This window comes from Macaca fascicularis, chromosome 1 (genome assembly GCF_037993035.2).
Source record: "Macaca fascicularis isolate 582-1 chromosome 1, T2T-MFA8v1.1".
Taxonomy (NCBI): Eukaryota; Metazoa; Chordata; class Mammalia; order Primates; family Cercopithecidae; genus Macaca; species Macaca fascicularis.
The window spans coordinates 147,961,994-148,106,172 of record NC_088375.1 but is presented as its reverse complement, the minus strand read 5'-3'; the positions used below and the strand labels follow the sequence as shown (position 1 = coordinate 148,106,172).

Sequence of the window (144,179 nt, the reverse complement as noted above, 5' to 3'; positions counted from 1 at the left end):
CACCATGGTTTCTGATAAGAAATTAGCCATTAATCTTATTGAGAATCCCTTTGCATGACAAGTCACTTCTCTCTTGCTCCTTTTTTTTCTTTCTTTGTATTTAGCTTTCAACACCTTCACTATAATGTGTCTCCACAAAGATATCTTTGAAGTTACCCTACTTGTGGTATGTTGAAGTTGTTTCTTCTTTAATTTTTTTTATTGTTAATTTTTGTGAGTACAGAGTAGGTGTATGTAATTATAGGCTAAATGTGATGTTTTGATACAGGAATGAATGTGAAATAATCACATCATGGAGAATGGGGTATCCATCCCCTGAAGCATTAGTCCTTTGTGTTACAAACAATCCAACTATACTACTTTAGTTATTTTAAAATGCACAATTAAATTATTATTGACTATGGACACACTGGCGTGCAACCAAATAGTACGTCTTAGTTACTTTTGTAATTATTTTTTGTACTCATTAACCATCCCCACTCCCCCGTGCCCAACTACCCTTCCCAGCCTCTGGTAACCATTATTTTACTCTGTGTCTCCATGAGTTCAACAGTTTTTATTTTGAGATCTCTCAAATTAGTGATACATGAGATGTTTGTCTTTCTGTGCCTGGTTATTTCACATAACACAATAATCTCCAGTTCATCCATGTTGTTGCAAGTGACAGAATCTCATTTTTAATGGCTTGTGTACGCCATTGTGTATATATATATCACATTTTCTTTATCCATTCATCTGTTGATGAACAGTTAGCTTGCTTCCAAATCTTAGCTATTGTGAACACTGCTACAATAAACATGGGAGTACAGATATCATTTTGAAGTACTGATTTCCTTTCTTTGGGGTCTATAACCAGTAGTGGGACTGTTGGATCATATGATAGCCCTATTTTCAATTTTCTTGAAGAATCTCCAAATTGTTCTCTGTAATGGCTGTACTAATTTACATTCCCACCAACAGTATATGAGGGTTCTTCATCCTCACCAGCATTGGTATTGCTTGTCTTTTGGATATAAACAATTTTAACTGGAGTGAGAAGATAACTTATTGTAGTTTTGATTTGCATTTCTCTGATGATCAGTGATGTTGAGCACCTATTCATGTGCCTATTTGCCATTTGTATGTCTTCTTTTGAGAAAAGTCTATTTAAATTTTTTGCCCATTTTTTGATTGGATTATTAGATTTTTTTTTCATAGACTTGTTTGAGCTCCTTATACATTCTGGTTAGTTGTTCCTTGTCAAATGGGTAGTTTGCAAATATTTTCTTCCATTTTGTGAGTTGTCTCTTCACTTTGCTGATTGTTTCCTTTGCTAGGCAGTAGCTTTTTAACGTGAGTAAACCTATTTGTTTATTTTTACTTTGGTTGCCTGTGCTCATGTGGTATTACTCAATAAATTTTTGCCCAGACCAATGTCCTGGAGAATTTCACCAAGTTTTTTTGTAGCAGTTTCATAGTTTGAGGTCTTAGATTTAAGTCTTTAATTCATCTTGATTTGATTTTGTATATGGCAAGAGACAGGGGTCTGTTTTCATTATTCTGCATATGGATATCCAGTTTCCACAGTACCATTCATTGAAGAGACTGTCTTTTTCCAAGTGTATGTTCTTGGCACCTATGTCCAAAATGAGTTAGTGAACTCGTCTCCCTAAGTGTAAGTGTATGGATTTGTTTCTGGGTTCTCTATTTTATTCCATTGGTCTAGGTATCTGTTTTTATGTCAGTACAATGCTGTTTTGGTTATTATAGCTCTTTAGTATAATCTGAAGTCATGTAATGTGATTCCTCCCATTTTGTGCTTTTTGCTTAGGATAGCTTTGGCTATTCTGGGTCTTTTGTGGTTCCATATAAATTTTAGGATTGTTTTTTCTGTTTCTGTGAGGAATGTTGTATTAGTCCATTCTCATGCTGCTAATAATGACATACCTGAGACTGGGTAATTTATAAAAGAAAGGGGTTTAACTGACTCATAGTTCAGTATGACCTCAAAAAACTTACAATGATGGTGGAAGGGGAAGCAAACATGTCTTTCTTCATGAGGCCTCAGGAAACTTACTATCACAGTGGAAGGGGAAGCGAACATGTCCTTCTTCACATGGTGGCAGGAAGAAGTGCTGAGCAAAAGGGGTGAAAAGCCATTTATGAAACAATCAGATCTTGTGAGAACTCACTCATTATCACAAGAACGCAGCATAAGGGCAAGTGCCCCCATGATTCAATTACCTCCCACTGGGTCCCTCCCATGACGTGGGGATTATGAAAATTACAATTCAAGATGTGATTTGGTTAGGGACACAGCCAAGCCATATCAAATGTCATTTTGATAGGGATTACATTGAATTTGTAGATTGCTTTGATTAGTATGGACATTTTAGCAATATTGATTCTTCCAATTCATAAACATGGAATATCTTTCCATTTTTTGATGTCCTCTTCAATTTCTTTCATCAGTGTTTTATAGTTTTCACTACAGAGGTCTTTCACTTTGGTTAAGTTGATTCCTAGGTGTTTAATTTTATTTGTGGCTATTGTAAATGGAATTACTTTCTCAATTTCTTTTTCAGATTGTTTGCTGTTGGCAGATAGAAATGCTACTAATTTTTGTATGCTGATTTTGTATTCTGCAACTTTACTGAATTTGTTTATCACTTCTAATAGTTTTCTGGTGGTGTCTTTAGGTTTTCCCAAATATAAGACCATATCATCTGCAAACAAGGATAATTTGAATTCTTCCTTTCTAAATTGGAAGTTCTTAATTTCTTTCTCTTGTCTCATTGCTCTAGCTAGGACTTCTAGTACTATATTGAATAACAGTGGTGAAAGTGGACACCTTATTATGCTCCAGATCTTAGGGGAAAGGCTTTTAGTTTATCCCCATTCAGTATGATATTAACTGTGGGTCTCTCATTTACGGTTTTTTTATGCTGAGGTATGTTCCTTCTATACTCAGTTTTTTGAGAGTTTTTATCATGAAAGAATGTTGAATTTTATCAAGTTTTTTTAGCATCAATTGAAATGATCATATAGTTTTTATCCTTCATTCGTTGATATTGCATATCACATGGATTGATTTGCACATGTGGAAACATGTTTGCCTCCAAGGATAAATTTCATTTAGTCATGATAAACGATCTTTCTAATGTATTGTTGAATCTGGCTTGCTAATATTTTCGTGACATTTTTTGCATCAATATTTACCAGGGATATTGGTCTGTGCTTTTCTTTTTTGGATGCGCCTTTGTCTGGCTTTGGTTCAGAGCCATAGAATGAGTTTGAAAGCATTCCCTCCTCCTCTATTTTTTTGGAATAGTTTGAGTAGGATTGGTATTAGTTCCTCTTTAAATTTTTGGTAGAATTCAGTCATGAAGCCATTGGGCCCCAGGCTTTACTTTACTGGGAAACTTTTGATTGCAGCTTCAATGTCATTACTTGGGATTGGTCTGTTCAAGTTTTGGATTTCTTTCTGGTTCAATTTTGGTAGGTTGTATGTGTCTAGGAATTTGTCCATTTCATCTAGATTTTCTAATTTATTAGCATATAGTTGTTCAGAGTATTCACTAATGATGCTTTGAATTTCTGCAGTATCAGTTGTGATGTCTCCTTTTTCATTTATGATTTTATTTATTTGGATCTTTTTTTCTTAGTGTGGCCTAAGGTTTGTCAATTTTGTTCAACTTTTCAAAAAACCAGCTTTTGTTTCATTGATCTTTTGTATTGTTTTAGTCATTTCAAATTCATTTATTTCTGCTCTGATCTTTATACTTTTTTCTTCTACTAATTTTAGATTTAGTTTGTTCTTGCTTTTCTAGTTCTTTAGGATGTATCATTAGATTGTTTATTTGAAGCTTTTTCTCTTTTTTTGATGTCAGCACTTATAGCTATAATCTTCCCTCTTAGTACTATATTTGCTATATCCAATAGGTTTTGGTATGTTGTGTTTTCATTATCATTTATTTCAGGACATTTTTAAATTTTCTTCTTAATTTCTTCCTTGATTCACTGGTCATTCAGGAGCATATTGTTTAATTTTCTTGTATTTGTATAGTTTTCAAAATTCCTCTTGATATCAATTTGTAGTTTTATTCCATTGTGGTCAAAGAAGATGCTTGATATTATTTCAATTTTTTTAAATGTTTTAAGTCTTGTTTTGTGAACTAACACATGATCTATTCTTGAGAACAATCCATGTGTTGACGAGAAGAATGTGTATTCTGCAGCCATTGGATGAAGTATTCTGTAACTATCTATTAGATATATTTGGCTTATAATGCAGATTATGTTTGATGTTTCTTTGCTGATTTGCTGTCTGGAAGATCTGTCCAATGCTGAAAGTGGGGTGTTGAAATCTCTAGCTGTTATTGTATCAGGGTCTGCCTCTCTCCAACTCTAATATTTGCCTTATGTATCTGGGTGCTCCAGTGTTGAGTGTTTACATATTTAAATTTTTATATTCTTTTGCTGAATTGATTCCTTTATTATTATATAGTTACCTTCTTTGTCTCTTGTTATGGTTTTTGTCTTGAAATCTATTTTGTCTGATACAAGTATAGCTACTCCTGCTATTTTTTGGTTTCCATTGGCATAGAATATCTTTTTCCATCCCTTTATTTTTAGTCCATGCATTTGCCACTAAACGTAATGGCAAAAACCGCAATTACTTTTGCACCAATCTAAATATTTTCATTAATTCAACCACTCTATCTTTCGATTGAAGTGTTTAGCCTATTTACATTTAGTGCTACATTGATAAGTAAAGACTTACTTCTGTCATTTTGTTATTGTTTTTGGTTGTTTTGTGGTCTCTTCCTTCTCTCTTTTCTTCCTGTCTTTTTTTAGTAAAGGCAATCTTCTCTGGTGATATGATTTAGTTTTGTGCTTTTATTTCTTTGTGTATTCATTGTATTTTTTTTTGTTTGAGGTTACCATGAGGCTTGCCAATACTACATTTTAATCTATTATTTTAAGCTAATAACAACTTAATATTTTGCATAAACAAACAAGCAAGCTAAAAGAAAACTAATAAAAATTCTGCACACTAACTTCATCCCCACAGTTTTTAATTTTTTGTTGTTTCTATTTATATGTTATTGTACTGTCTATATCTTAAAAAGTTGTTTAGTTATTATTTTTGAGTGATTCATTGTTTAGTCTTTCCACTTAGGATAAAGCAGTTCACACACCACAGTTATGGTGTTATAATATTCTGTATTTTTCTGTGTACTTACTACTACCAGTGAGTTTTGAACCTTCAGTTGATTACTTATTACTCATTAATGTCCTTTTCTGGCTGATTGAAGTATTCCCTTTAGTTTTTCTTATAGGACAGGTCTGGTGTTGATCAAACCCCTCAGCTTTTGTCTGGGAAAATCTTTATTTCTCCTTCATGTTTGAAGGATATTTTCACTGGATTTACTATTCTAGGATAAAAGTTTTTTCCCTCAGCACTTCAAGTACATCATGCCTCTCTCTCCTGGCCTGTAATGTTTCCAATGAAAAGTCTGATGCCAGATGTATTGGAGCTCCTTTGTACGTTACTTGTTTCTTTTCTCTTCTTCTTTTTAGAATCCTTTCTCTTTGATCATTGGGAGTTTAATTATTAAATGTCTTGAGGTAGTCTTCTTTGGTTTAAATCTGCTTGGTGTTCTATAATCTTCTTGTTATATTTTTGTTTGGATATTGATATCTTTCTCTAGGTTTGGTAAGTTCTCTGTTATCTCTTTGAATAAACTTTCTACCCCTATATCTTTCTCTACCTCCTCTTTAAGGTCAATAATTCTTAGGTTTGCCCTTTTGAGGCTATTTCTTATAACCCATAGGCGTGCTTCCTTGTTTTTTATTCTTTTTTTCTTTTGTCTCTTCTAACTGTGTATTTTCAAATAGTCTGTCTTCAAGTTCACTAATTCTTTCTTCTGCTTGTTCAATTCTGCTATTAAGGATCTTATACATTCTTTAGTATGCCAACTGCAGCTTTCAACTCCAAAATTTTTTCTTGATTCTTTTTAATTATTTCAATCTCTTTGTTAAATTTATCTAATAGAATTCTGAATTTCTTCTCTGTGTTGTCTTGAACTTCTTTGAACTTTCTTAGCTATTTTGAATTCCCTGTCTGAAAGATCACATATTTCTGTTTCTCCAGGATTGGTCCTTGGTGTTTTATTTAATTCATTTGATGAGGTCATGTTTTCCTGGATGGCCTTGATATCTATGGATTTTCTTCAGTTTCTGGTCATTGAATAATTTGTTATTTATTGTACTGTCCTCTATCTGGACTTGTTTGTACACATCCTTCTTGGAAAGGCTTTCCATATATTCTAAAGGACTTGGGTATTGTGATCTAAGCTGTATCACTTTAGAGGCACCCCAAGCCCAGTTATGTTGTGATTCTTGCAGACTCGTAGTGGTACTACCTTAATGATCCTGGACAAGATCCAAGAGAATTCTCTGGATTATAAGGTGGAGACTCTTGTTCTCTTCTCTTTCTCCCAAACAAGCAAAGTCTCTCTCTCTGTTCTGAGCCACCTAAAACTCGGAGTGAGTGACAAGCACTCCTCTGGTCACCACCACTGTGACTGCACTGGGTCAGACCTGAAGCCAGCACAGCACTGAATTTTACCCAAGACCTGCTATAACCACTCCCTGGCAATTGTCTGTGTTTGCTCAAGGCCCTGGGACTCTGCAATCAGCAGATGGCAAAGCCACCCAGGTCTGTGTCTCTCCCTTCAAGGTGGTGAGCTCACCCAGCCCCTGGGTGGGTCCAGAGGTGCCATCCGGATGTCAGGGACTAGAGTCAAAAACCTTAGAAGTCTACCTGGTGTTCTATTGTACTGAAGCTGAGCTGGCACTCAAACCAAAAGATGCACTTACTTCCCCTTTCCAAAGGCCGAGGGGCCTCACTCCCATAGCTATCACCACAGGCCACAGGGAGTTCTGTCAGACTACCACTAATGTTCCCTTAAGACCCAAAGGCTCTTAAGTCAGCTTGTGGTGAATTCTGCCTGGCTTGGGACTCATCCTTCAGGGAAATGGGCTCTCCTCTGGCCCAGGGCAGGTCCAGATATGCTGGCCAAGAGTCATGTACTAGAATTGGGGACTGCAAGAGCCCACTGATGCTCTACCCCACTGTGGCCATGCTGGTACCTAAGTGGCAGGATAAAGTCCCCTTTACTTTTCTCTCTGCTTTTCTCAAGCAGAAGGAGTTTTGTCCCATAGCCACCACAGCTGAAAATGTGCTGAATTTCACCTGAAGCCACAAGTCTCAGAGTTTCATCCAAGGCCCACAGCATACTACCTCACTACTGGTTATTCAGGGCCCAAGGACTCTTAGCAGGTGATGGGTCCTGCCAGAACCAGATCCTTCCCTTCAAGGCAGCAAGTTTCCTTCTATCCCAGGATGTGTCTAGAAATATCTGGGAACTAGGGTCTGGAACAGGGTATGACCAGTGCCTTATCTGCTGTGGCTGAGCTGGTATCCAAGATGCAAGATAAAGTGCTCCCCACCCTTCCCTGTCCTCTCCTCAAGGAAGGAAGCAAAGTGCTCCCCACTCTTCCCTGTCCTCTCAAGCAGGGGTCTCATTTGGAGCTATGAGTGAAGCAGCCTGGAGTTAGGGGAGGGGTGATGCCAGCACTCCCTTAGCTGCCCAAGCTGGTGTCTCAGTATGTCACATGCCCCCTACCAGTCCACTGTCTCTGGGTCCAGTTCAGCACTAGAACTCACCTAAGAGTTGCAATTCTTATGACTTAGGCTGCCTTTCAAGTGTAATCAGAGACCCAGAGCACTCCAGCCCTCAGTGGTGAGGTGTGTGGGAACTTAAGCTCTGATCTCTGGGAACTACAATTCCCCTCTGGCAAGGGCTGATTTTAATGCTCCCTTCATGGGTGGGTGTCATCTGAGTTTGGTCCAGTTTTCCTTTATGCTCTATCAGGACAGAACTAAGTTCAACTCCTCACAATTGCTGTGCTCTCCCTCCTTCAGTGCCCAGAGACACTCTCTGCACCAAGCCACCACGGCTAGGGTTGGGATGGGGGTGGCATCAGTGATTCAAGATTGCTTTTTCTATCTCTTCAGTGCCTCTGTCAGGGATATATAGTTAAAGCCAGGTACTATAAGGGTTCACCTTATTTTTTGTTCTTATGAAGGTGTTTTTCTGTGTACATAATTGTTCAATTTGTCTGGGCATGATGGCTCATGCCTATAATCCCAGCACTTTGGAAGGCCAAGGCAGGCAGATCACCTGAGGTCAGGAGTTCGAGACCAGCATGGCCAACGTGGCAAAACCCTGTCTTTACTAAAAATACAAAACATAGCCCACCTGTAGTCACAGCTATTCAAGAGGCTGAGGCAGGAGAAACACTTGAACCTGGAAGGCAGAGGTTTCAGTGAGCCAAGATCAGGCCACTGCACTCCAGCCTGGGCAACAAAGTGAGACTCTATCCCAAATTTAAAAAAAAGAAAAAATTGGGGGCTGGGCAAGGGCAGGCGAGGGGCGCGGAGTGCTCTGGGCATCGGGCCCCCAGGTAGGAGCTTCTCAGTGCCCTCTTCGGAGGCCGGTAGAGGGCCACGAGGCGGTTGTCAGCGCCCGGGAGCCGACTCTCACGGGCGTTGCGGCAGGCGGGGGAGGGGACGCGGAACGTTAATTCCGTTGGCCCGAGGCTCCCAGGGGAGGTAAAGAGAGGTCGGCAGATCCAGCTCTCCTGCTTAGTCTTTCTGAATCTGGTACACTAGGGGTTGGAAAAACCACACTAGGCAAAGAACTTGCGTCAAAATCGGGACTGAAATACATTAATGTTGGTGATTTCGCTCGAGAAGTCTGATCATCGGATATCATGGAATCTGGCAAGATGGCTTCTCCCAAGAGCATGCCGAATGATGCACAGAAGACGGCACAAATCCTGAAGGATATGGGGATTACAGAATATGAACCAAGAGGTATAAATCAGATGATGGAGTTTGCCTTCCGATATGTGACCACAATTCTAGATGATGTAAACATTTATTCAAGCCATGCTAAGAAAGCTACCGTTGATGCAGATGATGTGCAGTTGGCAATCCAGTGCCGCGCTGACCAGTCTTTTACCCTCTCCTCCCCCTAGAGATTTTTTATTAGATATCACAAGGCAAATAAATCAAACCCCTTTGCCACTGATCAAGCCATATTCAGGTCCTAGGTTGCCACCTGATAGATATTGCTTAACAGCTCCAAACTATAGGCTGAAATCTTTACAGAGAAAGGCATCAACTTCTGCGGGAAGAGTAACAGTCCCGCGGTTAAGTGTTGGTTCAGTTACTAGCAGACCGAGTACTCCCACAGTAGGCACACCAACCCCACAGACCATGTCTGTTTCAACTAAAGGAGGGACTCCCATGTCCCTCACAGGTCAAAGGTTTACAGTACAGATGCCTACTTCGCAGTCTCCAGCTGTAAAAGCTTCAATTCCTGCAACCTCAGCAGTTCAGAATGTTCTGATTAATCCATCATTAATGGGTCCAAAAACATTATTACCACTAATATGGTGTCATCACAAAATACTGCCAATGAATCATCAAATGCATTGAAAGAAAACGTGAAGACGATGATGATGACGATGATGATGATGATGACTATGATAATTTGTAATCTAGCCTTGCTGCATATAACATGTATACTTGGTCTTGAATTGATTGTACTGATATTCAACATGCATGCTGGATGTTTTCAAGTTGTGTTTTAGAAAACTTTAATAATATTTAATAAGTAAATACAGTTACCATACTTTTTAATTGAAATGAAGGTTTTTCATCAGCCTTAAAAGTGTAAGAAAAATAAAGTTGTCATTCATTTGAAAAAAAAAAATTGTTAAATTGGTGTCTTTGTGGCAGGGATGATGGGTGAAGTCTTCTATTCCATCAGCTTACTCCTGTTGAGTTTGTTGAGTGTGTAAACTCATGTCTTTCATTAAATTTGGGAACCAAACTTTGGAAAATAAGGATTATCTACTCTAGCTGAACATATGCATACTCAACAACCCAGTAATTTTACTCTTAACAATATATCCAAAACTAATGTTTGCACATGTGCACTAAAATACTTGTTTTAAAATGTGCATAGCTGTGTTACTCATAAGAGCCAAAAACTAAATAGTTCTAATATCATAAACAACAGAGTGGATAAATTATGGTATAGCAATAACATTTACAATAGCTTCAAAAACATGAAATACTTAAAAATAAATAAGTCAAAAACATATGTGCAAGACCTGTGCATTGAACATTACAAAGCATTGCCAAAAGTAATTAAAGAATAAATGAAAATACATACCATGTTCATAGATTAAAAACTCAATTCATTTTCCCAAATTGATCTATCTATTCAGTGCAAAGCCAAAATTGCAGTAGGCTTTTTTATAGAAAAAAAGTTGATTCTAAAATGTATATGAAAGAAACTTAGCTAGAATGGTTGAAATAACTTTGAGGAAAATCAAATTTAGAGGAGTTAGACTACCAGATTTTAGAATCTACTGTAAAGTTACAGTAATCAATATTATATATAGTAGTATACATGAATATGCAAGAATAAACATATAAATCAATGGAACAAGCTGAAAGTCCAGAATCAATCCAGACATATTGATTTTTGACAAACATGCCAAGGTAAATCAATCAGAAAAGATCGTATTTACAACAAACGGTATTCAGGGCCCAAGGACTCTTAGCAGGTGATGGGTCCTGCCAGAACTGGATCCTTTCCTCCAACGCACCAAGTTTCCTTCTGTCCCAGGATGTGTCTAGAAATGTCTGGGAACTAGGGTCTGGAACAGGGTATGACCAGTGCCTTACCTGCTGTGGCTGAGCTGGTGTCCAAGATTCAAGACAAAGTGCTCCCCACACTTCCCTGTCCTCTCCTCAAGCAGAAGGAAGGGGTCTCATTTGGAGCTATGAGTGGTGCAGCCTGAAGTCAGGGGAGGGGTGATGCCAGCACTCCCTTAGCTGCCCAACTGGGTATTCAAATGGAAATAAAATGACACTTTCCTTTACCACATCCCATATGGAAAAAGAACTCCAAATTATCACACATATAAATATGCTATCTAATATTATAAAACTTTCAGAAGAAAACTAGAGAAAATCTTCCTGATCTTAAAGTAGGTAAATGTTTTAGGCAAAACATTAAAAAAATAAAATTTTCAATAATGGAACTTTATCAGAATTAAAGTCCTCTGCTTTTCAAAGGACATCATTAACAAAATACACACACACACAACCATAAATGTCTTTTAATAATAAGATGACAATAATAATAAGATGCTCAATAATAAGATGACAAACAATGGAACTAAAAATTGGCAATATATTTGAAGAAATACTCTATTAAAAAAGACATACAAATAGCTAATAAGTAAATGAAAAGATTTTCAAAAAAATTTGTCATCAGAGAAATGTAGATTAAAACCACAATGTAAAATCGCTATGTAGCCATTACACTGTACAAAATTTAAAAGACTGGCAATACGAAAATTAGGCAAAAATATGGATCAGTTGGAACTCTCATACATTGCTGGTTGGGCCTGGTGGCTCACACCTGTGAGCACTTTGCGAGGCCAAGGTGGGCAGATCATGAGGTCAGGAGTTCAAGACCAGTCTGGCCAACATAGTGAAACCCTGTCTCTACTAAAAATACAAAAAATTAGCCGGGTGTGGTGGTGTGCGCCTATAATCCCAGCTACTTGGGAAGCTGAGGCAGGAGAATCGCATGAACCTTGGAGGCAGAGGTTGCAGTGAGCCAAGATCACACCATTGCACTCCAGCCTAGGTGAGACTACAAGACTGCATCGGGGAGGAGGGGGAAAGATATGCAAATAGCTAACAATCAAATGAAAAGATTTTCAAAATAATTCGTCATCAGAGAAATATAAATTAAAACCACAATGTAAAAGTGCTGTGTAGCCATTACATTGTATAACATTTAAAAGACTGGCAATACGAAAATTAGGCAAAGGTATGGATCAATTGGAACTTTCATACATTGCTGATAGGAGTGTAAAATAGTAAAACTACTTTGGAAAACAGCAATTTCTCATAAAGTTATACATATATTTGGTATTCTACTCTACAATTCCATTCCTAAAATTACCTGAAAAAAATGAAAATATGTCCATTAAAAGACTTGTACACAAATATTCATTGTAGCTTTATTAGTAATAACCAAAAAAAGTAAAAGGAAAACTAAATGTTCACCAATTGGTGAATGGATAAGCAAAGTGAAATCGCATTCATGCAGTGAAATGCTGTTTAATGATAAATAGTAATGAACTACTGATACATGCAATAATATGGATGAATCTCAAAAACATTATGCTGAATGAAAGGAACCAGACATTAAAGAATACATACTGTACAATTCCATTTATATGAAATTCTAAGGCCGGGCAAGGTGGCTCACGCTTGTAATCCCAGCACTTTGGGAGACTGAGGCAGGCGGATCATGGGGTCAAGAGATCGAGACCATCCTCGCCAACATGGTGAAACCCCGTCTCTAGTAAAAATATACAAATTAGCTAGGCGTGGTGGCATGCTCCTATAGTCCCAGCTACTCAGGAGGCTGAGGCAGGAGAATTGCTTGAACCCAGGACGTGGAGGTTGCAGTGAGCCAAGATCGCACCACTGCACTCCAGCCTGGTGACAAAGCAAGACTCCACCTCAAAAACAAATAAATAAAAAATCAAAAAAGAAAAAAGAAATTATAATAAGTATAAACTAATCAATAGTGACAGAAATTAGATTAGTGGTTGCCTGAGACTGGGGATAGGGAAGAAGGATTGATTAAAAAGGGATACAAGTGAACAGTTTGGCATAATGGAAATGTTCTGTATCTTAACTGTGACCATAGTTACATAGGTACATAATTTTTCAAAATTTACAGAAATATATGCTTTAAATTGATTTTTTGTATATAAGGTACACTTTAATAAAGTTGATTTTCTAAAAATATCATTCTGGCTGTCATGATGAAATTGGATTTTGGCCAGGCAAGGTGAAAGCAGGTTGCTAAATAAGATGCTATTGCAGAGATAACAGCAGCTTGGATTAGGGTGTTAGTCACAATGATAACGGTTAATGTGTAGATAGCATTTATTAGATGCCAGGAACTATTCTGTGTATTTTTCAGGTAGTGATTCATTAAATCCTATGAAATAGGTACTATTATAACTCTAAGGTACAAGAAGCTTAAGTAACTTGTGAAAAAGCTCATAGTCTGGGTTCAATTCACAGAATTAACCATTATGCTCTAGAAGATAGATTCAGAGCATATTTTGAAAATACAGCTGCCATAATAAACTGATATATAAGATGTGCTATGTAAATTCAAGAGAAGACTCAAAGATGGTGATGCCATACTGAGACGAGGAAAACTGGAGAAGGATTGTGTTTGTAGGTTGTTAAAGGAAGAGGCTTCCATTATGTATCTGAAAGCAAAATCTGACTTTTTGTGTGTGCTAGATAAAGAAGAGCTGTGTTTCTAGGCGAAGACTCTGAAGAAAACAAACTACTGATATATTTGATTTGAGGAAACATAAAATATTCAAAATAATGAAAAACACTTAAGAGGGAGTGTTTAAAGATTGATTAATCATAGGATTGATGGCCATAAAAGTGTGGTCATTGGAGTGAGGCTGTTGCTCCTTTGGCCAACTTTTTTTTTTTGAGACAGAGTTTTGCCCTGTCGCTCAGGCTGGAGTGCAGTGGTGTGATCTCGGCTCACTGCAACCTCCACCTCCTGAGTTCAAGTAATTCTCCTGCCTCAGCCTCCTGAATAGCTGGGATTACAGGCATGGGGCACCACGCCTGGCTAATTGTGTTTTTGTACCTTTAGTAGAGACAGGGTTTCACCATGTTGGCCAGGTTGGTCTCGAACTCGTGACCTTGTGATCTACCTGTCTCGGCCTCTCAAAGTGCTGGGATTACAGGCACGAGCCACCGCACCCAGACTCCTTGGCCAGCTTTTACAGGTGTGTGCTCTGGTAAGAAGCTGACATTGATCTATGAGATTAGTAAAATCTGTTGTTACTTTTTTACTATAACCAAATATCATTCCATCTCTTCCTAACAGAATAAGTATTTATTATTGTTAATAAGGAGATAAATTTTAATGCTCTATTTAATATATGTCATGTTTGGGATACCCGTTAGCCATCCAAGTAAAGATGTTCAGTAGATAATAGGTTATGTCAATCTGGAATTTCAGGTACACATCAAGTCTGAGAGTTATCGGCCTATAAATGGTATTTACAACTACAGATTGGATGAAAACACCTTAGGGAGAGAATGTATCTAGCTAGAGCCGTGGATGGGGAGAGGTCTCTAAACTTAGCAGGATACAACAAAGTTGTATGACAATAATGATCGGGAGGTCCATAAAAATCCTAAATATTTCATGAAGTATTACAGTTAAATACAGAAAACATACAAGTACTTTAAAGAGTAAAATTGACCCAACTTTACTTGAAAATTCTGAGTATTAAACTGCAAGTAAGTCATAAAGGAAACATGTTTATAAAAATGAAATTTAATGATAGCATTCAGTACACACTCCATACCTGGCATTATATAAGCACTTGGAGAATGAGATGAGTGGGAAGACTTCTCTCATGAAGCTTTGAATTCATCCTTCCATTCATTCTATCAAGAAATACTTAGCCAATGTCTTTGAGGTAACTGATACATGCTTAAGTCATGGAGATATAACTGTGAACAAGACAGACATACTCATGAAATTCAATGGAAAAGATAGCATTAATAGATAGTACTGATAGGTAGATTAATAAAAGATAGAATATACCATTCAAGTGCAACATATAGGATGCTATGGGCACTTTTATATCAGGGAGAGCTAACATAATCAAGGAGTCATAGAAAGTTTCTCAGAGGAAGTAAATTTTTAGCTAAAAATTTAAAGAAGAAATGAGTAGAGAGTCACTAAGAGTGTAGAAAATAATGCCCAAGGCAAAAGGAACAGCACGTGTAAAAAGTTTGAGAAGAGAGCCTCAAGCAGTTGAGAAATAGAATAATCTGACCAGATTAGACTGAAGGATTAAGTATGCGGGCTGTGATAAGGTGGGGTCCTTGCAAGTCTCGCTAAGGATTTTAGACTTTATCATAAGGTAACTGGGAATAACACAGTAAGAACTTGTTTTCCAAAGCTCACTATTGTAGGTGATATAATACATACAACTAAAAATGTCTGTAGAATCACAGAGGAGGGAAAGACTAATTGGTCAGGTGGGCTTCCCAAGAAGCAGCATTTTAGTTGAATTTTGAAGAATGTGAGAGATTCTACCAGGCAGCAAAAGAGAAAGGGCATTACAGAAAGAGGGAATGACAAGGACAAAGGCACAACCATCTTAAAAAAAAAAAAAAAAAGAGCTGGGCATGCTGGGAACAGGGAGAAACTAAAGTATAGCAGCATAAAGTGGCATGAACATAGTGAAAAATAAGGCTAAGAGGCACAGTCCTAACATTTGTGTACAAATGGAACAATGTGGCACAAGGAACATACATTTAAATATTTAAAAGTTATAAATCATGTTAACAAACAAAATTTGTTCTCCTCTCTACATATCTTCAAATTCAAAATATGGTGGATGAGAGGCTGTGGAGTACAGGTAAATACGATAAATTTACTTTTATACAGGCCTTTATACTTAACAGTCCAAGCATTATATCTTTATAGGAGTTTAACAAGTCACTCCAGTTCTAAATCAAAGTTCATGAACTGTATTAGTCCATTTTCAAACTGCTATAAAGTTACTACCTGAGACTGAGTAATTTATGAACAAAAGAGGGTTAATTGACTCACAGTTCTGTATGGGTGGGGAGGTCTAAGAAAACTTGCAATCACTGAGAAAGGGGCCTTCTTCACAAGGCGGCAGGAAAGAGAGAACGAAGGAGGAAGTGCCGCTTTTAAAACCATCAGATCTTATGAGAACTCACTATCACTAGCACAGCACAGGAGAAACTGCCCCCATGATCCAGTCACCTCCCATTAGGTCCCTCCCTCAACACATGGGGATTACAGTTCGGATTACAATTCAAGATGAGATTTGGGTGGGGACACAGAGCCAAACTATATCATGAACTTTATGATTAAAGTTACATAAATCTTATCAGAAAACAATAATTAACAGTAAACTTTTGGGTTCTAGGACCAGTTTTTTTTTTATGATTCCAGTAATTACTGTGTATCTGATATGAATAATTAGATATGAACACAAGACTGTATAAGACTGGAAAGTTTTCAGACTCTTTATTAAATATGTGAAAATGGAAAACTGCCATTGAGTGAGGTTAACTCCACTAGAATCTTACAGGGACTTACAATGGTATCTAAACAAATTCTTTACTCTGCAAATTCATTTATTTAATGTTTCTACTCTCTTCTCATGCTGTTTTCCATAGCACAAAATTAGGTATCCAGTATTTAGGCCTTCTTGATGTTTTTAGGATGTTTTTGAATTTTTTATTGATATATCATAGTTGTATATATTTTTGAGGTACATGTGATATTTTGATACATGTATACAATGTGTAATGATCAAATCAGAGTAATAGGGATATCCATTACCTCAAACATTTATCTTTTGTGTTGAGAACACTATAATTCTTCTCTCCTAGCTTTTGGAATTATGTAGTAAATTAATGTTAAGTATAATTTCTCGATAGTACTATTAAATAATTCATTCCTTCTATTTAAACGGCATTTTTGTACTCATTAACCAATTTTGCCTTAATTTCAGTCATATATTCTTAACCCTTCCCTGAGTCCAAGTTCATTTCTCTCTCTTCTCTGCACACCAACTCACTTATTTTAACATTTAAATTAGCTATTTATATATATAGTTTATATGTAAACTGTATATAAATAGTTATATATAGTTTATAAATAGTTTGCCTATAAACTATATATAATTTATTTAAATGTTAAAATGAGTGAGTTGGTGTTCAGAGAAGGGAGAGAATAAACTATAGATATATATAAATCTAAGGAAACTAAATTTCAAAAAGGGAAAACTGTTCCTATAGGAGGCATGGGCATTAAAGATAGGGTGTGTTTTAAGCAGAGGAACTCTGCTGAAGTAAGGCAAAGCCAGCAGAACTTTTAACAACCATGCACACTGATGTAACGGATTGGAATCTATAGGAGCCCCAACTGCAGAGGTAATCCTGCCTACCTATCAGTTCTCTCCATGAGACTTTTGTTGAGTAAGCAGCAGCACAATAGGCTGGTGGCTGGGGTGGAAAGCAAAAAGTCTTAAAGTGCTTAGGTCTCAAAATCCTTTTAGAGGGTGAGCCCTGTAATACACACAGAACAGGTAACACTCTCTAGATATTTGAAACTAGACATGAACTGAAACTACCTAAAGCTGCAACTCAGCACTGACTCAGCTTGACTCCTCACAAAGAAAGGGCACACTTTTCCTGGGAAGAAATAATACTTACTTGAATCTCTATAATTATTTTTAAAGCAATTAGGTTTAAGCATATAAATTTTAAAATGTCAATATCAGTGCATGTAATTTTTTAAATGGGAGACATGTGAAGAACTGGGAAAATATGAACCATAATTAAGAAAAAAATTATAAATATGTTAAAGAAATTGATGAAAAAATGAAGAATTTCAACAGATAAATTGAATCTCTAAAAAAAAAATATCTCAACGCACAGCCCACTTTTCATAAATAGGATGAGGGAATAGGAGAGTTCAAAGTGTGGCCTTAGGCTATATCCTTTCCAGGTACCTCAAGATTTGACAGCTTCTGTAGACAACCCCTTGGCAAGGACATCAGCATGTAGAAGTGTATGCTAGTCACAGTGGTTATGATAAAACTCACCTCCGGTGACTCTGAGGACAAAGAAGATCAAGGAGAGAAAGGATTTAGCTTATGTTATTTCAGATATGCACCTGCAAGACGTACCTAGACTCTTTCAGGGAAAACTACTTAGACTTGAAGAAAAACTAGAGGTCAAGTTTGGAAAAAATGCAATTTAAATTTGAGTTGTTATCATTAGTGTAATCACATTTATATATATGGTATCTAGCTCTTTTTCTATTTAGAATTAATAGACTTATGATTAGGAAACATCACCTTAAACATACTATACATAAAGCCCAACAAAGAAATTACCACTGGGAATCTTTTGAACTTACCTTCTGGCATACATCAGACAGAAAATTGGAAAAGCAGATATCATGAGAAACAGATTGAAAAATAAGCAGAATAAGGTATCACGTGACAGTAGAAAACTTCCTGATATCTGCCTCCTGACGACAAAATAAGTACATTTCCCACCATGAATTTCTCAACCTTCTCCATATGTATTGACATGCTCTGCCTTCTCACCTATTTCAAATGTTCCAAATTCTTTCCCATAATGTCCTCTCTTTAGCCCTACATCATCAAATGTTGTTCTCCAGTGGATCATTCCCATCATTATAGTTGCTACAATAGTTCCTATCTTAAACTACCTCTCTCAGCTACTGCCCATTTCTGTTTCTCTTTGCAGCAAAATCCCTTGAAAAGATTTGTCTATATTCACCATCCTGCTTTATCACTGTCCATTCTCTTCTAGACCTGTTCCTATAAGGTTTCTTCTTGTCAAGTTTGTTAATGATCTATATCTTGGCAATGCCAATAATACGTTTTTATTTAATTTCTCAAAAAATCGACTACTCCAGCCCTTCTCCTCCTAGCCTGTCTCATCTCAGTGAACAATAGTATCATACATTCAAGGCTAAGGTAAAAAATGTAAGAGTTATCTTCTTCTCACACATCACACCAAATCAAGTCCTAACAGCACTACCTCCAAAACAAATTCAAAATCAATTCTTCACCTTTTCCATTGTATAACTGTAGCCTAAGCCACCATGACTTCTATATGAACTATTAAAAGAACTTCCTAACTGATTTTCCTGACCCAGTTCTTGGCCTCTACCACCTTTTCTTCACAAGGTTATTATCCTGAAGCACATATCAGGTTATAGCACCGTCTCTCTTAAGACCCTTTTAATGTCTTCCCGTTATACTTAAAGTTCAGCTCCTTTCCATGACTTTCAAAGCTCTATGTGATCTAGCCTCTGCTTATCTTTCTGTCTTCACCTCCCTCCTGCATTGCATTTCAGCCACACTGGCCATCATTATTTCACTCAAATATGAAAGCTCATTTTTCTCTCAGGGACCTTATACTTGCTGCTTTTCTGCCTAGAATATCCTTTCCCTAGATATTCACACTGATAACTCCTTCTCATCACTCAAGCCTCAAGCTAAATGTCACTTCTTGATTGAGGCTTTCTATGTTTATTATTCCCACTAGAATATAAACACCTCGAGTTCGAGGTCAGGAAACTATCCAACTTGCAAATTACTTTATTTTCAATGCTGGAATAGTGACTCACAGGCACTAGATAAATACTTGTTCATAAACTTAACTCCTTTAGAATATTTTGAGCATTCATTATAATTATAAAGGCCATCGACATATGTATATTAAATGTTCATGTACCAAATCCTGTGCTTTGTGCTAAAGATAAAAAGACACATAAAATTCTATCTAGAGAGTGACAGCAGCAAGATAGTGGGATAGAAGGTGCCAACCCTCAACTCCCCAGAGAAGCACCAACTTTACAACCACCCATGGATAAGAATACCTTTCAGGAGCTCAGGAGTCTAGCTGAGATGTTCTAGAATCATGGTGGAGCAAAAATAATTCAATAATATGTGCATTAAAGTAGGTAAGAACAGTTACATTTTATGCACATCACCCCCTACACAAGATGGCACAGCTGAGTGCCAAGGAAGAACCCCTTGGTTGATGATTTCTCCCACAGGTGGAAATGAGGGCAAAGTGAGCACCCAGCTCTCCCAGCATTGAAGGTTGAATCCAAGAAACCCAGTTCTATCTTGTCCCATCCAGAACACTGAGGGGATTAGCACAACTGAATTATCTGGCAGCAAGAAGCAGTGAAAAGGAGCAGAAGCTCAAAGCAGTGGGCACACAGATCTCAATAATTGGCCACAGATGTTACTGGCTGGCCTGTAGACACCACCCATGAACTCTGTGGGGGTGTATCACATTTGAACCCCCAAATTGACTGACATGTCACAGCACTCCATGCACACACTCCCACCACCACCACCATCACCAGCACCTTGCACTCCTCCACAGATGGCACCCCAGGTTCCCCTGCAGACAGTACATGTGCTCCCCTGAAGATGGCAAACATGAGCCTGCAAAGACAGTGCACAGATATCAACAGATGGCTCAACTCTGCTAAACTTGGAGAAGGTACACAACTTTGATCACTCCAGATCACAGCCCTAGTGAGAGGAGGTGCCAGCTGGGCTTCCTGGATCAAGTAGGGGCTCAGAAAGCTGTGAAACTCACTCATTTCCTGCATTCAGACTTACTTTGGTCCTGGATGAATAATATTGAAGATACCTGCTTAAAATATTCCTAACACCCAGATATGTGCATGTGTTTTCTTCCCCAAGAAAGCTATAAACAGTGAAAATTTTGCTATAAGCTTCCCTGTGTCCTCTCTTCCCCCTTCCCCAAAACTAAAAAGGATGTTAACTGCCCATTTCTCTGTGACCAGCAGACTTTACCTATGCTCCCAATTCCAATTCCTTGTAAACATACTTTGTAAAATCCTATAAAATCCTGTCTCCTTTGCCATGCCGCCGCAAGGTCATAAAGTACATAAAACCTAAGCTGCAATTCTGGTTTTCCTCAAAAGGAAATGTTCTAAGACATGTCACACAATAACTTACTGCCTTTGTTTCTCACTCTGGTAACATCTTCCCTCCACCTTAAAGAGTTTAAAAGGCAACTGCATAATCTAACTCTGGCTACCCATTCGGGACCCCTTCCACGCTGTGGAAGCTTTGTACTTTCACGTTGCCCAGTAAAGCCTACAGTTTTTTTCTATCAGTCCGTGTCTCTATCACTCGCTGCGGGCAGCTGCCACACCAATTCTTTGGCCTGACTAAAGGCAAGGACCTTTAGTGTTACATTAGGAGAAGTAAATGGAAAGTTCTCACTTCCTGGCCTGGTTTTATGGGATCAAGGGAAAGCATACAATCCTGACACTACCCCCCCAAGAGGGAATAAGAACAGTAGGGGGATACATCAATTGAAATGGTCTGGGACACCTCCAGATCTCTAGCCAGGCTGAATGGTGCAGATTGGTCTCTCCCAACGCCAGTAATCAAAGACTTGAGAAGTTTACTCCTTCTTCAAATGAGAAGGCAACAAGGCAAGGCTTCAAAGAACATAAAAAATCAAGGAAATATACCACCAAAATAATAATAATAAAGCTCCAGTGGCTGACCCCAAAGAAATAGAGATATATGAATTGCCTAAAAAGAATTCAAAATAATTATCTTTAAAAAGCTTAGTAAGCTACAGGAGGAAAAACTAAGGGATCATGATGGATAGGAGGCAGGACTAGACTGCACCTCCCCCACAAACAGAGACTTGCATTGTGAACTTCTGCTCCAAAACTACTGCAGGAATAAACCAGAAAAGCTGAGAGAACCCACAGACCCTCTGAAGGAAGCAGATTGCTCCTGCAGGAGCCAGGAGACACCCCAAATACAGTGAGTGCCCAAGGTGTGGAAGTCGGAAGGAGGATTGTCCATCTGCAAACACACACCCTCACTGGGGAACCTGAAGGTCTGGATCATGGGAGAAGATTCTGGCCTTACCTGGAACTGAGTTAATTTAGAGAGTCAAGCTAAATACAGAGGTAGAGGAAGCAGCAGGAGAAGACCCTCTCTAGATCCCCTGGAGAGCCGTTTCTGCCTTGTCCACAGAGGTCCTTGGAAAGGGCTGTCAGAGGTACTGGGAAAAGACCACAAGGAGAAGGAAACCTCTAGCTGAACTTTGTAACAATTCCAACCAAACACAAAGTCTCCTGGCCAGAACTCTGGGGAGGGCGTGAATCCAGTGTGCAGACTCCTCAGGTGGGAAGGCACGAAAGTCCTGCTTACTTTCACACATGGGAGGCTAGTAACCTGGGGCAAGTTCTCAGTCCTGCTCTTCCACTGCCTGGAAACAGACTTGGTGTCTTTTGGGGGCCTGGGGGCACGATGGAAGTGAGACCAGCCTTCTGGGTTGCTTGGCAGCTGGGTGAAGCCTGTGTGCTAGCTTTCCCCTACTCTCTGACAACCTGAATGACACAGCAGAGGCAGCCATAATCCTCCTGAGAACATCATTCCATTGACCTGGGAACCACAGCTCCATCCCCCACAGCAGCCGCAGCAAGAGCCACCCAAGGAGAGTCTAAGCTCAGACACACCTAGCTCTGTCCCCACCTGATGGTCCTTCCCTACTCACCCTGGTAGCTGAAGACATCAGCATTCTATGAAGCCAGTATCTTCCTAATACCAAAACCAAGAAAGAACATAACCAAAAAACGAAACTACAGATCAATATCTCTGATGAACATAGATGCAAAAATCTTTGACAAAATACTAGCTAACTGAATCCAACAACATATCGAAAAGATAATCCACCATGATCAAGTGGGTTTCATACCAGGGATACAGGGATGGTTTAATATACACAAGTCAATAAATGCGATACACCACATAAACAGAATTGAAAACAAAAATCACATGATTACTCCATAGACACAGAAAAAACATTTGACAAAATCCAGCATGCCTTTATGATTGAAACTTTCAGCAAAATCAGCATACAAGGTGGGCATACCTCAATGTAATAAAAGCCATCTATGACAAACCCACAGCCAACATAGTACTGAACGGGGAAAAGTTGAATTCATTCCCTCTGAGAACTGGAACAAAACAAGGATGCCCACTCTAACCACTTCTATTCATATCGTAGCCAGAGCAATCGGACAGGAGAAAGAAATAAAGGGCATCCAAATCAGTAAAGAGGAAGTCAAACAGTTGCTGTTTGCTGATGATGTGATTGTAGACCTAGAAAACCCTGAAGATTCCTCCAAAAAGCTCCTAAAACTGATAAAAGAATTCAGCAAACTTCCAGGAAACAAAGTTAATATACACAAATCAGTAGCTGTCCTATACACCAACAGTGACCAAGCTGAGAATCAAATCAATAACTAAACTCCTTTACAAGAGCTTCAAAAAAATAAAATAAAATACTTAGAAATATACCTAACCAAGGAGGTGAAAGACCTCTATAACAAAAAGTACAAAACACTGCTGAAAGAAATCATAAATGACACAAACAAATGGAAACACATCCCATGCTCATGGATGGGTAGAATCAATATTGTGAAAATAACTGTACTGCCAAAAGCAACCTACAAATTCAATGCAATTTCCATCAAAATACCACCAGCATTTTTCACAGAACTAGAAAAAACAATTCTGAAATTCACACGGAACAAAAAAGAGCCCACATAGCCAAAGCAAGACTAAGCAAAAAGGACAAATCTGAAGACATCACATTACCTGATTTCAAGCTATACTGTAAGACCATAGTCACCAAAACAGCATGGTACTGGTATAAAAACAGGCACATAGACCAATGGAACAGAATAAAGAACCCAGAAATAAACCCAAATACTTACAACCAACTGATCTTCAACAAAGCAAACAAAAACATAAAGTGGAGAAAGGATACCCTTTTCAATAAATGGTGCTGTGATAACTGGCAAGCCAGATGTAGGAGAATGAAACTGGATCCTCATCCCTCACCTTATATAAACATCAACTCAAGATGGATCAAGGACTTAAATCTAAGACCTGAAACTATAAAAATTCTAGAAGATGACATCGGAAAAACCCTTTTAGACATTGGCTTAGGCAAGGATTTCATGACAAGGAACCCAAAAGCAAGTGCAATAAAAACAAAGATAAATAGCTGGGACTTAATTAAACTAAAGAACTTTTGCACGGCAAAAAGAACAGTCAGCAGAGTAAACAGACAACCCACAGAGTGGGAGAAAATCTTCACAATTTATACATCTGACAAAGGACTACTATCCAGAATCTACAATGAACTCAAACGAATTAACAAGAAAAAAAAAATCCCATCAAAAATTGTGCTAAGGACATGAATAAACAATTCTCAAAAGATACATAAATGGCCAACAAACATATGAAAAACTGCTCAGCATCACTAATGATCAGGGAGATGCAAATCAAAACCGAAGTATGATACTACCTTACTCTCCCACAAGAATGACCATAATCAAAAATCAAAAAATAATAGATGTGGGCGTGGATGTGATTAAAAGGAAACACTTTTACACTGCTGGTGGGAATGTAAACTAGTACCACCGCTAGTACTAGTTTTGTAAACTAGTACAAAACAGTGTGGAGATTCCTTTAAAAATTAACAGTAGAACTACCATTTGATCCAGCAATCCCACTACTGGATATCTACCCAGAGGAAAAAAGTCATTATATGAAAAAGATACTTGCACACACGTTTACAGAAGCACAATTCACAATTGCAAAAATGTGAAACCAGCCCAAATACCCATCCATCAACGAGTAGATAAAGAAAATGTGGCATAGATATATGATGTAATACGACTCAGCCATAAAAAAAGGAATGAATTAATGGCATTTGCAGCAACCTGGATGGGACTGGAGGCTATTAATTCTAAGTGAAGTAACTCAGGAATAGAAAACCAAACATCGTATGTCCTCACTCATAAGAGGGAGCTAAGCTATGAGGATACAAAGGCATAGGAATGACACAATGGACTTTGGGGACAAAGGGGGAAAGGGTGGAAAGGGGGTGAGGGATAAAAGACTACAAATTGGGTTCAGCATATACTGCGTGGGTAATGGGTGCACCAAAATCTCACAAATCACCACTCAAGAACTTACTCATGTAACCAACTACCACCTGTTCCCCAAAAACCTATGGAAATAAAAAACTTTTTTAAAAGAAAAACTGTTACCCAACTTTTGGCTTCCTGGCACTGTGTTTGTAGCTGTCTTACAGAATTTTTTCTTACTTCATCTTTTATTTTAATTTTTTGTATTCTAATCGAATCCATGCAACAAATTGTCAAGTTCTTTGGAAGCAGTGACTGTGTTTTACTCATTTCAGTACTCTCTAAAGAGCAGAGCACCGGGCCTGGCACATAGAAGCACTCACATATTTTTCATATGAATTATAAGGAATAAGGAAAAGAAAAAAATAAATTTATTGAGGTTTATGTACCAGCACTTATAATGGGTGCTTTCCCACAGGTTATTTCATTTAACGTTCAAAACATTTCTTCTAGATAGCTATTACTGTCCTCATATAACAGTTAATGAAATTGAGATTGATAGGTTACACTCAGAAAAAAATAATCTCTTTCTTCCAAAGAAGAGTTTACAATCTAGTAGGGAGATATACTATGTATATTAATAATAACAAATGCTACACAGGTAGTATATAAATATACTGGTTCAAACAAGTACAAAGGAAGTAAGATTACTTTTAGTGCAAATGATTTGGGAAGATTTTATAGGTGAGGCCACACTAAACTGAACCAACAAGGATAGGATACTGTGTCCATAGATGGAGATAATCAAGAGCATTTTTTAAAAGGTTATAGTTTCATTCTGACAGTTTTTCCTCTAACCATTTCTCAGGCAAGCTCAGGCAAGTTCGTTCACCTGTTAAACACTGGAAGACTATATTTTAAAGTTTTATAAAATAACAATGAAAACATAGAATTTAATTGGCAAAAATTTACAGCAAGCTTTGTATTCATAATATATAATATTTAACAATAATGGATACTATGTCTTGAATGCTTACTAGGTGACAGAAGTCTTTTATGGAGTACTTTCCATGGATTATCTCATTTAATTCTTCCAACATTCCATAATTAGTCTGATATCACAGAAAAGAAATTAGCCTTAAAAAGAGCCACACAACTCTTACAAAGAATAACTTGATTGTTGAGTGACCAAGGCAAGAGTCAGGTTTACATGTATCTGACTGCAGAGCCAGCTCACAATGCTGAGTACAACTCTTCCAAGCTAAGGAAGACTTGCATTCAATCCAAAAAAGAAAGCTTAATTGAAGCATATTAAGTATCAGTTACACATGTATGTAAAACATTCAATGCTATCTGAAAACTGAAATAAATATACAACTAGTTATTGTAAAAGATAAAAATAAAATTCCCTTTAGCTATTCCCAACCACTGTGCTTATATTACTCCCATAAAGAGTGAATATAAACCCTTAATCCACTGCCACTCCTACTCCAATCCCTTTATTCTTTTTTTAAACCAGGCCTTTTAATCTACTGTTTCCTGGTTCTTTTAATTATAGTTCCTCATCCCTCCAGATTGTACTTCTTTATAAACAAATACCATCTCTAATACTATTTGATGGTGATTATGATGACAATTATGATCTCCCACCATTATGATGACAACTACACAATCTAAAAGAATTACTCAATCCAATGAATATTAATGCCCCAGCTGTCTTAGAAAGTATGATAAATGTGTTCAGCATAATCCCTATTGCTACTTAGCAACTCCAAGATATTTTAGTAATTTACTATACTAACTTTATGCAAATATTTTGGTCTTGATGCAAATTCCTGAGTTAAGCAGATACATAAATGCCCTTTGTACATTTCCAAAAGGTTTGTTGCAACGTGCAAAAATGGTGTTCAGTCTGAAGGTGATTCTCTTCCTATCCTTGCTTCTCTTGCCTGTATTGAAAAGCTCGCAGGTAACTTTAAATAACAATGGATATGATGGCATTGTCATTGCAATTAATCCCAGTATACCAGAAGATGAAAAACTCATTCAAAACATAAAGGTAAGAGAAAAATTTATTAGCCACATATTTTTATTTCAATAAGTATTTTCAACTCATGCTGCGTAGGTATTCATTGAGTGATAACTTTCCAAAATTGCTTCAACAGCATTTATCATTTATATAGCATTTATCTAAACTGTCAGATTAATACCTGCTTAGTTTAAATGTGTTTTATTATATGTTAAGACTATTGGCCATTCCCCAATGAATTATTAAAAGGCTGAACTAATATTTTTTTTCAACTAGTTAAGCTAACAGAAAGACATTACAGCAAGTAGAAAATTATTCTCAAATTTTATCTTCATAAAGTTACTTTTATAAAGTTTAGCTAACTAATCTACACTTAAGCCCTAGAGTTTTATCCTATACATTTTTTCAGTTGTTCACACTTGTTCAAACTCTGGAAAAGTAAAAAGTCATATGTATCTTAAAGAAAAAATGACATATTTTTAATGGATGTACCTTCTTTATTTATATTATTCAGTATAATAAAAAACACTTTATACTTATCACTTTAATATATACTGTCTTCTTTGATCCTCCCAATATCTCCATGAGGAATTCAAAAACAAGAATTATTACCTTTGCATAAATGAAGTGATTTGTAAAAATCTCACAATAAGTGCCAAAACTGGGATCTGAAGCCAATGAAACCTATGTATTTCTATTTTCATTTCTATTTGGTAAAACTTTGCCTTTTATGAAAACACTACATAGGAGAAGATAACCAAAAATAAATCTAGGAAATTTTTTTTTCAATTGACATCAATTACAATAATCTACCAAACTTTAAACTCCCAATTTATCTAAACAACCAGAAGCAACTCTGTTTGATCAAATAAACAACTTTACCAACAGGCTCCCAGTCTTTTTTTTTTTTTTTTTTTTTTTTTTTTTTTTTTTTTTGAGACTGAGTCTCGCTCTGTCGCCCAGGCTGGAGTGCAGTGGCGCGATCTCGGCTCACTGCAAGCTCCGCCTCCCGGGTTCACGCCATTCTCCTGCCTCAGCCTCCCGAGTAGCTGGGACTACAGGCGCCCACAACCGCGCCCGGCTAATTTTTTTTTTTTTGTATTTTTAGTAGAGACGGGGTTTCACCGTGGTCTCGATCTCCTGACCTTGTGATCCGCCCGCCTTGGCCTCCCAAAGCGCTGGGATTACAGGCGTGAGCCACCGCGCCCGGCCCAGGCTCCCAGTCTTAATCACCTTGACATCTCACCCAGCACCCTAATTTCCATCTCCAACCCATCATGCTGAATGCAGGTAAAAAATTTTAAAAGGTGGTTTTGAGCATGTGAAAATAAGGAGTTTACAGACTGAAGAACTATAGAAAACTTCAATATATTTTTCAGTTAGTTTTCCCAAAATGTTCGGGGAAAAGAGGCTTAGATTTGCTTCATCTAGTTATATATGTACTGTTATATTCATTTCGCTGTGAAATTATTACCACAAGGTATTTTAAATTTTGTCAGGAAATGGTAACTGAAGCATCTGCTTACCTGTTTCATGCCACCAAACGAAGAGCTTATTTCAGGAATGTAAGCATTTTAGTTCCAATAACCTGGAAATCAAAATCTGAGTACTTAATCCCAAAACAAGAATCATATGACCAGGTAGGCTATTTCATCTAACTCCTAAACTGCTTTTTTCCTCCTGTGCTTTTAAAAACTTAATATCTGTAATTGTTTAACAATTACTAATCACTAATTTAGTAATTAGTAATATAACTTTTCTTAATGTATATGAAAAAAGTCCTATTTTCTAAAATCTCTTGTTTCTATTGCTCTTGGAATTTGTTTTTGTTTGTTCTTTTGCTTTTTAGGCAGATGTCTTAGTTGCTGATCCTCACCTGAAATATGGAGATGATCCCTATACACTTCAATATGGACAATGTGGAGATAAAGGACAATATATACATTTTACTCCAAACTTCTTGTTGACTAATAATTTGCTTACTTATGGGCCTCGAGGTAGAGATATCTAAGATGTACTTCTGTTCTCATTTCCGCTGGTGGAAAAAAAATAACACTATGTTTAATGGTATTTTTTAAAAAAATTTAAAGAAGCCAGGCACAGTGGCTGACACTTGTCATCCCAGCAACTTAGGAGGCTGAGGTGGGAGGATCACTTGAGCCCAAGAGATAGAGACCAGCCTGGACAACAGAGTGAGCCTTCAGTCTCTAAAAAACTAAAAGTAAACTTTAAAAACTAGCCAGGCATGATAGTGCATACCTGTAGTCCCAGCTACTTAAGAGGCTGACACAGGAGGATCACTTGAGGCTAGGAGCTTGAGGCTGCAGTGAGCTATGATCATGCCGCTGCACTCTAGTCTGGGCAACAGAGCAAGAGCAAGATTCCGTCGCCTAAGAAAACAAAACTAAGAAGAAAAAAATAGGTAGTAAATAATACCTTTACTTGAAAATATGCTAGTTATGTTCCTAATTATATTTCTTTGTGCGTGTGTCTGTGTGTGCGTGTGTGAGTGTGTGTGTGTGTTTAACAACAAAATGCATCATTTATTGGCACCAACTCATTTCAACTTTTTTGGCCTAATAAAAGGCATCAATTTCTGGAGTACCTTGACTCAATTAGGTTGGGGAGAGGTTTAAGAGAAATATAAGGAAACTGTCTTAAAATATTGTAACTATAAATGTATAAGTGGCAGTATTCTCTCACAGGTAGAGTATTTGTCCATGAGTGGGCCCATCTCCGGTGGGGAGTATTTGATGAGTATAATGTGGACCAGCCATTCTATATTTCCAGAAGAAACACTATTGAAGCAACAAGGTATCATTGTATTGAGCAAACCTGTTTTCAAAATGTTTTACTTATGACTCTTTAATTTTCTATGCTAGGCAAACAAAGGCTATCTCAGGTAACTACCTGAGAATGTTCAAACAGTTCATTGCAATATCCAACCTGCCCCATCATGTATGCCACCAATTAAATCTAGAGATTCTACCTTGGCATCAAGATGAATCAAAAACAGGAAATAATTTCAGTATTCACAGGGACTGTGCTGTAACATGTTATGGGCAGAGGAGAAAGGAAAAAGCTGTAGCCTAAATCCCAACATATCCGAGAATAGGTATTCAACCCTACCCACTCTTTTGCTACACTTGATTCATCACTTTTTAAGGTAAATCTGTTTCACTGAAATCAGTTAGGCTGCTAGAGCTTCTTTGTAAATATCGTATTATACTTTTCATTTAATCTTGATCTTAAAGAAAAAGTACTTTTCATAAGGATAAGGTAGTAAGTTGATTTTTTAAAAATATAACTCTAAGTGCTGCAGGCACTATTACAAATAGATGAGATGTTTAAACTTAGTTAAAAATATCAAGCACATAGAGTATTTAAAGAATATTGAAGAACAATAGAAGTTATATAATAGGAAATAAGTCTTTGCGATGAAAAATGTATTCGAGGAAAGGGGGGTAATGGAAAAATGCCTCTCGTCATCTCCATTGTGTTGTTCGCTTGATCTCCACTGAGCTTCCTGCAGTTTTTCACACAGACTGGGCTCCTCTCAGTGCAGGACATTCATTTCTTTCAACCTCATCCCACACAACTCCTCACTTACTCAAATAATGCCTGTTCATCCTTTAAGATTCCGTTTAAATATTTCTTACTTAAATGTCTTTCCTCTCCCTCCATTTGGGATTAAATTCCCTTAAGAATGCTCCTACAGCATGTATGGGCTTCTCTCACACGTATGTCGCTGGGCAGTAATTGTCTATACAATTTTATTCTCCCCATTAGACTTTAACATTCTTAAGAACTGCACATTTTTTTAATCCTCTGGTCTTGGACCTGGCGTAAAGTAAAAGCTAAACAAAGAATGTATCAAACAACAAATTTTTTATAAATTCATGAAAAATAAATGAGTTTCCTTATAATCAGTCATAAAAATAGATACATTAGTAAAAACAAGTATCTAAAACATTTATTGAGCTCCCATTGTGTGTCAGGCACTTTCAAGCAGTGAAGTCTCGTCATATGTAAGTTTAATTTTCAGGCTTACTCAAGAACTAACCCTCTGGGAAATATGACTCACCATGTCCCTAAATTCTTGCAACACAAATTCATTAAAATTGATTAATGTCATGAAGTTTAACATTAACACAGAATGGTAGGATATCCTGCATATAAACAGAAACTTTAGAATCCTGTCCCTGTACCCTGCCCCCTATTCCCTGCCAGGGACTGGACAATTATTTTTACCATAAGGACCAAATGGCTTGAAGGCACAAGCCTTTTCATGCAGGGTTTAGTTTTATTTCTTCCACCAGTTTAGTGAAGTGGTTCTCAAAATACAGATTACAAAATGCTATAAACACAAAACTGTGAATACCACATATGGAAATTGAAAAGGATTTTAAGCATAATATTGACTTTCCCTTTCCTATTAATAAGCAATTCCACTGTACCTTTTAACTCATGTAATCTTTACAACATCCCTCTGATTAGGAATTATCATCTTTAGCTCAAAGTCACAAGGATAATAGATTTATTGATCACAATGATCAATGCATGTTTAATAAATATGAACTGACAACATTGTTTCTATTGAAACTGATTACAAATTGAGGTAGAATATTGTGCCTATTTCTGTCAAAATGTAATGTTTAGTACATGATCCATGGCAGTTGTCACTGAAGGAAAAATTTTAGGATGTTGGTCTTCATTCATGATTTGCCAAGTCTTCATATACATATATAATCTAATTCTTTCCTCATAGATGTTCCACTCATATTACTGGTGTTAACATGGTTTTGAACGAATGCCAGGGGGGCAGCTGTATACAACGACCATGCAGACGTAACCCAAAGACGAGGCTGTATGAAGCAAAATGTACATTTATCCCAAACAGATCCCAGACTGCCAAGGAATCCATTATGTTTATGCAAAATCTTGATTTTGTAAGTACCTTTTTTCCAGTCTCTCAAAGGAATCCATGGGGAAAAAAAATTAATTAGAGAAACTGGATATTCTACTGTGAAATTATGGGTATCAATAGAAAGGCAGAAAATTACTCAGGCAATTAATTAGAGGTCATTTTCTCTGGCATGTATCAGGGTGTCTCTGGAAATTACCCTATCTTTTCTTATTAACCTATTTCTTTTATTCAAATGTAGCACTGTAGCCTTCTCACTGGAGTCACACAATAAATTCTTAGAATACATCTCTTCCTTCATTGACTTCCGTGGACTTCTGTATAGAGTTACAATCTTACTTTTAATTTGTTTTCTAAGTGTTAGCCATACTACTTTTCTAAAGTAATTTATAATGTAGCTTTGAAAAGGATTGACATTTTAGATTTTCCATTACCTTCACACTAAAGCACGCCAAGCTATTGCAAAGTGGTATTGTGAAAATACATAGGGCTCTTCCTCCACTGAACAGACTTAAGAAAAAAAAAGTCACAATTACCAATGTGTCTAACCAATTAAATAATAACACACCACAAAAAAGTCGAAAACTAACGTTTGACCTGAAATATCTGGTTTAAATATGTAAAGCTTAGTGCATAAGAATAGGTACCTTGGAGTCTTGGAGTCAGATAGAGCTGATATCAAAACCCAGCCTGTCATTTTAAAGCTATGTCCACTGTGGGCAAACTGCTAAATCTGAGATTTAGTTGTCTTATCTTTCATATAGGAATTATAATACCTACTTCACATAGTCATTCATGTTGGGTTTACAAGAGCTAATGTAAAGTATTATCATAGTGTTTAGCACAAGTTGAATGCAATATAAACTTTAAATTTTTAATTTTTAAAATGTGTTAAATATTTGAAAAATAACCAGTTGTTTCTTCCCATGGATAAGCCTAATCTTAATTAATCCAAACATATTGTACTTACCTAATGAACATTTCTAAACATATAAAAATATTTTAAAATATGAAATATATGAAACTTATCAAAAACAACAAATCAAAACAAAGTACACTACCTCTAAATAGTGGGACTAACTTACTTCAAAGAAGCAAATTTTTACATACCAAATTTTCACAGGTATATGCCATATACCTTTATAAACCTCTGTATTTGTTGGTAGTGACTGGTGTTTTCATATACCAATACCAAAACAGTTCTTTAGACAGAAGTTTGTAAAGGCGTAGTATCTCTGATAAAATTTAAAATTCCTTTGGACCTTCGGGCATTAATGATAAAAGGCTTGACTACATTTGACACTTGAGTCAGGAATGTTCCCTTTTATCTGCTAAATCTGGAGCAATGCGTACAAATAGATATCAAATCATGTGACAGAAGAGGATAACTACAATACTGTATGTACTGCCTGATCCATACTATAAATTCCAAAAGCATTTGACTATCAGGAGATAACTCACGCTGCCTACATGGTACATAAATAATAATGAAGAAGATTGTGGAGCTGAAATATGGAGGGCAACTAATTATACAAGACATGGCCCAGAGATAAAATGGTTACATTTCCAGAATAACACTAACTTCTAATTATCATAACATAAATATATTGCATAGTATCTGTACTGAGGGCATGAATTCAGAGCTACGAAAGATATGATCTAATATGTTGAATAGTCATCCTTATTATTTATGATTCTTACTTCATGCCTAGTATTTACTGCATTAAGAACTGGGAACACAGATATAATTAAAGATGACTGTTCTTGAGAAACTCAGTTTAGGGAGAAAGAGATATGATAAAATAAGTATATATTATTAAGTGGGAAGACACATAGAGATATGACCCAAGTGTTATGAAGCAGTAACCATTGCCAACTGGAAGTCAGAAAACAGTTTCTGAAGAGTGAGTTTTGAGCTGGGATTTGAGAAAAGTGAGTATGTATTTGCCAAAGTGAGAAGGGGAAGACTATTCTATACAAAGAAACAGATTTACAAAAGCAAAGAGTGGAGTAAGGCAGGAATGCTGTTCATGATTCTGGAAGCTCAGCATTGCCTAAATTATTTGCATCATGGTCATTAAGATTTTAACATTTATTAGAACAATTTTCTGGCAGATAACAGTAAAAGAACTTGAGAAAGTGGTGCTTTTTCTGATTTGCACGAAATTAGCATTTGGGTTAGCAAAGACCCTAATGAAAGTTTCTGACATATTTTAAGGATATAAAGAAATCCAGTATGGTAGAAGCAAAGAATACACAGTGAGTAAGAGGCAGGAAATGAGGTTGAAACAAAAAATGGGGACATACAGAGCTAAAGTGTTTGAGTTTTATCCTCTCGGTTTTAGACTGGTGATAAGTTTAATTATTTCAGGAAGGTAATCCTACTAATTGTAAAGGATGAGATAGAGTGAGCTGATAGTGGAGGCAAGGGAGACCAGTTGGAAGGCCATGGCAACAGGTAAGTAAGAGGCCCAAATAAAGGCACTGGCAGTGGTAGGGGAAAGAGGAACCAGGTTTGATAGGCATTTCATACTAGCAAGACTTGGTTATGAATCACTGCTTTGATTGCAAACTACATTTTTCTCCCATCCAATATAACCCCATTTGGGAAATGTATCAGCCATATCAGAAACAAAACAAATTCATAAAAGTTAGATAAAAGGTATTCAAATGTAATAATTTAGTTCTTCTAATTCTGAGCTTACATCTGGATATTTTACATTGGGAGGGCATTAAAATAATGAAATGACACTACTAAAAATATTTCTTGTAAGCTGAGGCTCATCTTGCAGTAGCAAGATGAATTCCTTCTTGGAGACCACATTTTTCCAAGTTACTACGTTTTCAATACTTAAAACATTTTCACAGATTCTATAGTAATGAAATATTCATTGGCAGAATTACTGGATACAATTCACCACTTGCCTCTAAAAGACAAATAATTACATTTCCTCATTTTCTCCCTATACTTTCATTCCTTTTTCAGGAGTATTACTTTATGTCAAAATTTGCCAGAGCCAGTAGCGATCCAGGTTGTAGAATAGCTGTCTTCAAGTTTTTTGATCAACTATGATGATATGGAACATACCTAGACAATTAAAGAAGGCCATTTTCTCTATACCATTTTTAGGAGGTAGCTAGAAATTATCACAAGCCCTGTCCCTTTTTCCTCAAACTTAATTCAAGGCTTGAGCTCCCCCAAAGTTTAGAAGGGAAAGTAAAAAGTTAACATAAGCAGTCATGCCAGCTGCCACAATGCCCCACTGATGTTTCTATCTATAGCCAAAAGAATCAGCAAAAATCTTTACCAGTACATATTGATAGCTTTACCTTGCTTCTGTTCCATTCAAGTATGCAAATGGATGTCAGAATGTTAGATTATAAAGTAGTTTTTAACAGGAGATAAAATCTGTGGAGGCTATGTATGACAGATAACTACATATTTGATGCCTCACAAATTATTGTAATCTTGTCTTCTAATTGATTTTTTTTTCCAGGTGACTGAATTTTGTACTGAAAAAACACACAATAAAGAAGCTCCAAACCTACAGAACAAAATGTGCAATCACAGAAGCACATGGGATGTAATCATGAGCTCTGAAGATTTTCAGCATTTATCTCCCATGACAGAAATAAATTCACCATCTCATCCTACATTTTCATTGCTCCAGTCCAAACAGCGTGTAGTCTGTTTGGTACTTGATAAATCTGGAAGCATGAATAGAGTAAGATAGTTTTTGGTTAACTGTCTTAAATTATTTAAGTATTTAAGCTACTAGAAATATAAGTATTAAGTATTTAAGCTGATGGAAATATAATCTTAGGTTCAGTTCTAGTAACAAACATACATATGTATTTATGTTCTAATAAATTTCAGCACATAATTTTATATATATAAGTACTAGAAGACAATATGCCAACAGAAAAATGTAGGCTGGGTGCAGTGGCTCACATTTGTAATCCCAGCACTTTGGGAGGCCAAGGCTGGTGGATCACCTGAGGTCAGGAGTTCGAGACCAGCCTGGCCAACATGGTGAAACCCTGTCTCTACTAAAAATACAAAAATTAGCTGGGAGTGGTGACACATGTCTGTAATCCCCGCTACTTGGGAGGCTGAGGCAGGAGAACGGCTTGAACCTTGGAGGCAGAGGTTGCAGTGAGCCAAGATTGCACCACTGCACTCCAGCCTGGGTGACAGAGCAAGACTCCATCTCAAAAAAAAAACAGTTGTTATATTAAGGTATTGGATTATGAATCATTTTTATTCCTTAACTTTTAGTTCTAACTAGAAAAATTACAGCCAAGCAAGAAAATGAAAATCATCCATAATTCTGTCATTGAAAATATGATACTTCAGTCTTTTCTTTGCTAATGTATTTGCTTTCCCTCCTCAAAAATATGATTATATTTTATATAATGTTTTATAATCTGATTTTTTTACTTAATATATCTTTAATACTCCCCACAAAAAAAAAAAAGATTCCATGACATAATTTTTAATGCTTGTATAACATGCCCACACTATAATTAGGCAAGAAATCCCCTGTTGTTGGACAGTTGGGAGATTTACACTTGCTATTATTAAAATGAGCATCTTTGTATGCATTTTTAAAATTATTTCTTTAGGAGAAATTCCTCAATGTAAAACCATTAAATAAAAAGGTATCGATTTTTAAGGCTTTTTCAAATATAACTGAATTTTTAAGATTTTCTTTAAATTTTTTAAATAAAATGAAGAAGCTAAATTTTAAAATACAACCAATCAATTATTATCATGATCTATGGCCTATAAATGATTTGTCATTCATTAATCCATCAAGATTTGGAGAGTCTTGTGAGTTATTCACACCTTTTTCTTACAGGAAGACCGTCTCTTTCGAATGAATCAAGCAGCAGAACTGTACTTGATTCAAATTATTGAAAAGGGATCCTTGGTTGGGATGGTCACATTTGACAGTTCTGCTGAAATCCAAAATAATCTCACAAAAATAATTGATGAGAACACTTACCAAAAGATCACTGCAAACCTGCCTCAAAAACCTAGTGGCGGCACTTCAATTTGTGGGGGACTCAAAGCAGGATTTCAGGTAAAATGAAATATTTTTAAAATATCATTTGCCATTTACTATCGTTTTTAATTTTCTCCAATTACCTTTGCACGAAGGACAAGCATTCATGGGCCCCTCAATTAATATTATTATGACCTGATCAAGGTAAATCATTTATGAGAAGAAAAAAATAACCTCTCCTAGTATCTGTTTACAGCCAGACCCTTTCTGAGGGTGGCTATTCCAATGACATACTCCTGAGGTGCTAAGTTGCACTGCGGAATGGTTAAGTAAGGGGGGAAAATTTCAGGGTGCACACAATCATGATTTTATTGGAGAGCTCCCCATTTCTCGAACACTCCCACAGTCTGAGTTTCAAGGAGCAGAGAAAAATGCCACTGAGGGGATTATGGAAAAGGGAAATTAGTAACATTTCCATATGATGGATAAAGAAAGACCCAGTTTATCAAGTTAAATTGACATTTAAAAATCACAAAGAGGCTGGGCGCGGTGGCTCATGCCTGTAATCCTAGCACTTTAGGAGGCCGAGGCAGGTGGATCACCCAAGGTCAGGAGTTCAAGACCAGCCTGACCAACATGGTGAAACCCCGTCTCTACTAAAAAACAAAAATTAGTCAGGCGTGGTGGTGCAGGCCTGTAATCCCAGCTACTCTGGAGGCTTAGGCAGGAGAATCACTCGAACCCAGGAGGCGGAGGTTGCAGTGAGCCGAGATTGTGCCGTTGCACTCCAGTCTGGGCTACAGAACAAAACTCTATCTCAAAAAAAAATAAAAATAAAAAATACATTAAAATTTTTTAAAAATTAAAACGTCACAAAAATAAGCCAGACATGGTGGGTCCCCCTGAATCCCAGCACTTCGGGAGTTTGAGGCAGGCAGATCGCTTGAGCTCAGGAGTAGGAGACCAGCTTGGCCAACATGGGGAAACCTTGCCCCTACAAAAAATAAAAAAAATCAGTTAGGCATGGTGGTGTGCGCCTGTAGCCCCCGCTACTTGGGGGACTGAGGTGGGAAGATTGCTTGAGCTCTAGAGGCAGAGATTGCAATGAGCCATGATCATGTCACTGCACTCCAACCTGGCCAACAGAACAAGACCCTATCGAAAAAAAGGAAAGGGAAGGGAAGGGAAGGGAAGGGAAGGGAAGGGAAGGGAAGAGAAGGAAGGAAAGGAAGAAAGGAAGGGAAGAAAGGAAGGAAAGAAAGGAAGGAAAGAAAGGAAGGAAAGAAAGGAAAGATCACAAAGATAGAAGCAGCTCCGTAACCAGCATAGTACCTAACCTAACAAACATAGATTGAAGTTTAATGTAATTAAAATGGTGAATTCGAAAAATTGGGAGCACTCTTGGAGCACTATACCCAATTGCCTCCAGTACTCATTTGAATTGCTTCCAACCTAACTTTCATTTAAGCCTATTTATTGTCATGCTTTAAGTCACAAAAACAGAAAACTACTTCCTTCACTGACCTCTCCTTGCCTCAAAATGGAGCTTGCTAGTCTTATCCAGGCTATTGATTAATACTACATCTCAACTTTCTTCATTGTGTCTGTGATTAAATGTGTTTGTTTAAGAAGGCAGGACCTGGATGCAGACAAATGTGGTATCTTGGCTCTAATGTTTATTAGCTAAATGACCTTGAGTAAGTAACTCAACTCAGAACATCTGCTTCCTCAACCAAGATAATGTGGATTATAATAGTACCTATCTCATTTAATTGCAGGCATTATGTAAGATAAATAAATCCTTAAGAAAGGTTTATTATTATGATAATTATAATTCTTACTATATATGTTTATTCACTTCTAAAATACGACAAGCACTGTAAATTGGGAATATGTTAGAATGTTTACACATATTGGTTCATGTATTTTTTAAAACATATTTTGATATATATCTTTTTTTTTTTTTTCTGAGATGGAGTTTCACTCTTGTTGCCCAGGCTGGAGTGCAGTGGCATGAGCTCAGCTCACTGCAACCTCCGCCTCCCAGGTTCAAGCAATTCTCCTGCATCAGCCTCCTGAGTAGCTGGGATTACAAGCACCCGCCACCATGCCCAGCTAATTTTTTGTATTTTTATTAGAGATGGGGTTTCATCATGTTGGCCAGGTTGGTCTCAAACTCCTGACCTCAGGTGATCCACCTGCCTCAGCCTCCCAAAGTGCTGGGATTACAGGGATGAGCCACTGTGCCCGGTCTTGATATATATCTTATGATACCTTGACCACAAAGTCTATCACTGAATAGATGGTGTCGAATCACATTCAGAGCTATAAACAGCTCTTAATTACTTATATAATAAAACTAATCAATACATAAGCATTTTACTTACAAAATTCTAACAATAATAGCATAATAGCTAACATTTACTGATCATATTATACGTTATTGCCTATGCTAAGCGCTTTAAATGCATGGTCTTATTTTACCCTTACCATTACTCTGTAAGTTGAGTAATATTAGTATGCCCGTTTTGCAGATAAGAAAACTGAAGTGCACAGTAATTAAATCTTTCTCAGTATCATATAGTCAAAAATTGGCAGATATAAGATTCAAAACCTGGTCTTTCTGACCCCAAAGTCCATAAATTTAATCATTACACTAATCTATGTATAAAACTCTGTTATAAATGTATATAACCCTTACATACATGTATGTACTATATAATATACATGTATATACTTTAATATAAAGTCTTGAGAAAAACTAAACACTAGCTATTCTATTTAGCAAATGGCAGAGCTGGAATTTACTCTCAAGGTATCTAATGCCAAATCTCTTGGTAGGACTTAGGAAAAGATGAAAAGAAAAAAAAATACATTTGTAATAATTGATTCTTCTTTGTGGTAGGTCAAAGTTTTTTTGTCCAGGGAATCCTGAGATTCTTCAGAAGTGATCAAATAAAATGTGTTTTTAAAGCATATAGTACACTGTTTAAATTTGCACACCCACCTTTGGTCATGACTTTCCAAATAATATCTAGTCTGCAGTCTTTTAGAACTGCCTGAGTCACTTGCTTCCACCCCCCCACCTCTTAGATAATACTGACAACAATAATAGCTAATATTCAGTGAATACTTACTGTGTGTCAGGCATTGCTCTAAGTGCTTATTTTTCCTCTCTTTGGTAGCAAAAGTATATTTGAGAGGATTAGAAGAAGTATTGACACTCTAGCTTTGAAAACTTACAAGACCACTGTAAATTACACTCATTTCCATATGCCAACTCAGACTGAAATGACTTTGCTGAGTTTCCTTTTGCTTACTCTGATGCAAGGACTAGAAGAACAGGTTTATTCTTATTTTAAATATATTAAGATATGGGCCAGGCACAGTGGCTCATGCCTGTAAACCCAGCACTTTGGGAGGCCAAGGCAGGCAGATCACCTGGGGTCAGGAGTTCGAGGCCAGCCTGGCCAACATGGTGAAACCCCGTATCTACTAAAATATAAAAATTAGCCAGGCATGATGGTGGGCACCTGTAATCCCAGCTACTTGGGAGGCTGAGGCAGGAGAATCACTTGAAGCCGGGAGGTGGAGGTTGCAGTGAGCCGAGACTGCACCATTGCACTCCAGCATGGGTAACAAGAGCGAAACTCCGTCTCAAAAATAATAGATAGATAAGTAGATAGATAGATAGATATGACATTCTACAATTAACAACCTGGCTTTTTCATTATCAGGCAATTTCCCAGAGTAATCAGAGTACTTCGGGTTCTGAAATCATATTACTAACAGATGGGGAAGATAATCAAATGAGCTCATGCTTTGAAGAGGTAAAACAAAGTGGTGCAATCATCCACACCATTGCTCTGGGGCCGTCTGCTGACAGAGAACTGGAGACCCTGTCAAATATGACAAGTAAACTTTTGGAATATAGTTTGAATAAAAAAATAAATTTCTAGTCTCTCCCATTCCAGGAGCTCTTTCTCTATAAATCTGCTCAAAAATTTCCTATCCTAAAAATTAATCTTTGTCCCTTCTTCATCCTTTAGATTAAGTTCTTTTCCTTTTCTTCCACTTCATACACCGTTTTTTTTCTGATGTTATTTAACATTTGCTGTCTTCATTCCCCACTTACTTTCTGCCAATGCTACTAAACAGAAACTTATTTCTCTATGGTTACTCAACTGGAAGTCAAAAATTATTGCTTAATTCCAAAATACTACTCAATCACACAGTAGGGATTTTGACAATCCTCTTTTATAGATGAGGAAATGGAAACCTAGAGAGTGCAAATGATTTGCCAAAGGCCATAGAGTCCTGATTATCAATTCAGAGCTCTTCCATCATACTACCCTATTCCTGCTTCACCAAATCTTGCTAAATCTTAGTTTGAAACAGTTCTGTATTTCACCTTTCTATACAATCCTTCTACCACTGCCATTATAATCCAGCTCTTATAATTCCTTGACTGGAATACTTCAATAACCTTCCAGCTTATCTTTCTGCCATTTATCAATTCAATAAATATATATTGATTGTTGTATTTGTGGCAGTCACTTGTGTTAATTCTTGCCCTCTGCAATCTATTCTTTCCTAACTCCTTACACCTAAGTAATCTCTCCCTTCATTAATTTCTACATTATTTATTTCCTTCACTTAATTTTTACTTTATTGTAGACTGTAATTGTCTAATTGTTTTGGTGTACCTTAGACTCAACTAGAAAATAAACAGCCGGTTCAGAAGAACTATCTTAAATTTCATTCTTATAACATTATTTAATGCTTACACCAGTTTTACCAATGCGGCGGGCACTTACATTTGATGACTGATTGATGTAAAGACAATACAATTTGGCCCATTCTTTAAAGTTTCTTTTAATCTTACTTATCTTTCTTATTTTGAGCAAGGTTTTAGTTATTATTGTAGGATTACATAAGGGACACTGATATACTGAAAGTTCACAAAGTGCTGGGAAGTTCATCTTTTGTAAGTTTAAAACAAAATTTTAAAATAGATTTTAAAGTGTATTGATGAGAGCAAAATAACAAATATGACTTTTCCACTTAAAATTCAATTTTAGGAGGACGTCGCTTTTATGCCCATAAGGACATAAATGGCCTTATTGATGCTTTCAGCAGAATTTCATCTAGAAGTGGCAACATCTCTCAGCAGGCTGTTCAGGTCAGTGTAATAAAAAAAATTATTTTCTTTCTCACAGTTGTAATAAATTTATATTATCCTAATTACTAACTCCTATTTCTCTAATAATTATTTTGCCCAAAAATATTTCAAATATGCAGAAGAAAAACATCCTTACTGAATTTGATTTTCCATAACACTTAAAGCCATTTTTTCTCTTGAATTTTTCTATTCTCTTTATTTGGAAAATTATTTAAAATAATTCTTATTCTAATTGAAATCTTAAAAACAAATTTAAAGTTACTCTAAACTGACTAAACTCAGAAATTTCATTAACTATGATAACAAGTGGATTTCATATGTTTATTGTTTTTATTTATCCAACAGTTGGAAAGTAAAACCTTGGATATCCCAGGGAAGAAATGGATAAATGGTACAGTGCCTGTGGATAGTACAGTTGGAAAAGATACTTTCTTTGTTGTCACATGGACAATACAAAAGCCAGAAATAATTCTTCAAGATCCAAAAGGAAAAAAATATACTACCTCAGATTTCCAAGAAGATAAACTAAATATTCGGTCTGTCCGTCTTCGAATACCAGGTATTGCAGAGGTAGGTCTATTATTTTATGTTCTCTAAGCTTTCTTAATCAACTTCTATTTTTAAAAGATGAAAATAACATAAATAACATCTTATACATTGCCAATATTAAAATGATGACAGATCATCTGTAATAAAGAAATCAAATGGAATAATTAGGGATTCATATTCATACTGTTTGTGAAATTCAATATTAAAAATCATGATTATTATTCTGTTTAAATTTGTAAATAATTTTGTATCCCAAACAAAAAGTAGGAAAATATTACCAAAGCTCTCAGATATATATATATTTTTTAATATTTCAGACAGGCACTTGGACTTACAGCCTTCGAAATAATCATACGAAATCTCAATTGCTAACTGTGACAATGACCACTCGAGCAAGAAGCCCTACCACACTCCCAGTAATTACAACTGCTCACATAAGTCAAAATACAGCTCATTATCCTAGCCCAATGATTGTTTATGCACGAGTCAGTCAAGGGTTTCTGCCTGTTCTGGGAATCAACGTAACAGCCATTATAGAAAATGAAGACGGACATCAAGTAACATTGGAGCTCTGGGACAATGGCGCAGGTAATAAGAATCTGCATCAACTTCCACTAAACTTAAAATCCTCCTACCGTTCTATGACCTAGAAGTCAATATTTCCTGTATTTTCTAATGAATCACATTTTTAAGTAAATGAATTTTAATCCTAATGTTTTAAAAACTTTTTTCTCAGTTATCTTGACAACTTGTAGACATAGCACATATGCCATTTTTAAATTTTATGAACAATTTTACTTTTTCCATGGAACTTAAGAGCACAATTTTTCTCTATTTTCATTAATGTCAGTGTTTCATATATGCTTTCTCCAGTTGCGTTTTCTTATTTTGATAAGTATTTTTTATGAAATAATAGTAACAGCTAATATTAATTGAATGCCTACCATAAATTAGACTTTTCCAAAAACACAGAGTTAGCAAGTGGCCCAAGCTTTCAACCAAAATAGTCTGACTCCAGAATTCATGTACTTAAAACACTGTGCTACATACTGTCTCCCAAATTACTAACATTATCAGTGTTCATAAACAGATATGACTGTCATTTTTACTTTATTGGATGACTAATTTTTACATTTCATTATCAAGGTGCTGATACTGTCAAGAATGATGGCATCTACTCAAGGTATTTTACAGATTACCATGGGAATGGTAGATACAGTTTAAAAGTGCATGCCCAGGCAAGAAAAAACACAGCTAGGCTAAGTCAACAACAGAATAAAGCTCTGTATATACCGGGCTATGCTGAAAATGGTAAGTAGCACTAAAATAGAAATGTGCCAGCTGTTTAGATAAATTGCACATGGCAAACATTGAAAATATAATGTACTACAGAAAGCCCAAGTATATAACGTTGTAATCATCTGTATGTTTCAAAGCCATATTGTTATTAGTAGACCTAGCAAAGACCTATGTTTCCACATATTTTGTTCACATCCCCCTGAGTTCATTTCATTTACATTGAAAAAAAAATTACTTAGCATCTACTATGTTGCAAGCACTGTGCTAGGTGCTAGAGCTACAAAGACAAAACATAATCCTATTCCTCAAAGAATTTGCAGTCAAGTAGTAGAGACAGACAGGTTGAAAGATAGTTTTAACATAGCATAATGTTTCCTCATCAATTTTAAAATATCAATAAACAAGCTTTTTCTCAATAAAAGCTGTTACTTTTTCAAAGTCTGCCATCAATCAATATCAATCCTCTACAGCTGCAAGATCAGCTTGCACTATGAATAGACATGGCGGCTGGGCACGATGGCTCACACCTGTAATTCCAGCACTTTGGGAGGCAGATGAGGGTGGATCACCTGAGGTCAGGAGTTTCAGACCAGCCTGACCTACATGGCGAAACCCCATCTCCACTAAAAATACAAAAATTAGCCGGGCGTGGTGGCGGACGCCTGTAGAACCTGCTACTCGGGAGGCTGAAGCAGGAAAACTGCTTGAACCCAGGAGGCGAGGGTTGCAGTAAGCCAAGATCGCACCACTGCACTTCAGCCAGCCTGGGCGACAGAGAGAGACTCCGTCTCAAAAAACAAAAACAAAAAAAGAGTAGACATGAAAAAATGAAATATTACAAAAGTTTTTCTTGGTAGGAAAAATTATACCGAACCTACCCAAACCTGAAGTCAAAGAAGATGTGGCAGAAGCTGAAATGGACGGCTTCAGCAGAGTCTCCTCTGGAGGGTCGTTTACTATATCAGTAGTGCCTCCTAATGGTAATCATTCTCAGGTGTTCCCACCTGGTAGAATTGTAGACCTGGATGCTAAGTTTCAAGGAGATCGTATTCAACTTTCATGGACTGCCCCTGGCAAGGTCCTCGATAAAGGAAGAGGTAAGTTTGACATTATATTTTAAAATATACTAAAAGAAATCCCATTGACTTTCATTTGCTGAGAATTTTCTAATGTTCCGTTTATAAATAACATTTATGAACTGTCTACCAAAGGGCATTTTTTATTTTCAGATGTGAAAACTAAAGCTGTAAGAGTTAATTGGACCAAGTTCTTTCTATATTTAGTAATTTACAATTCTAACCCAGTCATATCAGATTCTATTATGCCAAATTGTCTGTCAGAAATTGAAGCAGCTTAGAAATTAAGAGGACAGTTAACAGCTTTCTGTTGCATTATCTTCCCCCAAATTTTAAGTATTTCTGTACTTGCACAGTTTCATTCATTTATCAACCTTCTGTTGAGCTTTCACCCTATTAGATTCCTAAGAAATGATCTATACTCTCAACAATCAATTAAGTACAAAAGACACACAAGTAAACATATAATTACTTATAACAAGACATATGCTTTTATAAACAGAGAATCATGTGGCAACCCATAGGTGGGCCACAAACCCCTAGTTAGAGGCTAAAATCAGAGTATATCATAAAGCCTTCCCAGAGAAGACTACCCCTGAGTATTGAAGAATGAGAGTAGTTACCCAAGAGAAGTGAAGGTGTCCACAGAGAGATGTTCATGTGCACAGAAATTCACTAGTTTGAAAGATTTGTTCATGGAGTTTGAATAAAGTTCAAGGTCAAAAGATCTCATTTATTCAAAGTTCCTAATAATAAATGACCCTCATTCCAAAAAGTTTAAATTACTTCTATCATTGCTTGAAATTTAACTGAATTCAATCAGTATTTATTAAATGCCTACCATATTCCAGTATTGTGTAGGTTAGTAGGTTTTTATGGGATAATGCCAGTCTTGCTGTTTTCCCTTTAAGATTGGGAAAATGAAAGCAATATGCAATATACATATACATAATACCTCAGAGATTGCTAGTGCTAAAACACCAGTGTTCAGTACTCTTTCTCCTGGGTTACAATAAACCCCTCATTGTACACGCTCAAAAGAAAAGATGCTTCTTAATCTTTCACTATGTAGCATTTTCAAAGCTGCATTTCTTATCATTATTATACAAGAAGAAAATCATTCTAAAGTCAGAGGAATCATAGAATATGCACAAACAGAGCTTTTGTATTTCAGTGTTGAAAATCTTATGACAGCTTTTGAAATACCTTATTTTGTCATGGTATGACCCTTAAACATATGGCAGAATTTTAAAAAAAAAGTGAAAAATACCATTGCCACTGAAAAAACCACAAATGAAATTTCTTAACCAAATATTTAGTTCTATAGTGAATTCAGTAAAACCAAACTTTCAGTTCAAGATTGGGTTAATAACAAATATCCCTCATGCTGATTATAAGAACTAAAAGTAGCAGTAATGTATAATCACAAATGCCTAAAATAGGTGGCATCTAATCTTGTCTTTCCTTAGGAAGAATAGGAAGAGGTTGTGGTACCTGTTAAATGTTACCTGTAGATATTCCAAAAGTAAGGTAGTCGCAGTTTCTTAAAGAATAAATGAATGTCTATGTAAACCCAAATGAAGCACTTAAATTACCTGGGACACAATTTCCACACCTGTCAAATATACAAATTAGATTAGATTACTAAAACAAGTAGATATAATTCTAATATTTTATGATTTTCTAATTTTATCATGTTGGGTGTCAACAACTGTATTGTTGGTCAAGTAATTAAGGAGATCAAATACATGTCAACACAGGACCAGGTACCCTGAGTGATACGAAGAGTACAAAACACAGTCTTTACCCCCAAAAATAATAAGATCTAATCAGAATGAAAAGTTGAACCTCTACTAAAGTATCTGAAAAACTCCATTCCATGAAACAGAAGTTCATGAAGAGAGTCATCAGGGTGAATGAAATACTTGGATGGAACTTCATGCAGTTGGGCTTGGTTGGACCTTAAGGAATGAATACAATTTGCATACATATGGAGAAGGAGGCACAACCCTTTTGGAGAGAGAAAGAACAAAATTATATAAGCAAGGTCAAGAAAGCAAAATTTCACAATGGAATATTCTAATCAAAATAAGGAATAGATAGGTGGAGAGAAGAGAGAGAGAAAGAGAGAGAGAGAGAGAGGAGACCTACCTAAGTGGAACACAGGGTTTTTGTGAAGAATAATAGAATGGATTGATAAGGCCTATTTAAGAGGAAACTAAATGTTAAGCAGAGGACCTGAATTCTTTTTAAAAATACACTAAAAGTTATTCACCATACACTTGAAATACCTTCGATATTTAATGGAAAAATTAAAAACAAAGTCCTTACTTCAAAAAAGAACACCTGGTGTTTTATTTTTCATCACATTTCAGAATGTGAGAATATATTTTTACATGAATGGTAGATATTGAAAAGCAGTGTAGAAAGAAATATTTATGTTGGCATCTTCTTTTCCTTTCTTGGTAAAATAACAGCCAACATTTCAAACATTTATTAATTTATCATTTATTAAACTGTAGTAAACGTGCATCATGCATTATCATCTATAATTCTTACCACTAGAATAGTAGGCACTTAATAAATATTTGTTGAATAATTTGAATAACTGAATCTCTATTTTAACAGATAAAAAACTAGAGATAAGAAAGCTTAAGGCCGGGTGCAGTGGCTCACGCCTGTAATCCCAGCACTTTGGGAGGCCGAGGTGGGCAGATCACAAGGTCAGGAGATAGAGACCATCCTGGCCAACAAAGTGAAACCCCTTCTCTACTGAAAAAAATATATATATACAAAAATTAGCTGGGCATGGTGGTGCATGCCTGTAATCCCAGCTACTCAGGAGGCTGAGGCAGAAGAGTCTTGAACCAGGGAGCTGGAGATTGCAGTGAGCCGAGATCGCACCACTGTACTCCAGCCTGGTGACAGAGCAAGACCCTGTCTCAAAAAAGAAAAGAAAAAAAAAAAGAAAGAAAGCTGAAATACATTTCTTTTTATTACACAGCTAGCAAGTAAAATTAGGGTGCTACTTAAGGTCTGTCTAGGTCCTTAGCACATACATACTTTCATTTTTTATTCTTATATTTTTACATTTTTAATTTTTGTGGGTACGTAGTAGGTGTATATATTTATGGGGTACATGAGATTTTGATCCAGGCATGCAATGTGAAATAATCACATCATGGAGAATGGGGTATCCATCCCCTCAAGCATTTATCCTTTATGTTACAAACAACCCAACTACACTGCTTTAGTTATTTTTAAATGTATGATTAAGTTATTATTGACTATTGACTATAGTCACTCTGTTGTGCTATCAAATAGCAGGTCTTATTCATTCTTTCCAACTATTTTTTTGTAGGCATTAACCATCCCCACCTTCTCCTGCCCAGTCCCCCACTACCCTTCCCAGCCTCTAGGAACCATTCTTCTACTCTGTATGTCTGTGAGTTTAATTGTTTTGATTTTTAGATCCCACAAATAAGTGAGAACTTGCAATGTTTGTCTTTCTGCTTAGCACGTTTTTAATTAGTACACATTCCAGTCTCTCTGCCTCCTTTTGCTGTTTATCCTTATCCCTGTTTCCCACTCCATTTATCATCTCTCTTTCTCCTCTATCCTATTACTTTCTCTTTTAACTTAATAAGAAATGACACAGAGATAGGGTACTGAATATCTTCACTATCCTAGAATACTTTTATGTTCCTTGTTCTAAAATAAAAAGTAGATGCAACTCCTTATATTTCTCTTCCTAAAAAGGAATCTAGATTCTGACTTTTTAGTATCATATGATTTTGAATTAAAATTTCCTGGGATTAGAGAATTCTACATTTTAAGAAAAACTGTTCACACATTTGTCCTTACAATAAAGATGGAATAACCAGACAAAAGCTAATGGGATTTCCATAATTAAAACCTAATATGCTTTTCTGATAGGTTTCTAAATGTAAGGCAGTGTGGTGGCAGCAAGGCCATCCTAGTGATTTTAATATATCTGAAGTATCTATTTGTTTTCCAGCTGACAGCTACATGATAAGAACAAGCAAACATGTCCTGGACCTCCAAGAAAATTTTGATAAAGCTGCTTTAATAAATACTTCTGGTCTGATACCTAAGGAGGCTGGCTCAGTAGAACATTTTGAATTTAAACCAGAACCTTCTAAAATAGAGAATGGTACCACATTCTATATTGCAATTCAAGCCATCCGTGAACCCAATGTCACCTCAGAGGTTTCAAACATTGCACAAGCAACTAACTTTATTCCTCCACAGGAACCCAGCATTCCTGATCTGGGTACCAATATTTCTGCAATCAGTTTGGCAATTTTTGGATTAGCTGTAATTGTATCCATATTTTAAACTAGAAATTATAATGTTATACATACTTGGTAAACATTTATTTAGAATTTAATTTACTATACTTATTGTCTAGTATAAAGCTCATTATAATATAAAAGTGAATATAAAAAAGTTGTAAGTTTTCTAATTAATTAATACTACTTGAGTTGTAAAATGTTAATCAAAATGAGTATATCATTTCTTGTCTTTGAATAATCCATTCATTAATTTTTAATATGAAAAGATACATATTTGTACTTGTAAGCATTTTAAGAAACATTTTTAGAGTGTGCTACAGATTCATTTGGTATACTGACATCAAAATGTATCCAAGCCATTTAAAAAATATTTGTATATACATAGTAGCAAATAATTTTATAGATTTATTTGTATCACATTTTTTATTACAAATGAATACTTCATGTTTATATAAGCTATAATTGAAAAGGACTAGTAGTAAGTAGTAAGGAAGTCAAATTTGATTTTTTGTCATTGATTATAAGTGATATATTTGTTTTTTGTCATCGATTAAAAGTTATTTTAGCCGTAGGCCTGAAATGACTAGCAAAAATCGTTTTCTATATGAATTGTGGAACATCACAATAAAGTTATTTCTATGCTGATGCCATCATTAGGTCCTAAGACTATTACCAAGAAGCTTGATTGAGACAAGGATTTTTTCTTTTTCCTATTACTGTGTCCTCAACATTTAGAATAATAATTGACACATAGTAGATATTCAATAAATATGTTTAAATAACTTAATGAATATTTTCATAACCTCAAAAAAAATTCCAAATTTGACTTCATTACACTAAAAAAAACCACAAAGTATCATGTGCACATGGTATTATGAGGACTTCATATAATGAAAACTAACCCCTTAATAACATTGTTGAGAATCAACACATAAAGTTTCAGAAAGTTAACTATTAATAGAATGTATAAACTATCTAATAAAAGGTAAATTGAGCTATTAATATAGCAATGGGGTGAGTTTTCTTAGAAAGAGAGAGAACACCACATTGGTAGAAAATCCTTTGTTTATAGACAAGAAGATTATTGAAACTCTTTAAATATCTGAAACGAAGACACTGTATATATCTGGAAGAGTCAAGAAAAAAATTATAAATCATTAGCAAACCAAATCCAGAAAAAAATATGAAAAATAATAATATATCATGACCAAGTTGAATCTATCTCAAGAATCCAAATGTGATTTAATACTAGAAAATTAAAGTAACTTACTACATTAACAGTTTTTGTTTAGTTATATGATTATCTCAATACATGCAGGAAAGTATAATTCAACCATCATTCTTCAGTCAAAATGAAACGTATGAAAATTATTAACCTGATATTTTAATCTTAAAGTCAAAACCTCACCTTTTAAAAACAAATAAAAATGGCATTAAATTTTCAAGTAGAGATGAAAAATTATACATCAGAGGGTGAGACTTCTAAAGTCCTAAGAAAATAAATCACTTAAGCATCAGTAAATAATAAAAAAAAATTATTGATTATGAAAACCTCAAAGAGTCAGGAGATAGTTAACTTATTCTTAATACATGGTCACTATACTGAATAATTTATAGAGCTTTAGAAGTTAATAAGGGAAGATTCCTATGCAATTAAAAAATAGAAGATACAATAATTCAAAAGAAAGATATAAAATTGTAATTACTTACAGATGAGATTGAAATCCAATAAAATCAACAAATAACTAAAATGAGAGAATTATGAAAAATTCCCAGATACAAGATCAATTTACTAAAAATCAATAGCACTAGTCTGATATTTACAGAGCTTTGAAGTTGTCACTCCCATCCTCACAACAAGAAAAAAAAAGCTGAACTGAAAAATAAGAATTCTTCTTAGATTCATCAGAAAGTTGAAGTCACACTGCAACCTGCTACAAAATATTGGAGAGACAGAAAAATACAGAATCACAGCTTATGAGGAGCAGAAACCCAGTAGCAGAAACCTGTCAGTGAAGCTAATACCAGTAGGAACACAAACTGTAAATGAAGATGTGCCAGAGGCTAAGCGTGAATGAGGCTGAGAGTTAAAAACTCTCAGAGGCCTTAGAGAGACCTCCACACTTCCCTGAGTTTTTCTTCCAAGAACTCCATGAAGTTTTCAGAATGAGGATTAGAGAAAAATCCCCTCAGACTTTCAACATGAGAGAGTAACGATTTTGAAATACAAAGTGTCCTGTTCTTAGCAAAAGCCTGTCCTCAAGGGAAACTGTTTTACCAGAGTCTGACTAACTTAGGTTTTACAAGAGCCTAACTAGCTTGGGAGAAGAGAAATACCCAACTCCAATCTCCCCTAGCCTTCCTTGTGGCAGAGGAAGATACTCAACTCCGAAGCCCTCTAACATTCCCATCTGATCAAAGAGGGGGAAAAAACTGGACACTAAGAAGGAAACAACAGACACTGGGGCCTACTTAAGGTTTGAGGGAGGGAGGATGGTGAGGATCAGAAAACTACCTAACAAGTACTATGGTACTAGATTTATTACCTGGGCAATGAAATAATCTGTACACCAAGACCCTGTGGCACACAATTTATCTATATAACAAACCTGCACATGTATCCCTGAACCTAAAAGTTAAAAAAAAAAAAAAGGCAGAAAAGCATTTGTGAAGGCCACGGCCCAGGGAGACAAGCACAATAAAAGACCGAGACCTATTCCGTTCCAAGATGACCGAATAGGAAGAGCTCCAGTCTGCAGCTTCCAGTGTGATCAACACAGAAGGCAGTGACTTCTGCATTTCCAGCTGAGGTACCTGGTTCATCTCACTGGGACTGGTTGGACAGTGGGTGCAGCCCACGAAGGGCGAGCCAAAGCAGGGTGGGCATCGCCTCACCCGGGAAGTGCAAGGGGTTGTGGGATTTCCCTTTCCTAGCCAAGGGAAGCAGTGACAGACTGTACTTGGAAAATCGGGACAACCATCCCCCCACATACTGCACTTAACCAATGGTCTTAGCAAATGGCACACCAGGAGATTATATCCCACACCTGGCTCAGCGGGTCCCATGCCCATGGAGCCTTGCTCACTGCTAGCACAGAGGTCTGAAATTGACCTGTGAGGCAGCAGCCTGGCAGGGAGAGGAGTGTCCACCATTGGTGAGGCTTGAGTAGGTAAACAAAGCAGCTGGGGAAGCTCAAACTGGGCAGAGCCCACAGCTCTGCAAGGCCTGCTGCCTCTGTAGATACTACCTCTCACAGGCAGGGCATAGCTGTACAAAAGGCAGCAGAAACTTCTGCAGATTTAAATGTCCCTGTCTGACAGCTCTGAAGAGAGCAGTGGTTCTCCCACCATGGTGTTTGAGCTCTGAGAACAGACTGCCTTCTCAAGTAGGTCACTGACCCCCATGTAGCCTAACTGGGAGACATCTACCAGTAGGGGATGACTGACACCTCAAACAGGCAGGTGAGCCTCTGGGATGAAGCTTCCAGAGGAAGGATCAGGCAGCAATATTTGCTGTTCTGCAATATTTGCAGTTCTACAGCCTCCGCTGGTGATACCCAGGCAAACAGGGTCTGGAGTGGACCTCTAGCAAACTCCAGCAGACCTGCAGCTGAGGGACCTAACTCTTAGAAGGAAAACTAACAAACAGAAAGGAATAGCATCAACATCAACAAAAAGGACATCACACCAAAACTCCATTGGTAGGTCAACAGCATCAAAGACCAAAAGTAGATAAAAACTACAAAGAGGGGAGAAAACAGAGCAGAAAGGCTGAAAATTCTAAAACCCAGAGGACCTCTTCTCCTCCAAAGGATCGCAGCTCCTCGCCAACAGTGGAACAAAGCTGGATGGAGAATGACTTTGACAAGCTGACAGAAGCAGGCTTCAGAAGGTCAGTAATAACAAACTTCTCCGAGCTAAAGGAGGATGTCCGAACCCATCACAAGAAAGCTAAAAACCTTGAAAAAAGGTTAGATGAATGACTAACTAGAATAAACAGTGTAGAGAAGACCTTAAATGACCTGATGGAGCTGAAAACCATAGCACGAGAACTACGTGATGCATGCACAAGCTTCATTAACTGATTCAATCAAGTATAAGAAAGATTATCAGTGATTGAAGACCAAATTAATGAAATAAAGTGAAAAAATAAGTTTAGAGAAAAAAGTAAAAAGAAACGAATAAAGCCCCCAAGAAATATGGGACTATGTGAAAAGACCAAATCTACGTTTGATTGGTGTACCTGAAAGTGACAGGGAGAATGGAACCAAGTGGGAAAATACTGCTCAGGATATTATCCAGGAGAACTTTCCCAACATAGCAAGGCAGGCCAACATTCAAATTCAGGAAATACAGAGAACACCGCAAAGACACTCCTCAAGAAAAGCAACCCCAAGACACATAATTGTCAGATTCACCAAAGTTGAAATGAAGGAAAAGATGTTAAGGGCAGCCAGAGAGAAAGGTTGGGTTACCCACAAAGGGAAGTCCATCAGACTAACAGTGGATCTCTTGGCAGAAACTCTACAAGCCAGAAGAGAGTGGGGGCCAATATTCAACATTCTTAAAGAAAAGAATTTTCAACCCAGAATTTCATATTCGGTCAAACTAAGCTTCACAAGTGAAGAAGAAATAAAATCCTTTACAAACAAGCAAATGCTGAGAGATTTTGTCACCACCAGGCCTGCCTTACAAGAGCTCCTGAAGGAAGCACTAAACATGGAAAGGTACAACCAGTACCAGCCATGCAAAAACATGCCAAATTGTAAAGACCATTGGTGCTAGGAAGAAACTGCCTCAACTAATGGGCAAAATAACCAGCTAACATCATAATGACAGGATCAAATTCACACATAATATTAATCTTAAATGTAAATGGGCTAAATGCCCCAATTAAAAGACACAGACTGGCAAATTGGATAAGGAGTCAAGACCCATCAGTGTGCTGTATTCAGGAGACCCATCTCATGTGCAGAGACACACATAGGCTCGGAATAAAGGGATGGAGGGAGATCTACCAAGCTAATGGAAAGCAAAAAAAAAAAAGCAGGGGTTGCAATCCTAGTCTCTGATAAAACAGACTTTAAACCAACAAAGATCAAAAGAAACAAAGAAGATCACTACATAATGGTAAAGTGATCAATTCAAGAAGAAGAGCTAACTATCCTAAATATATATGCATCCAATACAGGAGCACCGAGATTCATAAAGCAAGTCCTTAGAGACCTACAAAGAGACTTAGACTCTCACACAATAATAATGGGAGACATTAACACCCCACTGTCAATATTAGACAGATCAATGAAACAGAAGGTTAACAAGGATATCCAGGAATTGAACTCACCTCTGCACCAAGCAGACCTAATAGACATCTACAGAACTCTCCACCCCAAATCAATAGAATATACATTCTTCTCAGCACCACATCGCACTTACTCCAAAATTGACCACATAGTTGGAAGTAAAGCACTCCTCAGAAAAGGTAAAAGAACAGAAATCACAACAAACTCTCTCTGAGACCACAGTGCAATCAAATTAGAGCTCAGGATTAAGAAACTCACTCAAAACTACACAACTACATAGAAACTGAACAACATGCTTCTGAATGACTATTGGGTAAATAACTAAATGAAGGCAGAAATACGGATGTTCTTTGAAACCAATGAGAACAAAGACACAATGTACCAGAATCTCTGGGACACATGTAAAGCAGTGTGTAGAGGGAAATTTATAGCACTAAATGCTCACAAGAGAAAGCAGGAAAGATCTAAAATTGACACCCTAACATCACAATTAAAAGAAGTAGAGAAGCAAGAGCAAACAAATTCAAAAGCTAACAGAAGGTAAGAAATAACTAAGATCAGAGCAGAACTGAAGGAGATAGAGACACAAAAAAACCCTTCAAAAATCAATGAATCCAGGAGCTGGTTTTTTTTTTTTTTTTTTTAAGATCAACAAAATTGATAGACCACTAGCAAGATTAATAAAGAAGAAAAGAGAGAAGAATCAAACAGATGCGATAAAAAAAATGATAAAGGAGCTATCACCACCGATCCCACAGAAATGCAAACTACCATCAGAGAATACTATTAACACCTCTATACAAATGAACTAGAAAATCTAGAAGAAATGGATAAATTCCTAGATACATACACCCTCCCAAGACTAAACCAGGAAGAAGTTGAATCCCTGAATAAACCAATAACAGGCTCTGAAATTGAGGCAATATTTAATAGCCTACCAACCAAAAAAAGTCCAGGATCAGATGGACTCATAGCTGAATTCCACCAGAAGTACAAAGAGGAGCTGATACCATTCCTTCTGAAACTATTCCAATCCATAGAAAAAGAGAGAATCCTCCCTAACTCATTTTATGAGGCATCATCCTGATACCAAAGCCTGGCAGAGACACAACAAAAAAAGAGAATTTGAGACCAATATCCCTGATGAAATCGATACAAAAATCCTCGATAAAATACTGGCAAACCGAATCCAGCAACACATCAAAAAGTTTATATACCACTATCAAGTCTGTTTCATCCCTGGGATGCAAGGCTGGCTCAACATACGCAAATCAAAAAACGTAATCCATCACATAAACAGAACCAACGACAACAACCTCATGATTATCTCAATAGATGCAGCAAAGACCTTTGACAAAATTCAACAGCACTTCATGCTAAAAACTCTCAATAAACTAGGTATTGATGGAATGTATCTCAAAATAATAAGAGCTATTTATGACAAACCCACAGCCAATATCATACTGAATGGACAAAAACTGGAAGCATTCCCTTTGAAAACTGGCACAAGACAGGGATGACCTCTCTCACCACTGCTCTTCAATATAGCATTGGAAGTTCTGGCCAGGGCAATCAGGCAAAAGAAAGAAATAAAGGGTATTCAATTAGGAAAAGAGGAAGTCAAATTGTCCCTGTTTGCAGATGACATGATTGTATATTTAGAAAACTCCATCATCTCAGCTCAAAATCTCCTTAAGCTGATAAGCAACTTCAGCAGTCTCAGGATACAAAATCAATCTGCAAAAATCACAAGCATTCCTATACACCATTAACACACAAACAGAGAGCCAAATCATGAGTGAACTCCCATTCACAATTGCTGCAAAGAGAATAAAATACCTAGGAATCCAACTTACAAGGGATGTGAAGGACCTCTCCAAGGAGAACTACAAACCACTGCTCAACGAAATAAAAGAGGATACAAACGAATAGAAGAACATTCCATGCTCGTGGATAGGAAGAATCAATATCGTGAAAATGGCCATACTGCACAAGGTAATTGATAGATTCAATGCCATCCCCTTCAAGCTACCAATGACTTTCTTCACAGAATTGGAAAAAAACTACTTTAAAGTTCATGTGGAACCAAAAAAGAGCCCTCATTACCAAGACAATCCTAAGCAAAAAGAACAATGCTGGAGGCATCACACTACCTGACTTCAAATTATACTACAGGGCTACAGTAACCAAAACAGCATGATACTGGTACCAAAACAGAGATATAGACCAATGGAACAGAACAGAGGCCTCAGAAATAACACCACACATCTACAACCATCTGATCTTTAACAAGCCTGACAAAAACAAGAAATGGGGAAAGGATTCCCTATTTAACAAATGGTACTGGGAAAACCGGCTAGCCATATGTAGAAAGCTGAAACTGGATCCCTTCCTTACACCTTATACAAAAATTAATTCAAGATGGATTAAAGACTTAAATGTTAGACCTAAAACCATAAAAACCCTAGAAGAAAACCTAGGCAATACCATTCAGGACATAGGCATGGGCAAGGACTTCATGACTAAAACACCAAAAGCAATGGCAACAAAAGCCAAAATCGAGAAATGGGATCTAATTAACTAAAGAGCTTCTGCACAGCAAAAGAAACTACCCTCAGAGCGAACAGGCAACCTACAGAATGGGAGAAAATTTTTGCAATCTACCCATCTGACAAAGGGCTAATATCCAGAATCTACAAAGAACTTAAACAAATTTGCAAGAGAAAAACAAACAACCCCATCAAAAAGTGGGCAAAGGATACGAATAGACACTTCTCAAAAGAAGACATTTATGCAGCTAACAGACACATGAAAAAATGCTCATCATCACTGATCATCAGAGAAACGCAAATCAAAACCACAATGAGATGCCATCTCACACTAGTTAGAATGGTGATCATTAAAAAATCAGGAAACAACAGATGCTGGAGAGGATGTGGAGAAATAGGAACACTTTTACACTGTTGGTGGGACTGTAAACTAGTTCAACCATTGTGGAAGATAGTGTGGCAATTTCTTATGGATCCAGAACTAGAAATACCATTTGACCCAGCAATCCCGTTACTGGATATATACCCAAAGGATTATAAATCATGCCACTATAAAGACACATGCACATGTATGTTTGTTGTGGTATTATTCACAATAGCAAAAACTTGGAACCAACCCAAATGTCCATCAATGATAGACTGGATTAGGAAAATGTGGCACACATACACCATGGAATACTATGCAGCCATAAAAAAGGATGAGTTCATGTCCTTTGCAGGGACATGGATGAAGCTGGAAACCATCATTCTGAGCAAACTATCACAAGGACAGAAAACCAAACACCACATGATCTCACTCGTAGGTGGGAACTGAACAATGAGAACACCTGGACACAGGGCAGGGAACATCACACACAGGGCCTATCATGGGGTGGGGGACAGGGGAAGGGATAGCTTTAGGAGAAATACCTAATGTAAATGACGAGTTACTGTGTGCAGCAAACCAACATGGCACATATATACCTATGTAATAAACCTGCACATTGTGCACATGTACCCTAGAATTTAAAGTATAATTAAAAAAAAAAAAAGACTGAGACCTAATCATATGACTACACAATGCTTCTCCTTCCCTCACACCTTGCCAACACATTTTTAGGCTACTGTGTATGAACAGGAGATTATAGATGAAAGAACTAGAAGCCTCAGACCCAGTTTGAGACAGAGTCTCTAGGGAAACCCAAAGACGAGGGAGTCAAAAACAAAACGTTAAGGAAAATTTTTGCCTCTGACACAGCTACAGCAAACAGTGAACATGGTCTAACTTCTAGCCAAATAACATAAAACTTCACACTAATGGACTATTTATGACAATTTTTTTAGCCAATATATTATATCAGGCTTTAAACAAAAAATTACAAAGCATGTTAAAGTCATAAAACAGTCTGTTCTACTTGAAGAGCATCTTGAAGAAAAAAAAAATCAGGACCAGATTCAGATATGTCAGAAATTTTAGAATTAACAGATGAAGAATTTAAAATAGTTATGATTAGGAAGGAGGCAGAGCAAGATAGCCAAATAGAAGCCTCCAGCAATCATCTCTCTCAGAGGAAGACCAAATTGAACAACTATCCACAAAAAAGGCCCTTTACAAGAACAAAAAACTCAGATGAGCTATAATAGCACCTGGTTTTAACATCATATTAAGGAAAGGGGCACTGAAGGAGGTAGGAAAGACATTCTTGAATCGCCTACCCCTCCCCTCCCCAATTCCCTGGCAGCAGCTTCATGGCACAGAGAGAGAATCTGTGTGCTTAAGGGAGGCAGAGCACAGTGATTATAGGACTTTGCTTTGGAACTCAGTGCTGCCCTGTCACAGTGGAAAGCACCATGGGGCAGAACTCTGCCAGAGCCCATGGAGGAAGTATTTATACCAGCCTTAGTCATTGGTAAATCTTCCATCTCAGTAGTTGGGACCTGAGTACCAAGGCCCACCACCATTGGCTAAAGGGCTCTGGGTTTCTAAACAAATTTGCAAGGCAGTCTAGGCAACAAAAGACTGGAATTCCTGGGCAAGTACTGGTGCCATGCTGGGCTCAAAGCCAATGGACTTGGGGAATATGTGACCTACTGAGACACCAGCTGGGGCAGCCAAGGGAGGGCTTGTGTTACTCCTTCCCCAACCCCAGGCAGTGCAGCTCACAGCCCTGGGAGAGACTCCTTCGCTCTGCTTGAGGAGAGAAGAGCAGAGAGTAAAGAGGACTTTGTCTTACAACTTGGATACCAATTCAGCCATAGTAGGATAAGAAATGAGGCAGAGGAGGCCCCTATTCCAGGCCCTAGGTCATGGAAACATGTTCAGGTAACATGGGCCAGAAGGGAACTTGCTGTCTTGAACAGAAAGAACCAGTCCTGGCAGAATTTATCACCTGTTGACTAAAGAGTCTTTGGGCCCTGAATATTCAGCAGTGGTGGCCCGGCAGTACTCGTTACAGGCCTTGGGTGAGACTCAAGCCTGTACTGGCTTCACGTGGTAGCTATGGGGGAAAAAAAACCTCCTTCTGCTTGAGGAAAGGAGACGGAAGAGTAAAGGGGACTTTTTCTTGCAACTTGCATACTAGGTTGGCCACAGTGGGGCAGAGCACCAGGTGGGCTCTTGGGGGTTTCTGGTTACAGACTTTGGGTCCAGGATGACATTTCTAGACCTGTCCTGGGACAGAGGAGAACCCACTGGCCTGAAAGCAGAGACTCAGGACTGGCAGAATTCACTGCAAGTTGACTAAAGAGGCCTTGGGCCTTTGATAAATATCAGTGGTAGCCAGGCAGTACTCACCACAGGCCAGGGGCAATGGTGGCCATAGCAATAGGCCCCTCTGCTTAAGGAAAGGGAAGGAAAGAGTGGGAGGGACTTGTCTTATGGCTTCAGTGCCAGCTCAGCTGCAGTAAAATAGGGCACCAGGTAGATTCCTAAGGTTCTCTACTCCAGACTCTGACTCCTGGGTGGCATCTCCAGACCTGCCTGGGGCTGGGGGAACTCACCACCCTGAAGGGAAGGACACAGACCTGGCTGGATGCACCCCCTTCTGATTGTAGAGCCCTTGGGCCTTGAGTGAATGTAGGCAGTAACCAGGCAGTGGCCACTGTGGGCCTTGAGCTATACTCAGTGCTGTGCTGGCTTTGAGTCTAACCCGGCACAGTCCCAGTGGTGGTGGCCACAGGGCTGCTTGTATCACCCCTCCCCCAGCACAGAGAGAGAGAGAGAGACTCCATTTGTTTTTGGGAGAGTAAGAGAAGAGAACAAGAGTCTCTGCCTGGTAATCCAGAGAATTCTTCTAGATCTTATCCAAGACCACCAAGGCAGTACCTCTACAAGCCTGCAAGAGCCGCAGCATTACTGAGCTTGGGATGCCCCTTAAAGCAGATATAGCTTCAGTGACCAAAGACTTACATCACAACACCCAGGTCTTTTTGAATACCTGGAAAGCCTTCCCAAGAAAGATAGGTACAAACAAGCTCCCAGACTGCAAAGACTATAATAAATACTGAACTCTTTAATGCCCAGACATCAAAGACCATCCACAGACATCAGGACCATGCAGGAAAACATGACCTCACCAGATAAACTAAATGAAGCACCAGGGACTAATCCCAGAGAGATAGAGATCTGTGACCTTTCAGACAGAGAATTCAAAATAGCTGTTTTGAGGAAGTTCAACAAAATTCAAGATAACACAGAGAAGGAATCAGAAACATACTCCTATAAAGACACACATAGACTAAAAATAAAGGGATGATAAAAGATACTCCATGCAAGTGAAAACTATAGCTATGCTTATATTAGATAAAATAAATTTCAAGACAAAGAAGACTACCTCAACACATTTAATAATCAAACCCTCGAAGGTCAAGGATAAAGAAAGGATCCTAAAAACAGTAAGAGAAAAGAAACAAATAATATACAAAGGAGCTCCAATATGTCTGGCAACCGATTTTTCAGTTGACATTTTACATACCAGGAGAAGTGGCATGACATATTTAAAGTACTGAAAGAAAAAATCCTTTATCCTAGAATAAATCCAGTGAAAATATACTTCAACAGTGAAAGAGAAATACTTTCCCAGATAAACAAAAGCTGAGGGATTTCATCAACACCAGGCCTATCCTACAATAAATGTTAAGGGGAGTTCTTCAATCTGAAAGAAAAGAACTGTAATGAGCAATAAGAAATCACTTGAAGGTACAAAACACACTGGTAATAGTAGGTACATAGATAGACACAGAATATTATAACACTGTAATTGTGGTGTATAAACTATTCATGTGTTGAGTAGAATGACTAAAAGACGAACCTATCAAAAATAAAAACTACAACTACTTTTCAAGAATAGACAGTATAATACAGTATAAATAGAAAGAACACAAAGTTTAAAAGTGGGAGAATAAAGTTAAAGTGTAGAATTTTTTAGTTTTCTCTTTGTGTGTTTGTTTTTTGTCTGTTTATACAATCAGTGTTAAGTTGCCATCAGTTTAAAATAATGGAGTTTATAAGATATTCTTTGCAAGTCTCATGGTAATCTCAGATCAAAACATATACAACAAATACACAAAAAAATAAAAAGCAAGAAATTAAAACATGCCACCTGAGAAAATGATCTTCACTGAAAGGAAGACAAGAAGAAAGGAAAGAAGGAAGAGAGGACCAAAAGACACCCAGAAAACTAATACCAAAATGACAGGAGTCATATTATCAATAATAACATTGAAAATCTCCAATCAAATGACTGAGCGACTGAATGAAAACAAAACAAAACAACAACCAAAAAAAACCAATGACTTGTTGCCTACAAGAAACACAGTCCCCCTGTAAAGACACATATAGACTGAAAAATAAAGGGATGGGAAAAGATTTTCCATGCAATTGAAAACAAAAACAGAGCAGAGCAGCTATACTTAAATAAAATAAATTTCAAGACAAAAGTTATGAAATAAGACAAAGTCATTATATAATGACAAAGGGGTCATTTCAGCAAGAGGATATAACAATCATAAATATATATGCACCTGACACTGGAACACCCAGATATATAAAGCAAATATTATTAGAGCTAAAGACAGAAATGGACCCCAATACAATAACAGCTGGAGACTTCAACACCTCACTTTCAGCATTGGACAGATCTTCCAGACAGAAAATCAACAAATAAACATTGGATTAAATCTGCACTATAGACCAAATGTACCTAATAGATATTTACAAAACATTTCATCCAACAGCTGCAAAATACACATTCTTCTCAGCACATGGATAATCCTTAAGAATAGACCATATGTTAGGCCAAAAACAAGTCTTTAAAAATTCAAAAGAAATGAAATCATATCAAATATCTTTTCTGACCACAATGGAAAAAAACTAGAAATCAATAACAGAAGGGACTTTGGAAACTATACAAATACATGGAAATTAGATAATATGTTCCTGAATGTCCACTGGGTCAATAAAGACATTAAGAAGAAAATTTAAAAATTTGTTGAAACAAAGGAAAATGGAAATATAACATACAAAGTCCTATGGGATATAGCAAAAGCAGTATTAAGAAGAAAGTTTATAGCAATAAGCACCTACATTGGAAAAGCAGAAAAACTGCAAATAAGCAACCTAATCATGTAGATTAAATAATTAGGTAAACAAGAGTAAATCAAACCCAAAATTAGTAGAAGAAAAGAAATAATATCAGAGAAGAAATAAATAAAATTGAAATAAAAAATACAAAAGATCAAAGCAAAATTGATCTTACGAAAAGCTAAAGTGACAAATCTTTAGCCTGACTAAGGAAAAAAGAAAGAAGACCTGAGTAAATAAAAATCAGAGATATAAAAGGAGACATTACATTTGAAACCACATAAATTCAAAGGATAATTAGTGAGTACTATGAGCCAGTATATATGACAATACATTGAAAAACCCAGAAGAAATGGATACACTCTTAAACACATACAACCTACTAAGATTGATCCTGAAGAAATCCCAAACAAGATTAGATGAATAACAAGTAATGAGATTAAAGCCATAATAAAGTCTGCCAGGATAGAAAAGCTCAGGGTTTGTTAGCTTCACTACTGAATTCTACCTAACATTTAAAGAAATACCAATCCAACTCAAACTACTCCAAAAAGTAGAAGAGGAAGGAATACTTCTAAACTCATTCTATGAGGCCAGTATCACCCTGATACGAAAACCAGACAAAGGCACACCAAAAAAACACTGCAGGCCAATATCCCTGATGAACATTGATGCAAATATCTTCAATAAAATACTAGCAAACCAAATTAAACAACACATTAATAAGATCATTAATCATGACAAAGTGGGATATATCCCAGGGATGCAAAGATGATTCAACATATACAAATCAATCAGTGGGATACATCATATCAACAGAATGAAGGATTAAAACCATATGATCATTTCAATTGACACTGAAAAAAACACTTGATAAAATTCAACATCCCTTCATGTTAAAAAACAAAAATCTTAAAAAACTAGGTATAAAGGATATACCTCAACACAATAAAAGCCATATATGACAGACTATACAGCTAGTATCATACTGAACAATGAAAAAGTGAAAGCCTTTCCTACAAGAGCTGAAACAAGATAAGGATGCCCATTTTCATCACTGTTATTCAACGTAGCACTAGAAGTCCTAGCTGAAGCAGATGAGTGAAAGAAATAAAGAGCATGCAAATTGGAAATGAAGAAGTCAAATTATCCTTGTTTGCAGATGATATGATCTTAAACTTGGAAAAACCTAAAGACTTCACCAAGAAAACTTTAGAACTGACAAACAAATTCAGTGAAGTTGCAGGATATAAAATCAACATACAAAAATTAGTAGCATTTCTGTCTGTCAACAGCAAACAATCTGATAAATCATGAAAGTAACTCCATTTACAATAGCTACAAATAAAATAAAACACCTAGGAATAAACTTAACCAAAGAAGTGAAAGATTTCTACAATGAAAACTATAGACTGGCTGCGGTGCCTTACGCCTGTAATCCCAGCACTTTGGGAGGCCGAGGTGGGCAGATCACGAGGTCAGGAGATCGAGACCATCCTGGCCAACATGGTGAAACCCTATCTCTACTAAAAATAGAAAAATTAGCTGGGTGTGGTGGTGGGCACCTGTAATCCCAGTGATTCAGGAGGCTGAGCCAAGAGAATGGCTTGAACCCAGGAGGTGGAGGTGACAGTGAGCCAAGATCATGCCACTGTACTCCAGCCTGGTGACAGAGAAAGATTCTGTCTCAAAAAAAGAAAAGAAAAGAAAACTATAAAACATTGATGTAACAAATTGAAGGTAATAAAAAAATGGAAAGACATTCCATGTTCAAGAATTGGAAGAATCAGTATTCTTGAACTGTCCATACTACCAAAAACAATCTACAAATTCAGTGCAATCACTATCAAAATACCAATGACACTCTTCACAGAAATAGAAAAAAAAAATCCTAACATTTATATGTAACCAGAAAAGACCCAGAATACTCACAGCAATCCTAAGGAAAAAGTACAAAATTGGAAGAATCACATTACCTGACTTCAAATGTACTACAGAGCTACAGTACCCAAAATAGCATGGTACTGGCATAAAAACAGACATGTAGACCAACAAAATGGAACAGTGAATCCACAAACAAATCCATGCATCTTCAATGAACTATTTTTTGACAAAAATGTCACGAACATACCTTTAGGAAAGGACAGTCTTCAATAAATGGTGCTGGGAAAACTGGATATCTATATGCAGAAGAATAAAACTAGACCCCTATCTCTTACCATAGATGAAATCAAATCAAAATGTATTTAAGGCTTATATCTAATACCTCAAACTATGAAACTAGTGAAAGAAAACATTATGCAAACTCTCTATGACGTTAGACTGAGCAAAGATTTCTTGAGTAATACCCCACAAGCTCAGGCAACCAAAGCAAACATGGACAAATGGTATCAAACCAAGTTTAAAAGCTTCTGCACAGCAAAGGAAACAATCAACAAAGTGAAGGACAACCCACTGAATAGGAAAAATCGTTTGCAAATTATCCATCTGACAAGAAATTAATAACCATAATGCATCAGGAGCTCAAACAACTCAACAGGAAAATATATATAATAATCCAACCTAAAAACTGTGCAAAAGATCTGAATAGACATTTCTCAAAAGAAGACATACAAATGGCAAGCAGGTATATGAAAAGGTGCTCAACATCACTGATCATCAGAGAAATGCAAATCAAAACTACAATGAGATAGCATCTTACCCCAGCTAAAGTGGCTTTTACCCAAAACATAGGCAATAACAAATACTGACAATGATGTGGAGAAAAGAGAACTTCCATACACTGTTGGTGGGAATGTAAATTAGTACAACCGCTATGGGAAAAAGTTTACAGATTCCTCAAAAAACTAAAAATAGAACTACTATATGATCCAGTATCCTACTGCTAGGTATAAACCCAAAAGAAAGGAAATCAGTATATTGAAGAGATATCTGCACTTCCATTTTTACTGCAGCATTATTCACAATAACCAATATTTGGAAGCAACCTAAGTGTCCATTAACAAATGAATGGACAAAGAAAATATGGTAACTATACACAATCTCAGCCAAAACAAGAAGGAGATCCTGTCATTTGGAACAACATAGATGAAACTGGAGGTCATTATGTTATGTGAAATAGCACAGAAAGACATATTTTGCATGTTATCACTTATTTGTGGGAGCTAAAAAAAAATTTAAAGCAATTAAACTCATAGAGATATAGAGTAGAATGATGGTTACAAGTATCTGGGAAGGGTAGTTTGCAGGGTTGGGGAGTGGGGGTGGTTAGTGTGTACAAAAATATAGCTAAAATGAATAAGAACTAGTGTTTGGTATCACAACAGGGTGACTATAGTCAACAATACCTTATTGTACATTTAAAAATAACTAACAGAGTATAATTGGATTGTTTTTAACACCAAAGAAAAATGCTTGAGGTGATGAATACCCCATTTACCCTGATGTGATTATTACACATTGAAGCCTGTGTCACAATATCCCATGTACCCCATAAATATATATACCTACTATGTACCCACAAAAATTAAAAATGAAAAAATATAATAATAAGTTTTAAATGGTAATATTTGGGGTAATCAACACGATTTCTCTGAAAAAAAAGTTAAATAGGTATGATTAGGCCAGGTACAGTGGCTCATGCCTGTAATCCCAGTGCTTTAGGAGGTCAAGGCAGGAGGATTGTTTGAGACCAGTAATTAGAGACTGCCCTGGGCAACATAGCAAGACTTTATCTCTACAAAAAAAAATTAGTAAAATAAAACTATTAATATGATAAGTAAGAGCTTTAATGGAAAAGGGAACATATGCAAGAACAGAGGCAGGGATAATACAAGCAGAAACATGGAAATCCTAAGAAAGAATCAAAATGAAATGCTAAAAATAAAAAATACTGTAACAGACATGAAAAATGTCTTTGACAGGCTCATCAGCAGACAGGACACAGCTGAGAAGCTGAGAAAAGAATCAGTATGCTTGAAGATATGTCAATAGAAACTTCCAAAAATAGAAGAAAAAAAAAACCTTCCAAAAGTAAGAAAGAGAAAGAAACAAGATGAAAACATGAAATAGAATACTCAAAAACTGTGGAACAATTATAAAACACAGGTCCACAAAACTCAAAGACCACCCACTACAATAAATATCAACAAATCCACATATAGGAATATCATAAGCAAACTTCAGAAAACAAAGACGAACTCAAAATCTTGGAGAAATAAAACAGAAATAAAAAAGACCTTACCTATAAATAAACAATGATTAAGAATTACATCATGCTTCTCTTCAGCAATCATGCATGCAAGAAGAAAGTGGAGTGCACATTTAAAGTTCTGAAAGAACCAAAAATAAATTCTTTTTATTTTTTGGAGATGGAGTCTCACTCTCAGTCTCAGCTCACTGCAACCTCTGCCTCCCGGGTTTGAGCTATTCTCCTGCCTCAGCCTCCCAAGTAGCTGGGATTACAGACATCCGCCACCACACCTGGCTAATTTTTGTATTTTTAGTAGAGGCGAGGTTTCACCCTGTTGACCAGGCTGGTCTTGAACTCCTGACCTCAGGTGATCCTCTCACCGTGGCCTCCCAAAGTGCTGAGATTACAGGCATGAGCCACTACGCCCAGCACCCACCAACATAGAATTCTGTACCTAGCGAAATTATTCTTCAAAAGTGAAAGAGAAATAAAGGTTTTCTCAAGCAAAACTGAGGCATTTGTCTTGCAAGAAATGTTAAATGGAATTTTGTGGTGTCCATCCTTCAAGATGGCCTCCAATGATTCTTGCCTCCTGGTACATATGCCATTGTGTAGTCTCTTTTCTTAAGTGCATAGGTCTTCAGACCGAGAGAAACTGTACTTGAGGAACTATACAGAAGGAACTTCACCTGCCCCCAGGCCTAATTTAGATGAGATTTTGGACTTCAAGCTAATGCCATTATAGAATGAGACTTTGGGGAGACTTGTTAGGAGGATGAGTAAATTTTGCATGTGGGAGGGACATTAATTATTGGCAGCCGGAGGATGGACTGAGGTAGCCAGGTTCCAAGATGATCCTCAATGATACTTGCTCCCTTATGTTGTCCTCTCCACACTGAGGAGAACTGACCCATGCAATCAATAAGATAGTTCAGGAATGTTGGAGGGTAACTTCCAATGCTAGGTCATAAATGACAAATGACATTGCAGCCTCCACCTTGCTGTCTCCTAGATCACTTGCTGTAGTGGACATAAGCTTCCATGTTGTGAGGATATTCAAGGAGCTCTACCAAGAGGTTTATATGGCAAGGTGCTAATGCTGCCAATTGCCAGTATCAGCTTGCCATCCATGTGAGTGAACCATCTTGGAGAAGAATATTCTACCCCCAACATCAAGCCATCAGAAGACTATAGACCCAGGAAACATCTTGACTGCCAACCTCATGAGAGATCCCAACTCAGAACTACCCAGATACGGTGCTTCTGAATCCCTGATTCACTGAAGCTGAGAGACAATAAATATTTGTTGTTGTTTTAAACTACTAAACCATGGGGTAATTAGTTATGCAGCAATAGGTAATGAATTCAGATTTCAATAAAAATTCTAGGACATTTAGCAACCACATCGTCCAAATTATACAAAATAAAGGTTCATGAAAATCTAATTTGATTTTGAAAAAGATTAGTAAAATAGAGAAATTTCTTTCCCAAGTACTAATACAATCTAGAAAGCAATGGTAATAAATACAGCATGTAATTATACAGAAACAACAACATAATGGAATAGAATAAAAATTCAGAAAGTAAAAATAATGTCTAGTAAAGGTAGCACTATAAATCAATAGAGAAAAGAAACTAATTTCCAGAGAGCATTAGGAAAACTAGCTCAACATATAGAGAAGAGTAAAATAAGTCATGTGATATACACACATGAATTCCATTTGGAATAAAATGTTCAACTTAAAAGGCAATTTTTAAAAACTAATAATGGAAAATGAAGGAAACATATGAGTGAGCTTAGGGCTAGAAAGACTTCTTAAGAAGGACCTCAAAGCACAAAATACTAAGTCCCCCAAAATGATGGGTTTAATTACTCAAAATTAAGAATTTCTGCTTGCAAAGGATACCATAAGCAAAATTAATGACAGACTAGAGAAGATATTTGCTATATTTAAAGCCTACTAAGGAATTAATATTTAGCAGGTATAAGGAACACCTGCAAATTAACAAGGAAAAAGCAGGAAACCTCAATGGAAAAATGGATAGAGGATATACGTAGGCAAATCCTTTAAAGGGACGCCTAATGGCAAGTAAGTATTAAAATCCAAGAAATGTGCTAGTAATCAGAGAGATGACAATTGCAACAACATTGAGATATGATTTAATATCCATCAGATGCACATAAACTTGAAAATCCAGAGGAAATGGATAAATTCCTGGAAAGACACTGCCTCCCAAGTTTGAACCAGGAAGAAACAGTAATCCTGAACAGACCAATAAGGAGTAGTGAAATTGAATCAGGAATAAAAAAAAAAACCTTACCAAACAAAAAAAAGTCCTAGACCAGGTGGATTCACAGCCAAATTCTACCAGATATGCAAAGAAGGGCTGGTACCAATCCTACTGAAACTACTCAAAAAAATTAAGGAGGAGAAATTCCTCCTTAACTCATTCCATGAAACTGATATCATCCTGATACCAAAATCTGGCACAGACACAACAGAAAAAGAAAACTACAGGCCAATAACCCTGATTAGCATAGATGCAAAAATCCTCAACAAAATTCTAGCAAACCAAATACAGCAGCACGTCAAAAAGTTAATTCACTGTGATCAAGTGGGCTTTATTCCTGGAATGCAAGGATGGTTTAATTTATGCAAATCAATAAATGTGATTCACTGCATAAACAGAATTAAAAACAAAACCCATATGATCATCTTAATAGATGAAATAAATGCATTCAATAAAATCCGACATCCCTTCATGATAAAAAACCCTCAGCATAATAAGAAACATACCTCAAAATAGTAAGAGCTGTCTACAACAAAACCACAGCCAAAAACATGGGCAAAAATTGGAAGTCTTTCCCCTTAAGGAAAAAGATGGCCTGGTGCAGTGACTCACGCCTGTAATCCCAGCACTTTGGGAGGCTGAGGTGGGCAGATTACCTGAGGTCAGGAGTTCAAGACCAGCCAGGCCAACATGGTGAAACCCCATCTCTACTAAAAATACAAAAATTAGCTGGACATGGTGGCAGGTGCCTGTAATCCCAGCTACTCAGAGGGCTAAGACAGGAGAATCTCTTGAACCTGGAGGCAGAGGTTGCAGTGAGCGGAGATCACGCAGGTTACAGTGAGCTGAGATTGTGCCACTGCACTCCAGCCTGGGCAACAAAGAGCAAAACTCCATCTCAAAAAAAGAAAAAAAAAGAACTGGAAAAAGACAAGGATATCCATTCTATCCACTCTCACCACTCCTATTCAACATAATGCTGAAAGTCCTAGCTAGAGCAATCAGGTAAGAGAAAGAAATAAAAGGTATCCAAATAGGAAAAGAGGAAGTTAAATTTTCTCTCTTCACTGACAACATAATTGTATACCTAGAAAACTCTAGAGATTCTGCCAAAGGACTCCTAGACCTGATAAACAACTTCAGCAAAGTCTCAGGATACAAAATCAACATACAAAAATCAGTAACATTTCTATATACCAATAACATTTAAGCTGACAGCCAAGTCAAGAATGTAATCCCATTTACAATAGCCACACACACACACAAAAAATACCTAGGAATACATCTAAGCATAAAAGTGAAAGATCTCTGCAAATGGAACTACAACACACTGCTGAAAGAAATCATAAATGACACAAACAAATGGAAAAGAATTTCATGCTCATGGGTTGGAAGAATCAACATTGTTAAAATGGCCATACTTCCCAAAACAACCTACAGATTGAATGCTATTCCTACCAAATTACCAACATCATCTTTCACAGAAGTGAAAAAAACTATTCTAAAATTCATATGGAACCAAAAAAAATGAAAGAAAAATATTAGCAACTCAACAACAACAAAAAAATGGGCAAAGCAGACAGTCAATTTCAGAGAGAAGGGAAATTAAAAAGCCAATTACCTAAAGAAATGAGTCTTAATCTTGAAGATAATTAGAAATGTAAGTTTTCTTTTAAAAGTATAAGTAGATACTATTTCCACCCAATTGTAATATCAATCAAACTTTTGTGAAAATGGGAGGACTTTCTCCTGGAGATAATTTTGTTGTATTTGATAAAATTAAAAATATGTGTGCTACGTACAACTATATCCCTATTTATTTGTGTTCCAGGATATGTGAAGAAAGACATTAACTATAGCATATTTTTAAGAGTGAAGACTGGAACAATCTAAGCATCCAGCAATAAGGAAATTGACAAATAAAATGTGGTATATTCATGTTATGAGCTTCTATAAAACAACTAAAAGAAATGAACTCTACCTGGGCACGGTGGCTCAAGCCTGTAATCCCAGCACTTTTGGGAGGATCACCTGAGGTCAGGGGTTCGAGACCAGCCTGACCAACATGGAGAAACCCTGTCTCTATTAAAAATACAAAATTAGCCAGGCATGGTGGCACATGCCTGTAATCCCAGCTCCTCGGCAGGCTGAGGCGAGAGAATCGCTTGAACCCAGAAGGCAGAGGTTGCAGTGAGCCGAGATTGCGCCATTGTACTCTAGCCTGGGCAACAAGAGTGAAACTCTGTCTCAAAAAAAAAAAAAAAAAAAAAATGGATTCCATCTAATCTATATTAAACAAATTTCAAATGTATAATACTGTATAAAAAAATTACAAAATGATAGGTACAATATGCTATCACGTACATAAATTACAGCATAAGATATACTATATTTGTCTGTAAATATAAATAAGTAAAAGTATTTTAAAAACTGGACAGGAAATACATTAAACTCTTCCTAGGGGAAGCTTTGAGTGAAGGGCAGAAAGGTGAATGAGACTGAGTGTTGGATTAGTTACCTAGATCTTAAGCTTAAACAATAATGTTTTAGCCCTTAAAAAAAACTAAGTTATGATTTTAAAATTTGTTATTTCTATATGAGAAGAATGAAAGTTTTTGTTACACTATTCTTAATATTTTTCTGGGTTTTTAAAATGTCTTAAAATTAAAAGAAAAATATTTTTCACTCCAGCCCCATTAAATAAATTTACAAATATTTTCAAAATATAAACTTGAATTAAGGACGTTAGCTATTGTGTCTGCATATCTCAATGCAGTTCTGAATATTTACAGGGTATACTGTATAGTAAAAATGAGGAAAATAGTCTATGACATGACTCTAACAAGAGTAGTATATATACTTTCCTTAGTAGGCAGATGCTTGAGCAAATTGTAATATGTTTTGAGCTGTATTTTTAGAAGTATTCATCTTGAAAACTTGTGTAAAGGAAAGTGAAATGGAGAAATAATTTTGGATTCTATTAAAGGAGTCTAGGCCAGAAGTAGTGTTAGTATTAATAAATGATAACAAGTAATAAACATGGAAGGAAAAGAGTAAATCTGTTTTCTCTCTCAGCCTCCTTTACTATCGTATCAAAGCACTAACGCTACTTTAAAAATGTTGATTAAGTGCAAGATACATTATGTCAATTCTTAACTCTTCAATGGAAATGTTCTCATTAATTTTGAGAATTAAACAATTAGTTTTTGTAAACTGTCCATAGATAAATTTTAAGCCATTCAAGTATGAATTTGACATTGCTATTTTGTATATTAATCTACCATGACCAAAATATGAGAGGTTTGTAACCCATAGTATTTACAAAATTAACATCTACTGCTCTTAGATTTAGACATTTATAACAAAAAACTTTTTAAAACAAGATATATTGAACTATAACTTATCACATGCCAGTCACTGTAGTAGCATTTTCTGTATATTTTTCTATTTAATCTTTACTTCAGCATAGCAAGGTAGACATTATATTATATCCCCAATCAACTGGGACCTGAGGCTCGGAGATGTGAAATACCTTGCCCAAGTTCAGACCGAAGCTAGTAAGTGGTGATGCTGATATGCAAACCCAGACCTAATTCCAAATTGTATGCTCTTTCCACTACCATCCTAATCTCTTCCGCTGGCCAACATCATTTATTTATCTCATAAATGAAATCCCAAGTTCCAAGTGGTGTGAATGTTGACAAGACTATTGTTATTAAAACATCTTTATTCTTTCAAAATAGGGAGTTATTTTTATTTAAAATGTTTTTATAAATAATTTTGGTAGGTTATACTATCTGTTTTAGAGCCTTTAAGAACAGCTATTTAAGTTTTTTAAACCCTAGTTCTCAAAAGGAGGTTAACAATACTATTTATCTCACAAGACTGTTTTATTAATGAAGACACTTTTAATTACTGTCATAACTTACTAATGGAGATTAAATGAGATAAAACATATAAAGTGTTTAGCAAAGTGTCTGATATATAGTTGGTGTTCAATAAATATTAGCAGTTATTATTTTTTATTATATTTTATAAGTATTTTATTATTGGGACAGTGCAAGTCTTTGATAAGAAACCCATGGCCGGGCGCGGTGGCTCAAGCCTGTAATCCCAGCACTTTGGGAGGCCGAGGCGGGCGGATCACAAGGTCAGGAGATCGAGACCACGGTGAAACCCCGTCTCTACTAAAAATACAAAAAATTAGCCGGGCGCGGTGGCAGGCGCCTGTAGTCCCAGCTACTCAGGAGGCTGAGGCAGGAGAATGGCGGGAACCGAGGAGGCGGAGCTTGCAGTGAGCCGAGATCGCGCCACTGCACTCCAGCCTGGGCAACAGCGTGAGACTCCGTCTCAAAAAAAAAAAAAAAAGAAAAAAAAAAAGAAACCCAAAATATCTATAACCTTCTACAGCACAAGAGGATTATATCCTTGGTACTCAATATACAATCATGGAGCATCCATAATCTTAATTTCAAATGTATCTACAAAAACATTACCTCTCTTCATCAAATTAACAACATGAGAATCATCTAACCAGTCAACTAAACACTGGAATCATACACAGTACTTTAATTTTATAACAATTAATTTTTTAGGTTAGTCTGACATCTAGTGGAATTATCATAGTCATTCAAAAGATTTAAAATACATACTTTTAAAAAACTAACAATATTCTATTAAGTAAAAGATCAATATCTAATGTAATCTTTAAAATAAAAAAGGAAAAGAAATTTGAGTAGTGCCTATGTGTCAGGTACTTCCATGAACCTTATCTCATTCATTTGTTCAGAGTAAGTATTTAGTGCCTGCTATGTGCTAGGCTTGTATTACATAAAACATTTTTTAAAGCAGATATGATTTCTGACCTTTTTGAGCTTATAGATTAGTAGGGATTAAATTACACAAATTATTATATAAATGAATATAAATTGTGTTTAGAGACATGAAGGACTTACAAGGGAATCACTAATTTAGTACGGAGTTTAGGAAGGGCCTCTCTAAGAAAGTGATGAGCCAACTCCTAAATAATAAGCAGCAAGAGAGATTTAAGGCAGCAGGAATAGCATAGGTGAAGGTCCTGAGGTGGGAAAAGATTTGTTACCTAAAGGAATTTAAATAAGGGCAGTGTGGTTACAGTTGTGAATAAGGGAGACAGCTGTACTAGATGAGGTGAGGAAGGTAGGTGGCAGTAGGTTAAACAGGGCCTTGTGAAAGTGTTGGCCATTTTGGGGATTCATGATTTTATCACTTTATGATAGGTATAATAGAAATCATTTGAAGTACAGTCATCCCTTAGTATCCACAGCGGATTGGTTCTAGGACGCCACTTTTCCCCCTTGAATGCTCAAACCCCTTATATAAAATGGCATAGTATTTACATGTGCCATACCTATACATATCCTTTAAAGAGATGATACGTTAAATCATCGCTAGATTACTTATAATACCTAATACAATGTAAATGCTGTATAGTTAGTATACTGTGTTGGTTTTCATTTGTATTGTTTTTATTGTTATGTTGTTGTCTTTAATTATTCCTTTGTTCCAAATATTTTCTATACCTGGTTGGTTGAATCTGTGCTTTCAGAGCCCATGGATATGAAGGACCAATTGTGGTTAAACAAGGAGAGATAATGAGGTATATCGTTTTTTAAAACACTCTGGCTCCTATGCAGAAATGAAATGTAAGAGGATGAACATGAATGTAGGGAGAAAAATTAGGACCATTTAGGAGAGTATTTCAATAGTCCCAACAACAGATGGTTTTGGCTCAGACTATCATGGTTTCTGTCCGTAGATTCAGATCTTAGTGATGAATTGAATGTTGGGAGGGAGGTTGGGATGAGGAGCCAGAGAGCATTGAAAATAGTCCCAGATTTTGATCTTGAACAACTGAGTCGATGGAGGTATTAAGATGAGTAAGAGGGGAGAAATAATATCTTTAAGGATAAGATTAAGCTTTTTTATTTTTTAAATTTTATTTATTATTTTTTAACACAACATCTTGCTCTGTTGCCCAGGCTGCAGTGCAGTGGTGCAATCTCAGCTCACTGCAACCTCCGCCGCCTGGGCCTGGCTAAGTTTTGTATTTCTTGTACACATCATGTTGCCCAGGCTGGTCTCAAACTCCTGCATTCAAGCAGCCTCCACCTGCCTCAGCCTCCCAAAGTACTAACATGAGCCGCCATGCTTGGCGCAAGCTTTTATTATCAAAGAATAACTGAGACATTTGGTTATTTATATGCAAATTTTTTTCACATATAGGGAAACATTCATTATACTGTTGTCAAGGAACAAGGGCAAATGCTTCACTTGTGAAGAAAAAAACTGCAGTCTGGAAAGACTGAGTCTTGTTTGCACATTTTTCAAGGTAAACTGATTAGCTGGCAGCAAAGAGGTCAGTCTAGGCAGTCTGTCCTTGTGAAGGTTGTCCAGGCATAACAAAGAAGACAATTTCAAGTGTATTGGACTATTCCCAAAACCTGCAAGTTTACTGAGGAGCATAGTGGAATAGACTGTCCTATGATTATGTCTATCAAGACCCTTCCATTCTCCACCTTCGTTGAGCCAGGCCTGCATCATTTCACTCATCAGTATTTCTCAACTCCCTCCTTTTGGTCAAAACAAACTCCAAAAGATGCAAATTTTACAATGAAAGGTTCAGTACCTTTTGACTTAATATTATCCACCTGATATCAACCTAAAATAATCAATGTGAAATCTTTAGATTCCATTCATTGTTCTAGGTGACTAGAGAAGCCAGGACAAACCATACAGGGTCTACAGGCCAGGTTACAGATTTTGTTCTTTATCCTAAGACTAATGAGACATCACTAAAGGATTGAAATCAATAGAGTAACTTGATGAGAATCTTTATTTTAAATTTTCTAAAAGTTTTTATGGTATTTATTAGACAATTGGAAAATTGCTCTCTGGATATTTTCTAACATTAAGGAACTGTTGTTAATTTTATATGTGATAACGGTTTTGTGGTTACGTTTAACCAAACAAAAGAGTTCTTATCTTTTAAAGATGTACATGGAGAAATGTTAATAGATGAAATGAAAACTGGAAGTCATCTGTGTATAAATAGATACATATAAATAGAGACAATTTTCTGTTTTAGAGTGAGAAGAGTTATGAAATGTATCTTGAGGAACTTCATCAATTAAAGGCCAGAAAGATGAGGATGAGCAAAGAAACCAGACTATCTATTGAAAGGTAGAAGGAAAATCAGAGAAGTGTTGTCATGGAAACCAAAGAAAGAGAGGTTTCAAGAAAGAAATAATGCATACAAAGTTAACGCATTAACACAGCACCTGGAATATGGCAAACATTCAACAAATACTGTGTTTATTATGAGGATGATTGAGAAGCAAGTGGTACAGAATATCAAGTGAAGGTAAAAGGTCAAGATGGTAATCACCGGTATCTTAAAGACAGTAATTTCTATGGAGTGGTAGGATAGGAGCAGAAACTACATTGGAGTGTTTCAAGGGTAAATGGGAGGTCCAGATATTGAGACAATAATTGGAGATAATTTTTTCAAGATGTTTCACAGATGTGGGAAGGAGATAAACAAGAAAGTGGCTAAAATAGGGTTGTGATAGTAAGTAGAAGCAGTATTTGTGTTTGTGACAATTTTGGGGAGGAGAAGTTTAAAAATAGGAGAGACTGGCCGGGCGCGGTGGCTCACGCCTGTAATCCCAGCACTTTGGGAGACCAAGGCAGGTGGATCACGAGGTCAGAAGATTGAGACCATCCTGGCTAACACGGTGAAGCGCTGTCTCTACTAAAAACACAAAAAATTAGCTGGGCATGGTGGCGGATGCCTATAGTTCCAGCTACTCAGGAAGCTGAGGCAGGAGAACAGCGTGAACCCAGGAGGCAGAGCTTGCAGTGAGCCGAGATCACACCACTGCACTCCAGCCTGGGCGACAGAGCGAGACTCAGTCTCAAAAAAAAAAAAAAGAAAGAGAAGGAGAGACTGAAATGCCAGTAAAAATTCTGTAGAAAGGGAGAAAATGAAAATATAAAAGGGAAAAGGGATAAACATATGTGTTTTAAGAAGGTGGGAGACATAGGATCCAGAACACAGAAGGAAAGGACTGTTCTTTGATGGACAGAAAGACATCTGTTTTATTATAACAGGAGAGAAGGAGAAATGATATGAGCAAATGTAAGAAGGTTGAAAAGGTTCTGTTTTCATTCTCCCTTACCTGGGAAGAAATTTCTTTGGAGTATTTCTCAGAGCCCTTTTAGTGTCCAAATCTGTGGAATTTCCTGTTCTTATTGTCTTGTGCAATATTTTATATTATAGATCATTACTTTTAAAAAACTCGCTCCTTTTAAAAATATATTTCAAGCAGACAAAACAGTCTAAAAATAATATAATAAATGCCCACGTATACTAGCTTAAAAGATACAAAAGAAGTGTCAATTCCTTTCTCTTTCTCTCATAAATAATTATTATGTTGAATTAGGTGTTTATCATTCCCACACTTGTTTTTATACTTTTATTAATTACATGTATCATATCTGTATCAATAGTACATAATATACATGACTACAGATATAATAAATATAAATATATCTTTAAGCAATGTAGAATATTGGCTGAACTATTTTAGTTTTCAATGTCAGTCAGTCTATAAGAGGTAAATCTTTACAGTCTGAAAAGTGCCATAATTTGGTACTCTTAATTGATAGTTTAGTGGGCATCAAATTCTAGGTTTATAAGTTTATTAGTTTTTCCTTAGCTCTATGAGGATACTATTTCCTTAACTTCTGGCTCTTAGTATTATTCTTGAGAAATCTATTATTGCTCTATTGCTGACCTAATTATTTCTTTGTAGGTAATCTATCTTTTATATCTGATTTCTTTCTAGATTTTATCTTCGTCATTACAGCACTACAATTCACTGCTTTCACAATTTCAGTGTGCCTCAGATGTACTTCTTTTTATTTATTCTGCTTCAGATTCTTTGTGAGACAGTCTTTCATCAATTTGGGGAAATTATTAACCATTATCTCATCAAACTTGTCTCTCTCTCATTCTCCTTTCTTATCTTGCTTTCTGAAAATCTTGTTAGATAATGTATTGAAGGTTCTCATTCTATCCTCATTTTTCTTAATCTCTATTTTTCATTCCCTATTTCTCCATACTGTCTTCTATATAATTTCCTCAGAACTATCTTGCATTTACTAATCTCCCTTCATCAGTATCTAATATGCTGTTAGTTAGTCCATTAAGTTTTCATTTTAATGACTTTATTTTAAATGTATAGATGTTCAATTTTTTCTTTAAATTGAATTTTTTTTTAATACTTTAAGTTCTAGGGTACATGTGCACAATGTGCAGGTTTGTTACATATATATACATGTGCCATGTTGGTGCGCTGCACCCATTAACTCATCATTTACATTAGGTATATCTCCTAATGCTATCCTTCCCCCCACCCCTTCCCCACAATAGGACCCAGTGTGTGATGTTCCCCTTCCTGTGTCCAAGTGATCCCATTGTTCAATTCCCACCTATGAGTGAGAACATGCGGTATTTGGTTTTCTGTTCTTGTGATAGTTTGCTGAGAATGATGGTTTCCAGCTGCATCCATGTCCCTACAAAGGACACGAACTCATCCTTTTTTATGGCTGTATAGTATTCAATGGTGTATATGTGCCACATTTTCTTAATCCAATCTGTCACTGATGGACATTTGGGTTGATTCCAAGTCTTTGCTATTGTGAATAGTGCCATAATAAACATACGTGTGCATGTGTCTTTATAGCAGCATGACTTATAACCCTTTGGGTATATCCCCAGTAATGGGATGGCTGGGTCAAATGGTATTTCTAGTTCTAGATCCTTGAGGAATCGCCACACTGTTTTTCACAATGGTTGAACTAGTTTACAGTCCCACCAACAGTGTAAAAGTGTTCCTATTTCTCCACATCCTCTCCAGCACCTGTTGTTTCCTGATTTTTTAATGATGGCCATTCTAACTGGTGTGAGATGGTATCTCATTGTGGTTTTGATTTGCATTTCTCTGATGGCAAGTGATGATGAGCATTTTTTCATGTGTCTGTTGGCTATATGAATGTCTTCTTTTGAGAAGTGTCTATTCATATCCTTTGCCCACTTTTTGATGGGGTTGTTTTTTTCTTGTAAATTTGACTGAGTTCTTTATAGGTTCTGGATATTAGCCCTTTGTCAGATGAATACATTGCAAAAATTTTCTCCCATTCTGTAGGTTGCCTGTTCATGCTGGTGGTAGTTTCTTTTGCTGTGCAGAAGCTCTTTAGTTTAATTAGATCCCATTTGTCGATTTTGGCTTTTGTTGCTGTTGCTTTTTGTGTTTTAGACATGAAGCCCTTGCCCATGCCTATGTCCTGAATGGTATTGCCTAGGTTTTCTTCTAGGGTTTTTATGGTATTAGGTCTAACATTTAAGTCTCTAATCCATCTTGAATTAATTTTCATATAAGGAGTAAGGAAAGGATCCAGTTTCAGCTTTCTAATTATGGCTAGCCAATTTTCCCAGCACTATTTATTAAATAGGGAATCCTTTCCCCATTTCTTGTTTTTGTCAGGTTTGTCGAAGATCAGATGGCTGTAGATGTGTGGTATTATTTCTGAGGCCTCTGTTCTGTTCCATTGGTCTATATCTCTGTTTTAGTACCAGTACCATGCTGTTTTGGTTGCTGTAGCCTTGTAGTATAGTTTTTTCATTTTGTTTTGTTTTGTTTTTTGGTTTTAAGGAGTGGAGAGTTTAATAGGCCAGGAAGAAGGGAGAAGGCAGAAGAAAGAATCTCCCCTGTACAGAGACCAAGGGTGGGGAGGCTCCAAAGCCAAGAGAGGAAACCCCAAGTACAATGGACACCAGTCAGGTATATATGCAGAGGCTGGAGGAGCTGGTATCTGATTTGCATAGGGCTCAGGAGATTGGTTTGACTAGGCATGTCATTCACGTAGCCCACTAAAAAGCTGGTCCTCCCATCCTAGGCTTTTAATATGCAAATGTACGGCACCATGATGTTCTACACAAGTGGGGATACATGGGGGCAGCCATGTTGCCAGGAACAAGTGGGGCAAGGGCAAGAAGGCCACAGGAATTACCATGTTTGGGTGGACCATTTCTAATAGCCTGCATTTGCATATCAAAGGTTGCCTGCCTTGCTCTAAGAGGAGGGGCTTTACAAGAAACATTTCCAGAGATACTTTAAAAAATGAAAACTTCCCAATGAACCCTTTTCCTCTCTATTTGCCTAAAATAATTTCTTAATAACTCCTACAACATTCCTCCCCACCAGGGAGAGGTCACAATAATTGCTGTTAGGGGGTTTGGAGCAACGACTTCTTCTGGCTACTTGCTGAAAAGGGGCATCGAATGGGGAAGAGCAGCTAGGGCTCCTCCTGGGGTGGATCTAAGGGTCCTCAGAAGAATAGCATGTCCATGTGGGGTTCAATTTGCAGCACCATTTGGAGTTTGATTGCTTCTAGGTGAGAAGAAACAATTCGAGTTATAGTATTGAGTATACAAGGTCCAAATATCAAAACAAGACATATAAGCAAGAGAGGGCTTAATAAAGGGCTTAACCAATTCCATAAAGAAGATGGGAATTTATTAAAGAGGGATTGTAGTCATCCAGGGCTGAAGCTGGCATTTTCCCTGAGCCTGTCAATAATTTTGATTTGATCTTTAAGTAACTGTAGATTTTTCTCTACTTTACTAGAGGTGTTAATCATCACTAAACCCAATAAAAAGTCCTAGCAAATTCAGTAATAGTAAAACTTTTATGCTTCCTTTTTGTCAGTAACTATTATTCCTGCTATAAGGATAATAATTAAGCAAAATACAACAGCAATGGAAACTCTGTTCAATATTTCAGTTAGATGGTGCTACCATGTATAACCCTATTGCAAATAGTAGAGTGAGTATAGCAGTTCCCACAAGTGTGGTGTAGTAGATAATTTCCACATACAATTTTACTTGCCAAGAGATAGAATTTCACTTTGGCGGTCTGTGAAGCTTTGGTTTTATTTTCCCAAACAAAGAAACCTCCAGGTTATGGGTACCCTACTTACTTTCATTACCTGGCAGAATTTGCAGTATAATTGCCCAAAACTAGTATATTGATTCAGATTTTTACATTACCCATCCCTTTTTATTTCTTCCAAGCTACAGAAGATTACTACTTTATTCACAGGAATAAGAAGGATTAGTTTAAAATGTAGGCAAAAATCTTAAAAACAATTGAGACTAGGATTTAATGACAAATGTATGATAAGCTTTGGAGCAAAATTTTTCTCTCCAGTTCTCATTTTTAGTAAAAACTAATTATGAATAAACTTTAGTCTTATACTTGGCTTGATTATTTGCATGAAGTGCAGTAAGAATGGTTATTTCTACGTAGGTCTTTTGGATTGGCTTTGATGAAACTCTGTTCCACAAGGAATCTTAGATAAGACCTTTAAAGTCAAGCCCAGACATGGATTTGTGTCCTCAAATACCTGTGAGTTGGGTGACCCTCTCTATGTGAGGTCCCAAGATAAACTCGGAGCTTCCAGACCTGTTAGAAAGTGACATTCTTTATTGACCACAGGTTAGAAACCCTGTGAAGGGACTGTATAGACAAGGTATGAGGCCAGTTCTTCAAGGGGCTCTTATTGACTCTGCACATCAAGCTTGATTCCTAAAAGGGAAACACACCGTTTCAGCCAAAGCCTTGGTAAAATAACCAGTTTATCCAATTGTGTCCTGCTGACAAAGAAAAATGGATTCTTATTGCACCGATGCAAACAACTATATTGCCACAAGTTAAGAATACTTACAGGTAGTCTCCAAATTTTAGAGGAACCAGGTGGAGAAAAATGAACATGCTCCAAATTTTGTTTACAGTAGTATACCTTATTCAATTATTAACGGCCATAACTAGTTTAAACTAGTTTCCTTGACTCTGAAAAACAAAACAAGGATCAGCAATATTCCAAGCAAAAGTTGAAAAGGTTGCTTAAACTTTTTGAATGCAGTCCACTTAGTTAACTCTTGTTTTGCTTAAGAGTTGTGAACATGTCAGTTCTGTAACTGTCTTTATTTTTACAGTGTCTTGCTACTTTCCTCAGGTTTTAATCTTCCTTCACTTTTCATTCTATGTATCTTCTATTTGAAATCTTATTTATCACAGCTATGCAAATGACTCCAAAGTCTCTATCTTTAACCCAGTGTTCTCTCCCAAGCTTTAATCACATATTTCCAGTTGCTTTCTAGACGTTATTAGATGTCTTATAACTCATGCTGTGAAGTTTATCTGACTACTCAAATAATGTATCCATTCTGTGACTTATGATGACACTCACCTCACTTGATACTTGGCAATAGCCGGTGTAGGTTCTCTTTGCATGTGAATAAGACTGCATGTCTCTGAGTACAGGAATCATGTTTTGTGCTTCTTAGAAGACTTCTGGATATCTTTAACCCTACCACGACCACTTGAATACTTCCCAAGCCAGACTTTCTTAGATTCAACTTTCCATGTCATCTCACATATGCTCATCATTTAACGAAAAAGATTATAACTTACATTGCTGTCCTTCATGGAATTTAGCATAGGAGTTGCTCATAGTAGGTTTTTGTTAGACGATCAGATTGGTAAGTAACCGGCAAGTGGATCCTTTTAAGTTTTTCCTTGGTAACTTAAGAGCTTAAACTTATACCACATAATTTGGTGACGTTGTCTCCTTACTCCCATACCTCAAAGCGTCAGTAAATAAACAGGTATTTATCTTTCAGGACAAGAAGCTAATTGCTAGTATGAGTCATATTAACCTAAATTCTAACAACATGGGCCAACCTGTTATTTTACTTTTCGTTTTAGTCTTCATCTCAAGTCACAAGGTAGTATCAGTAACTAAAGCATAAAATAAAATTATAGTCAAGCTTTATTTTCAAGTGGAATGAATATTCAGTCCTCAAAGTAAAAACATGGGCATAATGGGCAAGAAGCTCTTTGAAAGAGAATAGCATTGCCAGTAGCCTAGCACTTTTATTCAGGACTAAAGAGTGTGGTGAACTAAATGATTCCAGGATCTTAAGTGTAATAGGAAAGAAATTGTGTCATTCTGAGATGAGGAGAAGTTTTGGTTTGTTGGCTAACATCTATGGCAAGGCAGGCAGATTGTGTCAAAGGCTCGGTTGTTTTGTTTTGCTTTATTTTTCATCCGAAATGGAAAGAGATTTACCCATTATATCAATCGTTAAACATGAAATACTACATAAAATTAATTAGATTCCTTACACATATTGGGGGGAGAAGAGACTGTTTTGTTTTTCTCCTTTTCTCTGCCTTTTATACAATGTATACATTCCTGTTGTAAAACACAAAGGCAGATTTTCAGTATACAGGATTAAATATGAACTTTCCTCTTTACCTTCCCAGTCCTTTTCCTCTCCCCAGTCTTTCTCTATATGTACAATTCTGTATCAGTGTGAAAGTGTGGATATATATTTATATCATTTCATAATAAAATGGAATCACACTGTAGGTATATTGTATGACTTTCTTTTTTCTCTTAACAATATAATTTAGAATTTTTTCCATTTCAGTACAGATTTGTCTCCATAATTCTTTCATGTTGTGAATGCACTATACTTCGTAAAACCATTTTCTTACTGATTAACATTTCCAACTCTTTGGTATAAAAACAGTATTGCACAAAAGGCTTGTATACTTATCTTTGTACAAATATGCTTTAGATAGATTCCTATAAGCAGAATTGCTGGGTCAAATTTTAATTTTAATTAATATGCCAAATTACCCTTCAAAATATCCTTATCGATGTGCACTTCCTCAAATAGTGTTTGGGAATGCTTGTTTTCCTACATACTCCAATAACACTGGACATTACTGGCGACTCACTGCTTAACTGAAAGTAAAAATAATAAAAGCCATGTAAGTTGGTAGAGAGACAAAGACAAGATGAAGGAAAAAAATAAGTTCTAATTACCTCATCTTTAACATGGTAAGTTAATAGATGATGTCCAAGATTAAAACAGGTGGTTTAGAAAAAAGAAAAAGGGAGAAAACCTCACATAAAATGACTCCAAGAAGGGTCTTGTAGGATCTAATACCTCTGTGGGAAAGACATAACATGAGGTTTATTCATTTTTTACTTGTCTTTTATTTCTGCTAAATTTAAATTAATTGAATTTAATACCTTTTATAACTTTCTCTTTTTCTTCTTCCTCTGTGTATGTCTCTCTCTCACTCAATTTTCATTGTATTTACACACATAAACAGATATCACTGGCTATTTCTGGATAGTGGTACTTGGATTGCTGGCTGCTTTCTTCTTTGTCCCTTTCTATGCTGTTTGAATATTTTAATGAGTATCCATCATGTTTATTAAATCAATAAAGGTTTTACTCTGAAATCCAAAAATAAAAACATGAAAGAAATGTTATACGTGTGTGTATATACACATACATCCACATGTTGAAAATCCAAGAAGTACAGAAAGATACAAAATAAAATGTGAAAGCTTCCTATCCTTCCCACTCCTTACCTCATATCTTCTCCCCAAAGATAACTACTATATGTAGTGTCTTAAAATTACTTTTAACAAGTTATGCATATACAAAGTACTTACATACACATAGAACACATATTCCTTTTTATTTACACTAAATCACCCATACACTGTTCCATACACTTTTTTATTAATATGGTATCTTGGAAATCTTTATACATCAGCACTTACAGACACACATGTCTGCTGCTGTTCTTTGAGGCCCCATTCATATATAGTATTTTCAGTACATCTATGAGTCGTGAATTCCAGAAGACCAATGAGAGTACAAGGTAAATGGTTTTTTAAAACTGCCAACCACTTATGCTGAACAAATGACAGAAGGAAAAGGCAACCCATAGTTTCTCCTCCTTTCAGTCCTTCCTTACTCATCATCAGCATGCCGAAGATAGAGTATTGGCGGCATATGCACATATCAAGAAATAAAAGTTTTAAAATTTGAGTTAGTTTCGTGCTGCATTTCCACTCTTTTAGTAAGAACAAAATATATATGCATGCATGTACTATGAAATACAATTTCAATGATGATACATACATCTTAAACGCTGTTACATTTGTTTTTTATCTTTTTTTAATTTCAATAGGTTTTGGGGTAATAGGTGGGGTTTGGCTACATGAATAAGTTCTATAATGGTGATTTCTGAGATTTTGGTGCCCTGTTACCCGAGCAATGTACACTGTATCCAATGTGTAGTCTTTTATGCCCCACCCCCACACCAACCCTTTCCCCCAAGCCCCCAAAATCCACTGAAACATTTTTATGCCTTTATGTCCTCATAGATTAGCTCCCACTTATGAGTGAGAACATACTATGCTTGGTTTTCCATTCCTGAGTTACTTCACTCAGAATAACAGTCTCTAATTCCATCCAGGTTGCTATGAATGCCATTATTTCATTCCTTTTTATGGCTGAGTAGTATTCCATGGTATATATACCACATTTTCTTTATCCACTTATTGACTGATGGGCATTTGAGCTGGTTACATATTTTTGCAAGTGCGAATTGTGCTGCTATAAACATGCATCTGCAAGCATCTTTTTTGTATAATGACCTTTTTTCCTCTGGGTAGATACCCAGTAGTGGGATTGCTGGATCAAATGGTACACCTACTTTTAGTTCTTTAAGGAATCTCCACGCTGTTTTCCATAGTGGTTGTACTAGTTTGCATTCCCACCAGCAGTGTAAAAGTGTTCCCTTTTCACCACATCCATGCCAACATCTACTTTTTTTTTTTTTAATTATGGCCATTCTTGCAGGAGTAAGGTGGTATTGCATTGTGGTTTTGATTTGCATTTCCCTGATAATTAGTGATGTCCAGAAATGTCCTTATATTTGTTTTAAAACTGGCATTGTAGGGCTGGGCACGGTGGCTCATGCCTGTAATCACAGCACTTTGCGAGGCTGAGGCAGGCAGATCACAGAGTTCGAGACCACCCTGGCCAACATGGTGAAAACCTGTCTCTACCAAAAATACAAAAATTAGCTGGGCATGGTAGCAAGCACCTGTAATCCCAGCTACTTGGGAGGCTGAGGCAGGAGAATCACTTGAACTCGGGAGGCAGAGGTTGCAGTGAACCGAGATTGTGCCACTGCACTCCAGCCTGGGCAACAGAGTGAGACTCCATCTCAAAAAATAAAACAAAACAAAATAAAATAAAATAAAATAAAATAAAACTGTTATTGTACAACATGAAGATATATGGTAAAATTCATTCTAATAACTTAAATTATAATCTTTTCTTTGTTTAGAATGACATTAAACAGCAAACAAAAAATAATATGACAAGTCAAAAGAGAATCACAAAATAAAGGAAAAAGTTTTATTTTAATACTTTTAACAGCACTTTCCTTTTGCTCTTGAACAAAGGGCTCCATACTTCTGTTTTGCATTGGTCCCTGCAAATTACGTAAGTGGCCCCATTCATCAATCTAAAAACTGAAAGGAAGTTTCAGTGAGCATGGGAGACTTTCAATTCTTGCCTTACAGCAGCATGGCAGACATTGACAGTTGCTTACCCTATAACTATTCTCTTTCTGCCTTGCTAACAGAAACCCCATTTTGTTCAGGATGACAATAAGTGGTGTCTAAAAAATAAAGAAAGATTTAAAAATAAAATACTAATTTCTATTATGATTGTGTACTTTCAACTGAATTTATATGTATCGATACATATAGATAGATAGATAGATATGCATTTTTGACATGGATTTTTTTAAAGATATAAAAAATTAAAATACTTTATTTTTTAACAGAGCACATTTCCTTAATTAGTCTCTAATGCATTTATGGAGAACTAAACGACCCAATTCTAGCTAATGAGATGTAAACCAAAGTTTACTGCGTGGGGTTTATGAAAAACCTGTTTTCTTGATTTAAGGAGTAAGAAGCAGACTCAGTTGACATGTACCTTTGCCTTTACTTTTCATCCTTTTTCTGCCTTAAAAACATATTTAATGCCTAGAATTACAGGCCATCTTGAGACATGAGGATGAAAGCTACCTGAAAAGAATAGAAAAACAAAAACACAGAGGACTGCCTACCTCTGAACTTCTTAGAGGGTGAGAAAATAAATCAGGATTTGGGTAAGTCACTACAGTTAGGTTTCTGTTACCTGAGCTGAACACAACCAATCCTTAACCAATACAGACTAGATAACATGAAAACTCTTCTACTACAAATACTTAGAAATGCTGGGTAAAGAGCAGCAAAATAAATAAATTAATTAATAATAATGCATACTTGAGCTTACAAAAAAAAAAAAAGACAGGGAAATATTCAGGTGGCAGAAATAAAAAAATAAACTAGACACCAGGGTCTTGAACACACAATATGACCTCATCTGGAGTGGGGAAAGGATTGAATGAGGATGGTGCTTGAATGTTTAAATCCATGTGGGGATAAATGGATTTTTAAAATGTGATATATGTATACAATGGAAAACTATTCGGCCTCTAAAAAGAAGGAAATCCTGTCATTTGTGACAACACAGATGAATCTTAAAGACATTATGCTAAATGAAATAAGCCAGGCACAGAAAGATGAATATTGCATGATCTCACTTAAATGTGGAATCTAAAAAAGTTGAACTCAATAGAAGCAAAGAGTGGAATGGTGGTTAGCAAGCGCTGGGACAGAGTGAGGGAGCTGGATGACGCTGGTCAAAGGATATACAATTTCAGTTACATAGGAGGAATAAGTTCAAGAGATCTATTGTACAACATAGTGACTGTAGTTAACAACATGTTGTATTCTTCACAATCACTAAGAACTGACTTTAAGTGTTCTCACCATAAAAATAAGTATGCGAGGTAATGTATATGTTAAGTTACTCAATTTAGCCATTCCAAGATGTATACATATTACAAATCAGGTTGTATACAATACAGTATATACAATTTTCATTTGTCAATTTTCATTAATTATTATTATTTTTTAAGATGGAGTTTCGCTCTTGTTGCCCAGGCTGGAATGCAATGGCGTGATCTCGGCTTACTGCAACCTCCGCCTCCTGGGTTCAAGTGATTCTCCTGCCTCAGCCTCCCAAGTAGCTGGGATTACAGGCACCCACCACCACACCCGGCTAATTTTTGTATTTTTATTAGAGACAGGATTTCACCATGTTGGCCAGGCTGGTCTCGAACTCCTGACCTCAAGTTATCCACCCACCTCAGCCTCCCAAAGTGCTAGGATTACAGGTGTGAGCCACTGCGCCCGGCCTTTATAATTTTTAAAAATACATGGTAACTTGTGATAAGACCATGGGCCCTTGGTGCAATCAGAAATCAGTTAAGTGTGAGCACACCCTGTCCCCCAACTTCATAACCTCACACACACACACACGTTAAAAACCCATGAAATTCTGTACCCTCAATGAAATGGTAGACTAGATAAAACTCACTCCCTGGCATAGCAAGAAGCTTTTCTGTCATGGCACAAGCTCTGAAAGAGAAAAAAAAAAAAAAAAACAAGGCAGATCTATCTCCCTTGAGAATTTGAATCATAGTTTGTACTCCCACTGATCTGGGTTCAAATTTATAATATCTGAATGATCTTAGAACTTCCAAGCCAAGAAAGAAATTCATATAAAAATTGCTCACTAGCCAGTGATAACCTTACGGGTCTCTGACAGAAGAAACATTTTTTTTCTACATCACTAAAAATGAGCCATTAAAAAAAAAAAAAAAACACGAAAAGGAATCAATGTACAAAGCAAAAGGAATCAATCCACAAAGAATAAAAGTCATCAAATATACAAATATAAGTGTTAGACCCCTAAATGCAAAAGGATTTATCTATATGATACCATTTATGCAGTTTAAAAATATAACATAGTAGTACCCTTTATAGATAACATACAAATTCAGTGAAAGTACAAAAACAATAGATATTAATCATACCAATTTAAAAATAGTGGCTAACTCTGGGCAAGGAATAGTGTCAAGAAAAGCCTGAAGAATTGATCCAGACTGAAGGAGAACTGAGCAACATGCCAACTGGATGCAGCACATGATCTTTCTTGGCTGGGATGTTTTTGCTGTAAAGACATTGGAATAATTGGCAAAGTTTGAGTGGGGTTTCTAGGCAAAGGGTACACAGAAGTTTTTGTACTATTCTTGCAACAGTTTTCTTAGTTTGTAAATTGTTTCAAGTTAAAAAAATTGTTTTTAAAAAGAGGATAAAAATGAGAAATAGGAAACAGTTTCAGAGAAGAAATTGCCAGAATAGATCAATTGGTGGTGGGAAATAAGAGGAAATAATCAAAGGGGACTCTGATTTCTGGCTTAGGTGATTTGGTGTGTATGATTCAATTTATCAATATAGGAAACCCAAGAAAAGAATTTTCAGGAAAAGCAAACTACAACAGACTTGCCACTGGAAATATTGAATCTATGGATAAATAGGTAGTTGGAAATGGAGGTTGGGGGTGATGGTGTCACAAAAGAGCTTAGCACTGTAAACATCTTGATTTGATTACTTTCTTCACTTACTAAATCATTTGGGAATTCACTATGTTTCCAGTGCAAACCATAAAATATATAAAAATAAATAGGAAATGGACACTGCCCTTAAGGGACTCATATCTGGTAAGAGAAATAGAATCAATCTGTAGGCAAAGGGTAGAGAGTGATGGAGCAAGTTCTAGAGGGTGACAAGTTAGTTCTCAACCTTGGTCACTCATTAAAAACACCAAGAGGAACTCCTAAAACATCCCAATGCCCAGTCTGCACTCTAGGACTGGATCCAGGCATCAGTGGTTGCTTAAACTCTCCAGGTGATGCCAATGTGCAGCCAAGATTAAGGGATCAGTGGCTCTACTCAGAACACCTGAGGCAACTATTCCTTTGAAACATTTGGCAATGATGGAGGAAAGAGTGTGGAGAGAACAGGAGGTGGAAATAAGGAAATTTGATTCAAGAGGCTTCTACCAAACAGAGTGATGATTTATACTTTCTCTGTAAAGAAAGCGAATCAGCTGGGCGCGGAGGCTCACACCTGTAATCCCAGCACTTTGGGAGGCTGAGGCAGGCGGATCACTTGAGGCCAGCAGTTCGAGACCAGCCTGGCCCACATGGTGAAACTCTGTCTCTACTAAAGATATAAAAAACTAGCCGGGCGTAGTGATGCATGCTTGTAATCCCAGCTACTTGGGAGGCTGAGGCAGGAGAATCTTTGAACCCAGGAGGCAGACGTTGCAGTGAGCTGAGATCACACCATTGCACTCCAGCCTGGGTGGCAGAGCAAAACTGTCTCAAAAAAAAAAAAAAAAAAAAAAAAAAAAAAAAAAAAAAAAAAAAAGGTATCAAAGGCTAAGAATAAGGATATATGAAAATAAGGTAAGTGTTTTATGGAGAATGGGGAAACAGGATTACAGCTACAGAGCGTGCAAAAGAAAGAAGTAACACTGTTGTTTTTCCAAGCCTGGGAAGATGGAAACACTTGAGGATGAGGATTCAGGTACACCACCGTGTCCACCATTAAAGGGGAAATTTATTATTATTATTATTTTTTTTTTTTTTTTTTGACACAGCGAGGGTTTTTACATTCCCAGACCAGGGTGAAAAATCCGCTGTGATCCAACAAAGCCCCTACTCTGTGCTTGGCAGCCAATCAGCCACTGTGGGATGGTGACCTGAGAGTCCCGGACCTCATCCTGATGCCCCCATCTGGAGACTCTCGGGACACAGCAGGTGTGGCGTCTGGGATGTACTTTATTGGACAGTGGTGGCCCAAGTTTTGGTCTGGAAGCACTGGGGCTCTGGACCCCGGCACTGAGTTTGAGGAGGCCCGGAGTTCAGGGCTGTTTGGAGCGAGACCACAAGCGGCTGGTGAGGGAGCCGAGGAAGAGGTTCTGCTTCTTGGACTTGGAGAGCTCGGCCAGGCGCCGCTGCTCCTCCTGCTCTAGCCGGCTTTGCTGCTGTTTGAAAGCTGCCAGCGGATCATCCTCCAGGGCGTAGTGCTCCAGTATGTTTCGCACGTCCTCCACACCGTTCAGTGCAATAGTCTTGAGGAAGGCAGACAGGTCCAACAAGACCCGGTCATCAGGGTTGCCGTCCCAGGGCTGCAGGGCGACGCCATTATAGGGCTGCAGGCGGAAGGCTTCCTTCTTGCAGTTCACAACTACTACTCGAGCTGGGTCCCGATTCAGACATGAAATGTCCTTAACATGGTGTCCATTCATGTATCTTGTGGCTTCCCGGAATAGGCGGTAGGAGATGAAGCCGTGGGGGTCCACGCTATCAATGAGTGGAAACGTAGTCATGCCAGTCTCTGACGTAAAGATGACAATTTCATATAAAGGGGTGAGCTGCTGGAACAAGGTCTCGATGCCTGGGCGCTTCTTAAACCTCCAGCCAGTGGCCAGCGACCACTCAGGATGCAAGAGGACGCCGGTGAGCTCCAAAACGAGCGTGTAGGGTGGCTGGTAGTACGGCTCCTGCAGTGGGTCTGGGAGAAGGCAAGGGCCGGTGGGCTTGATGATCATCTGTCTATAATCTTTGAAATATTTGTATGTCCGGCGCAACTACTGTACCAGAATTGGATCATTGTGGAACTCATGAGGAATCTTGGCACCATTTTCGTCCACTGGGTTGTTTCCAAAGATATAGACGACGCTCACGGTCCCACCAGCTCCAAGCAGCCCAGCAAGCCAGAGCGCAACTTTTTTGGCATAGCTGGGACCCTCTGAGCCTGGCTGCTGCTGTGGCCCTTGTGCCTTAGTGCCCCCGCGTCTCCCGATCTCTGCGGCCTGATCTGGGGCCCGGAGGGGCGGCGTCGCCAACCTCGTGCACAGTCCCAGCGAGCCGAGTCGGAGCCCGCTCCGCAAGCGCGAGAACAGCGCTGCTGAGGCAGCCATCTTGCCAAGGGGAAATTCTTTAATGGGGGTCACGGTGGTGTGATCCTTTTATAGAGACGAGCATAGGTTACGGCAAATATACCTACTTTAAAAACAGCGCTCTGGGAAGAGGGTAAGTGCTTTTCCACATAAAGACCTAAAATAGACAATAAATGAGAAATAGGATTTTTTTATTATAAACTTATGTTTCCATATTTCTGGAAAATTAGAGACATGGAGTATTTCAAAGCTGGGAGATTCCATTATATTGGAGTTACCTTAGAGAGGGGGCTGTTTCTGCCACAACAAAGAATGAAACAACACAAATATTTACGTTTTCTTCTTGTCCTCATAATGCTTTTACTGCACTCGTCTTTTCACATCTATTGCATCTGTGACTGTGGTTTCAGTGAAACACGGAAGCCTGAATGTGAGCTCATTTCATTGCCTGCTGCACAACCACACAAAACAGAGAGAGCATTTTCTTATTCTTGAAATATGATAGCAACGTCTCCTTCCATGCTTGTACCTGTTTTAATTCCTTTCAAGCAGAGGCTGTATCGTGAAGCATGCTTAAGAAGTTAATTGGAATGACAGGATTTGGAACGGATGTCACATCATATTCTCATTTGTTATTAAAATTAGTCACGCTTAATTGTTAAGGGGTATGCTGTGTCGCTCGCCATCTTTGTGTCCTCCACCTGGCACTTTGCTTTCACACAGTAGGCACGTAGTGTTGAGGTCCTGGAAGGTTGTCAAGTAACCGACCGGGAGCTTGAGGGCAGGACACTGTCTTGTTCAGCGTGGTATCTCCGACACTCGATTCAGTGCCTGGCACACAGGAGGTATTCAGTTATGCTAAATGAATGAGCAACCGGCTCGGTGGGGGACAGTAAATCCAACCCTATTCCGCAAACGTTCGCTGTGCGGCATCCAGGCCTCAGGGACCAAGTGTGTCGCGCGGTGCCATACTGTGACTGGGACCTGTCAGTTCAAATTTCCAGATATTGTAATTCTATGCTGTAATTCCTATATTTACTTTTAAAACAAAAAGAGAAATGTGCATCGCGTTCGCTCTGGGTTCTCGGAGGTTAAGTGCAAGCACGCAGAGGCGCCGAGACCCTGCGGCTCTCCCTCGCCGCTTCCTCCACAGGAGCCGGGCGGAGCTCCCAGCGCGTCCCGGGGCTGCGCCGCCGCAATCCTCAAGGGGTCGCTGTTCCCGCGATAACCTCGAGAAAGGCTCCACCCCGCGGCCCGCGCTCGCTTCCCCCTTGGGGCCTGGCTCCACACTGCCGGGTTGCCGGTCCATCTCCGGCTAGCCCACGGGGCCCATCGTCGACGTTAGCGGCCGCTCTCCGGACCGACTGACCCATCCTTGGCGCCGCCGCCGCGGGCGCTCGTTCTCCTCCCTCGCCCCGCCTTCATCCACCCCTTTCACGGAAACGACAGCTGCGGCGGCGGGGCTGGCGCCGCCTCCCTCCACCTACCACGTCTGCCCTCGCCGCTGTAGCCCTGCGTCCCAGCCCGGCCGCGGCGCCTCCGCCTCGCCGCCGCTAGGTCAGCCGGCTCCGCCGGGCTGCCGCCCAGGATGAACATCATGGACTTCAACGTGAAGAAGCTGGCGGCCGACGCAGGCACCTTCCTCAGTCGCGCCGTGCAGGTACCCTCGTGCTGGGGGGAAAAGGGGTGGCGGCGCCAGGGAAGGTTGAGGGAGGGGACCCCAGCCCGACGCAGCGCCCCTGGCCTCGCCGACCACCCAGCGGGCCTGCTGCAGCCAGAGGCCTAGGAGATGGGCGCGGCCTGGTCCCCTCCCCGGGCCCGGCGGCGGTTTTCTGTCCCGCTCCTGCCCAACCGCCGCTCCACGGGAAGCGAGGCGGGGTGGGGCCGGCCGGGAGCTTCCTCCCACCCCAGCACGACACTAAGGCTGCACTGTCCGCCTTTAATCCCACGACGCCAGTGCTCCACCCCGGGGCTGGCGGAGGCTTACGAGTCCGTTGGGGTAATCGAGACACTGGCCATTGCTGCACAACCCCCCACCCTTTCCTTTCGTCTCTCACTCTCCCCTCCGAGTCCAAGAAGGGAGTTTCCTTTTCCTGTCCTTCAACCCAGAGAGCTGCCAACACAGTTTCCTCCGGCCCTCTTTCTCCCTGAAAGGACTGTCCTGGGCTTGGCAGCCCGCGGGGGAAATGGAGATCACCAGTTGGCGTTGAGGCTTTGCCAAGACCACGAGAAACCTAGGGTTGGGGGGTTCTCACTCTTTTTCAAAATGGGAAGCACCGGCTGTAGATCAAGGAGAGATGCGGGGAAATTTTTATGGCTATAGTCACACTAGTATGTTTCAAATACACTTTAAGGGAAGAAGTTGACCACCTCTCGATATTCTGCAATCAAGGAAGTGTCAGTACTAAGGAACTTGGGCCGTTTCCCACAGTCATCACCCACATTATGCCAACTCAGTAAATCTGTGAACAGATGTAAATTTCACAACATGAATTGTAAACAATCTGTTGTTTAAGTTAATGGCATAGTCACGGTAGCAACAACTTTCTCTTTTGTAAAAAGAAAACAAAAATAATTTTCTAATATGCATACCAAATTGGTGCTGAAATGTAAATCTGTTCTGTGGCTTTACTACTTTCCTTGCCTTTGCCCCAATTTTGTTGGCACAGTTGATCCTACATTGCACTATCCCTGGCAAAAGAATAGTAGAGCTAGAGCAAGGTGATAGCTGCCTGTATTATGAAAAACCTGTGAAGCACTTCGCAATGCATTTGACATATCTCCAGTCTTTTCCATAACTTTGCCAGATAGATGTTATTAACCCCTTTTATATATGTGAGGAAGCACCCTTACTGAGGTTAAGAAACTTACACAGCTAGTAAATAACCAGGTGCTGTCTGACCTAGTACTCCAAGCTGCTTTTTCTTCCGGGATAAGCATTCCAGATTTAAGATAGCTAGAATAATAGAATGTTGTGGCCTAGAGAGACCTTAAAAATCATCTGGTACAATCTGAGCATTTCCATATCAACAAGCAAGTAACACTTTAGAGATGGGAAATTCCTTCTAGCTTTTGATTTCTAAGTTCTAAAATCTGCATGGTGAGTAATAAGCTAGCTGCCTTAATCCTTTTCTTCCCTTCCTTCCCTAAAATATGATATATTGTAAAGACATTGAACCTTTATAGTTAAAATAATGTTTTGATTTAAATTCACTAGCTTCTAATAGTTCAAAGACAAGGTGCAAGAAGAATGAGTGATTGAGGGTCTGAAATGAATTCTGATGTGTGAGACACTTGTACACTTTTAACATTGACTGCAATAGAGGACTAGAGCCTGTGGTTTTTTTTTTTGTCCTAGTGCTCATTACCTGTAATTCTAGATGCTTATGAGGATTTGACACTATATAATACTACTCTTTTAAATACAGTTAAATATGTTTCAGACATATAATTCACACCCCTTAAAGAGGACACATTTACTAGAATTTAGTCTGATTTAAATTGTGGATAGACTCGATTTAAAAAATTAAATCTAGCAAAGCTCTCAAAATGTGTACTTCCCAAAGAATTTTAATTCCTTGTTTCAAATTCCTTAGGAAAAAGTTTTAAAATTTTTGCTAATCTGTTAGCCATCAAATAATTTTCTTTTCAGTCTTAAATATTTAAGTGTCTACTGCATGTCTGCTTGCGGCTACTATGGGCACTGGTGATACAGCAGTGAATAAAATCAGCAAAGTGTCTGCCCTCCTGAAGCTTACATTGTAGCAGAAGATAAGCTTGTAAATACATCAGGTGGTGATAAAAATCATGGCCAGAAGAATAGAATAACGGCAGGGATGGTGGTTGTTAACATCTTTATTAGTATTTTCTAACATTAGTATTGTGGTATAGATAGGATGGTCAGGGCAAGTCTTTCTAATAGGATGAAATTCAGGAGACCTCAAGGAAGAGACAGACCTAATTTTTTTGGAATAAAAGTATTTCAGGCAGCAGGAAGAAGTACAAAGACTGAAGTTACAGGGGCATTAAAGAGACCAATGAAGGAACTGTGGACATAATACAGGTAGAAGGCGATTGTAACTTAGATTACAGTGGTAGCAGTGAAGATTCCAAATTATCCAGTGAAGGTTCCAAATTATCCAGTATTGGCTGTTGGATTGGCTGAGAGAAAGATGAGTCAAGGATGACTCCAAGGTTTTGGCTTGAGCCATTCATTAAGGGAAAAATTTTTGGAGAAACAGGATCCTTTAATATGTCCGCAGCTGTTAGAGATACATACTGAAATATTTATGGATAAACTTATACCATATCCGAGATTTGGTTTTTGTAGGTTTTTTTTGTGTTTTATTTTTTATTTATTTTGAGACGGAGTTTCGCTCTTGTTGCCCAGGCTGGAGTGCAACGGCGCAATCTCGGCTTATTGCAACCTTTACCTCCCCAGTTCAAGCGAATCTCGTATCTCGTCTTTCAAGTAGCTGGAATTACAGGCATGAACCACCACGCCAAGCTAATTTTGCATTTTTAATAGAGATGGATTTTCACCATGTTGGTCAGGCTGGTCTTGAACTCCTGACCTCAGGTGATCCACCTCCTTCAGCCTCCCAAAGTGCTGGGATTACAGGCGTGAGTCACCACACCAGTTGAGATTAGCTTTTGAATATTTCAGAAGAAAAAAAAAACAGAGGTCACTGAAACAACATTAACAGAATGTTGATAGTTGTGGAAGGTTGGTTATGGGTTCATGAGGTTTCATTGTACTGTTACACTTTTGTATGTTTGACATTTTCCACAATACTTTTTTAAAGATAAAATTTGTAAGAAAAAAAAGGATGCTTCTAAAACAGAATGTGTGAAATTTCGAATGCTATGTGGTGGTTTTCAACAAAACACTGCTTTCTCATCTCAGTATTTATTTCGTCCCTGAGTTTCTATATTAAATTGGATTGACATCAGTATAATGCCAAAGTACCAAGTTGCATGCTAAGAATAGCTTAAGAGCTATGCCAGTATCTCTTTATAAGCAGTAAGAATAGTAGAGAATTAAACGTTCATGTTTATAAATAATAATTTTCATTCAAATCAAATTGTACCCTAAGGAATATGCCAATCTTTGGTTGGCCAATGCCATACATTGTTTTCCATTTTACTTAAAAATTCCTAAGTTAAAAATTAAACATGTTTCTTGTTTTAAAAAAAGGTCAGATCAAACTAGTAAAGCACATAGATGAGTCCCATCACCGTTCCACTTCCCTCCTTTTAAAATTTGTTTTTAAGCCTTGGTACTTTAAAAAGAATGTTAAACTAGAATGTATAAATGAGTAGGAATGTTTATTCTTAACTAGCCCATTTGGGTGCTTGTTTTTAAGTACCTCAAGATGGTAAAATACAAAAGTATCAGGTAATTCACCCTTGCTTAATTGTTATTTTACTAGAGTTTTAAATGCCATTTGTTCTTAGAATCCATCTTTTTAGTCCAAACTTCTTAGTTGAGCATTAAATACTCCCTTACAATCTGGTTCTTTCTCTCACTTATATAAACACTGCATTCCAAATTATTTTTTAATTTCCAAAATATCTTGTACTTATTTTAGGCTTTTGTTCATATAGTTAAACTCCTCTTAAGTGTCCTGTCTGCTTATTCTTTCCTTTCCTTAAGATACAACTTTATTCATCTCCAAAATGGAGAGAGTAAAAAAAAAATTAAAAAATAAAAGTAAAATACAGAAACTTTTTTGAAGATATAGCTTTAAATCCATCTCAGCTAATAAGGCTTCTTAGACCACAAGAGCTTGCTGTGAAATCCTGAATCATTTTCAATTCCGAATGAATAGGTGGCACTTTTCTTCTAATGAACTATTGTGTTAGATCTCTTGGAACTCTAAAATTCTGTTACTCTTTCACATCATTAATAAGTTTGTATGTGCTAAGGCATCAACTCTGTTTCTTATTCCCCTCTCACAACATCTAACATGGTTCATTTTAACTTTTATATCATTTTAGCCAGGCAAATTACTATCCATATGTGAAGTTTAATCTTTGAAGGGCAACAATAAGCATGTTAAATAACAGTATCTTTATTAGAATTTTCTAACATTGTGTTTGCTGACCTTGAAATTAACTAATACCAGTATAAAATAATAAACCATTCAACCTGTATTTAAATTGAGTACCTCCTAGGTGCTTGGTGTTGAAAGATACAAAGCTGAATGAGACCCTGTTCCTGCCCTCAAAGACTTCATAGTAATAATCTCAAATTTGTCATAAATATTCTTTGTAGTAAATAGCCATTTTGTGAATAACTCTTTATTTGATAAATCTTTCAAGTGGATAAAGGAACAAGAGATGTGTTTTTAATTCAGAATTCTTACTGAAGCAAAACTTTGCTCACCATCATTAAAATAAGGGCATAGACTTTCTAAAAAGAATTTTTTAAATCAAATTACTTAGGGAGTTCATTTTAAATTTTCTAACACTTCCTCTAAACTGATTATTAAAGTCATGCTGTGAATTTCATGAACACCACCTATTTTCTAAGGAATATAGTTTTTAAAATATAGTTTTAACCTTGGCCTTGATCTCCCATTTATTTCGGCAAGTGTCATGGTGTGTCTAAGCTAAGGATGTAAAGATGAATATGATGTTGCCATTAACTAGCTCCTGTCAGACCATCGCTGGAGTTCCAGCTTGGCCAAATAACTCTGTCAAGCGCTTCTGAAATCCTATTTCTTTTATAGAATTCACACTGTGACAACTTCACCATGTTTCTTAAATTCTAATAAATAAAATATGTCACATTCGAAATCCATACATTTTCTTGTTACATAAAAACTTTGCATGTTTAGTGTTACTTAAAACTGTTTTCATATCCTTTGGTGCTATTTGCATTATTTTAGTTAAGTAGATAGAAGATAGTTTGTTAACCTGATGTTAAAATTCACACTTATGTACTACATGAGTAAGGTAATTAGAAAATCTATAAATACTTCTTTTTTTTTTTTTTTTTTTTTGAGACAGAGTCTCACCTTATTGCCCAGGCTGGAGTGCAGTGGCATGATCTTGGCTCACTGCAACCTCCACTTACCAGGTTCAAGTGATCCTCCTGCCTCAGCCCCCCTAGTAGCTGGGATTACAGGCATATGCCACCATGCCCAGCTCAATTTTGTATTTTTAGTAGAGACGGGGTTTCACCATGTTGGCCAGGCTGGTCTCGAACTCCTGACCTCAGGTGATCCACCTGCCTTGGCCTCCCAAAGTGCAGGGATTACAGGCATGAGCCACCACACCCGGCCTTTCTTGAAAGTGTTTTTAAAGTAATGACAGAGCTACAAATTAATCCTAAAGTCTTAACCGCACCCAATTGATGTACTCCTAGTTGCTTTGCTACTATATTTAAAATGTTCAAACACCTAAGTCAATTTCTTTAATGTTCTTTGGAGACCAACTTACTGAAAGAACCTCGACACAGATAGTGTATTTGAAGCAAAACTCCAGCACAGTGAAGTAGCAGTAATAACAGCTGACATTCCTAAATGGGTAAAAGAAGAAAGTAAAGTAATGCAACATGCACTAAATCAAGTGATACATATTTAAATAATTATGAATGAGTTTAGAACAGCGGTTCTCAGTCTTGGCTGCACTTAAAATACTTGGGGAATCTTTGTAAATGCCAATATATGAGCTGCACCCCAGTCCAATTAAATTAGAATCTTAGGGGTTGGATCAGACCAGACATCAGTGTTTTCTAAGGCTGTCTCAAGTAATTCTAAAGAACAGCCAAAATTGAGAACCAATGGAGAAAGATCCACTTTGCAGTTTACTAATACATTATTCAGAGTCTGAGTTACATATTTTCCAAGAAATTTAAATTTCTTTTAGAATATTACTCTTTAGTAATACTGGTGATTAGAGTTTGTGTTAAATAGATGTCTTTGATCACACCTATTTTACTTGCAGTGTTGTTTTTTTTTTTTTTTCCCTAAAAGTAGAGTTTGGAATCCAGGCTCCTTATTTAATAATGTGGGTATATATGCCTATCCTGTAGTAAAAGAAGGATTACAGTGCCTGGTATAATGTAGCCAACTCAAAGACAATTCTTTCTGCAAAGCAATATTTAGAGAAAATATATAAAAGAGAGGGGATTAAACTTTCTGTTCTTATGTCACTTTGCTGTATTACAAATGAAATATGAAAAAAATTATGTATCAAATTATATTTTAGAAAACATTGAGTTTAATAACTTATTAAGAAGATGACTTGTTTACAGTTTGCCTTTTATTTTAGGTTGTTTACACAAAAGTTCTTAATTATTAAACTATACTGCCATCTATTCATTAAAAGATATGCTTAAAATCAACTAGTTTCTGATTAATACCTATTATCAAGAGATTACAAAATTAGTAATGATTTTGAACTTGAGATGTTGCAAACTAAAATTTTTATGGGTTAATTTACAATTTTTTAGTAACTTAGGATCTTTTTTAAAAAGAAATAATAGGTCTTTTGCCCTTCTGAAAAGAGTACCATTACTGTAATTTTGTTTTGTGTCAAGGCAGTATTCTAGTAGATCATAAAATCCTTGAGGGCAAGAAGCACATCATATGCTGATCATCTTGCAGTAGAAGAAAATATATATAAGCCATAAATATTTTTGATTAGTAGTTTAAATATTAATTTAGTTGAGATAACTCATAATGTCTGTAGTAGATGCATTATTTACAATGCTTTAGAGAAAATGTATTAAATATTGTATTTGTTATCTTAATAGTGTACTTCTAATTATGGAAAAATCCTTTTGCTTCCACAATGATAAAATTGTGGGGAATATCATGTATTTTACAATTATATATTTAAGTAATAAGATTTAAATTTATAATTTCAATTTTAAAATGTGATAGAATTAGCAATGTCCTTATTTTGTGTCTTCCTCCACTTTATTCATTCATGATAGGATTTAATTTACTTTTAATTTTGGTGAGTAATTATTGAATATCTTGTAGGAAGCAGAGCTGATCTGGAGGAGAAAGCTGTCCAGAGTGCTGTGAACAGACATAGGAGAAAGGAAGCACAGAATATGATTGGATAATAGTAATAAGAATAGAAAATACTAATTTTGGAAATCAGCAAGTATTTACTGGAAGGGTAGTATAGTATGATAAGACTATGACTCAAACAGATGTGACACTGAATCCCAACGCTGACACCTTGGACAAAGTGTTTAATCACCCTGAGCCTCAATTTATTAATCTCTACAATTATTCTTACCTATATTTTAAGATTCTTTCTAGTATTTGATGTAGAATGCACAGCTTAGTTAATGGAATTTTTGAACATACACTACGCCTTGACACAGAATTATAAGAAAGATGTAAATGGTCTTGTTGAAAAAATAAAACATTAAAAAAAGATATTAGAAAATAAGACTATATATAATGTGCTGAAATGTGAAACATAGAAACATTGTCATGTGACCCTTCCCACAGTACTGCTATTTTCCAAACAGGTTTTCTGTAATCAGACTATCTCACTCATGTGTAAGGGTTCCATATATCTTCTGAACTAGAATAGTTAAAAAAAAGAAGAAGAAAAAACCTACTAATTGTATATGTTTGTAGAATCTTTATCAGTTTACATATTTTCTTTCTTCCTCAGACTCATACAAATAAATCACTTCGTGCAAATACCCATCTTTGCTCTGTTATACTTTCATACTGTTTTTCACTAAAAGAATATTTATTTAATGAGACACCTGGGAGGCAGTATCATGAGAGTCACAAAGAAAATATTAAATAATTAAGCAAACAGTCCTTTTCATCTGAAGATTGAAATGTTTTATTTTCCAAATAATTAACTTTCTAATTGCTGATTTTTCTGAAATACTGTCAGGAGAAAACTTGCCCTGAACCCCAGTTTGTATCAGATAAATTCAGTGACTATTTTATATTTATTTATTTTATTATTAACTTATTAATTAGAGATAGGGTCTTGCTCTGTCACCCAGAATGGAGTGCAGTGGAGTGCAGCTGGGACTACAGGTGTGCACCACCATGCCTGGCTAATTTTTTGTATTTTTTTGTAGAGACATGGTTTTGCCATGTTGCCTAGGCTGGTCTAGAACTCCTGAGCTCAAGTGATCTGCCCGCCTCAGGCTCCCAAAGTGCTGGGATTACAGGCGGGGGCCCCTGCTCCTGACCATAAGTACTGCTTTTAAATTATTGATGTGTTGATTTTTCTATTAATTTATTATTGGTTATTAACTGTAAGTTAAGGATTTCTACAGATAAATTAATATTTAATATGTGTGAGGATGATGCAAATGAGCTTAAAGAAGTTGTGCAACTGGAAGATAAATCATCAGGACTATACACTCTTTCCTTGGATCTTAACGTGGTTCATATCATTCAGTCACAGGTCGTTTGTTACCTACTCAGAGATACTGTTTCTCTAACTACCCCCATCTCACACTTCTCAAACTCTTGCTCCCCTGTCTAGGCCCAAGTTGCCCATCCCTCCCCCACTAAAGCCTTCCATGATTCTCCTGCTCTCCCTGAAGAATGAATTCTTTTTCTGTACTTGGATTTTTTATGTCATTCAGAAACAATAAAACCAACCATGTTGGTCCTCTTTACTGTCTTCGTGTCTTTATATCCTTATTTATCTATTGTCTGCCTTTGCTGTTAAAATGTAAGCTTCCTAAGAACAGAAACCTTGTCTGTTTTGTTGGCTGCTGAAACCCATGTATTTACAAGAGTGCCTAGAACATATGTAGGTGCTTAGTAAGTTGAAGTATTTGTTGAAGGAATAAACAAAATGAACAAACAAGTGGATAAACTTGCTTATTAAAGGGAAATTTATGCATGCAGTTTCAATTTTTAAGGTGCTAAAGAATTTTTTTTAGATCATTCTTTATAGGTGATGTTCACCTGAGTGAAAGGTATTCCCTTTCTTCCCTTCCTATTGGTCGCTGTATCTGGGAGTTATTTTATCTAGCCATTGGTGATAGACTTTGAACACGTAAAAGTCTAGTAGGAGGTCTGTTGCTTAGAATCTCCAGGGATCTGTAAAGACTACAGGGTTCTCTCCTAAGAATAAGGTTGCATAGTTTATCCAGCTGACCTTGGGATCAGGGTTTGCTTTTGCTCAGTGCCCAATCCTCCAGCTACACTGCAAGTTTATGGGCATAGGCAGTAGCTTTGGAACTGTTATATTTGGTTCCACCCACTGGGTCAGGGGCTGGCTATAGACCATTCTCAATAAGACCCAAGGCTTTACAAAAGCTATTTAAGCTGTTATTTCTAGCCCCTAAAGAGGGAGCCTCAGTGGAGATTGTAACCAGAAGTCTAAGAATAGAATTCTAGAGGACCCTTCAGCTCAAGGTGCTGATAATAACCTGAAAGTATTAAACCAAGAAGAAAGATACTGAAAGAAACAATAAAACTCAGAAAATAGAGTAGCAAAAGAGATTTTTAAGAAACAAAAGGAGAAAAAGGCAAGGTGAACACTTTTGTCAGCCATAAGTGAGTCATTACTGAGCACAGAATTAGTGCTAGTGATATACCTGTGTTAAGATGGGAGAAAGCCACATATTCTAGGGGAAAATAATGCATGATAAACAGCTTGAGTCATCACCTCTAATGTTTAATTAAAAGTATCCAGAAGGCTCTAGATCTACACAGAATCCTTTTACCTCTTTATTATTGTATAGGCAATGCTACCTTTTCTCAAATACCAGTATATTCAATAATAAAAAGTGATTTTTGAGTATGTTTAACCACATTTTATGGTTAAAAGATGTCTTCATAGTATGAATAGGATATGTTCCAAAAGTTAGTATATAAATAAATTGCTGGAACATATCCTCAGCAGCTTTTTAAATGACAGGTTTTATGGTATGTTCTGGGAAACTATCTAACTAGGTGTTATTAAAGAGCTAATAAGACATAAACTACAATAAACATTAACAGCTCTTTTAAAACTTAGTAATTACAAGGCACCAAAGTGATTTGCATACACAATCATACTTAATCCCCCAAACACTATAAAATATGTATTGTCTCTCTTTTGTAATAGAGGGTACTAAAGAAAAAATATTCAATACATTGCTCAGGTCACACAGCAAGCAACGAAGTTAAGATTTGAATTCAGATCCAACTGACTCAAAGCTCTTACTCCTTACCATTAATCGTAGTCTACCTAGAATAGGTAGTTGAAATAGTTACACGCTTTATATACCAAGAAGTACACTTAGGTTTTCTATAGAATTCATACCATACATTTTAGCAGAACTAAGGGTATGTGATGACTGTAAGGTAAGGTCATCCACAAAAGAGGTATGGATAAATTACATAGGAGCAAAAAAAGTATTCATAAGCAGTGGCTTACAAAGCTGGAGTATGATTATTTGTATGTTTAGGATTGTTTAGCTTTGAATTTGCTTTTAACTTATTGATATGGTTCCCTAAAATTTATTTGCAGTATATTTAATTTTTGTTTTACAACCAATAACAGTTCACAGAAGAAAAGCTTGGCCAGGCTGAGAAGACAGAATTGGATGCTCACTTAGAGAACCTCCTTAGCAAAGCTGAATGTACCAAAATATGGACAGAAAAAATAATGAAACAAACTGAAGTGTTATTGCAGCCAAATCCAAGTAAGAAACTCTACCTCTTGTGTACCTTAAGTACTATTAGTGGGTTTTTTAATGTTAAAAAAAAAGTTTTAATGGCCATCTGAAAACGTAGGATTTTTTTATTGTAGCTTCAGGGTCTGTGGGGTTTTTTGTGTGTGCTTTTGTGAAGAGGAAGTGATATAAACAGTTACGTACCTAACAAATTTTAAATGACATTTTTTCAGTCTTTTATAGAATCCTTATAAAAAATCTCACTTTTAGGCAGTGACTTTGAATTTTAAGATTTATGAGGAGGTGTGTATATAAATATGTTTTCCTTTTTCATCTAGGGAAGAATTGTCCCTAGATAATTAAGACAAAGTTATATAGATGCTTAACTAGGTACCATTTTTTCTGTTTAAGTTTTCGTGTGTGGTTTTTTGTTTTTTTTTTTTTTGAGACAGAGTCTCGCCCTGTCGCCCATGTTAGAGTGCAATGACGCGATCTTGGCTCAGTGCAACCTCCACCTCCCAGGTTCAAGCAATTCTCCTGCCTCAGAGTCCCAAGTAGCTGGGATTACAGGCATATGCCACCGCGCCCAGCTAATTTTTTTTTTTTTTTGTATCTTTAGTAGAAATGGGATTTCACCATGTTGGCCAGGCTAGTCTTGAACTCCTGACCTCGTGATCCACCTGCCTCCCAAAGTGCTGGGATGACAGGCATAAGCCCCTGTGCCCAGCCTATGTTTAAGTTTTACATTTTCACGTAAATTACTTCGTTTGATTCAAACAACTACTACATTTTCAGATTAGTCAACTCAATAACATTGCAGTTAAGGTGCACAATAATTGTTTAGTGAATGAAACTCATGAGTTAGTATCTTGTCCAAGGCAGCATAGCTAATTAGAAGTGGAAATTGGACTAGAACCTATCAACATCCAGTCTTTTCACTGTGAGCTTTGCATATCAAAACTGAAGAACAAAGGTACAATGTATGCTTTCCTTCTTTTTTTCCCCAATATTTGGGATCATGTTGTGATATGACATATGCTTGCTTTTAGATACTAACTTAAACTCCAAGCACTATACAAATACTAGCAGTCCTCTATCATTTTAGTTAAGTGGTAGTGACTTTTTAAATATGCCTTTTGGTTGAAAAACTTAACTGTTAAGTTCTGTGCTCAGTACCTGGGTAACAGGTTCATGTGTACCCCAAACTTCCGCATCATTCAATATACCCAGGTAACAAACCTGCATGTGTACCCCTTGAATCTAAAATAAAAGTTGGAAATAAACAAACAAAATAAGCTTTTTGCACTTTGAGTGAGTCCTAATGTCCTTGGACACCATGTAATATTTTTTATTCATTTAAGACCATTTAAATTCTACACTCTGGCACTTTTATCAAAAGTAATGGACATTTTTCCTCTTGTTCTAAACATATTTTTCTGATTGGCAAATAAGCTCATTCACAATTGGTAAACAGGGAAATAAAATACAATTCCCTCCTGCCCCTGTTTTGTGCCAGGAAGTAGTAGTAAGAATTGTTTTTGTTTTTTGTTTGTGCTCTAGGTTTTTTGTTTTGTTTTGTTTTGTTTGAAACAGAGTCTTGCTTTGTCACCCAGGCTGGAGCGCAGTGGTGCGATCTTGGCTCACTGCAACCTCTGCCTCCTGGGTTCAAACAATTCTCCTGCCTCTGCCTCCTGAGGGTCGCTGGGATTACAGGTGTCCACCACCATACCCAGCTAATTTTTGTATTTTTAGTAGAGACAAGGTTTCTCCATGTTGGCCAGGCTGGTCTCGAACTTCCGACCTCAGGTGATCTGCCCACCTCAGCCTCCCAAAGCCTGGGATTACAGGTGTGAGCCACCATGCCCAGCCAATGCTCTGGTTATTAAGTTACACAGGTTTTGAGTGGCCAAACCCAACACTCCTTTTCTTGTAATTCCTGTGTTGTTTTCAATGTATGATGATCTGGAAATGGGTTTTTCAAAAATGTTATGCAGAAATATATATTACATTGTAGCACAATTGCCTGCATGTTTTAAGATTTTATTGTAACCTATTGAAATTAAATATTTATTAATATACCAAATATTTTATTAACTGAACGAAGTCAACATAAGATTCCGTTTTAAACTTTTGACCAGATAGGTGGAAAAGCAGTCAAAATTAAGAATCAGAGTCAAAACACAAAACTTTTTTTTTTTTTTTTTTTTTTTTTTTTTGAGACAGAGTCTCACTCACCCAGGCTGGAGTGCAGTGGCACAGTCTCTGCTCACTGCAAGATGCGTCTCCTAGGTTCAAGTGATTGTCCTGCCTCAGCTTCCTGAGTAGCCGGGATTACAGGCATGCGCTACCATGCCTGGCGATTTTTTTTTTTTTTTTTAGTAGAGACAGCGTTTCACCATGTCAGCCAGGCTGGTCCCAAACTCCTGGCCTCAGGCAATCCATCTGCCTCAGCCTCCCAAAGTGCTAGAATTACAGGTGTGAACCACCACACTGGGCCAAAATGAAGTTCTGAAATTTAACTAGTATCTTCTAAATGGTTATGTTTTAAAAAGCTCTTTTTGGTTTTAACTATTTAGAGATATTTGTGCTTTAAAACTTCTGATTTTGTACTAGAAGCTACCACAAAAGCAAGAATTATTGCCATACTCTATTTTAGGTATTATAACTAAGCCTTTTACCAACTCCTGAAGTGTTCTGTTACTGGTTCAGCTCATTTTTGAAATTTTCAGTGCACTGTGTGAAACTTCCACATGCGTAGGAATCTATGTGAGGTACTTAGAAGGAACCTATTTGACTTAGCTTCGATTTATACTTAATCAGTTTCTGGAAACTTAAGCCATTTTCTCATTTGTTCCTGAAATACCTCTAGGTTGGACAGCATTGTACATGTTAATGTCTTTGGTCTTAAGCATTTTGCTAACCAAGTGTTTATTCAGCTTTTATTTTTTCCCCCTTTCCATGTGTTCTAATGTTCTGTTATTGCATTTAACCTTTTGTATTTTAAACTTATTTTTAATGGTGAAATATTTTGAGTGAATGCATGCTCAGAGATAATATCTATACACTTGTGTACTTTAAACATAAACTAAAGCCAAGGCATCATATTGCTGATCTGTCTGTAGACTATTCCACGCCTGGATTGTTCTATTCCTTAAGCACCTGTGTCTATATTTAGACTCTAGGCAAGAAAAAGAGAGAGCAAATGCTCATGCTAAAACTGTCAGATGTAAGTCTTTGGTTCTTCCAGGTACTTTATATCTGTATTTTCCTAGCCAGAAATCCTGATTTTGAAATTATGAACATACATTCAGAGTAAAAATTAGAGTTAAAATGCTACAAACAGGGCAAAGACACCTTCAATAAATATTAAGTGAATGAATCAGTCCTTTTCTGGAACTTAAAATCTTGTAGAATACTCAAATAATTATTTTATTTTATTTTAAAATGCTTTTGTGCCAAGATATTTTATCAAATTTCTAAAATATAATTTATTAGTTATATAATAGTCTAACATAAAATTTAAAATACATATTTATTAAGATATGTGCTGGAATGAATGCTAACTTTATATTTAGGAGATGATAAATGGCTGCTGATAGGAGAAAAAAACAATCTTCTAATTAGTTTTGCTTTTAGAAATTGTTGGTAATTTTAACCTTTCTCCTAGATGCCAGGATAGAAGAATTTGTTTATGAGAAACTGGATAGAAAAGCTCCAAGTCGTATTAACAACCCAGAACTTCTGGGACAATATATGATTGATGCAGGGACTGAGTTTGGCCCAGGAACAGCTTATGGTAAGTAAAAAGCAAAAAGTTCTGTTAAAGGATATCTTTATGTTTAGATAGAGATGTCATTAACATATTAGTAGGCCGGGTGCGTGGCTCACACCTGTAATCCCAGCACTTTGGGTTGCCAAGGCAGGCAGATCACGAGGTCTGGAGATCGAGACCATCCTGGCTAACACAGTGAAACCCTGTCTCTACTAAAAATAACAAAAAATTAGCCGGGCGTGGTGGCAGACGCCTGTAGACCCAGCTACTTAGGAGGCTGAGGCAGGAAAATGGCGTGAACCTGGGAGGCGGAGCTTGCAGTGAGCCGAGATCGAGCCTCTGCACTCCAGCCTGGGCGACACAGAGAGACTCCGTCTCAAAAAAAAAGCAGTAGAACTGGTTTTAACTTCAAATTTATGTTAAAAATTTTCGATGAAGTGAGAAATATAGGCAAATGTATACAGTTAAATTTATTATTTAATATATTTAAGCATATATTTAGTTATTCAGAGAATTCACATCTTTTTTAGTTCTAAAAAGTTAAATGAATTCTTCACTTATTCTCCCAGTGATCTTACAATACCTATGTTGTAATACTTATGATATTGCACTTATTGTTTGCATATGTCTCTTCATTTTTTGAAAAAACTTTCTTAGGGCTTATTTTATGTTAAAGGTACTTGGCACATAATGCTTGAATTAATCAGTGCTTTTGCTATAATTTTGCAATAATGTCAGTAACCAAAAAATACTAACTATTGTTATCTCTGGATGTTTGGATTACATTTCATTTCTATTTTTCTCTTATGTATTTCAACTTTTCTATAGCCATGGTTTAGTTACACTAGCTCTATTAGTTGCTGTACAGACTTTAAATGTATAGCCCTGAAGCTCAAAGTTACACATCTTTATTGGCACTCTGATCTGATTTTCTCATAACATGAGATTTTTGGTAGCTTCTTTTCCTGTTGTTTATGTCTAATAATAATTCTCTTTATACATCTGCAAGATAATGGTCTTTGGGTATGAAATGGTAGGTAGATTAAATTAATTTCTACACATAGTTCTGATTTACAGAATAGTTTATACATTCTAAGATTAAATGAATTTTAAACTTTAGTAGTTATCTTTATATCAGAAAGAAGTAACCTAAATATTGTTGAATGCCACTAATCCATTGACAGGCTTTTTTAGATACACAACTTTGAAACTTCTACATTGTGTTCTTCAAAATCTAATTTTTAAGTCTGAAAATGCTTAGAACTTCAAAATAAAATTATTTCTGAATTTTAACTGTTAATTTTTAGAAATACGTTACACATTAAACAGATGTTTTATTGCCTGCTTGTGCCAGGCTCAGTTAGATGCTGGGATCGTAAAGTTATATGAAAGAGACCCAGCAGCCCCTTCCTTCACCAGACTGAAGAAGGTTTTAACAGAGCATGAACATTAGTAAAGGCTTCTAGATTTTCTTCCCTTTTAAATCTGCTTAATCTGTTTGCACCTCTAGTAATTCTAGTGAATGTACTCTGGTTATCAGAATTGGACTTTGTGAACCTATTACCTTATTAGTAATTAATAACTAAAAATTGAGTATCGCAGGCATGGGCTAAGCATTATATAGTATATATATTTACATATTAAGTAAATTTTCATTTATATCCTGCTTTTAAGATAGATTACTTTCATTTTAAAGACAAGGAAACAGGTTTGGAGAAGTTAATAATTAATCCACAGTCACAGCTAGTATAGTAATTCAAGTGAAGATCTATTTGTATCCAGTGAGGGAGCTCTTAACTACTATCCGTATTACCTTCCTTATCAGTCAGATCCAAGCTTATTCTAAAATGAAGGGATTAAGAACCTCGGAGCTAAAGCTTATTCAAAGTAGAACTAAGAATGGAACTCTGATCTTGGGGTCTCCTTTCTTTCTACTCTACTTTCTACCTCTACTTTTCTACTGTACTTACCCTATTTAAGTATCAGAGTATATGTATTGCAAAAGCATGGATTTTTTTTTAACTTAAGATACCAGTATGCACTATTATTTATAGACACTTGAGATGATAACTACAAGGATGTAGAAACAGAGGACAAATTGTGACTTGATCTATTGGAAGCATTATTCTTTTATAAGTATAACCATAGTCACCCCTCGGTATCCATGGGGGATTGGATCCAGGCCCCCCACCCTGAGGATACCAAAATCCATGGATACTCCGGTGTCTTATATAAAATGGCATAGTGTTTGCATATAACCTATGCACATCCTCCCTTGTACTTTAAATCATCTAAATGTAAATGCTGTATAAATAGTTGTTATGCTGTATTTTTTTAGGGAATAATGACAAGGGAGAAAAGTCTGTACATGTTCAGTACAGAGGCAACTATCTTTTTTTTATTTTTTATATATTTATTTTTAAATAGTGACAGGCTCCGCTGTGTTGGCCAGGCTGGCCTTAAACTCCTGGGCTCAAACGATCCTCCTACCTCAGCTTCGAAGTAGCTGGGACTACAAGCACATGCCACCACTGTGCCTGGCTCCTCAGCCATCCTTTTTTTTTTTTTTTCCCCTGAATATTTTTGATCTGTGGTTGGTTGAACCCATGGATGCAGAACCCATAGATATAGAGGGCCGACTACACTATTTGAGCTGTGACCGTAAATATTTTGGGGTATATCTGCCTTCTTTAGTCCCATTGGTAGAATTGGTACAATTACCTATACTACAATAGGAAGTTTATGTCTCCTTCATTTAGACACTTATACTCTTAAATTTACTTTTGAAATAAAACTACCTAATTACAGTTAATTCTATTTGATTTTACTTACAAGTGACAGCTAACTTTTAAACAAACCAAATTGCTGATTTATCTTACATGATTTTATTTTCTGATATTACCAGACAGCGATTTTTTAAAAATGTTTTTCCTTTGCAGGTAATGCCCTTATTAAATGTGGAGAAACCCAAAAAAGAATTGGAACAGCAGACAGAGAACTGATTCAAACGTCAGCCTTAAATTTTCTTACTCCTTTAAGAAACTTTATAGAAGGAGATTACAAAACAATTGCTGTGAGTTGAAAAGTGTCCGCTTTATTTAGTAAAAGCATTTAGATGTATATTTATACTTTTTAATGAATAATTTGGCCTCTTCATGACTGTGTAGATGTAGTGGATTACAAAATTAAATAATCCAGGTCGGTACATGTTCACCAGAACACAAAATTAAACCAAAATAAAGGACTACTGATACATTTACTCCATTTGTGTGTCCTACAATGTTACTGAGATGCCTTTATCCCTTTTCATTCATTACCATCACTAAAATCTACAGAGAGGTTCCTGGAATGATTATGAAAATACGGTCTAAAATATCACCATAGTATACCATGTAGCTCTTCATTTTTTAGGATTTTAACTTATTTTCTTAGAGATAGAGAATGAAAATTTTCTAAGATTTTTACAAAGCTGCTATTATAAATACTTCAAACTTTAATTTACAAATTTCTTATTACAATATATTATTGAATATTATAGAAACTTTCTATATGTTCACAATGGATTTGTTTCTGTATAAATAAGTATTTGGCCTGAGACAGAAGAACTACGAAGTTAAAGTATGATTTAAAAGATATTAGCAGCCGGGTGCGATGGCTCACGCTTGTAATCCTAGTACTTTGGGAGGCCTAGGTGGGTGGATCACTTGAGGTCAGTTCAAAACCAGCCTGGCCAACATGGTGAAACCCCATCTCTACTAAAAATACGAAAAAATTAGCCAGACGTGGTGGCAGGTGCCTGTAATTCCAGCTACTCAAGAGGCTGAGGCAGGAGAATCGCTTGAACCCTGGAGGCAGAGGTTGCAGTGAGCCAAGATCGCGCCTCTGCACTCCACCCTGGGGGACAGACTAAGACTCCATCTCAAAAAACGTAAAATAAAAAATAAAATAAAATAAAATAAAAGTTAGCTTAGTGCAATGAAATTTGACGTATGGAATCTTAAGATTAAAGCAAACTGAATTATAATAAACTTACATATTATACAGAAGCTAGAAATTCCTGAATAATTCTAAGATACTATACTAATGTTTATTCATTATTCTGTAAATTTGAAATTCCATTTTGGAGTGGTTGGGTTGCATTTGGTGCTATGACACATTAAGTGCAGCCTGCCCAATCCTTGAGGTGTAGGACACCAGGCATCAAGGAACCTCGCCCCAGGCCTATGCTTCCTTCTTTCTAGGCACCTTCTGGATAATCTGTAACAATTTGAAACAGTTTTTCAATCTGGCCACTAATGACATTTTGGGCTTCAGGATTCCTTGTAGAGATAGACTTGTGGAATGTTTGGCAACATTTCTGGCTTCTGGCTAGCAGAAGCCAGTAACATCCCTCCACCAGTTTTGACAACCAAAAAGGTATTGCCAAATGTTCCCGAGGCGGAATAGGATCACAAAATATTAAAACTGATATTCCTTTGTTTCCATCATTGCCTGCCATCTTTCCCAGACATTTATAATGTTTCAATTATTTTAAAATTTAAAACAGTAACAAGGGGATGGAAGGGAGGCCAGATACCTGAATGGTAACTTTATAGCCAAGTTTGTAATCATAGATCTTTATCAAATGATACATACGTTTACTAGGGAATAATACTTTAAATGTGTATGCTCTTACAAAATTTTAGCATCTTTAGCCTTTATTTTTTCTTTTCTATATTTATAGAAAGAAAGGAAACTATTGCAAAATAAGAGACTGGATTTGGATGCTGCAAAAACGAGACTAAAAAAGGCAAAAGCTGCAGAAACTAGAAATTCAGTAAGTAAATAGAAAAATATTTTTGATTAATAACTTTAAGATTTGTAAAATATTTTGCTAATATACCATGAAAGATACAGACTATTAACTTTAGGGTCTTGTTTTTGTGCTCTCTAAACAAATTTATCAGAACTTAATACATCCAAATCAGTGCAAAGTAGTTGTATCGAAAAGGTGATATTCATGGCCAGGCACAGTGGCTCATGCCTGTTATCCCAGCATTTTGGGAGGCTGAGGCAGGCCGATGGCTTGAGCCCAGGAGTTCGAGACCAGCCTGGGCAACATGACACAGCCCCGTCTCTCTACAGAAAGTACAAAAATGAACGGACATAGTGGCACCCACCTGTAGTCCCAGCTACTCAGGAGGCTGAGATGAGAGAATCTCTTGAGCATGGGAGGTGGAGGTTGCAGTGAGCCAAGTTTGCACCACTGCACTCCAGCCTGGGCAACAGAGCCAGACCCTGTCTTTAAAATAAAAAAAAAAAAAAAATATATATATGTATATGTATATATGTGTGTGTATGTGTGTATATATGTATATGTATATGTGTATATATGTATGTATATGTATATATATACACACGTGATATTTAGCTGTACAGCTGCTGCTAAAAAACAAAAATTATGGTAGCTCTTAATGTTGTGTCATATTTTTTTAAATATCCTCAGTGGTGACAAGTATTTTTGGAGATAGATTTATTATAATTGGAAATAGCAAAAAAGATAGTAATTAAGATGAGACTCAAGTTTGAGAATACTTGTATTTGACTTAAACATTAGTTCACTTCCCTTTCCACACACTGCTCAAACTAACTAAAAGAATGTTTACCAAGAATAGTTCCAAAACCATTCAAACGAACAGTGGTAGTATGGACTTTCAGGCAACGATGTTGAGTGAGAGGAAACTCATTTGGATAAATAAATTGTAGTATATATTCCAGAAAATCTCAGAATATTGAGTAGGTATACATTAAATATAATAATTAAATTTTTCTTTAAAGATTTATTTATAAGCTTTTTAGTTAATCCAAGTTATACTGTCTATATTGTCATTCCAGAATTTGAAAACATCAGATTTGAATTGTAATAACTTTAAAATAGTACAAAATAAGCCACGTATGAATTTTTTAGAAGAAGCTAATAAATTAATACTTAATTTGAGCTATGGTATATTACCCCGCCTTCTGTTTTGAAGTCACTACCACTGCCAACATCAAGAATCACTGCCTTCATGAGCATACTACCACAGTGCTGGTACTGTCTTATAGTTCTCTTGTTTGGGGGATAAAAACGTTGAAAATTGGTTTCGAGTGAAATTTAAAACTGATTAACTTGGTATTGGATAGTAATGTCTTATGAGACTACCCCAATACCTTGTATGAGCAGAATAAGTTATTTTTTTCTATGTTTTTTTTTCTTTTTTGGAGACACTGTATTAGTTACTGCTAGAGAAGAGCTATCTTTGATAAGACATTAATTCCAAATTTACTGGCATTTTCACTTCACGGTTTATCATTACATCATCACCACAAACAGCAAAACTTCCCTAAACAGACTATCTGCAGCATCAGAACTTTGAAAATGAACACTATAGATAGCAGGAGACACTGAATTCTTTTATTAGTTTCTAGTTGCTAATAATGAATTTGAAAAGTAAATTATAAACTCGTTTTTAAAGATAATAATTTCATAATCAGGAACAAACTTAAGGATCATTTGGAAATAAATATTTTAACTGGGACAGAATGTCTTTATTCAAGATGCCTACATGTGCCCAGTGATAATTGTGGAATAAAAATACTGTTACCAAGTTTCAGTACAAAACTTTGTTTAATAAGCACTATTATAGGAATGACAGTCTGTTTTTCTACCTGGAAAAGTTCCGGAAAGCACATATAGATTTAACAGTGTACAAAGTCCTTTAATATTTCTAAATTATTTTACCACTATTAAAATATATAGGACCTAAATATAATAGTGACCAATTTTGAGAGATGTTTCCCTTTTGAGATATCTGGAAAAGATCTTGGCAATTTTTCTCTGCTGTGTATTTTTGAGGATAAAGGTTTTTTTCCTATGGGAATTTATGTTTAAAGTAAAAGATGATACAAATGATTTTATTCAGTTCAACAATTTTATTTATACACAGCTCTTCTAGAACTTATGTATTACATAAAGCAAAATTTAACTCTAGCCAAATACTGTTTTTTTAGTCTAGACAAAGTTCAATTTCCTGATTTTAATTGTATTTTTCCTCTAGATAACCAACTCGTTTTTCTTCAAACTTTATAGCAGTAAGTCTGAAATACTTTGGGAAGAAAAAGTTCTCTTAGTTTATTATTACATAAAGCCTGGAGGTATGCCTGTATTTGGTGATCCTTTTTTTCCCCCTTGTATTTCTCTTCCATTTACTTGAAGAAGCACTAGGAGTTTGGGTTTGCTTTTTTTTCCTTCTTTGATACATTTCCTGGTTCCTAGTTGGCAACTGAAGTGGTTAATCTAACCTTAGACTTACTTTGATTTCACATCTTTATAAATTTCCATGGATTAATTATTTTGTAACTAGTTACTCTGTCAGTAAGGTTTGGGATCTCTCCATATTGGCACTTTTTAAATAATTTACTTACTAGTTTGTGACTTTTTTTGAGTTCTATGTTTACTAGATGCTAATTTTGTACAGGGTACTCTACTGAGGAGTTCATAGATAAATGATGTAAAATATCTGCTGCTCTCAGTTCACTATATGGTATAACAGATCAAACTTTTTGATGATTTAGCCCTATCAGTAAAGAATTTCTGCTTGTATCTAATATTGCTGTTTTATCAGTTAGCATATTGAAGAATGGTAAAGCAACATCAAAGGCATTTCTCAGAAATATACCAATTAAGCAGAAAGCCAACTTTAATGTTTCACAATGAACAAAAACACAGTTTTGAAAAATAGATTGTTTATATGATAAAACATACCAGAGAAGCAAGAACAAAAATAATTACAGGTTGAGTATCCCTAATCCAAAAACCTGAAATCTGAAATGCTCTAAAATATGAAATTCTTTGAGTGCCTTTATGATGCTCAAGAGAAATGCTTATTGGAGCTTTTCACATTAGGGTTGCTCAGCCAGTAAGTATAATGCAAATCCAAAACCAGAAATTTGAAACACTTCTGGTCCCAGGCATTTCACCTAAGGGGTACAAAACTGTAATGCATTTCAATTATAAGGCACCTACATTTACTAATCCAATTTTAGTCTAATCTAAACTTAAAAATTATTTTACAGTTGTAGTAATGTTAAAGATAAAAATCAGCCGGTTTCAAAGCTCTTCGGTGTTTAGTGGTTTAGGCCTCTGTTATTTTGGGACATCCAAATTTGATGGAAAATATTTCTTTAACATCATACAGCAAACTTAAGCATTTCCACAGCAGTGTAAATCTTTAATCTGTAAACTCAATAAATTTAGAGCACCATCATATAGCCTTTAAGAACACATGTTTGAATTTAAGGTTTATTAGAAATACAAGGATTGACATGCCTTTAAGACTTCAGAGTATGCCAAGACCTGGCTGAGGCTGATTGAAAGAGAATGTGGTTGAAGGCATCATAAATTCATAAAATAGAAATGATCTTTGAATAGGAAAATTTGGGGTAGGCAGAAGGACTTTCTTAGTGAAAATTTAATAAAAATTGTAGGTAACTGACAGTTTTAAAAATGATACATTTTCCCTAAATGATTCTCATTTAAAGTCAAGCATCAACATATTTTTTTGTTTTGAAAATTTGAATATTGGGGAAAAAAATGAATAGGCACCACTATATGCAGTTTCATAGAACAATAAATGTAGTGGGGTTTTTTTAAGTAGAAAAAATATTTGATTGGCTCTTTTACTTGTTTAATGTGTTATTTATTGTGCAGAAGTAATTTGTTTCACTGTGTTCACTGGTATAATGTGTTCTTTGTCTCTTACTATGAACTTAAGCAACTAAACTCAGCTCGCCTTGAAGGAGATAACATTATGGTAAATTTCTCTTACATGCTCAACTTCCTGCATGTAAAATGGCTGAAGGTTTGTTGGCCTACTGTGTTTTCTACATCTTGAATAAAGTGCCTTCTCTTGCTATTAGCTGCATGTAAAATTTTGAAATTGAAACCATGTATTCATTATCTTTAACAACAAAAATATGAGGAAAAAATACTAGCTGAAGTGATACTGGAACTTTATATAGTGCCTTTTTGCACTGAGTAAAAGATGCTAATTTAAGCTGGCATTTATATTTTCACTTTTGGCAAAGAAAATTAACAAAATATACTTAAAGAAAGGTGTAAGGTAAACACTTTGACTTTGCTGCTCAGTAGCTTCAAGATTTACCTTATTTTCACCCAAACTCAACATAGAATTAATTTCTTCTGCCATTTCAGGCCAAGACAGACCCCATTAGATTAGGTACTCCTGTAACGGCCAGGCTTGTTCTCCATCCAGTGCTAACTCACTTACAAAAGTTTTGGTGGAATGGTGATAGCCTTGGGAAAGAATAGAGAATGCAGATTGTTTTATGGTATCCAATGTATATGTTGAGCTTAGTTTGAGAAAATGTTTGAACTATTAGAAGTTTTTTATTTTAGTAAAATAGAAAGTTGTAAAATCTGAACATAGCCAACAGTTGTGCACATTAGCCAATAAAAATGTATAGATATAGTGTGTTTTATTTCTAGATATATTACTTCATTAGAAGTATCAACGGATCTGCAGTACAGCTAATAAATTGGCAATTAATTGGCTGCTTTCATTCACTAGCATTAAACTAAAAGCAGGAAAGTAATAGGAAAGATTATTGTACAGAATATATAAAATGCATTTTTGTTTTTGTTTTTTTAAAAACTGTAATTACTGAAGCCCTGGCTGAATTAGGGCTTACCTTAGATAGCAAGAGAATGCATTAATGTGTTTCCATTGTCCTATCTATAGGTAAATGAAAAGGGTGAGAATATTTCAGTCATTGCTAATTTAACATATAAAGCATAGCTTTTCTTTTTGTCTCAGGTAAAAACATAATTAAAAACAATTAACAGGACTTTGTTTCATTAATCATTTGTTTTTACTATTAATGTAACCTACTTATAGTAAAATATATTTACAGCTGGTAATTTTATATTTATTATATCTCCAGCTTATTGTTTCTCTCCAAAAAGGCTGTATCAGCAGCCATTAATCCTTGCTTTGCTTCATTTCCTAAAATTTTATAATTTATACTTAAATGAGAAATTCGAAATCATTTAGTCCAAATCTCTAATTTTCCAGATGAGAATACTGGAGCTAAGAAAGATTAGGTGTTCTCAATTTGGGAAAACTGTTCATTTATAGATTTAGCATAAGATTTTAGAATTGATAGTAATGATACATATAAAAGTCATACTTACACAGTATGTTAAGCTGTACTGATTTAGTTACTACTGTGTTTAATCTATTAATATTATTCTGAAAAAGAGTATGCCATTTAAACAAGTATTTATATTTATCTATACTAAGTTGTAGAAAATAAATTCCAACTTTCATGCTCTATATTTTTCTCTAATTTTTAATGCTGGCTAGATTTGGGCAGAGGAGGTGACAAAAGTAAGTAAATTATTAAACTACAGAACTATGAAACAAGAATTTAGTTGACATTGATTCAGTAAATATTTATTGGGCAACCACCATGGGTCCAGTCACAGTCTATGTTACTATACCTTATAAAATCTGAAAATGATGGGTATGTTCAGGTCTCTTTAACTAATAGAAGCTCCACCAAGCAGTTGAACAATGCTGCAGAGATGTGGTTTGCACACACACTGATAAATCTTAGATACCTGTACTAAGTGGTAATCTTACAGTTCCTTACTACAGAAGGCAGGTGAAATGCTTGTTAATTTTTTTTTTATGACAATTTTTAAAATGTAAAATATAGTTAACACCATGTCCTGTATCTTCAGAGAATGGGATGTATCATATTTCGCACAAATGAATTTTTTTTTTTTTTTTTTTTTTTTTTTGAGATGGAGTTTTGCTCTTGTCGCCCAGTCTGGAGTGCAATGGCACAGTCACAGCTCACTGCAACCTCTGCCTCCTGGGTTCAACCAATTCTCCTGTCTCAGCCTCCCAAGTAGCTGGGATTACAGGTGCCTGCCACCACGCCTGGCTAATTTTTTGTATTTTTAGTAGCGACAGTTTTTTTCACCATTTTGGCCAGGCTGGTCTCGAACTCCTGAATTCAAGTGATCCACCCACCCTGGCCTCCCAAAGTGCTGGGATTACAGGCATGAGCCACCTCACCCAGCCACAAGTGAATTTTTTAGGTAACTGAAGCTTGTTCTCTCCAGCACCAAAGCTAATTTTTCTCAGTCACATTAGTTGAAAAATCTGTAAAAATGTATTTTACTGCTGCATTAAATATAGGATAGCAAGTATTTGATTTTACTATAGTTAAGGTCATTATTAACATTTATTATACTGTTAACAATTGAATTTGTTGTTTTTCAACTATGTTGTCTCTTCCCTCAGTATCAGACTTGTTTCTTGTAGAAGTTGTCTGTGACTGCTGCTAGCAGTTCTTCTGTCTGTGTTACCATTTCTAATCGTCTGTGGGCTGGGAAAGCAAGTAATTAAACAACAATTTAAGGGATAAAATTAGAAACTGTAGTACATGCAGACTTGTTTCAAATGCTTTTTGAAGTCTTCAGAAGCATTTTTCATTTCCTTCTTATGTTAGGGCCTACCAAACTCTGACATCTACATGAGGATAACACTGGGGGCTGAGGACAGGTGATGATTGTGGCCCCTGACAAGTAATAGCTTTATAAACTTTAACTTTTCTTTTCTGGCTTTGTAGGATTGATTATACAGTCTGTTTTATGCATAGGTTGTAGAGCTATTGATTCTATGACTTGGATCTCCAGTATGAAATTCTTACCTTAAGCTCTTATCCCCCTTTGTGAAGTCTGTTCATCAATTTAGTTATGGTTCCACACTGGATTCTGATTTCTTCCTGAACTTCTAGCATGAAAAGGGGCAGAGCAACACAGAAGAGAATATAGGTTGAACAAAAAACCTAGAATGTCTTCCTCTTTGGCGTAAAGATATGCCAGAAAATTTCTGACTTGATTTTGCAGTCTCAGCAAGTTTAGGAAATAAATTGATACAATACATGGGAAGAAACTCATGAAACATATTATATACGTATATATAAAATCTAAAGAAACCTATCAAAATGGATTCGAGGGATTTTTTTCTTCTACACGTCACTTCTGACATTTTTATAATTAAAATGTATAAATGACCGGGTGCAGCGGCTCATACCTGTAATCCCAGCACTTTGGAAGGCCGAGGGGGGCAGATCACCTGAGGTCAGGAGTTCAAGACCAGCCTGACCGGCAAGGTGAAACCCCACCTCTACTAAAAATAGAAAATTAGCCAGGCGTGGTGTCCCAGCTACTTGGAAGGCTGAGGCAGGAGAATCCCTTGAACTTGGGAGGTGGAGTTTGCAGTGAGCCGAGATCGGCCATTGCACTCCAGCCTAGGCAACAAGAGCAAAACTCTGTCTCAAAAAAATAAATAAATAAATGAAAATGTATAAATGTTAAAACTTTATATTCCTGGAGTATTTTAAGATTTTAAGCCATATGAATAGTAGACAACACTGATCAAGATAGTCACAGCAAATGCCTCAGAAGCATTACCAAAATTTATGGCTTACAGAAAACCCAATCATGATATCATGGGCCAACAGATTCTTGCCCATCTTCCAGTTACGTTTAAAAAAAACTCTTCTAGCTTACCTAACCCATGTTATGCTATCATGTAGTCTAGTAGCAGTTATTTTTAGCAGTAGAAAGTCTCTTCCCTTGAGATTTTTTAGACGACAGAATATCAGCCCTTTCTTATCTATCTTTCTAATGTGGATAATTTTCTTCCAAAGTAAATTGATTATGCTAAACCTAATTTAAATTTTTTTAGCTTCTCAGATCAATTATGAACAGTTATATATGCCAGAAGTATAGATGATTTGGGACATTTGACTATTTGAAGCCACCAAACATGCACTAAAACTTATTCCAGAAATGAGATGCATTTTTCCCTATCATCTACCCTCTCTAAATAAAGTCTAGATTGTACAGAAGGACCTCCTAAGCTTTGTAACATGGTGCCTTTCTTCATGATTAAATTTTACTCAAACCTAGAAAGCTGATCCCTCATCCTTAATGAGATCATTTGATATTTTTTATTCAGTGTACTTAGCATTAAAATATTATTTCCACTTTAGTCTCAATCTTCCTGGTCACCTTAATCTGCTACCTAGTTTTTTTGCTTACACCTTACCTAGAAATAATGTCAACTAGTAGGATTTTTCTGCCATTTCTACTAAAGACCATTAAATCAAACCATACTTTCACAATCAAAGACCTATATGGGACTAGCCTAGTTTACTTATGAAGTGCATTTATTTTTGATTTGCTGTATTTACTTCTGTCACTCAAAGCCTTTTTGTATTCAAGCAGAACAGTAAATAGTGCATGTGTAACATTGATGTGATTGGTTTTCCTTAATGCTCTCCTTAGGAAGAACATTGCTTCTTTTTTTCTTCTGGGACTTTTTTCTACTTCATACTAGCTTCCAAATGAAGCTTACTTTGTCCCTGCTATCAAAAAACCATGGGTTCTGGTTTTAGTCAAGTAAATTCAATTTCGACTTTTGACTTACTAATTCAAGCTTATTGCCATAAGTCCAAGCTAGAGGTCAATTCTTAGTCCCCCCTGCTGGGGTTGTTGCCAGTGGGCTGTTACAGCAACTGATTATCTACTTTGCTGCTTCTTCCTTGTAGACTGGCTTACTAGGTTAACTATTGCTAACAAAGGGTGAGGAGAGGGAGATGAGGCCTGAAAGAAAAAAGTTCATACCTTGTTGTTGTTTTTTTTTTTTACTTTTTATTACATCTTGGAAATGTCATAAAGCATTTGCATAGGTGGAAAATGCTATTTGTGCTGGAGAGGTAGTCAAACATATCATTATAATGATGATGTTACCAATGATAATGCCCAGTGGGAAATAAGCTAACTATTCTGAGTAAGCTGTGAGGTTTTATTTCTCTTTCCCACTTATTAACAACCAACTCTGACTAAAGATTTGAGAAAATGTTTTTTGCCACTATTTGCTATTTTTAGATCTTGTTGATTTTTCAGTGAACTGTTTTGTCACAGCAGTAAGCCTCTTTTATCAGATGGTTGAAACCAATAGTGGCATACTATTATTTACATCTCTTCCCAGCTCCACAGTATGTGACTTCACCTTAGTAGCTGGAAATCAGCTGTGGTGGTAGTATTTATGTCATGAAAATCTGGATATGAGAGCTTTTTTTTTATTTCTTGGAGAAGAATTTAACAGCATACCACTGATTGAAGTTCAATCATAACTTAAGCTTTTTAAAACCCTAGTGTATCTTAATAGATAGTATTCTGCTTAAGGCATTTTTTATGCATAGTTTGAAAAGAAAATGTAAAAGTAAGACATTTAAAATGTAGGACAAAAAATCCTTTGAATGAACCTAAAAACTGTGGTGCTAGCAACAAGTGTTTGGCAACTAAACGCAAGGTGAAAATCCTATGGCGTCACTCTAAAGTCTTTTGCATTTGAGACTGAAGACTCTTTAACTTCAAAGTAAAAACTATAGTAATAATTGAGAATTTTTTGCAGCAATATTATTTTATACTTGTAAAAGTGGTCATCTTAAAATTTTGTAAAATATTAAAATTTAGCAAAGTTGATACTAGAAAATTTATGAAAATGTCTTGACTTTCTCTTAGTAGTTTTTCTAGGCTCTTAAGAGTATATTATTAAGCTTTAGTGTAACAGATTCTTTTGAGTCAAGTACTGGAATCAGTTGTCCAGGTGGAGTAATACAGAAAAGCTAAGGTCTAGAAACCAGGGAACCATTTTAGATACAAAGCAGAATTGGGGAATTGCCAGATTATAACTTGAGGTTTGTTTGGGGCATTTTTTTTTTTAACTGTCTAAAATAAATGTGTATAAGATGGACTGAGTCTTCTGAAGAGATTCTAAAACTATATTCTTATTTAAGTCTGAACAGGAATTAAGAATAACTCAAAGTGAATTTGATCGTCAAGCAGAGATTACCAGACTTCTGCTAGAGGGAATCAGCAGTACACATGTGAGTATTCATTCATTGAAAATTCATCTGGAACAAGACTTTGGTAGTCCTAAGGCAATTTTGGGAGGAAAAACTGAACTTCTCAGTCATTCATCAAGGAAATTTAAATTGTTACTTTCCAATATATCCGAAGAAATATTTAAAATTTTTGTTTACATCTTATCACCTAGTTCTCCCACCCTCATTAAATATACAGTTGGTGTTTATTGGCTAAGCAGAGTTTGCTAGTGTACTGTTCACCAAGGCCAATCTTAATAAGCCTTGTAGTAAAATGTTAGATACTGGTGAGTCTACCTCAGTACAATATTGTGGTCTGTCTCCCCCTTGCATTTGCCATTTAAGTTGACTATAGAGATAAGAACTGACTATAATTTTCCTTCACAGGCCCATCACCTTCGCTGTCTGAATGACTTTGTAGAAGCCCAGATGACTTACTACGCACAGTGTTACCAGTATATGTTAGACCTCCAGAAACAACTGGGAAGGTGATAATTTACTTTTCACATGTAAAGAGGAGAAATTCAAATTTTTGCATATGAACTAATAGTAGGGACGAAGATTAGAGGAATTAAAAGCTCTTACTAGCTTTCTTAGAAATAGTTTCTTTTTTTTTTTAGGAAAGTCATTATCAGATTTCTGAGGTAACAGAATATTCTGAGCTCTTCTGGCACAGAGGCATGTTAACAGGGATGAGAAAAAAAAAGTGAATACCTTTTCACTGCTGTAAGGTTAAAAGTGTTTCAAAGTTCACTTTTTTCCTGCTACTAATACTTTTTGCTATTGGTTGAGGAAGATATAATTCAATTGACAGTTACCCTTAAAGATAAACTAATTTATACTTACTCATTACTCATTTGTTTACTATATTGAAAAAAAGAAAAGTTTTATAATATTTCGTAAGACCTCATATCTACCGATGTGATTATTTTGAGTATGATTAATATACTTTAAAAGCAAAATGATAGTATGTAAAACACATAGCTCAGTCATTCATTCATCAAATATTTATTGACTGTCTGCCATGTGCCAAGCACTGTTACATATTCTGGGGTAATATCAGCAAACAAAACAGGCAAAGATGCTTGCCTTTATGGAGCTCACATTATAAGGTGACACTGAAAATAAAATAATGTTTAGGGCAAACATGGTCTCTGCTCTCGCAATACTTAGCCTAGGTAGAAATACAAAGCAAGCCATTGGTAGTCAGGCCATGTAGTTGGCAGAAAAATAGAAGGTGCCTGGTACTATGAAGGCATCTAACTGTGACTGAGGTACATCTAGCAGAGTTTCCCAGGTGAAGTTATCTTGGTAGGAATAATCTAGATGAAAAAAGGGACAGGGATGAATATTCTAAGCAAGGAAGAATATGTATATAAAAAAGCCACGAGAGAGAGAGTAGGGCAAGTTCAGGGAACTGACAGTAGTCCATTCAGGCTGGAGCATAGTGTTCAAGAATGGAATGGTAGATGAATCTAGAGGAGTTAAGCAAGGTCATACCATGAATGGCCTTTAAAGTAAGTTGTTGTAAGGAGTTTGGAATTTATATAGTGAGGAACCATTAAAACAGGGGAGCGATATGTAGCATTTGAAGGAAGAATATCAAAAAATCGTTTCAGGGGATAAGGTAAATAAAGTTACTTTGGTGTTTGTTTCTGCACATTAACACTTCAAAACTTGGCCTATAACAAAATTGGGCACATCCATGAAACCAATTTTGAACCTCAAAAATGAATTGCAGCCTAGTCATTAGTTATTTTAATACGATATACAGGAGCATTTACATATCTGTATATTTGAGGTTTTTTTAGTGGTAATATCTCAAGGCAGAACACCATTGTATCTTCACATCATTATAACTGTTTTAAGCCCAAGAAGCCTTAGTAATTTTTTCCACTTTATCCTGAAACTCTGGAAGTGCAGCATAGGGGTTGCTTATACTTGCATTCTACTTAAAGCCACCCTATGCTTAGGACTCGGCCATTTAAACAAAATCCAGTTATTACGTTATTACTGCACTTTGAGATAAGCTCCAGCAATACAAAGTAAAACCAGTGCTACTATTCTAGAAGAGAAAGTCTAGCTTATCTCTCCACCCTCAATTATATTATTGCTAATGACCAATGACACTGGGGGAAGTTTTTAAGATAATACATGGAAATATTCAAATATAGAACTTCACAAATCATCCAGCTCCACACTAACACATTCAAAAGCTATTTATGAAGAACAGAACCAGATTGTATCGTTAATAGTTGCAGTAACAGTACCAACAGGTAGTAGAAGTAACTGAATAACAGCAATCACTTTGGCTGAGCCTAAGTTGTGCATAGGTGCTCTACCAGACACCTCATGTATATTATTAACTTTATAATCCTCACCACCAAATGAGGCAGGTACTATTATTATCCATATTTTAAAGATGAGAAAGCAGAAGTACTAGTCACAAGATTAGCAATTTTTTTTTTTTTTTTTTTTTTGAGACGGAGTCTGGCTCTGTTGCCCAGGCTGGAGTGCAATGGCACGATCTCAGCTCACTGCAAGCTCCGCCTCCCGGGTTTACGCCATTCTCCTGCCTCAGCCTCCTGAGTAGCTGGGACTACAGGCGCCCGCCACCTTGCCCGGCTAGTTTTTTGTATTTTTTAGTAGAGACGGGGTTTCACCGGGTTAGCCAGGATGGTCTTGATCTTCTGACCTCGTGATCCGCCCGTCTCGGCCTCCCAAAGTGCTGGGATTACAGGCTTGAGCCACCGCGCCCGGCCGATTAGCAATTTTTTTAACAATTGGAAGGCTTTTACATATCACGCTCCAGTGGCTTAATTGACATTTTTGTAGAATGAGTAATTGGTATGATTTTTTAATGTATCAATAAAAGTTCTTAGAAGGCAAAAGTGGCCTTTCAGTTCATTTTTTAAATCTTAACTCTGCAAAATTGACATAGGTAGACTTCAGTGGCTAATCAAAGGCTAAAATCATACTAGTAGATTTGAAAGTAAAATATGTTAGAGAACTAAAAAAGCTATGTGTATACACATACTCATATAAGTAGAGCTTTTTCTTACCTTCAGAAATGTATGTATTTAATCTCTGCTGAAGAACTGAGTTCACTGACGAAGGGATACTAGGAGAGGTGGTTAATTTTAGAGAGGAAAAGCTATATTTAAAACTATTTCTTCTTATCATTAAAACCCTTTATCCATCAGAGAAACATTTGCTTTTCATTTTTAAAATGTACTGTTCCAGATGTGGAGGATATAGTATATAAATAAAATAACCAAAATTCCTGCCTTCCTGGAATCTACATTCTATATGGAGGCAGAAGGGAGCAGAAAAGCAATATGTATATAAATTATATAGTATATTAGAAGGTGGAAATGGTGTACTGAAAAACATAGCAGGAAGCTACTTTGGTCTGAGTAGAGAAAGATGTGAGAAAGCACGCATGCAGGCATCTGAGAGATGCTCCAGGAAGAGGGTGCAGCGAATACAAAAACCCTGAGAGCGTGACATAGCTGGTATGGTCAAGGAATGGCAAGGAGGGCTTGGCTAGAGACGAATAGAGGAAATGTGGAGCCAAAACATATAGGGCTTTGACTTTGGTCTTTACTCAGAGATGAGGAGCCTTTGGAAATTTTGAGCTGAGGAGTGACATAATTTTAGGCTTTAACAGAATCATTCTGGCTGCCACATTGAGGATAGGTGTTGGGTGGAAACTGACAGATCTGTTTCAAACTTACTGCAATAATGTAGTGAGTAATTCAGTCAGAAGTTGGCAGTGGCTTGGATCGGGGTAATTGGGGTAGATAGGATGGAAGTGGTCAGGTCCTGCGGGTGGTTTTTTTTTTTCTTTTTTTTTGAGACGGAGTCTCACTGTGTTGCCCAGACTCGAGTGCAATGGCACAATCTCTGCTCACTACAAGCTCCTCCTCCTCGGTTCACACCATTCTCCTGCCTCAGCCTCCCAAGTACCTGGGACTACAGGCACCCGCCACCACACCCGGCTAATTTTTTGTATTTTTGGTAGAGACAGGGTTTCACCGTGTTAGCCAGGATGGTCTCGATCTCCTGACCTCGTGATCCACCCACCTCAGTCTCCCAATGTGCTGGGATTACAGGTGTGACTATGGGTGTATTTTAAAGTCAGAAGCATTTGCTTGACAGACTGTATGTATGTGTATTGAACACAAAGATGTCAAGAATTATTGCAAGGTTTTGTTTTGTTTCATTTTGTTTTTAAGATGGAGTTTCACTCTTCCAGCCCAAGCTGGAGTGCAGTGGCGCAATATCGGCTCACTGCAACCTCTGCCTCCTGGGTTCAAGGGATTCCCCTAACTCAGCCTCCCAAGTAGCTATGATTACAGGTGTGGCCACCATACCCAGCTAATTTTTTGCATTTTTAGTAGAAAAGGGGTTTCACCATGTTAGCCAGGCTGGTCTTGAACTCCTGGCCTCAGGCAATCCACCCGCCTCAACCTCCCAAAGTGCTGGGATTATAGGCATGAGCCACCGCGCCCGTCTGCAAGTTTTTGACCTGAAGGAATGGGAGTTGTGGTTAGTTAAAATGGGGAATGCCAGAGGAGGCAAAGATTTCAGGGATGGAGGTGTGGGAAGTATGTCAGTTACATTAGAAGCCCAGTTTTAAATATGTTAAGTTTGAGATGTCTGTTAAACATTTAAGTGGAGGTATCCAATTTTAGGATATGCAGGTCGGACTTGGATTGGGGGCGGGGTGAATTAGAAAAATTAGAGAGTTGTCAGCATATCAAAGATATTTAAATCTGTGAGACTAGATAAACCCTCGAAGAAGTATAGAGAAAAGAGGAGGATCAGGGACTGAGCCCTGAAGTACTCTAGCATGGAGAGTGGAGGAACAAGGCAAGGAGGATGATAAGGAGTGAGGCAGTGAGGTAAAATGGAAACTAAGAGTATGGCCTGGAAGTCAAGTGAACAACATGTGTGAAAGTGGGAGAGAACGGTCACTGCATAGGTCAAGTGAGAGGAGGACTGGGAATTGACCATTGGATTTAGGAACATTAACGTCATTGCTAACCTTGACGAGTGGTTTTGGTGAAACAGTAGGCACAAAGTAATGTTTGTAATGTAAGAGACTGGGAGGAGAGGAATTGTGACTGTAAGTTTAGGTAGATCTTTCAAGAAGTTTTGGTGTAAAGAGGAACAGAGGAATGAGGCAGTAGCCAGAGGAGAAAGGGGTGTCTAGCAATTTTTTGCTTGTTTTTTAAGATAGAAGAAATAAGGACATGTTTGTAAGCTGATGGGAATGATACAGTAGATGGAGAAAATATGATAATGTGGGAGGGGAAAGGGAAGAATTGGTAGAGTGATATCCTAGATAGGCAAAAAGGAATGAGATTTTGTGCACATGTGGAGGAATTAACATCAGGAGCATAGACAGCTCATTAAAGAGTTTCCTGGCCGGGCACAGTGGCTCATGCCTGTAATCCCAGCACTTTGGGAGGTCAAGGTGGGCGGATCTCTTGAGCTCAGGAGTTTGAGATCAGCCTGGGCAATATGGCAAAACCCTGTCTCTACAAAAAATACAAAAATTAACTCGGTGTGGAGGTGCATGCCTGTAGTCCCAGCTACTCAAGAAGCTGAGGCAAGAGAATTCTTTGCTTAAGCCCGGGAGGCAGAGGTTGCAGTGAGCCGAGATTGCACCACCGCGCTACACCTGGGCAAAAGGAGTGAACTCCTGTATCAAAAAAAAAAGAGTTCCTGATTGTTCTTTTGTGGCTCACGCCTGTAATCCCAACACTTTGGGTGACCAAGGCAGGTGGATCATGAGGTCAGGGGTTCAAGACCAGCCTGACCAACATGGTAAAACCCCGTCTCTACTAAAGATACAAAAATTAGCTGGGCATGGTGGTGGGCGCCTGTAATCCCAGCTACTCAGGAGGCTGAGGCAGGAGAATCGCTTGAACCTGAGACACAGAGGTTGCAGTGAGCCGAGATTGTGCCACTGCACTCCAGCCTGGGCAACAGAGCGAGACTCCGTCTGGGGAAAAAAAGGAAGCAAACTCATCAGCTGAGTGTAATGGTTATGGGGAGAACTGGTGAAATTTTGAGGATGGGCAAGAGGGTATGAAATAGTCATCAGGGGAATGGAAAGTGAAAATGAATGGACTAGAGAAATGTTATCATTGCCTGGTGGCATGTGGATGCACTTGAGGTTCCTAATCATAAATTGAATGTAAAACAAAGCTTTTCTGTGTTTCTCCTGTTAAAGTAGATGCATGGATACCGAGCAGGTAAATAGGTTTTTACCAAATGAGTACAATGAAGTGAGAGGCATAAGAAATGAGAGCATATGTAAGGGGTTATTATAATATGGACATGAAGGTGTTGGTAGGATCATAGACCCTGGTAGGCTTGTTGATGTGAGAGCACTTGAAAGAAAAAGGGGATGGTCAAAGAATGGGATAGTAGAAACTATTATTATTGGAAGGGTTGTGGTTACTGGAATTGGTAAGATCTAGATGTGACTGTGGGAATGGGTGGCTGAACTAAGATCAGGTATAAAGTCAACAGAAGAGTTCGAGGATCTAAGAGGCTAAAGTGTTGGAAGAACTGTCCATATGGATACTAAAGTCACCAAGAATTAAGATACAATGTCAAGTGAGCCAGGTGCTAAAATCTTCTAGAAATGAAAGTAGGGGAATGAGGCATCTTTAGGTGATTACAACAAGAGATACTGGGTATCTCTATAAGTGATGGGAATGATACAATAGATGGAGAAAATATAATGTGGGAAGGAAAGATAATATGATAAAATATGATAATATGATAAAATATGATACTGTGGGAGGGAAAGATAATGTAGTATAGTCGAATAACATGAAGTTGAAGGATTGGCCAGAATTGTTTACAGAAAAGAGTCTAAATAACAGTGATGAAGAACATAAGACTCCTCCATTGACCTCTAGGTTCAGTGATAAAAGAGGAGTATGGGAGATAAACACTAGCACAGGAGGATGAAGGGAAGGTTTAGAGAAGAGGTTAAGGATACAGGGAATTTTACTGATGCCTGAAATGATTTCCAGATGGTATAGTGGTCATGAAGAGAAAAAGGGGACTTTTCTAGTTTAATGAATTGATTAAAACTTAACAACGAATTTTCGTAGATAATTTTTTAGATTAGAAATGGTTGAATTAGAATGATGTCAGACCAGCTATTTTCTACTGTTTTCTATTTAGTATTATTGGGGAAACTAGCCTTAAAATAAACTGAAAATTCTAATTATCTTCAAATTATTTATGAGCACATTAATCACAAAAATCACTGATTTCTAATAAAAATTTTTCTAAAAAACAGAAATGAACTTGTAAAATGTGTCCTATTCTACCATTGAGTCTTCGATTTCATTGAGATAATTAGCAGTCATATTATTTGAATGTCTACCTTCTCACTGTGTGTACGTCCTTAAGGGAATAGTATCATTTCATCGTTATGTCTTCTGCTTCTCATAGTCATGCTGAACATGTAGATACAAATAAATAATATTTACATATAAATGACAAATATTTTATTTGAATAGGAAAATATGAATGGACCAGTTTATGAAAAAAGGGTTTAGTTATTCAAATATTTCTCAAAGAATTAAGTTGAAAAAGCCTCATATTTGTAGTATCTAATATTTAAGTAGTTTTTCATCAATATTTTTATTTAATAATTCATAAAGAAAAAATTAAGAAAACATTCTAATGGAAGCTTTTGGGCAGTGCTTTCAAAATAAACCATAATAAACCATCTATTTTTCCTGGGGAAAAAAATACAGCCATTAATTTTAAGTTAATATTACAAGGACAGTTTTGAAACAAACTTTCAAGGATTTATATTTGAATACCACCTGAGTTGTCTCTAGTATAATTGGCCCAAGAGGGAAAAGGAAGATAGATACACTCTGTCATTGTAGTAGTATCTGTAAATCTTTTCCAATGTGAAGTTTGGTAGAAAGTAAACAGCGCCACCAAGTGGTGGTATTAAGGAACTTTAGTCACTTGGAAATAGATAATTCACTGTTTTCTTTTCAACAGTTTTCCATCCAATTATCTTAGTAACAACAATCAGACTTCTGTGGCACCTGTACCATCAGTTTTACCAAATGCGATTGGTTCTTCCGCCATGGCTTCAACAAGTGGCCTAGTAATCACCTCTCCTTCCAACCTCAGTGACCTTAAGGAGTGTAGTGGCAGCAGAAAGGCCAGGGTTCTCTATGATTATGATGCAGCAAACAGTACTGAATTATCACTTCTGGCAGATGAGGTGAGTATTGTGGGTATGAGAAGGAAAATATATCAGGAATTGACATACCTTCTAATATTATAACAAAATGCAAATTCCTCATTAGTTATTTGGAAACAGTTTCATAGATTACAGATAGTTATATTAACATAAAATTTTAATTAATATTCTTTAATGTAATAGAATATCATAGAAATATTTAAAACTTTTAACTGCCAAATAACTTGAAGATGTATAAAACTCCCTCCAATAAAATCCTTTATCTAGGCCAGACATGGTGGCTTACACCTGTAATCTCAGCACTTTTGGAAGGCCAAGGCAGGGTGATCACTTGAGGCCAGGAGTTCGAGACCAGCCTGGGCAACATAGCGACACCTCATCTCTATAAAAAATATGAAAAATTAGCTGGGCATGGTGGTGTGCGCCTGTAGTCCCAGCTACTCAGGAGGCTAAGGTGGGAGGATCGTTTGAACACGGGAGGTCAAGGCTGCAGTGAGCCATGATCATGCTACTGCACTACAGCCTGGGCAACAGAATGAGACCCTGCCTCAAAAAAAATAGTAACAAGAAGTAAATCCTTTGTTTTTCAGCACAATTGATGATAATGTTTAAAGTCCTTTTGGTGAATAATTTAAACAGATTAAATACAAATCTGATTGTTTTTCTACATGTTTATTTTTTAATGTAGTTAATGACTGGAAGTATTTTATTTTGCAGGTGATCACTGTGTTCAGTGTTGTTGGAATGGATTCAGACTGGCTGATGGGGGAAAGGGGAAACCAGAAGGGCAAGGTGCCAATTACCTACTTAGAACTGCTCAATTAAATAGGTGGACTATGGAAAGGTTACCCATCATGACATTGTATTTATATACAATTAACTCTAAATAAAGCAGGTTAAGTATCTTCCATGTTAATGTGTTAAGAGACTGAAAATAGCAGCCATCAGAAACCGGCCTTTCTGCCGATAAAGTTGCATGGTAAATATTTCATTACAGAATTCATGTTAGAGCTTTCATGCCAAGAATGTTTTCTTACAAAATTCTCTTTTTATTGAGGTTTCACTAATAAGCAGCTTCTACTTTTGAGCCTCAACTTAAAGCAGAACTGTTTTCTACTGGATTTTTCATTAACAGCAAGCTTTTTCTTTTATGTAAAATAAATCTATTGTGAATTGATATCAGTGACTCATTTATTAGGTATAATTAATAGCCAAAGAATAAAATTAGAATTTATTTTAAACTTTCGGTCTTAAAAAGAGCTGTAGGATATAAACCTCTTTTGTGAAAAGTAGAATTTTCTGAATACTTTCATAGACAAAAACGCAGTTATACTATGTTTACCTGGTTTTCCAGCAGAAATCAAATAATCAATACTATGTTTTGATGGGTTATTTTGAGAGTTGTTTGGTTTTTTGAACACTACAGAATGGTTTCTTTTAAATTTAAGAACAACTAGTTCTTGAAAAGCAATACCATATTTCTCAGATAAATTTGTTGTTAAGGTTCTAGAAAGTCTAGGACAAATTTACTTCATTAAACAAAGTTTTTAAGATTATTCAATTGGCACAATTTAATGCATAATCGGGATTGGATCCATTAATAACATACTGTGGTACAGTAAAGAGAATTTGTTCTTATTGAACAACAAATTTGTATAAAAATATGGAATGATGCAACTACATTATAAATTGTATACGAACAAAATAAATTTTGGGTCACTCCGAGCTTACTATTAAAACATTGAAAACTTATTAATGAACACAGGCTATCTTGATGAGGATCTCTGGTTATGAAACACATACTAATGAAATTATTAGTGACACATTGGAAGCTAGAAAATTGCTGTTTGGGCCATTGCTATAAATCAGCAAATTGGCAGATTTTTTCCATGGTAAGATTTCTGTTCTCATTCATTCATTCAACAAACATTTGTTGAGGGCCAGATACTGTGCTGGTCAACTGGGGATATTATCCTGAACAATATGCACACAATTCTTGCCCCCGCAGAGCTTAAAGACCATTAAAGGATACAGAAACTTAAACAAGCAATTGTCCTATAATAGGATTAGTGTTGTGATGGGGAAGATACAGGGTACTGTATTTGGGAGTCACATAACTCCAATTTTGGGAGTGGGAGATGGTTTGGGGAAGAACTGGTCCAGATAAAGAGATGTGTAACCAAGACAGCATAGCACATTCTGTCAACTAAAGTAATTTACTCTAACTTAAGCATGAAGTACAGAAGTATAGTTCGTTTATTGAGGGAATGTTAAGCTATTAAAATGATACTTTTTGGTACTTTAAAAAAAATGAACACTTAAACACCATTTTAAAATTTTGTGTTAAGAGCTCCTAATAAGAGCTTGGTAAACATGTTGACAATTTAACTCACAGTCTCAACTTTAAAAGTAGTTGTTACCCTTTTATTTCTGTGTCATGAGACAAATTCTTCTGCAGCAGTGTTATAGTTGTACAAGATGTTTTGACTCACTCTGAATTGCCATATTCTTAAACCCTCAAAAGCTGCTCAAGCTGGTCAGTTTTCTATAAAACCAAGTAAATGAAATTTTCTCTCCCTTGAGAAAGGAAGTTCTGCAGCCTAGAGTACCATCTATTATGTTCTATAAGTCCAGATTTAGGCTTTGAAAGATCATACCAAAACTTCAGGTTGACTTAAACAGCAACTGTAAATTAGGTTTATGGGAAATATAGTAATACAGGGGAAAGAATATCGGCAATGGAGTGAAATGGTCCTGGGTTCAAATCCAGTCTTCCTCACATACTGTGCTTTTTAAGCTTCAACTCAGATGTGTAACTGCCTTTTCCTTACCAGTAAAATGAGGACAATAATTATGACACCCTAGAGTGGTTGTGAAGATTAAATAGCAAATGTTATCTTGTATTTCAGGTGCTTTTTAGGGAAAGTCTTGGCACATAGTAAACACATCCTGTAAATACCAGTTTCCCCTTCTTAGCCGCTGTGGCACTCTGACCTACCAAGTCTATAGGTCTTGCATATCGCTGTGTACCGGAGATACCTCTTTTACATCTGGGCTCTGTTTACTCTTTCTCAGTCCTATCCTCCACCCTCTTTAAATCAGACCCCAAGTTTAACCTTCCCACAGTCAGTATAAATCATTTTTCAGAACTTTCAGCTTTGCATCAAGTGAAAGTTGATTTTAATTACCCAGTAATGTACAGAAGCCCTCAATAATGTTAAGCTTCAAAGGCTTCTGGTACATTTGTCTACCACAGAACTACCACAATATATGTGCTTGTTCTTAGGTTTATTGCTTTTTATTTTAATGGGGTTTGGTTGTTTGGGTTTTATTTTGGTTTTGGCTTAACGTCAAGTTTAGTTTTTACTCAAGTAAAGGCCTGTGAAGTTTCTTAGGCGTGGAAGAAAAAGCTTGGAAAGCCTATTAATTCATGGTGCAATTCAGAATTGTTTAAGTTCTGTGCCACTGGGCTTAATCTAAAAGTATAGTGACATGTAAAGCATGCACATATGAATGAAAAACTAAAATAATTGTAGGCTCTTCTACAAATGGAAAAAAAAGATTGGATTGTGTCTACCTTTTTCCTCAAAGTAATCTAACCTAAAAGGTCATGGTGTTAAAACTTTTTATGGTGCTAATCAGAAAAGTTCATGTTACAAGAAATCGGGTCTCAAAAATGGGAATGTGCCTCCTCACTCTGCGTCACATGGGAAATAAATCCTGAGGCCAGGATCACCAGTGGGGTAGAGCCATCTTCGTAGTCTCTTGGTATCCTCCCCCTGAACAAAGAACAAAGTGAGACTGGGAAGCTAGTGTTGGGAAAACATTTCTGTGGTAAATTGTGGAGTAGAGAAGACAATGGAGGGCAAGGCAAAAACCCACAGACTTGTTTACCGATAGAGGCCCCACTCACCTCCATGCTGACAGAATTCTGGAAAAATTCCTTCCCTATATCCCAAACACCTGAAATTTTGAAATATTGCCCTACTATATAGCACTTTAAGCCTCGATGAGGTGCCGTAATGGAGAGAGAGCTTCATAGCTTAGCCTCTAGCCAACTTTACCTCAGGACCTCTGGATAAGATGAAGTGGCTTTTACCTCATGTGAGTCTCAAATGCTGGAGAGGGAGTTCCACAACCACCCATGCCTTTTCTCCCATATTATGCTCATTAGAAAGTCTACTCAGGGCTGGGTGCAGTGGTTCATGCCTGTAATCCCAGCACTTTGGAGGCTGAGGCGAGTGGATCACCTGAGGTCAGGAGTTCGAGACCAGCCTGGCCAACATGGGGAAATCCTGTCTCTACTAAAAATACAAAAATTAGCCAGGCGTGGTGGCATGCACCTGTAATTCCAGCTACTCGGGAGGCTGAAGCAGGAGAATCATTCGAACCCCAGAGGCAGAGGCTGCAGTGAGCCAAGATTGTGCCACTGTACTCCAACCTGGGCGATAGAGTAAGACTCTGTCTCAAGGAAAAACTAAAAAGAAAAAAAGTCTACTCAATAGAGCAGTGATTTGCAAAGTGCGAGACCCCAGACCGGCACTATTGGCATCTCCTGGAGACTTGTTTAAAATGCTAATTATTATTTTCAAGAACTTTCTACCTTCATTTGTACTTTTTTGTTTTCAAGGGCTCATAGAATTAGTCTTCCATGTGACAGCTTTTTAAATATTTTAAGACAAAAACTGAGTCTTCTAATCTTAATTGTGTTCTAGCAGTAGTCATTGTAATTATAGTTATTTTTATAATTTATTTTTTAGTGTATATCTATCACTCTGGAATGTAGGTTCCCTGAGATAAAAACTATAATTCTTTTTATGCCAGTTACATTCCCAACTCTTAGCACAAGACCTAGGACATAGTATGAACTCAATAAATATTTGTTGAATGAAAGAAAAATGCAAATTTTTAAGCCTTTTCAGAGACCTACTGAATCAAACTCTGAGAGTGGAGCCCAGCAATCTGTTGTAAAAGCTATTTGAGTAATACTGTTGCACTCTAAAGCTTGAGAACCACTGCAATAGAACTAAGAGAACATGCATTTCACCTTTAGGCCTATTCTCTGACATCACTTGAAAAATCCGCTCTGCCTTCTGTAACCGTTACCAACAACATTGTCCTGTCCATGTAGGGGAAACTTCTGGGCTATATTACAAGTGGGTATGAAGGTATAAGGATATACACAGTGGGAAGTATTGCTTAGAATGCCAGTACTTGTTTGCTGTGGAAGGTTTCTAGGAATGGATTGCTTAATCTAAGCACTACCACCGTCCACGTTTTCACTTAACACAGTGCCTTTTAATTGGTGACTAACATCAAAACACCTTAACAAACCGTTAAAACAGTATCAGAAACCACGTGTACATCCCTGTGCCTCTTAGATTGCTAAGTTCTGCTCTCGTTCTTACTTCAAAGGACACTTTTTAAAGAATTGTTAATGCTTTTTTATAATACAAGTCATAGCCATGTTGGCAAAAAGAAGAAAGATTTGGTGAGAAAGAAAAATCACTGAAAATTCCATCATCCAGGGAGAACCACTGTTATTTAAGTATATGGCCTTCCAGACTTTTCTGTGCATTTATAGATTTTTTTAATGGGATCAAAGTGTACATACTGTTTTGTAACTTTTTTTCACTCAACAATACCATGACTGTCTTGCTGTATCAAGTATATTTCTACATCTCTTAATGGCTGCATGATATTCCATCGTATGTGCCACATTTTATTAAACTACTGTTGAATTTTTAGGTTTCCAACTTTCATTAATAAAGTGCTTTAAAGAACATTGTCTTGATAAATCTCATATGTGTTCATATTTTCTGAAGATAAATACTTTGAAGTGGAATTGCTAGTGAAGAGGGTATGCCAGTTTTTAAAAGCTTTTGTTACTGCCATGTTGCCCCCTAGAAAACTTTAAGCAATTTATACTTTTATCAGCAGTATATGAGAGAATACGGTTTCTTTTGGAGGGCTTCCAACTAGAATGTTCTTGGAGTCTTTGGTTTAAAAATAAAGGGTAAGAGGGAGATTAAAAGATCCTGCAAAATTAAAAGACCAGTCTTAAATTTTTCTTAAATTATGATATTTACTGTTCTTCTCTCTTTATCATATATTTTGTGTTACTTTGGAAATGTCTGTAGTACTAGTTGCCTCTTGCTTTTATTCAGTCTCCTGGAAGCATTATTACCTTTCTGATGCTTGCAGAGACAGTAGAAGAATAATCTTAAGTAGACTTGAATCTTGAAGTATCTTTAATGCAGGTTTACTGTTTATGGATTTAGGGAATGTAGCCCTAGTGGGGAAAGTAGGATTTTGGAAGGTAGGCAGAACAGTGGCTCTCCCACTTGTTTGCCTGGCCTTTTGTGAGTCATTAAACCTCTCCCACTTTGAGCCTGCTTACTCATCTCTAGAATGAGGATAATATAAACCTACCTTGTAGCATTGAAAGGATTAACCACTCGTGGCTGGCACCTAGTGGATGATAATATAGCTTACTAGGATTTATAGATAAGTATGTTAGAGCAGTTGCTATTGTCAACCTCTGGAGTAAATATCACTGCCATTGCCAAAGAAAATCTTCCTTGAAAGCTGTCACAGTGAATGGGCATTGTCTTGTATGTCCTTATACCTACACAATCCTCATTCTTAGGAATCCGGCTCATTTTTTCCAGTCAGGTATTCAAGTAATCTAACCGATAAAACTCTCAGACAAGATGTATAGCAGAAGATTTCAACATTACCATGCTTAACAACAGTATACGAAAGTGGTAATCAGTCTTTTCAAGTGGTGAGCCTTGCCAAACTGCCCCTTCTGATACTCCCCCACCCTTGGCCCACAGCTGATCTTAGTGCTTCCGGGGGCTGTACCTCTACGTGGGAGCCTGACACAGGACAGGCGACTCAGCTCAGTAACGGTATTGTTAATTAGCTAAGTCTCAGTCGCATCTCCAGGACTGGAGATCACAGAATTGATTCATCTATAGTGAGGGAAATTTATTTAAAGAAGTATCTGAATTATAAAAGTTGCTTAGCAGTATTCAAAAAGATAGATGGACCAGGGTTGAACTGCAGTAATCATTGCAAAACCCCAGGGACCAACCCATTTTAATACTTGGATGAACCATAATACATTTAAATTAACATCTGTTTGTTGATTATAACTCAAACTACTCAACCAATAAAGAATTAGTAGTAAGATAACTTAAGGGGGTTGTCAGTAAGGAAGGCTATACAGGAGGCTTCAGGCTTACGAAACAAGATGAACAACTAATTGGAGGTGACAAGAGATGGACTACCATTATAAACAACTTTTCAGAGTCTGATGCACCAGGGTTTGGGACACATGTTTCTGCTTAGTCTCATGTTCTAGTAAAGTTCTCTGAAGCTTGACCTGTAGTAGGCAGTTCCCGACAACCAGGCATTTTGACACCTGCTTGCCTTTTCTATATAGTTTATTGTGTTCAGCTTCACCTGAAGATCCTCATTTGTCAAGAATAAACTCAAACACTCATTCCTCTATGAAGAGATTCTGGATTCTGCAGGCAGAATTGCATACACACACACAACTATGACATGCATTGCCTTGGATCACAATTACTTGCCAACTTAGTTCCAGAACAGGATTTTGTGTCCCCTGACTCCTAGCACACCTAAAGCTGAGTTTTGGCAAGCCCATAGCTTGCTTACAGCGTTGTGTTTACAAAAAAATCAATGATTCAGATTTGGTGCTATTATGTGTATTTGCCCTAAGAAACATTGGCTCTTTCGGACATCAGTATTACAGAAAGCACATATCTACTTTGCTTGGAGAGTAATCCCCACAATCTATCATCATGGTTATTACCTCATTGGCTCTGGTTAATTCTACAGTGCTCATCACTGACTCGTACTTTGCAAAACAATAATTTGTTACAGCTTGGACTTTTGCTGGCCACATCTATACTTCAGATTTAGGGTCAGTCACCTCAAGGTTGGATTGGGGTATTTCCATTGTTGAGCTTTTCTATATAGATGTCTTCCGTAAAATGGACTAAATTGCCTTCCTTTCTCCTTTTCTTGCCTCTTTTCCACCTTGCCTTTTTCCCATTTCTATACATTCTCCCTCTCCCTTCTTTCAAAAAATTTACATGAGAAAATGTATAATAGAAGATCTTGCTCAATTGATATTTGTGAATGACAACTCTGACCCAGATTTCTGAGAACCAAAGAAGGATGTATGATCCGGCTTCAGATTGACTGTTCGCATATAGAAACACGCTGGTTGCTCAGGAGACAGCTACTCATAAAGAAGCACTCATCAAGAGAGCACTGAGACACCAACACCAAAGCAGAGTTAAGAGGCCAGAGTGCTGGCACTGATTCATGGATTAAATCTTATGTGGCTGCTGCATTGAAGTTTTCATCAAACTGAGAGTATAAATAGGCACAAAATTACTCACATTGACGCCCGGAAACACAATGTCGCTGAGGCTTGGCCTGTCAGATCATCAGCAAGTGGAGGATTCCCCTCCCCTGCGTATGTTTTAGAATCTCCAGAGACACATCCACAAGTCAATCCTCTTCTTTCTAGCTGCTAGTAAAGAGGGGCCTTCTATCCCAGCTCATACTCCTAACCTAATTGCCTCAAAAACTTTCTGCGGTCACTGCCAGTGAATCAGGTTTAGTTGGTAAAATTGGAAGGTCACCACTGGCATCTGATAGAGCATTCTACAGAAGTGGGTATGGAATGCTGTTTTAATTCATATAGTTTAACTGGAGGCAATAAGGTTGCTCATCAAGATTCAAAATCTTACCTCAGTTACATGTCAAGAGTTTTCCTCACTGATACAACAGGGGCCCACTGCCTAGGCAACCACGCGATGACAAGTATGTTACCCAGACGTGCTTCTTGCTGACTTCCAACCCGCCCCCTTCTTCAATGCTACCTATAGCCCACAGTGCTTGGATCGCTGCTGCCTCAAACAGAAAGTCAGAGCTCTGTGGCATAAGAGCCATTTCTTCCCTATTAACGCTCAATTGCAGACTTCCCAGAAAGCACAGCTCTCTTAAGGGCAAGGGCTCTTTAAATTTACATACACAGAGCCAATTCTCCCAGGAGAAAGCCCTCACCAGATTGTGTGGTGAAGATAAATTCCACTGCTGGACACTTTGCAGTCCCGGAACCAAGGCTCCCCTTTGTCCCATAGCTCCCCTTGGTGTCAGGGAGCTGCTCACCTGCCTATTTCTACCTTCATGATAAAGTCCCTTTTAAGGGCTGTGTTACTTTATCCCACACTCTGGCATTGATTGGTACCATCTCATGACATCTATATGCTTTAATATATTTGGAGCCCAGTGTTAGGAGTAATAGAGTCCTACTCTATTCCTAAGCTATAAAATGTTACTATTACTATTCTGCCCAGAATGTTTTATTGCAAAACCACCTAGCACAGAAATTGACTATAGACTTTGGAATCAAAGAAGCAAATTTTCAAATCTCAACTCTACCATCTTATTAGCTGTGTGTTCAGTAAGTGATACAACCTTAACCTGTTTCTTCATCTGCAAAATACAGATTAAAATGCTTACCTCCTGGGTTTGTAGTAAACAGTACTTCTCAGACCAGCAGCATCAGCATCACCTAGAAATTTATTAGACATGCACTCTCAGGCAGCTACTGAATCAGAAACCCTAAGGATGGGGCAAAGCAATTTGTGTTTTAACAAGCCCTCTTGTGATTTGATGCATGCAAAGTTGGTGAAACACCAGTTGCGAGGATTAAAAGAAATAAAGCACATAAGGGCTAGACTCAGTAACTGGCATATAGTAAATACTTAATTTCTAACTATTATTATTGTCACTATTAGAATTTCTAAAGTAATGAATGAACTACACACTTTTCGGGCAAAGTTTCATATATATTTCTCATAACAAAGCTTTTCATAGACGTTTGGCAGCTGAAGGCTGGAGGCTAAGATCTCAAGAATATGGAGTACAAATCCTTATACTTTAACCAATCATGTAGAAAATGAGTTTAAATTCTTTTCACCAAAAAGTAACTGAAATCTATATAGAAAGTCACTGTGCCTCTGCAAAAAGAAAAAAAAAAAAAAAACAGTACTTGGAGAAAGGGTCAAGATTTTTCTCAGAAAACAGTCAGGGTCTGCTTCTACACATAGAAAAATGGGACAATTGAAGCTTCAATAATGGAGCTGCCAGCCCCATTATTGCCACAACTATTGCCACATCATAGAATATCACCATGATCATATTCACCCGAAGTTTTTCAAAGCATATGCTTCCAATTGCATTGTGTGACTATAAAACAATTTCTATCATACACTCAATAAAATGACCAGCTTCATTTCATGTAACTTCCTGATGAATGCCTCAAGATAAATTTGTTTTATAATAACCCTAGGAAACTAAATGAATTTACCTTCTACCCAGGCTGTTTGAATGTAAATCAATTACATGTCACAGAAGACTGAAATGATTGTGGTTTTAGAATCGTCCATAAGCCATTCTTTCTGAGAGCATTTACCCAGCAAGTCCAGTAGAAATTAAATTTGTGGTTGTGTACCTTCAGGCAAATTATTCACTTAATTTCTCAGCCCCACAGATTTTTGTATCTGTAAAATAAAAGGATTGAACCAGATGATCTCTAAGATCCATCCAGCTCTTGCATTGTACCATGTTCTAAACAAGCCGAAGTTGTTCATGTTTTAATTAACTGTGAATTAACTTGAACAGCATGCACAGTTCTACTGGCAGCTCGTTGATGGGGTTGTTTTCTTTATATTTTAGAGTATAAAGCTCTTCAGTCTGAACTTTCTAGAAAAGGCTGAATAACACTTTGTGAGAAACTTTTTAGAAATCCCTCTCTACCTGGGCTGACTTAGACCTCAAAAGGACGAACTTTGTGCTCAGACGTTCTAGTGGATTCTAATGAGTATATATGAACAGTGGCACTCACAGTCTTAGGCATCATTGGGCTTTCACATCCCCTTGGAAAAAGTTGCTAACACTTATTGAGCACTTTATGTGCTTTACCTTCTTGAAACCTGTCAAGAAAGTATATTTTGCCCATTCTACAGACAAGAAAACAAAATTTAGAGAGCCGCACAGCTAGAGAAATGGCAAAGAAGTCTCATTGCTTGCCTTCCCAACTCCAAAGCCCAAGCTCTTAATCAGTGTGGAACACAGACACCTATTTTTGGAGTGTGCTGCCTAAATATGGTCAATGGCCCATTATTTTCTGCACTCTTCCCAGGTTAGTAACTTTCCTTGGGGCAGAAAAAGTATTGCTCTTAACATAAAGTAGCTATAAACTGCTGCTTAACCAACTAAAGAAACCTACAAAGGTTGTCAAGCCAAGCAGGGAGCTGCCAGTCCCATCACTGCCACAGCTGAAAGTGCAGAAAAATCAGTGTTGGTTTAAGTCAGAGCTGCTCAAAATGCAGGCCCCAGAATCTGTCAGGGGTGGACTCTGCCGTCCTGTGGTTCAATAAGCTCTCCAGGTGATTCTGATGCACATGTTTGAGAGTCACTTGTTTACATATAGCAGAGAAGCCACCTGTCTCTCACCTCAAAGCTGACTCACCTGCAGAAACAATGAAAGAGGGTAATGACAGGCCCCCCCAAAATTACTCCAAGCTATCAAATTTAACTAAAACGTAATATCATTTAACTGACTCTATGCAATAAGTAGAGCATTCATTAATGAGTAATTTGGTAAGCACATGAGCATGCTCAGGATATAATTTTTCCAGGAACAGGGAAAAGAGCCCATGGATTGGAAGTTTATTTTGAAATTCAGCTGTAAGGGAATATGTTCTACGTATCTTTCTTTTATCAAGGTAAGAAAGTGATATAATTTTATTGTTTCTTTCTAGCCAGTGTCTCAGTTTCCACTGAGGAGTTTATATACCCTATTCGGCAGGACAAGAGCACATTATTTTAAAAAATAGATGCCAATCATTGGCATTTACCACATGCCAGTCACTGTGTGGGGTGATTTACACATTCTCTAATTTCATTCTTGCAACAATGCTATGAGGTAGAGATTGTCCTTCCTCTGCAGATGAGAAAACCAAAGTTTAGATAGAGACATTAAGCGTAAATCTGCTGAGCTCATTTCAAGGCTCCTCAGTCTCTAGAGAAAATAGATTTCCTGAGTTACATCTCCCTTTTCTTTTTTCTCTTGATACTAATGCATCATTCCTTTACCCCAAGACTGTCAGGCACAGGAAGCCAGCACTCTAGACCTCCCTTCATGGCCCATTCCCACTTTTCCTTTGACTCCCAGCATGATGCCCACTCTAGCTAATTTTAAGACCATTTTCTGCAAACTTGAGCTCCCCAACACCCAGATAGCTGAGCTAGGTGGGCTGCTGAGACTAAAGGATCTATGGTGCCTGGGGAAAAAGAATGCCCTGGAGGGAAAAGAAGAAGGGCAGTAGGTAGCAGAAGGCATGGCTTGGATGGGGGAATTGTGTCAACAGTGATACTGACCATGAACACACTGAACAACCAGCAAAGAGAATGGCTGATAATATGACTGTTCAATGGAGGAACTAAGGAAAATATGG

The 144,179-nt window shown here is 36.9% G+C and overlaps 3 protein-coding genes, 1 long non-coding RNA gene and 1 pseudogene across 13 annotated transcripts; 3 read left to right on the top strand and 2 right to left on the bottom strand.

The window, feature by feature from the left end:
* Positions 1-8,767: 8,767 nt before the first annotated feature.
* On the top strand, positions 8,768-9,830 carry LOC123567988 (transcription initiation factor TFIID subunit 9-like; annotated as a pseudogene).
* Positions 9,831-26,636: 16,806 nt separating this feature from the next.
* LOC101865639 (calcium-activated chloride channel regulator 1) lies at positions 26,637-49,786 on the top strand. 2 transcript variants are annotated; one of them, XR_012418143.1, is made up of 15 exons: positions 26,637-26,811; positions 28,281-28,421; positions 28,631-28,778; positions 29,487-29,595; positions 31,550-31,730; positions 35,203-35,430; positions 36,568-36,792; positions 40,452-40,629; positions 41,642-41,701; positions 41,796-41,896; positions 42,242-42,466; positions 42,763-43,033; positions 43,592-43,756; positions 44,602-44,841; positions 48,839-49,786. XR_012418143.1 is itself a non-coding variant. In XM_015433329.3 (14 exons), the coding sequence occupies exons 1-14, from the start codon at positions 26,653-26,655 to the stop codon at positions 49,177-49,179; spliced, it is 2,712 nt and encodes a 903-aa protein (XP_015288815.3). In that variant the 5' UTR covers positions 26,637-26,652; the 3' UTR covers positions 49,180-49,786. The 2 variants fall into 2 exon arrangements, 1 of the variants encoding a protein (XP_015288815.3); XM_015433329.3 differs by lacking the exon at positions 41,642-41,701.
* A 41,025-nt stretch (positions 49,787-90,811) lies between these two features.
* On the bottom strand, positions 90,812-93,823 carry LOC107127037 (mitochondrial import inner membrane translocase subunit TIM50). The gene is made up of 2 exons (XM_045367916.3): positions 92,232-93,823; positions 90,812-92,110 (listed from the first exon to the last, which is right to left on the bottom strand). Exon 2 carries the CDS (start codon positions 91,600-91,602, stop codon positions 90,913-90,915), a length of 690 nt encoding a protein of 229 aa, XP_045223851.3. The 5' UTR covers positions 91,603-92,110; positions 92,232-93,823; the 3' UTR covers positions 90,812-90,912.
* On the top strand, positions 93,425-137,393 carry SH3GLB1 (SH3 domain containing GRB2 like, endophilin B1). Of its 9 annotated transcripts, none has more exons than XM_005542817.5 (11): positions 93,425-93,613; positions 104,458-104,599; positions 108,237-108,365; positions 111,281-111,414; positions 113,065-113,157; positions 117,134-117,172; positions 118,745-118,768; positions 123,264-123,353; positions 123,738-123,838; positions 131,403-131,631; positions 132,328-137,393. In XM_005542817.5, exons 1-11 carry the CDS (start codon positions 93,542-93,544, stop codon positions 132,433-132,435), a joined length of 1,161 nt encoding a protein of 386 aa, XP_005542874.1. In that variant the 5' UTR covers positions 93,425-93,541; the 3' UTR covers positions 132,436-137,393. The 9 variants fall into 9 exon arrangements, with proteins under 9 accessions (XP_005542874.1, XP_005542872.1, XP_073858609.1 ...); XM_005542815.5 differs by having other exon boundaries at positions 117,134-117,220; XM_074002508.1 differs by lacking the exon at positions 104,458-104,599.
* On the bottom strand, positions 119,495-126,473 carry LOC135964739 (uncharacterized). The gene is made up of 3 exons (XR_010577300.2): positions 126,413-126,473; positions 120,102-120,184; positions 119,495-119,777 (listed from the first exon to the last, which is right to left on the bottom strand). It is a non-coding gene; the product is annotated as an uncharacterized lncRNA (long non-coding RNA).
* Positions 137,394-144,179: the final 6,786 nt, after the last annotated feature.

Coding starts and splice junctions, on each gene's coding strand:
- LOC101865639 (XM_015433329.3), top strand. CDS start 26,653: ATGGTGTTCAGTCTGAAGGTGATTCTCTTCCTATCCTTGCTTCTCTTG. Junction 41,897..42,241: donor TCTCTCAGCAGGCTGTTCAG/GTCAGTGTAATA, acceptor TTTATCCAACAG/TTGGAAAGTAAAACCTTGGA. Junction 44,842..48,838: donor GGTCCTCGATAAAGGAAGAG/GTAAGTTTGACA, acceptor TTTGTTTTCCAG/CTGACAGCTACATGATAAGA.
- LOC107127037 (XM_045367916.3), bottom strand. CDS start 91,602: ATGATCATCAAGCCCACCGGCCCTTGCCTTCTCCCAGACCCACTGCAG.
- SH3GLB1 (XM_005542815.5), top strand. CDS start 93,542: ATGAACATCATGGACTTCAACGTGAAGAAGCTGGCGGCCGACGCAGGC. Junction 93,614..104,457: donor TCCTCAGTCGCGCCGTGCAG/GTACCCTCGTGC, acceptor AACCAATAACAG/TTCACAGAAGAAAAGCTTGG. Junction 117,221..118,744: donor TGCATGTAAAATGGCTGAAG/GTTTGTTGGCCT, acceptor AATGCTGGCTAG/ATTTGGGCAGAGGAGGTGAC.